We start from the raw sequence: 121,896 nt of genomic DNA on the forward strand, positions 1-121,896 counted from the left end.
CCCGACACCTGATTAATGTTATTCCTAAATGTGCTCTTAGGTGATGATCAGTGAAACCAATTTGATGGTGAGTATATGTGGTGCTTATTTTTCCATTCTTGGGATACTTCACTTAGCAGAATGGGTTCCAGCTCTATCCAGGAAAATTATGTATTCATTTCATTTCATCCCTGGGCACAGTGCTAGCCACTAAGGATACCACAAAGTACAGAAGCCAACACCTATCTCTAAGAGGCTTACAGTCTGGTGGGAGAAGCAAAAACGTAACAGGCTTATTCAGTACTATGAGATAAATGCTATGACAGGGTGCTCTCAAGCTACCAAGATGAAGTAGAAGAGGCTCACATGTCTTTCAAAGTGTCACAGGGAACAAAAACTAGCAAAGTTTGCTTAAGTGTCTTAGGCCCTTCATTTCCCCTCTAAAAATGCATTAAAAAGATTATTTTTAAAACGGAACATTGTGGGAAATATCTTCCCATGGCCTCCAATGAAACCCTTCTATGATGCTAAAAATGTCCTATGTGAAAGAACTTCATTTTTTTTTTTCAATTAAATCTCCAAATAGCTTTTTGCAAACTAGGAAAACGACTTACTACCACCTGTCATCTCACATGACATTTATTTCGCATTTGTCGGTTAAACTGGTGCAATTGTGGGTGTTAACTGACTTCTATTTTAGCACTTTGAAAAGATCAACAACCCAAGATAACCGATATTTTTAGTAATCAACACATACTAGAACAATAAACAGCAGAATAGAACAATAAGATAGTAAATTTTGTCAAATAAAAAAAGATAAAGACAAAATTTAAAACATACTAGAAATAAGAACTTTTATAAACAGTGACTTAGTTAATGGAGTCAAGCTATTAGAGCAAGGCCCACATTAAGATCGCACTGACCTTAATACAGTGGTTTAACATTACAGCCAGACTCCTGAATGGTTAGACAGGTAGACCTACTTAAGTCTATCTGGGATTTTTTTTTTTTTTTGTGGTCTTAGACGCAACGCCTTTACTCACAGTAACCATATTTCCAAACCCAAAATTAAAGGAGCCTAATTGTTGAAATCGAAACTAACCTAAAAAACCAATAACCTAATACAAATAACCACCATGCCTGACCCCCACCAAGCCAGAGAAACCGGGTGAGAAAGAGTAGAGGACTGTGTTAAACACAAAAGATTTCAAGCAATATAGTTTAGTTGCAGTTTCTGCTTTAGCCCATGAGTGTCTTTTATCTCAAAGAAAACAGAAGGTTTTTGAGAAGGTTTGATAACCAGGACAGTTGGCAAACTATAATGTATGCACAGTCATGCTTCTTCTAACTGTTATATAAACCTTCCATCCTGTTTCATTTCTCTCTTCTCCCCTCTCAGGATTACCATGTAGGGACCATAAATAATTCACCATTTTGATTCTTAACTTTGGGTGTGTAATCTGTTTTGCTCCTTTTTCTCTAAAAGCTTTACAGACCTTCTTTTTATCCCAAATATTTTGCGATGTCACATCATGGATTTCCTGTGATTCGGATGTTGGGCCTCCTGGGCTGATACTCTAATTTTCTTACATTTTCTCTCTTATTTTCCATCTTTTGTCTTTTTTCTCTACTTCCTAAGAGTTTCCCTAAACGTTATCTTCCAAACCCTTTATTACACTTTTTTCATTTACCTATGGTATTTTCATTTTTTTCTTTTCTTATATTTAATTTTGAAATAATTTTAAATTTTAAAAAAATTTGCAAAAATTTTAGAGTTCATATATTCCTTTTATTCTGCTTTCCCTAATGTTAAAACAACCTATATAATCATAGTACAATTATCAAAACCAAAACATTAATGTTTGTTACAATACTATTAGCTATACACTACAGACCTTATTCAAATTTCACCAGTTTTCCCCCTAATAACCCTCTTCTGTTCCATCGCACGCTGCACTTCGGCGTTATGGCTCCTTAATTTCCTCAGACCTGTGACAGGTCCTCAGGCATTCCTTACCTTTATGACCTTGACACTAACCTTAACTTATACTGATTAGTACATTGAGTACTATCTCTCAATTATCTGTATTTTGTATTCTCTCAATTCAAATTTGCCTGATATTTTCTCATGCTTAGACTGAGGTTATGCATTTTGGCAAAAATGTCAGAGCAGTGATGTGCCCCTCACAGTATATCACATCAGGGGTATTCACATTGAGGATTTTATTAGTGCCGTGTTTCTCAACAGTAAAAATAATATTTTCTCCCCTTGAAAAAAGGCAGCAGGCAGGCAGGCGACTAACTAGCTCCTTTGACCAAAAGTAACTGCTGTGGATTAATTACTGTTTTTCATGTACCCCATCTAAAAGAAACATTCCAAAAAGGGCTCTTTTCCTTCTGAAAGCTTCAAAAATGAGGTTCTCCAGGGCAACAGGACGTCCCACATCCTTAGATCTAACACAGAGCAGGATCTACATACATAATGTTGATGTGCACAGTCTCTTTTGTTAAATAGGACTGAAAATGTGGTAAATAACTAGCAATGGCCTAATGCGTGACTCCCAGCTTAGACAAAAATGTAGGTACCTCTCTGTGGAGAAAAGGATTCATACACTGTAACCTACAGTATCTTCTCCATCTGAATCAAAACATTCTCTTCTTGCCTCCCAGAGGTATTAATAAATGCCCGTCTCAGCCAGGACAACCAAGTATGTTCGCCTTCCCTAAGGGAGATAAACATCTAGGTTTGATGATCTGAAGAAGAAGCTCTAACTTGGAAACTTAGAAAGAAGGACACCTCATTTCCATTCAAGAGATACCCCTGAAAAAAACCAATGGGATTGCCAGTGCTAAGAGGCCCAACGGCTAAAGAAATGACAAGAGAGAAAACTGAAAATATGGAAAGAAGAGAGGAAAAGAGTGTCAGGCTAGAAACAAGAGGAGAAAAGAAAAGGAATAATCATAGCTAAAATTTACTAAGCATGTATGTGCCAGACACGGTTCTAAGTGCATTATAAACACAACATCCCTTTAAGGTAGGTATTATCACTGCCCCTACTGTACAGAGGGGAAAAGGAGGCACTAAGAGGATAAATAACCTATTCAAAGAAAGTGGCCCATCCAGGATATAAATCCAGGCAGTGTGACTTAGACACCAAAGCTCTTTAAATATTGTGTCCACTGTTTCCAAGAGATGTCCATGTGCATAGTTGGCAAGTTTCACCAGTTATCCTTGGTGCCACCTCAGGCACTATTATCAGAAATTGCACAGCCTTAGCATGAAAACAGAGAGTTTGGCCTTAAATATGCCTTGTGTTGTCCTAGTAAATATATTTGTGCTTTTCCACCATGAAAATTATCACAGCTCAATAGTATGCATTAAATAGTCTCATGTTATTGTATAACCCAAATGAGATCTGATTATTAAAGACCAAACTATTACAGAGGAACCAAGAAAAAAGAAGAAAAAGAATAATGATTTCTCTCACAGTGCTTAGATAAGCCGGCTTGCTATTTGCTTTAGGGAACTATGTGACCTGCTCTGACTATAAAACAGCTTTCTTATGGCTGATGAGAAAACTTCCACACAGCTAACACTGAAAGGGATGACAGGTTGGAATAAATCAATCTTGCCAGCCTTGGAACTTTGCAAATATACTACTTGGATTAACAGTGATACAAGGCTAAGAAAAGTAAAAATCTCCTTCAGTAAGGATGAGTGTTTTAAACACTAGCAGTCTCCAGAGTTTAGTTTTATAACTGTTTGGAGCAGGATCCACTCTTGAGACTTGAACTTCACGTCTCCTCTTAACTGTGCTCTTTCAGTGGTTTACGGTTTGTAATTCAGAGGATCCCTGGGGCCTTTACCAACTCATGCAGAAGTCTAAAGGAGCAGAAAGGACTTAGCTTGAAGATGGGTGGCCTGGGAACAAATAAGATTATAAAGACTTTTAAAAAGACAAGAAGCCCAGACTTGCAAGTACAGTCTGCCTCCTCGGGACCACTGACTGGGAACCAAGGAGGGATACTGCCTTATGTGCAGTTTCACCTGGGTCTGAAAGTCCTTCTCCAGGAGACTGAGATACCACGCAGTAACTTCAATACACACCAGCCACTTTCCAGAACGCAGGTGTTAATGGGAATAAGAGTTGGGGTCAGAAAAGAATCCTGAAGGAAGTAGGAGGTCACAAAAAGGATTATTTAGAGGCACTAAAAAAAAAAAATCATCTATTTCACAATTTTGCCAAGGGCCAGCTATCCAGCCCAGAGCTCAGAAAGTAGCAATTAAATTTTACAGGAATGGATTTGAGAGCAGCAACAAGGGAGTGGGGTGGTATGTAATGAATACCCAACGAACATCACAGATATTCCACACATTCTAACTAATCCGATTCCAGCTGATCTGCAGATTCAATGAATTTTGATGGAAAACAAAGCTATTAAAGGCCACAAAGAATGCTGTCTCTACCTGAAAAAAGACAATGCGGGTTTGCTATATCGAAAGGCATCAGATAATAATAACAATGACATAAATAATAATAGACATTATGTAGGAGGCAAGTTCAAAACCTGTAAACTCACTTATAAAAGCTCATCTAACTTTCACACAACTACACAATAGGTCCTTTAATTATAGATTGGCCCATATATTTCATTAAAAATGAGAACAGATTTGAATTTGTGCTTTGCAGATTAAACAACTCAACCTCATTGTGTCTCAGTTATTTTTACTCAAAAATGGAAATAATTGGATGCCCTTAATTACCGTAAAGAGTCATTTGAAAGTTTAATAATATGCTACAGGCAAGTATCTTCTATTTTACAGCAAAAGAATGACACTTATTTGGGAGCAGGCAGTTTTATTTAATTAGCTTTAATGTTCTTGTTCAACATTCTTGCAACATCATGGTTGCTCTTTGCTTTCAGGGAATGCAGAGCTCATGGAGCACGACCCCCTGGGAACCCGCAGCTCCCAAGGCAAAGTGACAACTTGTAGAAGTTATTCTGAACTCCCTGCCTAGGAAATAAATGCCAAAGTTGAACAGAAAATGTGACAATTCATTATCATTCACCTTAAAAACATGTTTGCTATCTATTAAGTGAACAATCCAAAGATAATTATTTCTTTTGACAGTAAATTAAGAGTAACATAAAAGAATTGTGGCTATTTAATGTTTTAAGAACCATGGATATGCCCACAAAAAAGGTAAAGATGTCTCCCCTTTTCTTCCATCCTAGGCAAAGCTGGGATTGCAAAAGACACAGAATCTGACTGTTCGGACTGAGCCAAAAATTCCATTATTCTTTATGGATTAATGTAACAAAATGATTAGTCGTGGACAGAACCCACCCTTGTCTCATGTGAGTAAAAGTAATCATTTCGGGAGTAACAAAAACTGCTTCTTATTCTTATATTGTACCCTCGTTTTGAGTTCTTTAAACCTGAATCTTAGAAGGAAAGGCCTAACCAAGATATATTCAGAGGTTTTCCCCCTTAGTTAACAATACCTGCTGCTAGATTAGAAGTGGCCCATCCGGCCGCAGTCCAGATTCTTAGAGCTCCTCCAGCCAGCTGGCTGCCCTGGAAACCGTCAGAGGGAGTTCAAATGACCCATTCTGGGGGCTGCCTGGTTAGGTGGTATTAACCTAGCTCATCTCCTCCCAAGGTATAATCCTCTTTTTTTTTTTTTCTTCCTCTCCTAACCCATCCCTTTGCCACATCCTTTGAGCCATGAATATAAATCTTTAATACAGATTATATGGTATTGTCCTTTTCCTGAAAGAAAAAGACAGTTTTGGATAGAAGACAGTTTTGCCTCCAGGGAATTAGGTAAGATGGGCTTTTTGAAGACTGACGATTTATTTTTCACTCATTCCACAAATATTTATTGAGTTCAGGCACACGTAAAGCTAGAGATAGGATGGTGACCAAAAACAGACTCAGTCCCTGACTTCCTAGGGCTTAAGGGTTAGTAGGGAAGAGAGACCGTAAGAAATGATCGTACACATAAGTGTAAATTTGCAGCTGTGATGAGTGTTATGAAGGGAAGGTCTAAGGCTTCGTGAGCATAAAGTAGGGATGAGGTCTACCAGGGGAATCCAGGAAGGCTTCCCTGAGGAAGTGGCAGCTGGAGCTGAGCACTCAAGAGCAAGGCGGAGGGGCAGAGCTGCAGGCAGAGAGGACACCGGGGCCTGCTGAGGAAGGAGCTGGGCAAGCGGGAAGCTGGGAGACAGCCCGTGTGGCTGGAGGGGAGGCGGGAGGGATCAGAGGAGTCTGAAGAGGCAGGAGGGGTCAAACCCAGCAGACAGTCAGGCAGCTTTCACTTTCTAGTGAGTTCCGGGGAAACCCAGGAAGGTTTTAAACAAGGAGGTGGTGATTTGGATTTTCAGAAAGTTCAGATATCACAAAAGCACATATGTAATCCACACCCATCCACTAATTAAACTCTCCTGGTTGCTCAGCCTAGCCTTGGACTCTGTTCTTAACAGCACCAAAAAGATGATTCATTCAAATGGATGATTTAACTATTTGGTATAATAGGAAGAATAGAGGGCTGGGAGTCACACACAGCTCCTGGGCTTTTTTCTCTTTGGGGACCTTGATCTGGTCACTACATTCCTCTGCCCTCCACCCCCTTTCCTGGAAGGTGGGGCACTAGGACCACTCATCCACACAGACTCTGATTAGAAGGGAAAAAAAGATACACTTAAAAAAAAAAAAACCCAAGTGGCCAATAAACATGAAAGAGATGCTGATAGTCATTCATAACCAGAAAAATTAAAATGCATTCAGATTGGCAAAACATCATTGCTGGCAAGGATGTGGAACACCAGGAACTCATACTATTAAGTGGGAGTGTAAATTGGTACAACCACTTTGCGGAACAGTTTGGCAGTATCTGGAAAGACTGGAAATGTACACACTGTGACTTAGCAATTCCACCCACAAATACATACCCTAATTAACACATATGCACAAGGAAACATCCATAAGAATATTCATAGCTGCATCATTCTTACTAGGAACAAGCTAGAAACAACCTAAATGTCAGCAAGAGATGAAAGAAATGTAGTATATTCATAAAATGAAAAATCATATAGCAGTCGAAACAGTGCAATATATTTAGCAACAAGGATAAAGCTCATGAATAAGTGAAGTGAAATAAAAACAAGTTGAGATGGATACATTTGACATGATACATTTTATAAAATGTTTAATATATGTACAATCATACCATACATTGCTTAGTAATGCATTCATTTTTAATAAAAGTACAAAGATGTACATGGATGCTAAGTGCCATATTCAAGACAGTAGTCACCTCTGGGGGAAGAGAAAGAAATGGGACCAGGGAAGGGGCTTAACTCGATTTAGTGGTGGAGACACACGTAATTATTATGTTATTCATTGTGGCTTTTTGTATATGGAAAATATTCATAACAACAACAAAAAGGACAGGAGGGAGGGAGGAAGAAAAATAGGTTGGTTTTTTTAATTAATTTTGCCAAAACAACAGAACCTAATTATATATAAATACAGTCTTGAGAAGAAAAGGGATTGGACCCTGCCTTGAACCAGAAAGTACGAGACCTAGGTTCTGGGCATGGAATTAATCTAACTAACCCCATGACCCTTGATGAATCACCTAAGCACACCAGATGTTGGTGTCCTCCCCTATAAATAGGAGATGCAATAGATGATGTCTAAGGTCCTTTCCAGGTCTAAAATCTCATGGTTTGCTCTTGTACTCCCCTCTCCCCCCATGTCAATTGGGGCTCTGGCACTTGGCAACACACGGGCTAAGCCATGGTTTTCCCCACCCAGATCATATTTAATCCAAATTGAGGTTTTAAAATTTGCATTTACTTACCTAGAAAATCTTATGTTTTTATTCTGTTGCTCACACTTGATACATGCATTCATTTGCTAGGGCTACTGTAACTAAGAACCACATCCTGGGTACCTTCAACAATTTACTTTCTCATAGTTCTGGTGGCCAGAGGTCCAAGATCAAGGTGTCAACAGAGCTGGCTTCTTCCGAGGACTCTCTCCTTGGCTTGCAGAAGGCCATCTTCTCCCTACATCTACACTCTGTGTATGTCTATGTCCAAATTTCCTCTTCTTGTAAGGGCACCAGTCATATTGGATTAGGGCCCACTCTAATAAACCCACTTTAACTTAATTACCTCTGTAAGGACCTTATCTCCAAATACAGTCAAGATTCTGAGGTACTGGGGGTTAAAACTTCAACATACAAATTATAACGAAGAACACAATTCAGCCTATAACAACAGGGAAGCCCTAAATCTTCCTACCAGCAGGTTTGTGGGAGGAGGTAGTGAAATTATTGATTGACTAATTCGAATTTGTTAACTACTCTAATTCTGTAACCTGTTTACTTCTTGTCATTAAAATGTCAAACTTTTTTGTAATTTACCTAGTGACAATGAGTATACAGGGCTGCTTAACATGGAGTAAATCAATTATTAAATTTAGCCATGTATGCTCCTCAAGCAAGATTAATTCTTTTGGATGTTGAAATTAATTTTCAACATCTTTTAACAAGAATTCATTCACTTTCTAGAAATAATCTGGTTGGAAAAACAACACACAACTGGTTTCAAGGACCCATATCCGGTGCCAAAAAAGACACATATATGATTCCTCCAGCATATTATTTCAACAGTCTCTGATAATCAAGAGACGTCACAGTTTTGGAGTTAGTCCATAACAACACACACAGCATTGTATGATGTACAGTTGGCCAGTCTGTTCCACTTCCAGGGTGGTGCTCACTTAATTTAGCCCAGTGAGTGACAAATTGAACTCTTGGCTTGGCCCACGGAAGTCTTGATGTCTGCTAACCCACACAGGGCCTCCTTTCTGTAAGTCACGGGGAAGAGAGCCAGGTCTCATTAGGGCAAAACTATCAAAGGACACTGGGAGTCATGGAAACTGGCCATTTTGGAACAGTCTATTTGCCAAAAGCTTAAAATGCCCCAGTGTGAGTGGCTGAAGGACACTGTTCCTCTAAGCCACAAACACATCTATTTTAAACTTGGGGAAATTGTGGTTTTGGCCAAGTCATACCTTACACCAAAGGCAGGTGAATACTTCATCAAAGTATGTCCCAAAAGAACAGGTATTTATTAGATCCACCTTCATTTGAAAAAATAAAGGAGCCAGAGGCAACAGAGAACATCAAATATTAATGTCAGATCTTGGCCCCCCAAAATGGTACTTGAATAAGGTAGTCACTAGCAGACAGATGAAAGTCCAGCCTACCCAAAGTCTTCCATGTGAATCTTAAGATACCTACAATACTCTTGAAAGATGAAGGTCCAAGTTCTCAAAACTAACTTTGATGATTCAGACCAGAGGCCTACACTTGTACCTTCGAGTGAAATTTAAACTGCCCCATGCTCCTCAATGAACAGCCACTGAATCTATACAAATGCTGTTTCTAATGTAATTAACAGGGTGGGATTTCAGCAAGGAGCTCATGCTGTTTATCTTGGTTAAAAATAGATACTGGTGGCAGCATCAAGTGTAAATGTGAATGTCTTCTGGGAAACATGGTGTTGACCCTTGGGAATTATCCTCTTGATACCTTATGTCTCGTTATGAGTAAGTGGAAGAAGTGGTAATTATATCAGTTATTAAAAATGAAGCAATCGTGCTTTAAATCTGTGACAACAAAAATTATTCTTATAGAGTAGGTCAGAGTAAGTTCAGTAATTAAGTTTGCTTTAAGTCATCACACTTCGTAGAATTACCCAAGATCATAATACTTATATTTTCACCAAAGTAGTATAAGTATGTGCATATATAGTTAAAATTAAACTTATCTGGGCCGGGCGTGGTGGCTCACGCCTGTAATCCTAGCACTCTGGGAGGCCGAGGTGGGCGGATCGTTTGAGCTCAGGAGTTCGAGACCAGCCTGAGCAAGAGCGAGACCCCATCTCTACTAAAAATAGAAAGAAATTATATGGACAGCTAAAAATATATATAGAAAAAATTAGCCGGGCATGGTGGTGCATGCCTGTAGTCCCAGCTACTCGGGAGGCTGAGACAGGAGGATCCCTTGAGCTCAGGAGTTTGAGGTTGCTGTGAGCTAGGCTGACGCCACGGCACTCACTCTAGCCTGGGCAACAGAGTGAGACTCTGTCTCAAAAAAAAAAAAAAAAAAAAAAATTAAACTTATCTGTCATCATATATGAAATTAAAAACTTCAGAAAATTTCATATATGAAAATACAAAAAATTAAGGCAGATTTTTCAACCTGTCCATACCAGAATCTATCACTCTAACGTACCAGAAAACCTAACATGTTTCCTGTTTTTCACATTACACTTTAGGTGCCAGCTAATTTGACTTCAATTTCAAAGTAACTATTTCACCAAGTTCTCAATGTGCTACAGTGAAACATTTGTCAAGTCAATGCGCTTAAAGCACCAGAACTTCAAATTGGAAAATCTAAGTTCACTGGATTTGCCAAAGAGCATTTAGAAAAACATTTTAAAGGACCAGCAAAAACCAACAAAGTATTTATGGTTTTAAAAGCAACTTTTTTTTTTTTTAAAGCTAGACATACATACCCCAATTTTTTTTTCCTTCTAGGATTCCTTTAAAGAAATTTAAGTGATGATTTATAGATTATTAACAACTGGAGGGGAGGTAGAGGCCAGACAAAGAGATAATTTTTTCAAACAGTTGCCAACTAAAACCCAGATCAAAAATGAAAATGTCACTTCTCTAAAATTATCAACAGCAACCCCTCCATCCTGTTCTCTGACTACCACTTCCTTTCTTCCCTCCAAACATCTCCATCTAACAATTCCTTGACCCCAGTGGACCTACAAGCCACTGACCCCATCCCTTTTCACCATCATTTACTATATTCTGGTCCCCAAATTTCTTCTTAGCCAGCTTAAATCCATGGTCCATCATTATAATCACTACCTTGCAAACACCTTCACCTCCATAGCCTCCCTTCTCATTTTATCCTATTCACCTGTCAAAACACTAAACCTAGCTAACCCCAATCCCTACCTCTTCCACAACTGCACCAGTGCTTTTGAACACGGCCAGAGAAACACACTCAACTAGACTGACAGCTCCCATTTTCAATGCATGGTCACTCTTACTGTAGTCGGACAATCCTAACAAACTTCCACACTGTCCATTCTTCCACTCCCCCAGACAACTATTTGATACCTCACCCTCTTGTTTCAAATCTCCAATAGAGCCTCCCCCAATCTCACTCTCAGCTGATGAAAGACAGGCAATCAGAAGAGAACTTCCACAAGCTTTCACTGCTGCACCTACTTACCTGGCACTGGGCCCATGCACAGGATGCTGCCTTCCCTCTTGTTACTATGGACGGCACGTCCATCTCCTTGTCTAAGGCCGCCCCTCAGCTGTGCACTAGACCCCATTCTCTCTTATCCACTCAAGGGCCAGGCTCCAGCCATTCTACTCCTTTCTCCTGCATCACCAATTTTCCTACTCGTTAAGCATCCATCAGCATATATGGGAGCAAATGAACAAGCCATATTTCCCATCTTTAAAAAAGTAACTCTTGAATCCCTGTTTTCCTTCTATAGTTTCTGTCCCATTTCTCTGTTCCACATTACAGTAAAACTCAAAAAAGTTGTCTCTACTTATCTCCAATTCCTTCTATTATTCCTTAAATTCCAATCTGTTTCTGACCACCATCGTCCCACTGAACCACTCTTGTCACTGTCACCAATGACCTTCGTATCGCTACCTCCAGTGGTTAATTCTCAGTCCTCATCATGCTTGACCTCTCAGTAGTATCTGAGATGGGGTCATTTCCTCTGTTCTTGAAACCCTTGTACCTTTTGGCTCTAGAACTTCATGTCCAGTACCCCATTGGAGGCTTTTTCTCCTTCTAGCCTGAGTCCTGTTCATGTCCCAAGTCTCTAAACACTGAAGTGCTCCACGGCTTAGTACTAGAACCTCTGAGTCCAAAGAACCTTGCTCTCTGGGTACCTTCATCCAGTCTCACCCACAGCTTTAAGTACCAACTACATGCCGACGCTTCCCAAATATATATTCTCAGCCCAGATCCTTCCCTTAAACTCTAGCCTTATAGATTCCTCTGCCTCTTCTACAACACTTCTCAGATGTATAATAGACATCTCAATCGTACTATGTCCAAAACCAAACCTTTGATCTTCCCCTTCAAATTTGCTCCTTCTACAACCTACCTCACCTCAACAAACAGCAACTCCATCCTTCCAATGGCTCAGACAGAAAACTCTGGCATCATCCTGGATTTTTCTCTTTTCTCTCACCTCTCACATCCAACCCATCATTAAATTCTGTTGGTTCTATCTTTGGAAAACATGAAATGCATAAAAACATATTTAAAATGTGACCACTTCTTGGGCTGGGTGCAATGGCTCACACCTGTAATCCTAGCACTCTGGGAGGCAGAGGTGGAAGGATCTTTTGAGCTCAGGAGTTCGAGACCAGCCTCAGCAAGAGCAAGACTCTGTCTCTACTAAAAATAGAAAAAATTAGCGGGCGTGGTGGCATGCGCCTGTAGTCCCAGCTACTTGGGAGGCTGAGGCAGGAGGATTGCTTGAGCCCAGGAGTTTGAGGTTGCTGTGAGCTAGACTGACACCATTGCACCCTAGTATGGATGATAGAGTGAGACTCTGTCCCCCCCCAAAAAAGTAAAATGTGACCACTTCTCACTACCACACAACTAACACCATCATATCTCAACTGGATGAGCAAGAGCCTCCTACCCTTGCTCTCTGCCCCCCACTGCCACTCTCAACATGGACATCACAGTGACCCTTGTAAGTAAGATTATATCATTCTTCTGTCAGAATTCTCCAACGATGTTCCATCATTCTGAGGAAAAGCCAAAGTCTTTGCAATGGCCTACAAGGTCCTGTGTGAGGGAGCGGGTTAACTTACCTTCAACTACTCTTTCCCCAGCTTCCTCCACTCTGGCCACACTGGTCTTGCTGTTCCTTGAACATGCGAGGCACACCCCCCCACCTCAGAGCCTTTCACATGCCACAGCCTCAGCCTGGTTCACTCTTCCTCTGAAAGCCACATGCTACCACCTTGCTTTCTTCAGGTCTTTGCTCAAATGTCACCTTCTGAGTGAGGCCTTCCTAACAACTCTGTTTATAATGGCAATACTCCCTGTTCCCTTTCTCTGCTTTTGCAATCACTGATACTTCTCCATCACAACACTGATAGTACTGATAAACTGTGTGTTCTTGATTTTTAGTTTATTATCTGTCTTCCCCCAATAAAATGTAAGGGCAGGAGAGCAGAGATTTTTGTACACTTCTATATCCTCACAGCGATCATAGCTAACTATAACCTCAAGCTCCTGGGCTCAAGCTGCCCTCCCACCTCAACCTCCCAAAGTGCTGGGATTATAAGCATGAGGTACCATGGCCAGTCACGACCTTTTGCTTTATTATTTGTGCTTTTCAATATCCTGTTTAAGAAATCCTTCTCTGTCTGGATATATCTTTATGCCATTTCTCTAAAAAGAAACATACAGTACAAATCACGAAAGGAATTGGTAAGTCTGTTTACTTTTTCATGACTAAAGGCAACATAAATAAAGCTAAAAGACAAAAAAAAAAAAAATGGAGACAAAATCCAAAATATATAAAGATATCCTTGAAATTAGAAAGAAGACGACAAAAATAAAATACAACAATTGAAAAATGGGCAATAATGATGACTTGGCATTTCACAGAAGAAGAAACTGAACAAGTTAGTAATCCTAAAATGTTCACTTACTGCTGATCAGAAAATGCAGATTAAAACTATGAAATACCATTTTGTACTCATGATATTGGCAAAAATTGAGAAATCCGTCAGTAGTGAGTGGTGGTAAGGATGTAGATAAATTGTAACTCTCATTCTTTTCTGGTAGATGTGTAAATTGGAACAACTGCTTTATAGAATAATTTGACCACAACCAAACTGTCATCCAAATATGAGGACGCAGAAGGATATGTAGAGTATGATATTATTTATGCAAACCTTTAACTTATACAAGATTATATTACTGTGACTACATACATGTAAAGTATTTTTTAAATGAATGAAAAAGATAAACCCTTAAAATAGTAGTTACTGTTAGAAAGGAAGGCATATGAATACATTGCTGAGAAATATGAAAGGGATTTTACATCTGAAATGATCTATTCTTTATGTTTAAAAGAAATTTCTGATGCAAATATTGCAAAAAGCTAACACTTTTTAAATCTAGTAAGTACATGGGAAACAATGTCTTTACACATTGAAAAATATTTTACAATTTTTTAAAAACTAAAATTGACAAAATCAATTATATTTCTTGCTTTTATTATAAACAAGAAATGTAGTTTATAAGACTTCTGATGGATAATTCTATCATTAATATATAAAAATGAATATACATGAAATTATGGAATACATATATGAATATATAAATCATTTTAGAAATACTTTCTATATTTTCCTGTGTCTACATTTCTAACTAAAAGGCTGTAGTAGCCAATGGAGTATAAGGTGCAAACATTACTGACTTGTTAGGGAAGAAAGCTAAGCTTCCTGAGATAGCAAAGATTCAAAAGAAATAAGTAATTATTGGAAGAAAAGATACATGTAAACCAACCCAGGTTCCATTGTATTTTGAATAGTTTTCTTTGAAATACAATTTTTAAATCTCTCAGATATTTAATAAAGTGGCAAATCATTGTTGCTAACACTGGACCCAATAAATATTACTCGAACTAAAACTTAAGTGAACGTTTCCATCCTATGCAATCTCTGGTGACAATCCTAACTAAAAGTCAAATTCAGTCCTCCAAGTGATATCACTTCAAAGTTTCCTTATTCAAACCAAATTATCAAGGCTGCCAGTGTTCCAATTTGAAGTCCAGGAACTGCCAGGCAGGGTGCATATATTACTGACAGGGAAACGGAGACCGCCTGGGAAGGAAAGGCCTTTGTGTTTCTGCCAAAATAAAAGGCGTCAGCATTTTCTTCCAACCAATTACTATCTAAAATGGCCCTGGGCCAGCAGGACCTTTGGTTACATAATCTCTTGAAACATAAACAATGTCTTGAGGATTCTGACATTGTCACTTTTGCAGAATAAGAGTTTCAAAAACATTCAGAAGATGAGGCATCACTTTGGCACTGAAGATCTCAAATGGAACCTGGCACCCAATTCCTATTTAAGACTCCCGTGGGCCGGGCGCGGTGGCTCACGCCTGTAATCCTAGCACTCTGGGAGGCCGAGGTGGGCGGATCGTTTGAGCTCAGGAGTTCGAGACCAGCCTGAGCAAGAGCAAGACCCCATCTCTACTAAAAATAGAAAGAAATTATATGGACAGCTAAAAATATATATAAAAAAAATTAGCCGGGCATGGTGGTGCATGCCTGTAGTCCCAGCTACTCGGGAGGCTGAGGCAGTAGGATCGCTTGAGCTCAGGAGTTTGAGGTTGCTGTGAGCTAGGCTGACGCCACGGCACTCACTCTAGCCTGGGCAACAGAGTGAGACTCTGTCTCAAAAAAAAAAAAAAAAAAAAGACTCCCGTGGAAGGACTCCCCTAGCTTGTGGAGAAGGATGACACAGCATTTAGGGGAAGGGAAGACAGCCGGGGCACAGGAAACATGAGGCCACACTCCATGTGCCCAGGGAACTCCAAAGAGCCACTCTGGCTAATGTAATCTCTTTATTGTAAAATGGGAATAATTATTTTCTTCACTCAGAAACTTTAAGTGAGGCCAACTAAAATATATACAGAAAAAATTAGCCAGGCATGGTGGCACATGCCTGTAGTCCCAGCTACTCGGGAGGCTGAGGCAGAAGGATCGCTTGAGCCCAGGAGTTTGAGGTTGCTGTGAGCTAGGCTGACGCCACGGCACTCACTCTAGCCAGGGCAACAAAGCGACACTCTGTCTCCAAAAAAAAAAAAAGAAACTTTAAGTGAAAAGAACAAAGCAAAAATGAAAATGAACGTGCCACATCAATTTCTTAACAAGGTTCCTTTCTGAGTTCCAAACACATCCCCAGGTACCCACAGGAGGCAGGACCAACTTTTGTCACATGCGGAAGTGGGGAAAGGGAACCACCATTTGTTAATTACAGGAACCATCATTTGTTGATTCCCCAGTGCCTAGCACACAGCAGGCACGTGACCAAATCTGACTGAATCCTCAAAACAACCCTACGAGATCGTATTGATAGATGATAAAAGACTAAGGAAAACCAAATAAACTGCCCAAAGAAAAGCAAACAAGCATAGAAACTACAACAAAAAACCAATATGCGGTGGACCTAGCCTGCCGACCCACATCAGCGTGATGCCAAAGCACCCACTAATTCATCTATACCAGCGCAGTCCGATAGAAACATTAACAAGAGTCCACATGTGTCATTTTAAATTTTCTAGTAGTCATGTTACAAAAGTTAAAAGAAACCAGGGAAATTTATTTTAATAATACATTTTGTATTTGAAATATTATCAATTCACTATGCAACCAATCTAAAAAATAGTGAAAATTTTTACATTCTTTTTTCGAAATCTGGCATATATTTTACACTTACAGAACATTTCAATTTGGACTAGCCACATTTAGCGCTCAAGAGTCACTTGTGGCTAATGGCTTCCATGCCGGGACAGTGAATGTCTCTGCCACACTGACTCCCATAAGCAAAGAGATTATTCCTGAAGGCCAAAGACCAACAGGTATCCTCCACCTCAGAGTTAGGGGTGAGGAGAGGCACATTCCTGGAAGCACATCCTTCCCTGGGTTGGGTGCATGTCAGCTGAAAAGTTCCCTCCTCGGTGATGCCTCAGTATGTGTCTGTCAAGCAAATGAAACCTTTTCTTTTTTGGAGAGAGGGTCTCATGAAATTATGAGACCCAGGCTGGAGTGCAGTGGCGCGGTCATAGCTCATACAGCCTCAAACCCCTGGGGTCAAGCAATCCTTTTGCCTCAGCCTCTCAAGTAGCTGGTACTATAGGAGTGTGTCACCAGGCTTGGCTAATTTTTGCTTTGTTCTGTAAAGACAGGGTCTCACTATGTTATCCAGGCTGGTCTCCAACTCCTGGCCTCAAGCAATCCTCCTGCCTTAGTCTCCCAGAGTGCTGGGATTATAGGCGTGAGCTACCACACCCACTCTGAAGCTATTTTAAGATGAAATTTTAAGGTGAAGATATGTAAGCAATGCAATACTTCTCATTAAGAACTTTTTAGACAGACTTACAATAGACTAAAACTAAAAACTCTATCAATCCTTGAAATAAAACCTCCTCCTTTATAGGAAGACACCTGGAGCAATTCGACTGGGAACCCAGTACAGCTGACCATAAAATCCCATAATACCCGAACCCAAAACACTTTGTCCAAGTGATTTCTGCACACACACTAGCCAGGTTCCCCACAGGAAGCAATGCCCTAGGTGGCCACTGAGCAGTGGACATTCTATCACGAAAGGTGATAGGGCTCAGAAAAACAAATCTGCAAAGTGAACCCTCAGGTAACAAAAGCAGCAAAGGAGCAGCGAGGGAAGAGGAAAGCATCGCATTTACAGCCTGACAAAAGGGTAAGGAGCCCTGTGACTGCAGGAATACAAGCTCCTTTCACTTAGAAAGCGACCCAGTTTAGCTGGCACATGAAATTCCCACTTGCATTAAGGTAGGACCTTCACAACGCATGTAAATTTGTAGTCCAAACTCTTAGAGAACATTCAACGTGCTGCACACTTTGCTGGTGATATTAAATATTAATTCATTTACTCCTCAAGCCTAAAGTAAAATATCTCCAATTTGTTAGTGAAGTCAATGAGACATAATACTGTGAAAAAACTAAAAAAGTGTGCCAGAATCTGGTCTGAGGTGTGTCTACTTAAGTAAACTAGAATGAAAAACTGAGTAAGTAATAAGTCATATTTGTATAGCCCTTACAAAGCACTTTCATATGCAGTGTATATGGTCTGTTCAATTACTGTTTTTATTATCTTTATTATTATGCCCATTTTAAAAGCGAGGAAAGGCTCAGAGGCAGTAAATAACTTGGCATGAATCTGTTTAGCCAGAAATGGCTAAAACAGTACTTCAACTCAGATCTTTAATACTAAATGCATTGTTCTTTCTACTGCCTCAGAAACCACATAATTTTGGTAAAAGTGAGTATTACTTTAATTTACAATTACTGCAAGTTAGTGTTTCATTCTGCATGTATAACCAGTGTGTGTAAATACTGACAAAATCCCAACTCTCCTACTACACTAGCTGTGTGATAATGAGCAAGATATTTAGCTTCTTTGAGTTTTAGTTTCTTTATCCTTAGAATGAGTATAATGTCAACTGCACAGGGTCATCAAGGTATATGAGGGGGGAGGCTTGGGGTTAGCAGGGAACAAACAAGATTCCTCTGTCCAGAAGGAGTGCACAGTCCATGAAGGAGACAAAGATATAACAAACAACTTCAATATGAGTGGTAAGGGAAAGGAATGCATAATGCATAGGAGCAAATCTGAGCTGGGTTTTGAGGTCCACGCAGAGTCAGTTAGGACAAAAGGAACAGCATGAGAGAAAGCAAGGAGACAATGGAAAGCGTGGACTTGTCCAGGAACTCCAAGAATGTGGGATCACTAGAACAAAGAGTGGACAAAGAAACGGTCTGGAGAGGTGAAGGAGCCAGGTCACCCAGAGACATCAGTCACACAGAGGAGTTTGGACTTTCTTTATTCTGTAAGGGTTGGGTTGCCATGGAAGAATTTTAAAGATTGTGAGATGGTAACAGGTTTGAATTCTAGATAAGGTACAGAGGGAAAGATGGATATAACGGGGACAAAACTGGAGAAAGAGATAGTGGAGAGGGGAGATGAGGACCTGAATTAGTGACATGGTGGCAGAAAGGAGAAGGATGGATATGGAGGAGAAAGAGTTATGACACACGTCCATGATGCTTGTGTTTATGAATTGGGCAAATGAGATGGGAAACAAATGAGGGGCTTCAGGTTTTAGGGAGCAGGGGGACAGTTTTGCATGCACTGAACTTTGTGATGTCTGTGAGCCATGTAACTAGTTATGTCCAGTAGGCATCCAGACAAAGGAGTATGATGCATAGGAGGAAAGACTGGGATGGAGATGCACTTTTGGCAGCCAGAGCATAGAGGTGACAACAGTTAACACCTCAAGAATGAATGAAACCAGTTAAAGAGAGCATGTGGAAGAAGAGGGTTTTGGAAAGAATCCAGGGAAACTGCAACACTAAGAGGGTAGGCAGAGAGCCAGCCCACAGAGGAGATGCCACAAGAAGGGGCACAGGGACATATAAGAAGGATCCAAGAAACCTAGGGATGAAGCATTTTGATGTGTCAATGGCCAACCGCAACTCTACTACAAAGTCATTTAGTTAGGAAAAGACGAAAAAAGTGTCCACCCTATTAATCAATGACAAAATCACTAGCACTCTTTCAGAAAGAAAAAAGAGAAAGAGAGCATTTTTGTGGCATCGCGGGGCTAGTAGCAAATAACTGTGGTAGAGGAGTAAACAGAAAGTGACAAAGCAGAGCTATGGGAGTAGGTTTCTTTTTCAAATGTGCCTGCACGAGCACAGGAGGCAGTGGTTCAAAATGGTTCTGGGATCAAAGCCCCAAAGTGGGTCACGAGACCATGGCATTAATGGGGGCCAGCCTCATTCGCCAGCTGCTCCAGCCGACAGCCACAGTGGAGAAAAGGCGAGAGGAGACTCACTGGGCAGTGTTGGGAAAGGGATGCAGCGGGACAGTCCCCGACCGCCATGGCAATCAGGTACGAGACTGCAGGGAAAAGGAGAAAAAGAGGACGCACGTGACCTGGTGGGGGACGAGGTAGAGGGAAAGGGGATGAGTCTGGGATGCTTGCTCCGGAGCGCCCTCTTCTGGGCCGCCCCCTCCAGAAAACCAAAATGTCACCGCAATCCAAGATGGGCTCAAGGGGCTCTGCAGATAGAACGCTGGACTGTTGCTTGAGTGTGAGAAACAGGATTCCACACTAACAGAAAGGAAGGATGCGGGCTTTATTAACATCCACTCCCGCCTCCCCTGCCAGTCCCGTCCCCTCCCGGAATCCGGGTTGCTGGGGTCTGCCCTGAGCACTCGCGCCTGCACTTGGGTCTCCAAGGGCAGTGACATGACCGCTTCCCTTTCCGGAAGTGAAAGGTCCCGTCTCCATCTGCGCAGAAAGCCATTCCTCTGATCTGTTTGCTTCTCCGGGAATGTGTGTGCAGTAAGAAATCTGGGGGGCGCTGCAAACAGTCAACAGTACTATGCACGGCGAGCTGAAGAAGAGGAGACGGGAGCAAGGCAAACTTAAAACTGAGGAAAATTACAAAAGAAACTATATCATGAGTAAACACATAATATTAAAAATAGGGCCGGGCGCGGTGGCTCACGCCTGTAATCCTAGCACTCTGGGAGGCCGAGGCGGGTGGATCGCTCAAGGTCAGGAGTTCGAGACCAGCCTGAGCAAGAGTGAGACCCCGTCTCTACTAAAAATAGAAAGAAATTATATGGACAACTAAAATATATATAGAAAAAATTAGCCGGGCATGGTGGCGCATGCCTGTAGTCCCAGCTACTCGGGAGGCTGAGGCAGGAGGATCGCTTAAGCCCAGGAGTCTGAGGTTGCTGTGAGCTAAGCTGACGCCACGGCACTCACTCTAGCCTGGGCAACAAAGCGACACTCTGTCTCAAAAAAAAATAAATAAATAAATAAAATAAAAAATAAAAATAAAAATAGAAGACAAGAACAACAAATAGAAAACCCTTGACGCCAGAATCTATTCTTTAGCTTAGCGTTTCTCAGAAAATATATCAAGAGTCCTACATCTAAAAACTGTCAGTTCAAATTCTTTCTTTTTATTTTTTCCCTTCCATTTCTATCATGTAGCTCAGAGGTCAGCAAGGCAAGGCAAGGGGGCAAATTTGGCCCACAACTTGCTCTTGTATCGCCCAGGAGCTTGAGATTTTTAAAGGATTATAACAAATAAAACTAAAGTAGAATATTCAATAGAGATTTGTATGTGGCCTGGGAAGCCTAAATTATTTACTATGTGGCCCATTACAGGACAAGTTTGCCAACCTCTAACATAGAGGAAGACCCTGGTGCCCGGCAAGACAGAGGCATTTTGAGGCCACACAGTCACTCTGCCGCAGATTAGTGACAATCCGTTTCTCTTGGGTTTGAGTCCAGGACGCTTTCCCAAACACCACACCAAACGCGGATGTGAAATAACTTCCACTTAAAGGTAAGAAAAAAGAAAAAAGAAAAAAAAACGGGGAGCCTTTAGGGTTTCCAGAAGATCCAGATAAATAAACTTTAAAATAAAGATGCCACTAATGTTTTTTTAAGGACTCCTGGGGGAGTAATATCAAACGGGAAGGAAATATTTAGTGACGCAACACACACCTCTCAGACGGTCCCTTTCTCCTCCTGCCAAAATCTAGTCTAGACTCTGTCACCTGGCCAAGAATGTTTGTGGAGAAAAGATGTCAGGAAGTATGCTTTGTTCATGCCCAAGCGCCGGTACGTCACCGACCCACCACACTCACACACGTGAAACCAAACATGCCGACACCTCAGTCACACCACCTGCAGTTAAGACTATGCCTCAAATGGTTTAAACGGTAATCAGGGTCAAAATGTCTCTCTTTTAATATTCAAAGCAGTTTTATATGCAATCCATTCATCTAACCTTTGATGAATTCATTTGTATAATAATAATCAAAACTCCCCTTGAAACTTCCAAGGAAAATTCAGATGGTAATAACCGCTGCATAAAACTTTCCACACTAACCAGACTATTCTCCATGTTAGCTCTCTACCCTGAATGACCATTCATTAAAAAAAAAAAAGAAAGAAAGAAAGAAAACTCCTCTTGTGGCAGATATTTAGTATCATTTACCAAGAAAGGGCAGTGATAATTTATCTGTCTTTATAAATCACAACACACGCCCTGTCATCTCATCAGACATACCTCCGTGCCCACGGCCTCCTTCCGTCTCGGTGCTGGCTGGAGCTGACCCCAACTGTAACGATATTATGAACAACATCATTAATATCCTGAAAGGCAAGAAGCCAAAATAAGAAGATAAATGCAAGTTTTACATTAAGTATTATTGTAGAATGTTAAAATAGATTTTAGAAACCTAGTCCAGTTTTTCTTACAGAAATACGAGAACATAATCTTAAATAACAGAACCTGGGTATAAGGTCTTGAGTGTTTTTTCCATGTCCTCTTAAGGAAAAATCATATAAGAATTCAAAAAAAAAAAAAAAATGAAGAGAAGGAGGGAGAGAGGAAGAGAGTGAGGAAGAAAAAGGGTGGAATAAGGGTAAAAAGGGTGGATTGACTTTTCCGCCCAATATTGTCCCATAGCTTTTAAACGATGTAACAGTATTTTTATTATTTGTGAAAGCAGAATTTTACTGGCCTTTTGGGGAAGCAGAGTGGAGGCCCCAATAATGTTTTTCCTTACAGTGCCCCTAGCATGTTTCTTGGTATTCTAATAATGCATTCACCTAAAATCTTGGTCCTCATTTCTCACTATTTAATTGATTCATTTGTAGGTTCTTGTAGATTTCTAGTAAACATATTTTTAACCACTAACCAATTTTAAGAATATTAAGAATGAATCAAGGATGGCTATATTTATAAAAATCAAACAAATAAAAAATAATCTTAAGTGTTTATCTATTCTAAATGGAGCCTATTTACTATGTCAAGAAATTTAGGTAGATTTCAAGGGTATGGTGTGGTATGGAATGTATGCATGCATGCATTGTGCATTTGTTCATGCTTAACCTGTTAATTGACAGATAATTTCTCACTTTTTTCATTAAGGAGAAAGGACCCAGGAGGAGGGGACGGATACATACATATACATAAAGAGTGCGATGCGCACCGTCTGGGGGATGGACAGGCTTGAAGGTCTGACTGGGGGGCAGTGGTGGGGGGGGGCAAGGGCAACATACGTAACCTAAACATTTGTACCCCACTAATATGCAGAAATTTAAAAAAAAAGTGACGGAAAAATAAAGACTTTGTCAAACAAAAAAAAAAAAAAAAAGGAGAAAGTACCCCTTTGGAAAGCCTTTTGTCTTTACAAGAGTGAGTAATTGTGCACTGCTACTAATATTTTTCAGTCATTATTCAACCTGCTGCTTAGCTAATAACAAATTATAAAAACCATTTTCATCCTGGAAATATTTCAGGGTAAAAGATCCTCTCTAATAACAAACAATGGAATAAAGGCAATTTTCTTACTTCTGAAAAAGATTTGGTCTTACTTGCTTTTGGTCTGTGTCTTGTTATCACTTCCACAGTTAATTACAATAAAAAAAAAAATGTTTTGAACTTACAACTGCCTCTAGCATGTCTCTCTGGCTCCCAGCATGTCGAATGGAGAATCTGTGTGGGTGTGCCTGCCCCTTCTGTCTCTAATTTTGACTGTCTCTTTTGTCTACAATTTTTCTCATTCTGTATCTCTTACTCTGTGTGTTTTTCTCTGACTTGGTTATTCTTCTTGTTTCTATTTTATACTCCTTCAATTCCCCAACTTTTCTGCTCCACTTTTTCTCTTGACAGGCCATCATTTAGAAATAACTATATATTTATAACTTTCTTTTTCATTTAGTGAGCAGAATTTCATGTCCTTTGTTCTTGGAAGCATTAAGTAGGAAGCTTCTCCTTTTTAACCAAATCTTAAGAAGCTTTCTCCATAAGCCATGTCTATTCTCCCCTCCATAACTGAAATTTCTGTCTCCTTTTCTCCAAATCCCATCCTTTTTTTTTTTTTTTCAAAATTCACCATCACTTACTCAGTTGCTTAAGCCAGAAACCTAAAAGTCATCTTTGATTTTTGGTTCCCTCACATCTATTTCATATCCATTAGCAAGCCTTACCTCAAATCTACTCACTTCATTCCATCTACGCTACCATCCCCCTTATAAAAGACACCAGAATCTCTTGTTTAGACTTGCCCAGTTACCTCCTAACTAGTATCACTGCTTCTGCTTGTGCCTTCCTTAAATCCATTCTTTCCACAGGATCCAGAAGGGAATCTGAAAACATAAACCAGCTCAAGGCTCTCCTTTGCTTAAAGCCCTCCGTGGCTTACCACTGCAATTAGCATTTAATCCAAACTCTTTACCAAAAAATTTGCAAGTCCTACATGACCTGATCCTCACTAATTTTTCTGATCTCACCTTTTTGTTCCTCTAACATGTCAAGCTGCTTTCAAATGGAATGCCCAGATTGCTGCATGGCTGGTTTCTTCTTATCGTTCAGGTCTTGCCTTAACCATCACCTCTTCAAAGCAGCCTTCTGTGACTAAAAATGTAAAGTATCCTCTCAAAGCCCTCTATCACAGCACCCTATGTTAATGTTCTACAGAGCCATTATCAGATATTTCTTGTTAAATAGATTTTTTTAAATTTATCATCCTGTTCTCCCACTAGAGTGTAAGCACCTTGAGAGCAGACACCTGGCCTGTCTTGTGCATTGCCCCATGCCCTATACCCAGAGAGCTTCCAAGAACTTAGCTCTCAATAAACATTTGATAAATGAATGGATGAACAAAAATTCCAGTCTTCCTGAAGCCTTCCCTTACCAATCTAGCCTACAATGATATTTTTCCTTTACAACTCTGCAGCATTAATTTTACTTAGTGTCTTGCACCATCTCTTACACTGCTGCTTTAATCTACTGTTTAACTTTTCGTGATGTCATCATTATCAACCACAAATATTGAATATGTACAGCCTAGAGTCGAATGAATAAAGGCAGGAAACAAAAAATGCTTTTATCAGAAAATTAATTAGCACTTTTTCCTGAGTGTTCTGCCTCAATGTGATTTTTGTATTTCTGGGTGTCATGCTATACAAGTGCCCAGATTGTTAAAAATAAAACTATTTGTGATACATTCTCCACAGAATATCTCGGTGGGTCTTAGGCAAAGTAGTATTAAGTGCAAAGTGTTGTGGACATGAAAGAATTTAAACTAAAGACAGTCATGCAGGTGCTGAATTTGATCTAAGGTAACAAATGAGGTAAAACAAAATGAGTGAATACATCTGATGGAACTTGATAAATGATACATTTTGGGAATTTTGTTTTTAAAGAGAAAGCAGTTGTTTCTCTATAGAGATCAGTTGCCTTTGTTAGTAAGGGTCTGGTGTCCTGGTTGCTGGTCACGATAAGGTAGATAGATGTTTTTAAAAGTAATAAATATTTTAAGTCTTGTCACCTTGACTTTGCCACTAAAACCATCTGTTGATAGGAGAGGGGCCTTTATGTTGTAACTCTATCTTCTAGAAAGTTGACCTTACTAATGAGTTGGCAAGCTACCACCACTTACCACAGCATGTACAATACTCAAGTTCAAAGTAGGTCCCATAAAAGTGAGAGCCACTCTTGAGTTTATAATCAGAGACTATCTGACCTATAAAACAAGAATTCTTAATCACCTATGCAGTAACATGTGTATACTGTAATAGCCTGTAAAAAAAAAAAAAAATTATGACTTCCTGGTAGAGGGACATCTGATCTTTGGACTAATGCCATAGGACGCCCTTATGACAAGTAAAAATCTGATGCAATTTAATACCTGAGCTGTGTACTTGGTTGTCTACTAATAATGTAAGATGATTTATGGACATCAAATTTAGAATTGTTTAAGCCATCTCTGGGAAAAAAAATACCATTTTGTGAGCCAGCACACATGATCGTATTTCCAGAAATAAGTAAATGCTACCATTTTGAGATAATCCCTTCCTGTTGTTTACCACCATTTCTTTTAACACTCTTCTGAAAGTATTCAAATATAGGAAATGCTCAGCTAATAACACAAAATGTAAGCTACTGAATTTGTAGCTTATGGATATAAGCTTAGAACAGTAATTCTAAATTGCAATTTCCCTTATCCTGTCACAAATATTCCCCTCAAGCCACTCCTCTAGTGCTCATGTTCTTCTGATCATTCAGATCATTGCACTGGTCAGATGGTAAACCTACACTTGCCTTCTGTTGTTGGGAAAAAGAAAAACCTGCTATTGCATGATTTACACTGAGGTTTTTACATTTTTAGAAAAGAGAGAGTATTAAAAGAAAAAAATTATTAGGAGGAAGTTAGAAATATGTTTGGTTTTGACTCAGATGAAATAAACAATTGCTGGGCAAAAGGGATAGAAAAAAACATTCTTTGGAGGAAAACATATATGGTGATGATTCAAACAGGAAGCAATTAAAAAAAAATTTTAATCTTCCTTCCAGAAATAAAGTCAGAAAGCAGACATCTTTACACATATAGCTTTAGAATCAGTCATAGCCTTCGTTATACACAGTGAACTGAAAAGCCTATTCAGCCTCACCAGAAAGTTGTTTTGGGAAAACCTCCAGAGCCGGGTGTCTGGGCCAGCATGGTGCCTTTAAATGGTCTCCCATGCCCTGGCAAGACACACTGGACTCCAAATAAAAGACACTTTCCATCACTAGCCAAGTGTCTGCAGACTTCATTTCCTGAACAGCCCAACTTCCTGTGCTCAGTGTTTCTTGCTCCATTCTCTGGACCTGCAGTGCCCTCTGAGAGTCCCCTTGTAACTCTGGCTTGATAAATAACCCAGGCTCTCCCAACCCCCCTGTGTTGCATCCTTAGTTGAGCATGCTCTACTAACTATATTCAGGCTAAACTCTCTCTGCTCAACCAGGCTAAACGACACCCTTTCTCCATATATTTCAGCAAAAAGTAACCCCTGCCAGGCCTATCCTGGCCTCCCAGATGCAACGCAGTCAATGGAAACTCAGAGGAAAAGGGAAACTTGGAGTCTGTTTATGAAAAAAGGGACCAAATGGTATCTGTTCTGCACCTTTTCTTAAAATCCTAATAACAATTTAAATAAATTAGGCAATAGTATTTCAATCTGGATGTTAAATCAACTACAAATATAGGCAATAAAAAATAAATCAATTCACTTTAATGTTATGATTCAACAGTCACAAGCTTTTATTTCATTTTATTGAGTTGTGAAACCAAAAAAGGAACAATATTAAAGGAAACTCTGGAAAAGAAAAAGGAAATCTATCCATAATTCAACAACCATAAAACACCAACTATTGATTTGGGGATACTCCTTTTCAGTATTTTACCATATACATACTCATTTTGAGATCAGATCTTTTCATAGTTTTATGTCTTTGTTTAACCCTTTCTCACTTTTTATCTGGCAAATTCCTGCTCTCCTTTAAAACCCAGCTGAAATATGATGCCTTCCTAAAACACCTGCAGGCAGTTGCTGAGCTCTTAAGGTCTCACAGCATTCTGTTTGTAACTCTAGTGCAGCAGTAACCCTACTGTGGTAGAATTTATCTGTCTTCATGACTATTCTCTGATAAACTATATCCTACATAAAAGCAGAAGTCTTTCTTATTCACCTTTATATACCCAGAACCTGTAAAACACTGACTACCAAGTCTATGTGAAAAGAAGGAATGAAACAATTACGATCATGGTACACATATAATCTGCAGTGAGCATTAAGTTCATGTTAAATCTTAAACATTGTCTAATATCCACCTCTGCCAACTACTAGAAGGTAGAAGAAATCTGTTTGCATCACAATCTTCAGTAAGAAGTTCTGAGAAACTATAAAAGGACTTGGATATACATGAAGCTTTTTCAATGTGGTAGGTAGTATTAAATCCTTTGGGAGTAAGTCAAGGTGTGAGTCCATTACATACACACACACACACACACACACACTCGTATACATACATACATGTATACATATATCACATTGTCCAAACATGAAGAGGGCCTGTGCAGCACAGTGCAGGGAGCAGATCCCACTAGCATGCTTTTGTACTCATAGATAAAACCAATACCCATTATGACAGATAATTCAGTTGAATTATTAAGAAGTAGCATGATAAAGGTGAGAAATTACTAAATTTAAATGTTAGATAACCTAAGTTCAAGTTATTAGCTGTATAATCTTAATCACCCAACAACAAAATATTCTTGCACTCTGCTAGATGCTGGAAATTCCCTCCCAGGACTGCCAGACTGGCAAAGGAAACAGACAATAAATGGGCAATCACAGTGCAATATGGTTGGCACCATGGTGGGGAAATATTGAGTCTAAGGAAGCACACTGGAGGGCCAGGGAAGTTTCCTGGAGGAAGCTAAGTACTAAAAGAATTTAGTAAAGTAAAGGAAGCCCCACACAGGAGGGAGAGAAGTATCTTTCAAGGCAGAGAGAAATACATGCATAAAGGCCCAGAGGCATCTACAAAATAGGAATCTTAATACCTACTCACCTTACAGAGCAATTTTTAGATTGAAATTGGATGTGGAAGGGTAAATTCTTTTGAAAATGGTACTTACTAATAAGATTTTAACATTGAAAACTAATTTTGAGTGTTTCATAGTTCTCCCTGTAGAAATCCTTTACCTCCTTTGTTAAATATATTCCTAGGTATTTTATTTTCTTTGTTGCTATTGTGAAAGGTATTGATTTGATCCTCAGCTTGACTGTTGTTGGTGTATAGGAATGCTACTGATTTGTGTATGTTGATTTTGTAACCTGAGACTTTGCTGAACTTTTTTATCAATTCCAGTAATCTCTTGGCAGAATCTTTGGAGTTTTCTAGATATAAGAAATAAAAGTAAAATTAAACTAAAATTAAAAAGTTAAAAATTAAAAAATTTTTTAACAACCAATTTTGAAATTCTTCAATGATTCAGAGAACCAGAAAGAAATAAACCTAAAGTAAAAAGAACATACAGTTAACCTACATCAGTGTTTCACAACCTTTTTTTCACTGTCACCCCTGTATTAGTTTATGGGGGCTGCTGCAACAAAGTACCACACACTGGGTGGCTTAAATAATAGAAATTTATTGCCCCACAGTTCTGGAGGCCAGAAGTCTGAGATTAAGGTATAGGCAGATTTGGTTTCTTCTGAGGCCTCTCTCCTTGGCTTGGCTTCCCGTGCCTTCATCCGGTCTTTCCTCTATGTGTGTCTGTGTTCAAATTTCCTCTTCTTATTGGAACACGAGTTATACTGGATTATGGCCCACCCATATGACCTCATTTTGTCTTAATGACCTCTTTAAAGGCCCTATTTCCAAATACAGTCACATTCTGAGATACTGGGGGTTAGGACTTCAACATATGAATTTGGAGGAAAACATTCCTCGTAAGGAGATCTTTTGAATGTTTTTTTCTCCTTATCAGCTCCCTTTCTCATGAAATTTAAATATCTGTTTGGAATTGCAGTAAGAATTCATATCACAGCTGAACATACAGAAACTCAGCAAAATGTGCCAGGAGGTAAGAAGGAGCTGAAATAAAGAAAGGGAAGAAAGAGGGGGAAAAGACAAAGGAGAAAGAAAGTAGAGGGAGGGGGTAGGCGAAGGGGAGAGAGTAGTAGGAACAGACGAGGGGGAGACAGGAACAACTGAAATGAATAATGTAAGCACTTCTGTCAGCATTCAGTCATGAGCATATGCACAGCGAGGGCTTGGGAAAGGAACATGCATCTGCTTTGCCTATTTTCTATGTGCACTGAAATTCTAGTGTTAATGGTAAGTATATTGCATAGAGCAGAGCCTCTAAATGCAAGCCAACTCCTTTAGCTGCTGCTCCACTAAAGAAACAACTAGGTAAAAAGCTGGCTGTGTTGACCCAATGCAAAATAGCACTTGATCTCCAACATGACAACTTCCTAAGGGTTTTCAAGGGAAATTTCATCTGTGTGTGTTTGGTGCCTTTCCCACTGGCTTTATAACCTAACCCAATGACAGATAATTCCACTGTATACAACTGAAACACCCCCCACTTTGTGATGAGAACATTAAAAGGACAGTAGTAAAGCCACAATTAATCAAGACAGCATGGCACTGGCATTAAGGACAGACATGTGTTACAGATCAACAGAATACAACTGACAGTTCAGAAACAAACCCCACATTTAGGGTAAACTGATTTTCAACAGGGTTTCAAGACAATTCAATGGGAAAAGAACGGTCTTTTCAACAAATGGTGCTGGGACAACTGTACCTCTACATGTAAAAGAAAGACGTTGGAGCCCTACCTTACACCATATATAAAAAGTAACTCAAAATGGATCTAATACCTAAACGTAAGGGCTAAAACTATAAAGCTCTCAGAATAAAACGCAGGCATAAATCTTCATGACCGTGGATTAGGCAGTGGTTTCTTAAATATGACACCAAAGCAAAAGTGACAAAAGAAAAAAATAGATAACATTGCACTGTGTCACAATTTAAAACTTTTGTGCTTCAAGTTCACTATCAAGAAAGTAAGAAGATGATCTACAGAATGGAAAATATTTGCAAATCATATATCTGATAAGGGATTTGTTTCTAGAACATATCAAGAACTCTTACAACTTGATAATAAAAAGATAGCCCAATTTAATAGTGGGCAAAAGATCTGAATAGATACTTTTCCAAAGAAGATATACAAATAGCCAGTAAGCACAACCACATCATTAGCCATTTGGGAAACACAAATCAAAACCACAATAAGTTACCATCTTACGCCCACTAGAATGATTAAAATCAAAAAGACTAATAATAACAAGTGTTGGCAAGAATGTAGACAAATTGGAAGCCTGATGCTGATAAGCTGTAAAATGATGCAGCTGCTTTGGAAATGGTCTGGCAATTTCTTAAACATAGACCCAGCAATTCCACTCCTAGGTATATACCCAAGAGATGCAAAAAATATGTCCATACAGAAAGTTATACACAAATATTCATAGCAGCATTATTAATAGTTAAAAAGTGAAAACAACCCAAATGTGCGTTAACTAGTGAATGGAAACAGTGTGGTATATTCACATCATGGAATATTACTCAGCAATGAAAAGGAATGAAGCACTAATACATGCTACAACATAGATGAAACTTAAAAACATTATGCTAAAGGAAAGAAGTCAGTATACACAAAAGATCACATATTGAGATATGATTCCGTTTATATAAGATGTCTAGAATAGGCTAATTCAATAGAGACAGAAAGTAGATTAGTTGTTGCCAGGAGCTGGGGGAGAGAGTAACTGGGAATGACAACTAATGGTTTATTTTTAGGGTGATGAAAATGGTGTGGAATTAGTGGTGATGGCTAGACAACTCTGTGAATATACTGAAACCCACAAAATTGTATACTTTAAGAGGATGAATATTACAGTATGTGAATAATATTACAGTATGTGAATTATATCTCAATAAAGTTGTATTTTTTTTTTTGGAGACAGAGTCTTACTCTGTCACCTGAGGCTAGAGTGCAGTAGTGTCATCACTGCTTGCTGCAATCTCAAATGCCTAGGCTCAAGCCATCATCCTGCCTCAGCCTCCAGAGTAGCTGGGACTACAGGCACCAGCCACCACACCCTGCTAATTTTTCTATTTTTTGCTCAGGCAGGGTCTCGCTCTTGCTCAGGCTGGTCTCGAACTCTCGGCCTCAAATGATCCTCCCACCTCGGCCTCCCAAAGTGGTAAGATTACAGGGGTGAGCCACTGCGCCTGGCCAAAGCTGTACCTTTTTAAAGGAGAAAAGTAGAATATATATATGATGGAACAAATGCAAATTTTCTTCTCTATTCTTGCTCATTACCAGATATGAAGCAACACTGACATTAAAGCAAATCAGCCTCCATTTCTATAAACTGTCTTTCACTAGTGTTAACAACCACAAAAATCGCCTTCAAGTTAAAAACTAGGAGGGAATACAATTGTGGTATGCTATAAAATACAATATAAAAGTAGGTATCCATTCATCCACTCAAAGTTTTAATGAAAGTATTTATGTCACAAGATGGAAAACCTTTATAATTTGTGAGGCCAGATGCGGGGTGGCTCATGCCTGTAATCCCAGCACTTTGGGAGACCAAGGCATGAGGATCACTTAAGGTCAGGAGTTTGAGACAAGCTTGGGCAAAACAGCAAGACTCTATTTCTATTTTTTAAAAAAATTAGTGGCATGCACCCATAGACGCAGCTACTTGGGAGGCTGAGGCAAGAGGATTACCTGAGCCCAGGAGTTGGAGGTTGCAGTGAGCTATGATGGTGCAACCGCACTCTAGCCTGTGTGGCAGAGTGAGACCCTGTCTCAAATTTTATGAGAGTTCAAGTATAAACAGAAACATAATTTATATTTTTCATACAATGAACTTTAGCTAGAGTTCAGACTTTATATGGGTCCAAATGTTCCAATTCTGAAACTTTTATAAGTATAAAAGAAATAAATACAACCTGTGCTAACAGTAATTCTTAACACCACAACATATTGAGATAGAGAAAACACCCTACATCTTCCACTGACAAGGCAAATCCAATTTTAGACAGAAAATCAAAGGTAAAGACAGGAGGACTGACCATTCATTACTCTCACCACAGGAAACCAATGCTTTTCTCCCTTCAAATAAGAAAGTATCCATCTGAAAAGATACCGGTTACTGCAGGCCCAGCACACTGATATCAACATCTGTCTTGCAAGGAAATCAATCTGCTCTTTTCCCCAGTTATCATGAGTTTATCCTACCGCAAAAACCTTAGGAGAATGAAAGTCTTACCAATAAAAGTAAGTTATTTGATTCTTAGAAGTTGTCGGTACAAATAGGGCTATTACGCTATCTATTTTAATTCAGATAATATTATGAGAAGGATCTGACTTTAAAAGCCTTACAAGTTTCTTTTTACAACAAGGTAATAAATGATGGCAAAATGGCAAACAGGCCATGCCAGACACAACACACAACCTCTGTTAGCAGGGCTCTGCCGAGGCAGCTGCTAGGCAAAAAAGACAGTTCTCTGCCTCCCGCTGAGAACCCAAAAAGATACAAAGAAGTGTGGATCGAATGATTGAAATTTGAGATACGAGGTCTGTCCAGAAAGTATCCAGCCATGTAATATGACAGAGAGAGACATTTACTGAAGACAATACAAGATACGAGAAACACTATACATAGGATGATGATCCCTCAGTCCCCTTCAAAGTAGGCACCTTGGGACCTCACACAGTTCTCCCAGCGTCTCTTAACCTAACCCGTACGCGTCCAACATTCTCATGTGTTCTGCTTATTGCAGGCCTTCCAGAACACGGATCACTTTCAACAGATTCTCGACCATTTGAAGCATTTGTGCCACACTTTTATTTTTGCTGCACTCATTGCATTGTCCCCAAAAACCTTCTGAATCATCCGACTAGTTTCTGCAGAGGAATGTTCAAGCTTAACACAAAATTTGATGCAGGTTCGTTGCTCTACTCCTTTGGTCATTTTGAATGTGACGGCCATGCAGTGCACATGCTCACTCAACGGCGTCTAGCGCCTCACTGACTAGTACAGTGACGGCGTCATTGTTCACGCATGCGCATTACAGTCCACTCGCCTTGGCTGCCGGGTTACATCGATGTCATGCAAACCGTTCTCCTTGTATTAACAATGGCTGGATACTTTCTGGACAGCCCTCGTGTTATAAGGCATGTTTTGGGCAGGCCAGATTCTTCAGCACAGAGTCATACTAGGGGCCCACTGCAGCTCCTTATCCACGATATTCATCCTCTCTCACCTTTTCTGTCTCTAATAAATACTCTTCTCCTGCTTCTGGCTTTTCTCTATAGAAGAATCATGTATCTGAGCTTTTAAAAACATATATTTTCCTCTTTGGGATTCCCATTTTCCACTTCTACTATCCCATAAGAATAGAGGATCCTGGATGAAGACTTCCATTTCTTCCCAAAAATGCCAGGATCTCATATAATCTTGGGACCCAGGCAATCTGTGCGCTACTTTGCAACTTTCCATCTGAAACATCACATCTAATTCTAACTTAAATTAAAGTAAGTTCAATTTCTTCCAAATGCACCCGACTCTAATCTTTACTCTCCTTTATCTTAAGCCACTTACTCTTCCCTACTTTCTCCTACCATCATCTTCTTTCGTCTTCTATGCTGTTTTTTGGTCACATGTAATGTCCAGCTACTCCTAGGGCTCAGGCATTCATTTATTCTTTCGTGCAGTGATTTGACAAGCTATTTGTTTAGCTTCTTCAATGTGCATAGCACTGTGACAGGCCTTCCCTGTCACTTTGTGTGCTGTGTGTGTGGTGTGGTAGGGGAGGGAGGAAGAGGGTTCCCAGTAGACATGTAGGGCCAAAGCAAAACAATCCTGTTTACAACGGAGAGTCACCACCACTATTCCCTACCTGCCTCTCTTACCCACATTTGAGAGAAGGACAGCTATTAAAATTTTAGATAAGCTTCTGACCCTAAACTATGATGAAACATTCCTCATGCAGGAATTGATATATATTTATCAATGCTCCAAAGAAAACTTAAAAATAGAAGTAATAATATGGTTTTCAGATTTCTTAAATCTCGCTGGGGTATTCAAAACTAACCAACGCAGTGGCTGCCATGGGGTGTTGGTGGAGAGCCACAGCCCCTACCCTGCGGTGTATAGCATCCCAGGGGCACCTGGGAAACTATCTGGCTGAAGCACTATTCACAATAGCCGAAAGGCAGAAACAACCCAAACATCCATCATCAGATGAATGGATAAACGAATGTAATCTACCCACACAATGGAGTATTATACACATTAAAAATCCAGTAATCTGAAGATTCCAGCAAAGCAGTTTTATGATATCATTGTATTATTTCACTAACTCAAAATGAAGATTCAACTGCATCTGAGAACAACTCTTGTTCTCTTATAAAAAGACAAAAATGCCAAAAAAAAAAAAAAAAAAAAAACTACAATGGTTGAATCTATTTGTGCAATATGGGATGGCGAAATTTATCCGTTCTTGAGAACTGAGATGGCAGCAGTACCACTCTGGGAGTGGAAAGAGGGCATGATTAATAGCGCTATTCCTGCTTTGATATCAACCTATTCATCCATGTTAACGCTACAGCTCATACACCTGGAGTTGATCTCATGCACACACACACAAAAAAATGGGTTCTTCTATGCAGCTCTAATCACTTAAAGATGTGTCTATACAGGGGGCACAGTGGCTCAAGCCCATAATTCTAAGCACTCTGGGAGGCCAAGGTGGGAGGATCACTTGACCTTAGGAGTTCAAGACCTGCCTGAGCAAGTGTGACATCCCACTTCTACAAAAATTAGAAATATTAGCCTGGTGTCATGGTGCACACCTGTAGCCCCAGCTACCTGGGAGGCTGAGGCAGGAGGATCACTTGAGCCCAGGAGTTTTAGGTTGCAGTGAGCTACGATGACACCACTGGACTCTAGCCAGGGCAATAAGAGCGAGACTGTCTCCAAAAAAAAAGAAAAAAAAGATGTAACTCTAGGGAGACATTGCTATTTCTAAACTTCTTAATCCTCATTCACCTAGCGAATTTGTTCTGTTTCTTTTGAATTTTACTTACTAGAATTAAAGACAAGGCAATTGCTCACTAAAATTTTATGCTGTTCTCCTCATGCTGTTTCTCCATCTATCGCCTTGGAAAGACGACTTTCTGAAAATTGGCACTGTGAGTTTTCTGCTGACTTCCTCAGCTTCTACTGCAAAGTGGTCTTTGTCAGATTGAGAGAGCCAGTAAGCACGCAATGGGTGTTTTCTTCCATTGCCCTACGTACAGGTTTGGGGATAGTAGTAAAGGCAATTTTCTTCATTTGGACAGTAAAACCTCTAAGCCTACCACCACAGCTTGAGGCTGTCATCAAACAATGACAATTACAGTCGAAAGGACAAATTTCTGGAGAAATCTGGATATTGCAGTTGTAAATAGAAGATTTTTTTTATAATGAAAAACATCTTGTAGATGGAACTTTTGTACATAATCCTGTCCCCAAAAGAAATAACCAGAGTAAAAGTATAGCTGGTTACTCACTGAACCAGTGTGTAGCTTCTCTCTCACCAACATGAGCTTTGGGCACACCAGAACTCTACCCAGGGCAAAAGTGCAATTAGCACAACAGGAGATAAGACAGGAAAAAGCAGGTGAGCACCACAGGCAGACTATCAGTGGCAAATCAGAGTAGACAGAGACAGGCGAGAAAACCAGAATGTGGAGTTTGTCAAGAAAGTTCTGGGAAGCAACATGGCGGGAAAATACATGGATGACTCATAGCCAACGCCACTCAGTGTTAGATGCCTGACGTTAGGAAGCCCTACCTCTCTCGAAATTTACGCATGACCATGTCCCACTAGCTTCCCAAGAGGAGCACTTGTAAACTCCCAGGGATCTCAAATCCAGACTGTGACTCAAAGGCTCTATTTACTTGTCTTCCCTGGGAGCCCCATCAAACAGCAGCAATAATACCATCTACTTGAACAGCTAAGTTTGTGTTTGCTGCTTGCTTTTTATATTAATCCCCTTTCACATTCATGTATAACTAAATATTACAGTTAGGAAAACAAGTGAACACTATCCAGAGAATGAAAAGTCAACCCCTAGAATGGGAGAGAATATCTGCAAATCACGTATCTGCTAAGTGACTGATATCCAGAATACATTAAAAATTCCTACATCTCAACAACAACAAAACAAACAACCCAGTTCAGAAATGGATGAAGTACTTGAACAGATATTTCTTCAAAGAAGATATACAAATGGCCAATAAACACGTAAAGTGATAAGATGCTCAACATCATTTGCCATCAGGGAAGAGCAAATCAAAACCAAAATCAAAATAAGATACCACTTTGCATCCATTAGGATGGCTCTTATCAAAAGACAGAAAATAACAAGTATTGGTGAGGATATGGAGAAATTGGAGCCCTTATGCATTGCTGGTGGGAAGGTAAAACAGTGCAGCTGCTGTGGAAAACAGTTTGGCAGGTCCTCAAAATGTTAAACATAGAATTACCACTTGATCCTGCAATTCCACTTCTATGTATATATCCAAAGCAGGACTCAGATACTTGTACACCAATGTTCACAGCCCCAGTGTTCACAGTAACCCAATGGCGGAAACAGCCCCGAAGTCTATCACCAGATAAATAGACCTTTAAAAATGTGTTATATACATACAAAGGAATCTAATTCTGCCATAAAAAATAAGAGCCTGATACATGCTATAACATAGATGAAGCTTAAAAATATGTGAAGTGAAATAAGTAAGACACAAAAGTGCAAATACTGCATGATCCCACTTATATGAGTACCTAGAATAGGTAAATTCATAGAGATAGAAAGTATTAACAGAATAGAAGTTACCAGGGGCTGGGGGAATGGGGAGTTACTGTTTAATGGGTATAGAATTTCTGTTTGGGATGATGAAAAAGTTCTAGAAATGAACAGTGGCGATTGCAAATGTACTTAATCCCAATGAACTGTATACTTAAAAATGGTTAAAGGCCAGGTGCGATGGCTCACACCTGTAATCCTCGCACTTTGGGAAGCAGAGACAGGAGGATCACTTGAGGCCAGGAGTTTGAGACTAGCCTGGGCAACATAGCAAGACTCTTCCTCTACCAAAAAAAAAAATTAGCCAGCCATGGTGGCATGCACCTGTAGTCCCAGCTACTCTCGAGGTTGAAGCAACAGGATCACTTTAGGCCAGGAGTTCAAGGTTGCAGTGAGCTATGATGACACCACTGCACTCTAGCACAGACAACAGAGCAAGACCCTGTCTCAAAAATAAAAAAGGTTAAAATGGTAAGTTTTGTGTTACACATATTTTGCCACAATAAAAAAATTTTCTAAACACTTGAAGGAAAAAACCAGAACACTGGAAATTCAGATATAATATGCAAACCAAATACTAACATCACTGGTTAATACAGTGTCAAACAGAATTTCCTTCCTTCTTTCCCTCCTCCCTTCTTTCCTTCCTTCCTTCTTTCTTCCTTCTTTTTTTTCTTAAGTCCTATACGGAATAACTAAACATTCTGAGGAAGACTAGATGCACAAAGGAATTATGATGAGAATTTAATTTTAAAAAGTCACATCACAACAGGGACTGGCAGAATGAGGTAATCCAGAGCAGCGATTGTAAACAACAGCAGGCTGAACCAAAGACCCAGGAGGTATTTCTCTCTTCAGGAAAAGGGAAAATGAAGAAAGAACAGAAATACATTCGCAAGCCCCAAAGCTGCAAGGCATTCAGTTCTACAACAACTCTTTGTAACAGTTTAAGGATAAGATGAATTAAATAATTCAGGCAGGGCTAGTTTCACTGGCTGTGAACTACTATCCAGGGAAACAAAGCAACATAGACTGGATTCCATGTCAGCCCAAGGTCAGAGATCACATCTCACACTATCTCGAAAAGTACAGTCTACCAGTCTAGCTTCCCAAGACTGCAGACAGAACGTGTAGGAAATCAATTTAAAACTCTATGTGAATGACCCTCAGTCAATGGTAAATCCAGCTCGCCCAACCTAATAACTCCTATAAAGAACAAGTCAGTCGTAAGCATCCTTCCACTGCTGATTACTGCTCAACTATTTCACATCACCAAGAAAAGGATTTAGGGCCAAAAATACATGCTTATATTCTTCAGCCTTTCACTTGATTGAACAAGAATAATTTATAAACCCAACTGTATGATGCAGGATAGAGCCAGCTTATTAATGATTCCTTTAAAAAAATCATAACAACACTGTTATAGGAAGCAGAATGGTCTCCTAAGATGCATTTCAATTGTAATTAAAACAGGGCTGTCCCAGAGCTCCCATTTAATTTTAATTTATATTAAAATAACTCAGAAGAGCTCTTTGATATATTGAACAACGGCCTTGAATCTGGTTAGTTAAATGTCAGCATCTACCCCCCTTCCATGAGCCTCAAAATTTGAGATGAGTAATGTGCTAAGGAAAAGAGGCGGGATCCAAATTCCCAACACTACGTCGCATTTTTTTACGACACTGAAAAAACTGTTTTCTAAAACAAGATGATGCTGTACTTCGTCAAGCTATGCAAAAGATGGAGTGCGAAAAAGATTCTGCCCATCAACAACCATATTGGTGGAACTAATAGAAACTGCAAGAACAGCATCTATTTAGAAACCGATTTTAATCAACGTTGAAGAGCCTGAACTCCCATAGCTTTTCCCTTAATTAGATCTATGATTGTGGATCTGAAAGAGATTCCAAATATTCCTTTGGTTTCTTCTATTTCACTCAGAGCTCTTTGGGCTACTCTATCCAGAACAGCTTATGTAAGAAATACACAATTTATTACTGTTTATTGTCTCTCTCTCCCACCAGAATGTCCTCTCCATTAGTGCAGGGACCCTGTCTGTACCCCAGCATCCTCAACACGCCTGGCAGAGTTACCTGGTAACTACTGCATGTGTTTACTAACCGACTGGACAACCCTTGCCCTACTCTTTCACCTTGTACACGAGATATTTGAGGCCCAGAGGAGTCTGGGAGTGACTTGCCCAAAGTCAACTAGTTCTAATTAGAGGCAAAGCTGGGCCTTAGAACCAGGCCTCTTAACTCCCAGTCATCCTTCCAAGTAGATGCACCCTATGACCTAAACACTGTCAGCGCTTGTCCCAGCCCATTTAGCTACTGTAACAAAATACCACGGACTGGGGGCTTATAAACAACAGATCTCACAGTTCTGGAGGCTGGGGAGTCCAAGATCAAGGTGTCAGCAGATTTGATGTCTGGTAAGGGCCTGCTTCCTAGCTTAGACATGTGCCTTCTCGCTGTGTCCCACGTGGTAGAAGGGGCGAGGGGGTCTCTCTCTGGCCTCTATTATAAGGCACTAATCCCATTCATGAGGGCTCTGCCCTCAGGACCATTATAATCACCTCCCAAAGACGCCACCTCCTAATGACATCACTTTGGAGATTAGGATTTCAATATATGAATTTTGGGGAGAACAAAAGCATTCAGTCCAGGGCACCGCTCTTTAGCCTTTCGAATCTCTCCAAATTTTTCCTGACCCAGTTTTCTGGTCTTGTCAGCTCCCGCTTTCCACGCCCAATGTCCCAGCCACCCCACTATACAACAGCTTTCATGCTTCCCATACCTTTGCTCCTGCCTCGGGAATACCTCCCCCACCCCTCTCCATGTGCTAAATTTCTACTCATCCGTCTAGACCCAACTCAAATATCACTTCCTCGTGAGCTTCCTCCTGATCCTGCCTTATTCTGCTCTCTCTCACCAGAATAATGACTCCTTCCTCTGGGGTCTCGTGGCACTTTGACCTTCCATCACAGCTCAATTTACATTTGACCTTGTCTTTCTTCTTCCCTAGACTGTGAGTTCTTTATTTTTATATCTGCTAGCAACTCCACAGTGCCTGGCAGAAACAGCTGGAGCAGGGAGGAGAGAAGGGCAGACTGGGGACATGTGCCACCCCTCCTCATTCAGTATAACTCCCAAATGTCCCAACTGACTGCCCCAGCGACCTAAAGGAAAAAAAAATTCGTTACTGCTAGAAAGGGGCTATGTCATTAAACATAACAGCACATGCAATCAGCTCCTGAATTGTGTATCATAAATCATAATGCATTTGTTCTGCAACAATGAAAAATGCTACATTTTTTTCCCTAAGTTAGAAACCACAACAAAAGTTATGAATACTTTGGGCCCATCAGTCTAACCACTGTTCTTTTCATGCTATGCCCATGATGCCCAGTACATGGTGCATGTTCCTTAGATGTTTGTTGACATGAGATAAAATAGGTTTACAATGACTTTTGGCTGGAAGGAATGTGGCTGGATGGAATGTGGCTGGAAGCAATACCTTTCTTTAAACTTCGTAACACAGGACATAGTTACTTATTTCGCCTGCTCAAAGGTAACCATTCTAAGATTGGTATCTTATTTGTTTGTAAAAGACAAAAAACAACCAACCAGGGTTTGTTTGTAAGAGACAAAAAAAAAGCATAGAGCCAGGCACAGTGACTCACACCTGGGTTCAACCAGGGTTGTTTGTAAGAGACAAAAAAAAAAGCATAGAGCCAGGCACAGTGGCTCACACCTGTAATCCCAGCACTTTGGGAGGCCGAGGTGGGAGGATCCGTTGAGGCCAAGAGTTCGAGAACAGCCTGGGCAACCTATCCAGACCCTGTCCATACAGAAATTAGAACAATTAGCTGGGCGTGGTGGCAGGTCCCTCTAGTACCAGCTACTCAGGAGACTGAGGCAGGAGGATCACCTGAGTTCAAGGTTACAGTGAAACGTGATCATGCCACTGCACTCTAGCATGGGCAACAGAGTGAGACCCTATCTCTAAAAAGTAGTAATAATAATTTTTTAAAAATTTTTAAAAAGCATAGAAAAATGATAATCCAGAAATATTTTTGGACTATTAATTATACCACCATTCCGGAAATGAACACATAGCTTCCTTCAATCTCCCACACTGGCCCTTCTAAATGGATAAAAATTCATGAACATTAATAGCCAGCATGGATTATGAGATTAGTTGAAATGTCAGAGGTTCCCTGACAAAATTGTTGTTCACACATTGTCACTGGGCCACTGAGAACAAATAGATAGTGACTTAGAACTCTCTGCATGGACCAAAAAGAAAGCCTAGATCTGGAGCTGCATAAAGTAAACATCTTTAAGATGTTAGTCATCACAGTCACCATCTGAGCTACTTATGTTGATTAGGAAAAAAAAAAAAATCTCAACTGAAATAACAGACAACAAATTTGGTCATGAGGTTTTCCTCGTTATCTTTGCCAGTAAAGACCATTATGTTCACAAAACCGAGAGCAAGCCCACATTCTGGGGCCACAGCTTCTGCACCAGCCAACCCCTGCTACCTCTTCTAGATCAGAACATCAGGAATATCCACAAGGAGTCTAACAGCTCACAAGCCTTTTCTTCAGAACACAGGTGAACGATCTCTCTCATTTCAGCTCTCCTCCTTCCAAAACTGATTCAGCCTGAAAGCCTGGCTGCTGTGTCCACCAAGGTTCACTCAAAACTATCTGAAATCGTCTTGAGACTAAGAAACACAAATTAAAGTACTCACTTAAATGAGTACCATATCTTATTTATCCCAGAGCTGGAACTGTTAATGTCTAATATTTTAATGCAATTTTCTCAGAACCAAAGAAAGCTGCAGGGCCTCTGACCTCTATAGGAAGGTAAAAATGAGCCTAAATATCAACATTATAAATAAAACAAAGCCCTCCAAGCCTTGTGTGTATGTGTATGTGTGTGTATTCACATACAATGCGCATAATGCGTGTGCACACACACCCGGCATAACACCTAACATGCAATGAATGACTCAGACATAGATCTTGCAACATACAACAATTGCCATGCACTAAATGGTCCTCTAGTGGTTCAGAGTTCCCGTCTTCCTGAGTACCTACCCTATTAGTAGGGAGAGATTACAGGCAATGGAAAGAACTCAGCTCAGTTACTTAACCTGTGAACCTCAGCCTTCTCTTCAGTAAAATGAGGGGTTGGTCTAGATCAGCACTGCCCCATAGAAATATAGGCTCACAAAGGTGAGTCAAATATGTAATTTTTAATTTTCTAGTAGGCACATTTTAAAAAGTAAAAGGAAACAGGTAAAATTAATTTTAATGTTTTATTCAAACATAGCCAAAACACTATTATTTCAAATGTAATCAACATCAAAAAATTATTAATGACATCATTTACATTCTTTTTTCATACCAAGTGTCTGAAATCCGGTATGTATTTTAAATTGATGGCACCTCTCAATTTCCACTAGCCACATGGGACCCGCTGGACCATATGGGACAGCGCAGGCCTAGATGATCTCTGATATTTCTCTCAACACTAGAAGTTATTTTAATAAAGGGAATGACAGATTTGCAGATCAAGGTATACACAGAAAAACTATACAGTGCTTCCCTGGAAATTCTCAGTCTATTTATTCTCATTCAATATGGTGTTTTGCTTTTTTTTTTTTTTAACTTATATATTTTTTTAATTCAGTGAAATTGGATCTGTAAACAACTAAGTGGTTTGATCTGTCCTACAAACCTCAATGGAGGTTAAGAATATTCGAGACAAAGTATGACTGCTGAACGAAACATCTCAAAAATCATTAACTAGAAAAGACAACTGTTAAAATGAAAGTTTGACAGAAATAACAAAGAAAAATATTTGATAACCAGGTTATCTTCCACATATTAAGATAATCCTACAAAACACAAATTCGCACATGCTTTTGGAATTGTTTCTCCAATTACTGAGAAAGATTCATGCTGCTGCTCCCACACTGTCTTGCTTATTAGTCCCTTTGTGATCGATGATCTGCCTTCACCAGATGGCCAGCCTGGGTTAAGAGTACAATACGAGCTCACAGAACAAAGCAAAGCTAACTGGCCTTCCCAGGAATTGAACCTGTGACCCTGACCTCATTAACTCTAGAAGACAGTTAACCCATGACAAACATGCATGGCCAGCTGCATCATAAATAAAGCCACGAAAGCCCACTGCCTCTGTCACAATACTCTGGTAGAGAAAAAGTCACTCTTACCACTCTTACTGTATTAAGAACTTTTCCAAGTGAAGACAATTCTGAATGTGCTAATTTGGGGCAGCCTGGAATTCTCCACCAGTGTCTTAACAGCCCTGCTGGATCTGTCACAAGCTTCCCTAAGAATATCAGCTATGGCCCCCACCTGAGAACATAAATGGCTCTGGGCTTTGGCAATGGGTAATGATGTTTCCTCTTCCAAAAACAATGATCTTTAGACTGTGGACTTTACTTTTTATTTCTCCCAATTGAGGAAACCATGGGCTAACAATTATATACAAGAATTTTCACAGATTATTCATTGAGTCCAGCTTATCTTAGATGTAAACAATAACCAAGTTTTCAGGTAGCCCTCTGTTTCACCCCTTACTGCCAGCCAATCCCTCGCCCAGGTGAGTCGGGGGAGGCCCACGAGACTCCACGTGGGGTTGTTCTTACCTTCTCTGGTAAAAAGCCCAAAACCTTTTTAGCAAGTTATCCTTCCTTTCTTGTAACTTAGAATAATTCCTCTTAACAGCTGCCATCTGTTCTTAAATTCTAATAACCTATTTCTGGTGAGCTTATTTCCGATTTACATGTTTCCCAAAGTGTTTCAGGGATGCTGTTTCTGGGTCTTTTCATCAAACACTTAATATTTAATGTAGTACCAGTTTCAGAAGCAAGTTTATTGACATTTCTTCTTAACTCTCCAAATGTGCCATTTGAAAAATATTACAAACATCTGCAAGAGTTAGGGAAGAGTTTATAATAAAATTGATTTAAAAAATGTATGCTTTCCATTTTTAACATTTTTAAATGACATCACCTTTTCACATATAGACTTGCCAGAATATAAAAGCTTTTACTTATGGTTGTTCTATTTGGTTACTTAAATATGTCTGGTAACATGCAACTATAAGGCTGATAACATGTGACTATAAAAACATTTCAAGGTTTTTACTCAGTTTTTTTATTTCCACAAAGTTACTTAAGATATTTTTTTAATGTATGGATTAAGAGTTTGTAATCTTGCACTTCTCATATCTGTGTGGAAATCATACATCTTTGTAAACCTAAAATATACACATGCATCTGCCTCAAATCCAGTAGTACAAGTAAATACCTAAATTGATTTTGTTTTTCTTATCTCTACAAATGTTCACATCAAAAATAAAAAGGGCATAAAATGTAAAGATAACTGAATTTTGTATCTGCCTGAACATATAAATTACAGTGCCCATTCAATAGCTGGAACTTTTCCTGATGCTCACAAAAACTGTAACAGTCCATTAAGGGTCAAATGTTAGACAAAATTAATAAAATAAGCATAAAACACAGGCTTGCTACCACAGTACACAATTTCATTAGTTGCAAAACCATTTTTTTTTTTGAAAAACAAGTTTTTGAGGGCCAGCCTAAGGATTAAATCTGATGTTCAAAAAATAAAAGAAACTGTATCTATATTCACTTATATCTAATCTTAATAGAAAATGATGACTGGTGAACAGAAATATAAGGATTTTCAAAGCACATAAATAAACTATGAGACTGCTGTTCTTTGTCTAATCACGATCTACACAAATTCTGATTTTGAAATTATCAGCTTTGAAAAGACTAACCTTAATGCAACAAGTAAACTGTCTAGATATATGATTAAAAGTTTAAAGCTCCATGCACATAGAAGTATCTAAAGCTATAACACAAATGCAGAAGCATACGTATATACCTTTAGGCACATGGTAATCATCTTATTTATAAGATACACTCCTACACATAGACAGCAATAATGCAAACCAGACACTGTAAGAGTTTTAATCTATAAGATATAAGTATGGAAAAAAACAGTGAAATTTGCCTTTCCAGTGTCATCTAAAATTATCTATGTGTATTCTAAGTACTATTTATAACATACAGTGCCATAAAAAACTCTTTAATTCTTGACAATATTTTTTAAAGAGGAGGAAATTCTCAGAAATACTAAAATATTAAAATAAAAATACTGCTAAAAATATAGGAGATATTTGTAAAGAACTGAAACACACACACATAAAAATTAATAGGATAGTCGGTGGTGGTTTCTTTCAAGTACTTTACAAAATAAATGCTTTTACCGCCTTGTGATTTTCAGATCAATCAATATACTATAAAGTACTCTGTGTAGCTCTTAAGTCTTCATTTTGTGCCTTAACAAAAGCTGACATTTACTCGTAATGAAGTCTTTTTATAGTTACACAGCTATTTCATGTCTCTTAGGAAGACGTATTAAACCTTTGGGTGCTCAATAAAAATGACCAGTTAATTGACTCTATCACAAAAACCTGAGAAGCTATTTCAAAATATTTATATCAAAGACCAGCTAAAGCCAGAATGAATTACTAGTCTACCCAGTATGCTTCCTTACTTTACTAAGTTGAAAATTGACTTTAAATAAGACTTTTCAAAAGAAATGACACAAGATGTACCATAACGGGTAAATTCTCAATATTGCCATTTAAGTTTACGTTAAAGAAGGAATGAAATATCTTCAGAAATCATTGTGAGAGAACATCAGAACAAAGTGTGGGGGTTAAAAGGGCAGACAGGCTTTGTGTCAAAGAGAATTCAAGTTTGAATAGTTGTTTCATCATCCCTCACTAACTTTAGGACCTTGAGCAAGTTAATAAAAACCTCTTCGAGTCTTAATTTCAATTATCAAATGGAAACATAAGGCCTACTTACAAGTCTGTTGTGAGAATGAAATTTGATAACATATATAAATAAACTGCTTAGCACAGTACCCTGACCATGATAAATACTCAATAAATGATCGTAATTACAAAGAAATGTTTAGGAACCTATCTTTAAGTGTAATTTAATATTCAAATTCCAACTGATGTTGTAAACCACATGAAGGAAAAATACAAAGATTTAACAACAGATGTTTCTTTAATACATTTAGCCTGATTATCCTTTACATTAGTGATTTTCAAACTGTAGGTCCTGACCCATTAATGGAATATGAAATCATTTAGTGGATCTCAACCAGTTTTTAAAATAAAATAAAATAAAAAATGTAAGAATGCATTGCACATAGGAAGTCTAAGCATTACTTCATGTTTTTTTTTTAATTATCCATATTTATAATGGGCATGTGTACTGGGTAGCTATGTAAAAAAGCATCTCTTACTATGCAAAAATAAAAGTTCAAAAGTCAATTGCTTTATATTATAATAACAAGAATAAAAGCTGACACTGAGTGCTTAATTTGAGCTAGACTGCACTAAGCACATACAAAGGTTATTTCATTTGATCCTCATAATTACTTCCCCCATTTTACAGATGAGGAAACTGAGGCTTACATTAAATCACTTGCCAAGGATAAAGAGCAAGTAACTGGTAAAGCCAGGGTTCAAATTCAGTCACCTGGCTCCAGAACTTGTATGTTTAAACACTTCAGTAGGTACTAAGAAAGTACTAAGTAAGTACTAAGAAAATACAACTTTCATTGTATAAAAGTTATCCAAAAGAAAGACTTTTTCTGGGAGGGCAGCATATCTTAGAGAAGAAGGTTGTATGATACGGAAGAGAAAGCTCTAGGTGTGAGATCCAGCTTCTGTCCCTGGCATTGCTGCTTTAGTGGCAAGGAGTTGGCAAGTCATCTAATCTCACTGTGTATTTCCTCACCTACAAAACGGGAATGATAGTATCTGCCCTGCCTCCCCACGGGCCATTGTGAGAAAGCACATGCACATACAAGTGAAACGTTTCGCTGTGCTACTGAGTTATAGGAGACCATTGAGCACTAAAACCACCCAAGAGGCTCCATTCTTCAAAGAAACATACATGAACTACAATCAAAAAAGGACAGTCACCGGGCTTTCCTAAACTGTACGTGGAAACACTTTGCACAGTTCTTGGCACACTGTAGGCCTTCAGTAAATGTTCGCTAAACTAAAAGAAGCAAACAAATTCCATCTGTACCCACTTTACCCACTTGTATTTTTTTCACCTGTTCATTCTCTCCACGACTCCTTATTAAACACTTACGGTGTGCCAGATTAGAAACGCAGACTACAAAAAAAGACTAAAGCCTGTCCCTTGCCCTGGAGAATTTCAGAATAATTTTAATCAATTCTAAACTTGTCTAAAATTGTAAAACACAGCTTCCTCATCTAGCAATGATAACTTACACCTGTTCTAGTGCTTTATAGTTCATGAAGAACTATGTGGTAGCTTTTGTTTCTCATGCCAATTGCCTAAGTATGTCAAGCCAGTATTATTATCTTCCTGCCTCCAAATGCAGTGCTCTTGTGAGCATTGCTAAGTCTTTGAAGTTTCTCAATTTGTTAGAGGTGACTACAAAATTAAGCTTTCAAATAAAATACATTTTAAGCAATCAATAGAACGAAGAAATCTGGTAGCATGAATTTTTTCCCTGCACATTTCTGAGTTGAAGCAATCTATAATGCACCCATGTCTCCTATGTAAAATGAATTTTTCAAAATACTTCTTTTACAAAACTACCTTTGAAATTCTTTTCTTAGAGGCAATTTTCTCTTGCATATACTGAACAAGGATTCCGTTTTCCCAAAGAGTAAAGGAGGTAGTGGTGAAGGTGTCTTCCCTATGTTGGCTTTTTAAAAATTACTCAAAATTGATTGCTGTATTAAAATTCCTGAGTAACAAACACTGCCAAATAACTATTGTCCATTTTATATATAATTCAACAACTACTGTAGGTGATTTTCACAGGGGAACTGTTGATTTAACTGACAACGAATTGAAAATTTGCCAGAAGATATTTACTAAGAACCTTTTTCTAAAACTGCCTTATCCTTTGTATTCTAACCACTCCCTCTCCACCACCACCACTACCACCCTCCAACACACACACACACACCCCCTCTCTCACCTACGCTAGGCAGTTTCCCGGCCATTATTCCTAAAAACCATATTAAAATTTCACAACACATGGTCGTAGTTACTAAGCTCCCCCCTCCCCCTCCGCCGAATCAATGTGTCCTTAAATATATATTCTCTCTTGAAATCTAGAATTCAGAAAATAATTATGATGCCTCTATTCTGAGACCATCTAATATAAAATTTAAGCGTCTGCCCTTCTGTTTGCTGATAATCATGACAAAAAAAAAAAAAAAAAGCCATACCCCACCCACCGTATCCGTAGGGTTAGGAGGTCCGATCTCCACTACAGAGCTCTGTAGGAAAGGACGGTCATAGGACCAGGAAAACCATCGCAACAAGCTCTAGGAGAGGAGAGCAAAGCACGTTTTGCACCGCCGGCAGCGTGCAGTCTCCCGGCTTCGGCCCTCGGCAAACAGGGGAAACCTTTGTCTTGCCTCAGCCATCAAACCGGTGGCTCATCAGAATTGGGGCAACCAGAGTTTGTGCGAAACGGTCTGGCAGAGGTTAAACAAAGCAATGCAGCCCTGGGCGGGGGACAGGGTTGAGCCCGGACGGCGAGGTCCGGCTCTGCCCCCGCCGCAGCCGGGACGCCGGGACGGGATGCCGAGGCGCGGGAAGCAGAGGAGGAACGAGAAGGTCCCACGCTCTCGGCAAGTTCCCGGGGCGCAGCCCGTCAGCAGGTTCCCTCGCGAGGACCTAAAGCCGCGCACACCGCGCGCAGGTTCCTCAGGGCGGGTCCGCGCCCCACTCGCGGGGACACCGCCCCAAAGTCCGCGGCCCGCCGCGCCGAGCCCACGCCCCCGGGGCAAGATTGGGGGTCCCCGGGCGCCGCAGGGGCCCGGCCCAGAGGGGCGCGAGTGGCGGGGAGAAGCCCGCCCGCTGTCCCCATTGTCTGGCTCCGGCCGCGGGCCGAGAAGGCGCTCACCTGCGGTACCTCCTGGCGTCCTGGCTGGCAGAGCGGCCGGCCGGCGACGGCGGTCCCGGGCGGACGCGGAGGCCGCGGCACAGCGCGCAGCAGCCCGGGCAGCAGCAGCCGCCGCAGCAGCAGCACCAGCAGCGCACCCGCCTCTCAGGCGGCCGCGGCCTCCATTGCTCTCCCAGCCACCGCCACAGCGCGGCACTGCGCGCCCGGCCCCGCGCGCCGTGGTCACATGCTCCGCCGGCGCCTCGGGCGCTCGGACCCGCGCCGCGGCCCCGCCCGGCTTCGCCTCGCGACCGCCGGGCGCCGCCAGCGGGCACAAGGCGCCGGGTTCCCTCTCGCGCCCCGCAGGGATGGAGCGCGCCGGACAGCTCCTCTCCCTGGGGGTGCCCCGAGGAGGGCGCGGGGTCGATCCCTGCCCTCCCACCACTGCAGGGCATGACCCGAGGACTCCGGAACGCGTCGGGTCTGTGCTTACCGTAGTGGGCGCACGGCGAGGCGCGTCCCGCGTGGGGCAGGAACCTGGAACCTTCAGGCACCACCCCACGGGATGCAAATCTGGTCCCTGTTACCCTCTTGAGCCCTAGACTAACGGGAGCGACGGGGACCCTGGAGGGAGTTTCGCCTCGTGGAGTCTCAACCATAAGAAATGGCATTGGGACTCCTGAGAGTCAAATAAGTTGAAAAATGCCACCCAGAAATAGGATAGAAACTGCATTGCTGAGTCGCTGTGCATCTGAACAGAGTAGTGACATTGACATTGGGCATTGCTGTCCCCAGCCATATGAAGTTTAATATTGATTCTGATGTTTTAAGGAAAATAATTATTAATCTTTTTCTTTCGTGAGCTAACAAAACACTGAGACTTTTTCTCCATACTTTTTGCTATGGCTGTGTCACTGCAACTATTGGAAATCAGTCTCTGCTGATCTTTTGAGTTCACTATTCATGAAAAGATGCTAAAATTAATTATTCAGTAATAATATTTATTATTATTAAATAGGAAACTTAAAGAAAAATCGTATGTGCCAAAAAATGCAAAATATGAAAGGTAACCTTAATATGCACTCTATATTGAGCCATGTGTCTCTCCCAATGCCAAAAAATAGGGCCAATAATTTTAACGTAGGTGCATGACTTAGAAGGAGCAACTTTCATACTGGGAGAATGTTGGCTTATCCTACTGGGTTATTCTAGAAAAACATTTTAAGCAAATACCAGTGTATTATATGGTTGTATATTTTTGTGACTATCGACATCATTCAGTTGTTCAGTGCATTCTTATCCTAAACTATGCCTGCTTTATTCCAAATAAGAATAATGAAGAATTTTAGAAAAAGTTGAGCAAGTTCCTTTTGATTTGATCTTAGTAGTACTAGAAGTTCCCAGAAGCCAAAAGTCAAATCTGTACAGAACATATAACTGGGATCTTTTTCTTGATTATATTATAGTGTTGCCAGCTACATGAAAACAGACTCTATAAAAATTCAGATTTCCATAAGTGTAGGTCTACTGTCTTTTCATTTTGTAGTACAAGATACCCCGATTTATATACAGCCTTAAAATATTGAAAGAGTTCTGGAGAATTGCTGCTCATATTAGAGTTCATATTAGAAGAAAAGAGGGAAAACCTAAAGTGGAAATATAGTGGCGTCTGAAGTGTCTTAACTGTCCCTTACAATTCAGAACCCTGTTGTGTCTTCCCAACAGCCTTGATCTCCAAAGTGAGAACATTGAAATATACCATTATTTTGATAGTTTCCATTAGTCTGGCATGAAGTTAGTAATTCCCTCCTAACCACTCCAGGAAGTGGGCTGTTGTGAATATTTAGAGTTGAAGACAAGTGAGGTCTGCTTACTGAAATGGTTCAGAGGGCAGGCAGTATCTCCTGGGATGGGGTGAGAATCTGAACACCTGTCTGTAGTACTGATTTTCTAGCCCTAACCGTGGGTCCATGGATAATCCACTTAACTTCAGGCATTTCCTCAAATCCATAAAATGGAGTTAACTGTTCTATTTCACCTATCTTCTAAAATTACAAAATCATGTCTGAAAATGAAGTAATGGAAAAATAAAATAGGCAGATATAAAAGAAAGCATATGGGGACAACTGGCTATCCATATGCAAAAGAATGAATTTGGACCCCTCTCTCATCATGTAAAAAAATTAACTAAAAATGGATCACAGACCTAAAAGTAAGAGCTAAAACTATAAAACTCTTAGAAGAAAACAGAGGAGGAAATCTTCATGTCCTTGGGTTGGACAATGGTTTCGTAGATATGACACCAAAAGCACAAGCAACAAAAGAAAAAAATAAAAGAGACCATAACAAAATTTAAAACTTTTATGTTGCAAATGATACCATCAAGAGAGCGAAACTGTGACTCACAGGATGGGAGAAAAAATTTGCCCACCACATACTATATCTGATAAGGGACTTGTATACGGAATACATAAAGAACTCATAAGAATAATAAAAAAGACATGATTTTAGAATGAGCAAAGGATTTGAATAGACATGTCTCCAATGAAGATACACAAATAGCCAATGAGGGAATGAAAGATGCTTAACATCATTAACCATCAAAGAAATGCAAATCAAAACCACAATGAAATACCACTTCATACCCATTGGGATGTCCATAATAAAAAAAGACTAAAAATAGAAACTACTCAAATATATATCAGCTGATGAGCGGATTGAACAAAATGTGGATATCCATACAATGGAATATTTGGCAATAGAAAGGAATGAAGTATTGATTGATACCTGCTACACATATCAACCTTGTATACGACGTGGATGAACTTTGAAAACATTATGCTAAGTAAAAGAAACCGGGTACAAAATGCCACATACTGAATGACTGCATTTATGTCAAATATTCAGACAGTCAAATCTATAGAGACAGTAGATTCATGATGACAGGGAAGAGGAGTTGGGGGAAAGTGAAGAATGACTGTTAATGGGTATGGGGTTACTTTTGTAGATGATGAAAATGTTCTAAAATTGTGATAATGGTTGCACTTTTTTGAATATACTAAAAATCATCAGATCATACAATTTAAGTGGTTGAATTGTATGGCATGTAAATTGTATCTCAATAAAGCTGTTAAAAATCAGAGAAAGCATAAATCAGCAATATCTGATAAAAGACATTTCAATGCCAAGTGCAGTGCCTCACGCCTGCAATCCTAGCACTTTGAGAGGCCAAGGCAGGAGGATCGCGTGAGGCCAGAAGCTCAAGACCAGTCTAAACAAAATAATGAGACCCCATCTCTACAAAAAATACAAAAAAAAAAAATTAGCTGGGTGTGGTGGCATGTGCCTGTAGTCCCCAGCTACTTTGGAGGCTGAGACAGGAAGACTGTTTGAGCCCAGGAGTTTGAGGTTTCAGTGAGCTATGATGATGCCACTGCACTCCAGCCTGGACAACAGAGCTAGACCTTGTCTCTAAAAGAGAAAACAAACAAACAAAAAAACACCTGTTGGGGTATAGCCCAGGAGGTTCTCAAAGGAAATTTTGTAGCCTTTAATGCATAAATTAGAAAATAAGACAGATTAAAAATAAACTAAGCATATAACTCAAGAATGTAAACAAATGAAAAAGAAAGCAGAAGTTAATAAAATAGAAAGCAAATTAAGCAGATTTAACCAACAAAATAAAAAGTTGATTCTTTTTTTTTTTTTTTTTGAGACAGAGTCTCACTCTGTTGCCCGGGCTAGAGTGAGTGCCGTGGCGTCAGTCTAGCTCACAGCAACCTCAAACTCCTGGGCTTAAGCGATCCTACTGCCTCAGCCTCCCGAGTAGCTGGGACTACAGGCATGCGCCACCATGCCCGGCTAATTTTTTGTATATATATATTTTAGTTGTCCATATAATTTCTTTCTATTTTTAGTAGAGACGGGGTCTCACTCTTGCTCAGGCTGGTCTCGAACTCCTGACCTCGAGCGATCCACCCGCCTCGGCCTCCCAGAGTGCTAGGATTACAGGCGTGAGCCACCGCGCCCGGCCAAAAGTTGATTCTTAGTAAAAAAAAAAAAAAAAAAAAACACAACATAATAATATTGACTAATCTCTGCCTTATCAGTCAAGAGACACAAAAAATAAACATTTCACAGTGACAAAAATAACTAAGATATGGAGGATATTTTTAAATGTGGATGAAACAGAAGATTTTCTAGAAAAAAATTAATTACCAAACTGACTTAAGGGGGAGAAAAACTGTTTTTTGTAGAAGAAATTGAAAGGGTGGTCAGATGCTTTCCTCTAAAAAAGACACCTACCCAGGTGATTTTATGAGTCAGTCCCATGATATGCAAAAGATTCCAGAACATGGGAAAAGAGTAATTTCACAACTCGTTGTAGGACGCTGGGATGCTTTGCCATCAGAGCTAGACAATACTGCTTGCACACAAAAGGCGACTCCAGGCCAGTCCCACTTATGAACATCAATTTTAAAATCTGAATGAAATACTAGAAAGTCAAAATCAGTAGTGCATTAAAAATAATATAGGCCGGGCACGGTGGCTCACGACTGTAATCCTAGCACTTTGTGAGGCCAAGGTGGGAGGATCACTTGAGGCCAGGAGTTCGAGAGCTAACTAATGTGACTTTATGAGCGGGACCTTTTGGACTAATTCATTATGCTGTTGTTGCGTGTACATTGGAATGTACAGTAGGAATTGATGTGTTATATGCTTATACTTCCCATCCCACAAATGCCAGAGAGGATTATCCCCATCAGGTAAATGCTGAAAGTGGAGATAGGTTAGTGGGACAAAGTTCCTGCCGTTTGTCACCAGTGAGTGAGCCAGCATTGAGCAAGAGTGCCTCTGCCCTGTGATTTAAAAGTGTTCACCACCTAGATGATGCCCTGTTGGCTGACAAGTCAGAAGCCCCAGCCGCAGCAGCCCTGGCTGGGGTGTTCCCACACCTACAGCAGCACAGTTGGCCGGTAACCCCCCAACACTCCGAGGGCTGCTTGCCAAGTGCAGTTTCTTGGGACTGTGCGGGCAGATTCACAATGCCTCTGGGACACGGGGAAACAGTACTGTATCTCTGGGTCCTTATCACCGAAAAGGAGGCTCAGCTCCCTGTTGGACTTTTTTGGAGACAGTACATGCCTCATTTGGGCATTCTATTTGGTCCTTTATATCTGCTAACCCGCAAATCAGCATTCTTTGAGCCAGCCCAAACCAATAGCAATGAATGCTCTCTTTGTCCCCTAGATCATACATCGCAGTCTGGCAACAAATCATATGGTCTGCCTGAGGCAAGAAACTGCAGTGGCTGGCAATCTGACCTGCTGCTGGGTCTCTCAGCCCCGTCCATGTGGGTACGGCCGCGCTCGAACCATTTTGCTGTCCCTAATGCTGCCAGTGGCAGCTCCCGAACACGGCCTCTCCCTTGTACAAGTACAAACACACAGACTGGCACAGCCTTTTGCAGTCTGATACAAATTCTTGTGCTTCTGCTGACTGCTGAGCAGCCCTTGGTTATGCCATGTGTGGCTATCAAGGCGGCAGCTACTCAGGGACACTGTCCATGTTTCTAAACCGACGAATGTGATGAAGATCAAACTCAAGTTTAACAACAAAACCCAAACTGGAGTGACTCGTGACCCTTTGGGTTATATGTTTGTAGGTCAGGGAGAGAGAGCGAGCCCTGGACTGCCTTTCCATTGTGGATGAAGGTTGCTCTCTGGCTCATCCACTGACAATGACACCAGAGATTTGCAGGTCAGTCCAAATTGCATGAGTCATAATGGATAGCAGATTGGCTTTAGACTACATCCTGGATGTCTAAAATAACACCTGCTGCTGCTCCCCAAGATAGTCATTCATAGCTAGCCGTGTCTGGGATCTTGGGAGGCACAATTGAGGTAAATACTGCTGGCTAGCTTCTTCCTGCTGCTTGGAATCCTATTGCTATCAGCCTTAATTAGATGTTGCAGGAGACAAATTGAACAGGTTTGGTCCCAGCCTCTGTTGGCTGGATTAAGCAGGGTGGCCAATAGAGTTGCATACTTACATGAAAATGCAAGTTTGGCCAAGAACATGCAGGGCCAAGGAGTGGATTGTCCTTGGGAGAGGCGGTCTACCATGGACCCTGGGCATCCCTGCACATTCTTGTTGTGGGCAAGCCAAGGATCAAGCCCCTGCCTGCTGTTTGCTTAGGCCATGTCCCAGCATTGGGAAACTGCAGTGGCTGGCAGTCTGACCTGCCAGATCTCACCTGGAGGTACGTGCAACCTTGAGGGATGAGGTAATGTCTCTTGGGACAAAGAGCAAGCTTATTTATTGCTTGCTAGAAAAGAGATGGATTCACTAAGCTCAGTGTTCCTGGGTTGTGAGGTGAACCTCTCTGCATGCTTAGTATTGCCCAGGCCTCTCCTTGTTGCCCCATAGGGCTTGGGGGTCAAAGGGAACAAATGGAAACACGATGCTTATGCTGCTTGCTGTGCCAGAAGTAACAAAAGCCTTTGTCTCTGACCCAGGAGTCTCCTGTTTTCTGCCAGCATCCATGCAACAGTAACGGACTAACTTAGTAGCCTGCAATATGGTAAAAGTCAAATCCCAGGCTCTTACATTTGACCGCCTTTCGATGTCTTTACCACATATTGTTCTATTTGAGTTTTTGTGTTTTTTGTTTTGTTTTGAGACAGTCTTGCTCTGTTGCCCAGGCTGGAGTGCAGTGGCATCATAGCTCACTGCAACCTCAAACTCCTGGGCTCTAGTGATCCTACTGCCTCTTGAGGAGAGGAGAGGTTAAGTGTGAATTGAAAAGAGATGGCATTGTTGTATTTTTCTCCAGCCATGTTCTTAGGTACAGATGCAGATTGCTTGAATAACTGGATATAAACAAGACTGAGTTTTCAGCTTAGAGGGACGAGAATTTAGGGCATGTGTAAAAGATGCTAAAGAAGAAAGTGAGAGTGATGAAATCATAGATAAGGAATAGGTGATTGTTACTGATCCTAGGGGAGTTAAAGAATTGTTGGTGGAGGTACAATAGAGTAACCTAGCAAAAAGGGTGACTATGATGCTAGAAATTGAGATTTTTGGAGGCAATGACAAAATCTAGCACAGTGTTCTTCAAAACCATAGGCTGATTCCCATTAGTGGGTCAGGAAATAAATTTGGTGGGTCAGTTTCTTAAGTTAGCATTGTTAACCCTGGCAGCACATTAGAATTATCTAGAGAACCTTAAAAAAAAATCCTGTCATTCTTGGCAACATGGATGGAACCGGAGGACATTTATGTTAAGTGAAATAAGCCAGGAACAGAAAGTTAAACACTGCATGTTCTCACTCATATGTGGAAGCTAAAAAAAGATTGATTCACAGAAGTGAAAAGTAGAACAGGATACTAGAGTCTGGGAAGGGTCAGGGGAAGGGTCGGATAGGGAGAGATTTGTTAAAGGATACACAATTACAGTTAGATAGGAGGAATAAGTTCTAGTGTTCTATACCACAGTAGGATGACTATAGTTAACAATAATACATAGTTTCAAATAGCCAGGAGGAGGATATTGAATGTTCCCAACACAAAAGAAATGATGTTTGAGATGATGACTATGCTAATTACACTGCTCTAATCACTATACATTGAAACATCACTATATGTACAATTATTATGTCAATTAAAAAAATAAGACCACACTCCATTTGCAGAAATTCTGATTTATTTGGTCTGGTGTAGGGGTTCAGACATCAGTTTTTCATTAAAATTCTCTAGGCAAGTACAATGTGCAGGTGTGGTCAATAACCATTGGCCCAAGATACTGACATAAAAAGACTGATGCTAGAACTAATGGTAGAAAGCCACCTGCTAAAATCTAATAATTGGGAAGGAGAGTATGAACTATGATGTGTGATAAATTGCAACAAGGGAGGACAGCAGGTGGCACAGTCTCATGGTAATTAATGTGCTCAACAAAGAGTATTTGCAAGTGAGAAATGCATATCCATCCACCACCCACCCCCCCACCCCCACACACACACATTTAACCATTTTGTGGATGGATAACAGAAACTTTGATTTCATTTCTTATATTTTGATCTAACTTGAAATAAATGAAAGCCAGTAAAAAAAAAAAAAAAAGTACCTGGCACCTAATTTCAGGGATCTCCCCATATCCCGCCATGATAAAGTTTGATTTGAGTAAATTTTATCTAATTTTAGAATTAAGAAGATTGCTAACACAAATTATAAGAAACTATTTTAAGAAAGAAAATAAATTGACTGTAAAGTTTATTGGCAAATCTATGTCAAGCTCCATAATTTAGGATTATTTAAAACAAAGTTAAAAACATTTATAAAAGGTCAGAACATTTCAGTATTTTAAGATAAAACTCATTTTTTAAAAAATTGTATCATAGTTATGAAAATAACAATTATGGCAAGCTATACATTCTTAAATTATAGAAAACATTAAAAATAAAATATCTAACAAAATATGCCTTGTTCTTGCTCTAGGGGAAAAGGTGGGGACAAATATTTTTTATTTCATTTACATGTATTTATTAAAAGATTTTTCTGTATGGCACTGCAAATAGTCCTAGTTCTCTTGTATTTTGCTAAAATATATGAACTCACACAAGGGAGATGGGATACACAAAATTACAAAGATGGTGGAAAAGTAAACCAGCCCATAGCCAAATACGGAATTATTGCAAAGGGCATAGCCCAAACATAAAAGGCATATTAGTTTTAGAAAAAGAGCACTGCCCACCCCAGGTACACACACACACATTCCACTTTATTAAACCACAAGAGGAAATAAAATATCTCGTAAGTAGTTGGTCTTTCTCTGTCCTATGTTAGTTTTTAAGTTCTTTTTAAATCATAATAAAATCTATTAAGAACAGGATTTTCTTCAAATGTGTATGGTTCAAACACGATTAATTTCTATATCTGACATTCTATTTTGTGCTTCTGTTCTTTTATTAATATATGTATACACTAAATTTTAAAAAATTACAACTTTGAATATTAATTGTAAAAAGCTGTATTCAATTTATACGCCATAGTTCAGTGTTTACATACTATTCTGGAAGACTGGTAAATTACAACATACAGGTTTAGAAGCAAAAAACTGAAATTGAATGTATATTGGAATTTTAACAAAATGTTTTACTATATTTACCATCAATATGCTTTCATACTCTGAAATTTTAAATTAATACACTGAGCAATTTTATTTACTGAAAAAGTGTCCCAAATTTTTGTTCTATTTTTTTACAAGACTCTGAATATAGCTTTTAGTTTGATTTTGACACTCTGTGTAACGTGAAGAGTCCATGTGATACCAAAATTGTATATAATACATAAATGTATATTTCCCATCATAGTTCTTCTAGTTGGCAATAACAAATTATATATGGTAATCATTATTTTATCAAGACCTCTGCGATTATAAGACTAGATCTAAATATATTCCCCTTGATAAACAGTAAATCTGTGAATAATTTTATGAAAAAAAAGCTAACCATGACAGCATAGCATCAAAGTTAATAATTCTTTGTGAATACATTAAGATATAGGTTATAAACACAAGCATTAAAACTAAAGTATTGTAAGAATATTTACATATATATATCATGGCTCATTAAGAAACATATTATTAAAATGTAATATTAAAATGTAATGTGAACAATACATTATATTAATTCACAGCATAAACATACTTTGAGAAGTAATTTGTCAGGAATAAAAATACAGATATAACATCAGTAAAGCACTATTAATACATATTTTGTTCTGTCATACATATGAAAATATACACATAGGTACAGTTCTTTTAAACCAAACTTTTTAACATAAATATTCACTGATTTAAATAAGAGTTGACAGAGGTAGAATTTGTGTCAATGTTCATGATTTTCAGGAACAAGTACTTCAAATATTTCATAACTGTTCTGTTCTTTTAAACATCCATACAGGAACTCATTGAAAACCATTATTCTGAAAATGGAGGGGGCAGGGGAAAGGTGGATTAAGAGAAAAATGATAAACAAAGTTATTCAATATATTCATAAAAACTGAAATTCGATGTTTTACATGAAATTACAGTCTCTAATAAAACTCTGTGCCCAAAATCTAGTTATATTTAAGAAGTACTGTTCTTCTTAAAGTTCAGAAGTACTGTTCTATATTTTTTTAAGTGACTTTGGTTTCCTTATTTAACTTCTGTGTTTTATGTCTTCTCAGTAAGCAAGTGTGATATCACGATACAATGAGAAATACAGTCATGTGCCGTATAATGATGTTTTGGTAAATGAAGAACCACATATATGACACTGGTCCCATGAGATTATATGGAGCTGAAAAATTCCTATCACCTAGTATTGACCATATGATACATTTTTACCATTATTTTAGTATAACTCCTTCTACTTTTTATATATATATAAAGTTAACTATGGAACAGCCTCCGGCAGGTCCCGCAGGAGGTATTCCAGAAGAAGGCAGCGTTACTACAGGAGATGACAGCTCTCTGTATGTTATCGCCTCTGAAGACCTTCCAGCGGGGTAGGACATGGAGGTGGCAGCGGGGTAGGACATGGAGGTGGAAGACAGCGATGTTGATCTCTTGACCTGTGTAGGCCTAGGCTAATGCATGTGTTTGTGTTTTTAACAAAATGTTTAAAAAGTAAAAAAAAAAATTAATTAATTAATTTTAAAAATAAAAAAAAGCTTATAGGAGGATATAGAGAAAAAATATTTCTGTACAGCTGTACAATGTGTTTATGTTTTAAGCTAAGTGTTATTACAAAAGTCAAAAGTTAAGAAATTAAAATTTATAAAGTAAAAAGGTTACAGTAAGCTAAAGTTAACTTATTGAAAAAAATTTTTAAATAAATTTAGTATAGCTTAAGTGTACAATGCTTATAAACCCTACAGCAGTGTACAGCAATGTCCTAGGCCTTCATGTTCACTCACCACTCACGCACTGACTCACTCAGAGCAATTTCCAGTCCTGCACACTCCACTCACGGTGAGTAGCCTCTACAGGGGTGCCATTTTTTATCTTTTATATTGTATTTCTACTGTACCTTTTCTATGTCTAGATGTGTTTAGATGCACAAATACCACTGTGTTACAACTGCCTATAGTACTCAGCACAGCAGCTGCTGTACAGGTAGGAGCCACAGGCTACACAACATAGCCCGGGCGTATAGTAGGCTATACCGTCTAGGTTTGAGTAAGTGCCCTCAACGATGTTCACATGAAGAAATCACATGAAGAAATTGCCTAACAATGTATTTTCTCAGAACATATCCCCATCGCTAAGCGATGCATGATTGTATATATTTGGTCTCTGCTCCTGGTTCCAGGTACACAGTTCCTCAGAATCTCCAGAGTGGTAAGAGTGTCTTTTGTATGCTAATGATATGCCTAGTGGCTGGGGGGCCTCTAATTTGCTTCGGAATGGGGTCTGCTCACTAGAAAGACCAAGGCATAATCATGGAGGATTGGGACTTTGGTCCCACACCACAAAGGACCAAAGGGACAAGAGAAGGGCTAAAGGTCGAGCCGATCATCAAAGGCCAATGATTTAATCAATCATGCCTACTTAATGATGCCTCCATAAAAACCCAAAAGGACTGGGCTCAGGGAAGCTTCTGGATGGTGTTAGGTTTGCTCAGGGTAGGAACCAGAAAAGTATGTACAGGATGGAATGCAGTTAATAGAAAACTTAGATAGTGATCATAATGCTTGTGAAACAGTAGCCGCAGGAGTCTGGAGAGCCCGGAGGTTGTAAATGTACCTCTGAGCACAGACAGCTGCAGAACTGGTTACTGTTCAAAAAAAATTCACCCTCCCCAAACTTCCATCCAAACCGCCTATAGAACCCACCGCTCTCCGCTTCTGGGGTGGACACTCTTTTCGGCCTCCACCCATCTGCACCCAGATGCTCAACTAAACTGCATTTTGCTACACCCGAGGCTTCGTGTGTCTCCCTCTTGGCTCCAGACTTAACAGACGGATGAACACGTGGCGAAGCCGAGAGGGTAGTACAACCAGAGAAAGCACAGAAGCTCTGGGCCCCTCCCCCCTCGCTTCTCTCCCATGTCTGTTCACCTGCATTCTTTGTAACAAACAGGTGAACAGAAGGTGTTCCCCTGACTTCCGTGAGCCGCTCCACCAAATTAAGGGAACCTGAGGAGGGGGCCGTGGGAACCTCGTGGGCCAGAAGCACAGACCACAGCTTGGGCTTCCGCTGGGCATCCGAAGTGTGCGGGGGTCTTGTGGGACTGAGCTCTCAATCTGTGGGGTCTAACACTATCTCCAGATCGAGAGTGTCAGAACTGAATAAATTACAGTGTCAGAAGTATACACGGTATGTGAGGAAAAACTTTTGGTCTTTCCTATCTCAAATAGCATGTATTAGATACAATAGGTAAAAAAGTAACAACAAAAATTGGATTATATATTTTAACTATTAGACACTAATCTGAGAAGCTATTTCATAGTTCAGCTGTTCATTTCTGAGTACTTATGGGGAAATCCCTTAAAATTAGTTTTGGTGACAATATTTAGAAATATGAATGGAAATGGATTATTAAATAACAATTTCATTAGGATACTTTGAAAATTAACTGTAAATTGTTATAAAATTATAAATTTTGAATTTGTTAATGGTTATAAAAGTTTTCTAACCCACATGTACTAGGATAGTTATAATTAAAAAAATGGGAAATAACAAGTGTGGGTGAGGAGGGGAGCACTGAAGCCTCCCACGTTGCTGGTGGAAATGGAAAGTGGTGCGGCCGTGAGGAAAAGCTTGGTAGTTCCTCAAACAATTAAACAGAATTACCATGTAACCCATCGATTCTATTCTTAGGTATATACCAAAAGATTTGTATACAAGAACTAAAACAGATACTTGTGCACCCGTGTTCACAGTAGTGTTATTCACAACAGCCACAGGTGAACACAACCTAGGTGTCCTTGGTTGATGAAAGGGATAAAAAAAAAAAAATGCAGTGCATCCTACTTTATGGATGAACCTAAAACAGCGTTCTCGGAGAAATAAAGCAGACACAAAAGGACAAATGTTATATGATTTCACTTCTATGAAAATCTAGAATAGCCAAATTCATAGAGACAGAAAAGCAGATTAGAAGTTACCAGGGGCTGGGAAGGTGAGGTTGGGGGAGTGAAGACTTATTGTTTAATGGGTAAAGAGTTTCTGTTGGGGAGATGAAAAAGTTTTAGAAATAGTGGCGATGGGCCGGGCGCGGTGGCTCACGCCTGTAATCCTAGCACTCTGGGAGGCCGAGGTGGGCGGATCGTTTGAGCTCAGGAGTTCGAGACCAGCCTGAGCAAGAGCGAGACCCCATCTCTACTAAAAATAGAAAGAAATTATATGGACAGCTAAAAATATATATAGAAAAAATTAGCCGGGCATGGTGGCGCATGCCTGTAGTCCCAGCTACTCGGGAGGCTGAGACAGGAGGATCACTTGAGCTCAGGAGTTTGAGGTTGCTGTGAGCTAGGCTGACGCCACGGCACTCACTCTAGCCTGGGCAACAGAGTGAGACTCTGTCTCAAAAAAAAAAAAAAAAAAAAAGAAATAGTGGCGATGGTCACACAACACTGTGAATGTAATTAATGCCACTGAATTGTAAACTTAAAAAGTAGTTAAGATGGCAAAGCTCATGTTATATGTATTTTATTGCAATTAAGTTTCCTAATTCATCATAGCTTTAGGGATTGCTGGAATCCACTATGTTCTGTATCAGTGGCTCTTGACATACAGTCTGGGGATCCCCGGGAGTCCCTAATATCCCTTTAAGGAATCTACAAGGTCAAGCCTATTTTCATAAAACCAAGGAATTATTTGTCTTTCACTCTAATTTTCTCATGTGTGTACAGTTGAGTTTTCCAGAGGCTACATGATGTGGAAAGACAGGAAGTAAATATTTTAGATTTGCAGGCCACAGGGTCTGTCACAACTACTCAGCTCTGCCACCGCAGAGCAGCAGTCCTACAATTTGTTAACAAATGGGTGTGACTGTGCTCCAATAAAGCTTAATTTACAAAAGTAGGCAGTGGGGTGGATTTGGCCCACAGACCCTGATTTGCCAACCCCTGATCTAAACCGCAGCTGGGAATCTAGCATGAGAAAATATCTGTGTCACACTGTCATGAGGCTTTGTAACAGGAAGGCGAGGTACCACCTGATCGCATTCAAAATAACACAGCAACTTGGAATTTGTGAGGACACAGTGACAGCGGCAAGCACTGAGCAGTGGTCCTCAAAATCAAAGAACAAAATAAATGTTTAATCAAACAAAGCACAAAAGCAAAAGCACAGCAATCAGGAACACTTAAACCTAGACCCTACAAACACGGGTAATCCGTATGTTAAAGAATAGCATATAACTAATGTTCATAATGAGGATTCTGAGTCATCACGGAAATGTTTAATTATCTTTTATATACTTCTCTTACAAGTGGCAAAGAAATGCATCACTTTAAAAAAAACTGATTCAACTATTTCTGTCAATGAGTTATGCATTTTTCACAGTCACTGTCTGTCAAACCCTGGGTCTGACTCATGCTTCTTTCCTATTCATTCCCATTTCCAGTGAATCAGCACATCCCTGTGACCCTTCCTCAGCTGAATGTGTTCTCTTTACAACTACTCTGGAAAACATCTGCCGTATCTACTAGAGCTTGAACATACGTATATCCAGTGGCCCAGCAATTTCACTCCTACGCATACAGTGACAGCCCTAGTTTTTAACAGCCCAAACTGTAAACTACCAAATGCCTGTCAGCAGCATGAGTACATGGACTGTGGAAAGGTCACATGATGGCACTCCATCATGCAGCAATGAGACCGAGCAACCTACAAGTATACACAACAGAATGTACGAATCTCACAAACGTACTGTGGAGAAAAAGAAGCCAGAAACATATGATTTCATTTATAAAATGTCCAAAAGCAAGCAAAAAGCATCTATGCTTTTAACAGGACAGTTACTTTTAGACCAGGGGTTATAACTAGAAGGGAGCCCAAGAGAGGTAATGTTTTGTTTGTTTGTTTGTTTCTTGAGATGGGGATCTTGCTATGTTGCCCAGGCTGGATTTGAAATCCCAGGCTCAAGTGATCCTCAGCCTCTCAAGTAGCCAGGACTACAGGTTCGCACTACCATGCCTGGCTGGTTTTGTTTCTTGATCTGCATGCAGGTTACATAGGTGTGTCTAATTTGAAAATTCATTGAGCTGTACAACTGTGATATGGCACTTTTATGTATGTACATCATGATTTACTATTAAAAATCTGTCCTAGCTTTTAAGTTTATTGTATCAATCCAGAACTGATTATACCTCTAACCCTAGTCTCTCTCTACCTCTCTATCCTTTCCAATATGGCTCAAACACACTTGTGAAGTTAATCTACCAGACTCCCTGCACCTATTCTATACACAGGAGGATTGATCTTCAGTTGCTCCCGTTAACTCACAGAATAACATCTACAATCTCTAAGTTAATTTCACACTCCATATACTCTGTATATCCCATTCTACCTTCCAAACCTTTCTCCCCCATAATTCCCCCACAACCTGCTGTGTCACCAGATAGAGTCCACTGTGCCACGTGCAGTCCTTTTCTACGCCTTTGTCCACACTTTCACCACCTATTATTTGTACCTTTAATTTGGCACTTCATCAAATACTTACCCTGTGAAATCTCATATTGTCATTTAATGTTTTGCTGTGGATGTGTTCTCTTTTTAAATTCAGGTACAATAGACATATAATAAAATGCATGGACCATAAATGATCAATTTAATGAGTTTTTACAATTGTGTATACCCACGTAACCACCACCACCAAGATATGGAATGTTTCTATTATTCCAAAAAGTTCCCCTGAACACCTTTCCAGACAATCTCCCTTCCCCTGACACAGAAAACTCTCTGAATGTTTACAACCACAGATTAGTGTTGCCTGCCCTTGAGGATACACACATACCTTTTGGTAATTACACATTTAGACGTTCAGGAGAAGGTGAAGGAGACCTCAGAGTAGAACTAAAGGGTGGTGTGGCAAGCCCATGGCGGCGCATCTCTTGGATTGCTCGTTCCCTGTCAGCAGAGAGCAAACGAGAAAGATTATACGCAAGCACCTGAAAACCCAAAGTGACGTAAGGTGCTATTTGTTAACTAAGTAATTTCTACGAAATTAATTAGTATTTCTACTAAATTTAAATCCTATGTCTTTATATGATTTTTAAGTAGTAAATAAAAGATCTCAAAAGAATATGCATTACAATCGTTCAAAATCAATTATGGCATAATCATGTCTGAATAGTAGGTTGTCATTAAAATCATATTTTGGAAGCAAAATGCCCAAAATATATTTCATGAAAAAAGTAGGATACCATGCGTACACAGAGACACACATAAAAACACACATGAATAGATGTTAAGCCCCCAAATGCTAACAGTGACTATGGAAGGTAGAACTTACAGATAATTTTAATTTTCTTTATACTTTAAAATAAAAAAAATTATAACAAACCTGCTTAACATGTTCTTAAAAATTAAAAGCTTATATGTCAGCAGGCAGATTCCTTACCTTACCCGAGCCTTCTGCAGGACTTGGTGCTGTGACCCACTCACTCTTGGCTGCCATGACACTACCACCCCTGGTTCTCTTTTCTACCTACGTGACCATTTCCTAGTTCTGTTACTGGATCCTTTGCTTCTGCCTATATTGCCCAGGACTAGGTTTACATTCTCTTATCCTATGCTTCATATGTCAATAACTCTCCCAAATCTTACATCTTCAGTTCTGTTTTATGGTCCAGGCCCACCTAAACGTTTCTACTGGACATCCCACAGGTGCCTGACACACCCTAACCTGACCTTTCCCTACTGATTCCAGGCTTGGGGAGGTTCTATCCTCAAGTGAGCCCATAAAAACCTACACCCATCTCTATCCCTGTAGTTACATCCTGTTTTTAAACATCTATGTATGTGTCAGTCTTCCTCATTATACTGGGTCCTCTGAGAGTCAGTTATTCATTTGAGTACCTTATTCAACTGGTATTCTTAGCATGCAGCAGAGTGCCTGACCTATAATGAAAATAATATCTGAATTATTGTGCCTCTACACACACCATATTAACAGGCTCTTTTTATCTTTATACCTTGCCGAATATAGAAAGATCGGAAAACTAAAATGTATTCAGTTTACTCTTTGGTGTTCTAGTCTATCAGACCACTCTTACATGGCAACCTTCCTCCTGCTTTTAGTTTCAAGCTGGTTGGTTCCCCTCTCTGCCCCTTCCTTTCCCACCTCGTCTTGCACATACATCCAGCCCTTTTCCTTCTTCCTGCCTCAAAACTCCCAAATGTCAGCAATGAAAGAATCCATTTCCTTTATCATGTTCTCCTTCTCTGTGTCTGGGTCTGCCCCTGCCAAGCATGGCGATTACGTTGCCATCTCCTTTGCAGGCTGTTCTAGTCTCTGGCCTGAACTTCTTCTGCTTTGAGTTCTTCAGTCCCTATTCAGGATTTCTACCTAGTTCAGTGTTTGTCAAATTTTTTCACTATTACTCTCCCAAAGGAACTTTGGTAGACTTTCTCCTCATCCCATGAAATGTTAATATACAAATACATTGTTTACATATCGTGGCCCTTTAGAGGGTCATACACCATTGCAATATCTTGTACTATCTAAGATTTTTTTTTTTTGCCACCTCCTCCCTCTGCCTCTAAGAACTAATTTTTTCCCCCCTGGGCAGTGGTGATATTGCCCCTATGAGAATGCATAACTTACTTACACGTTAAGGAGGAAAAAAAACACGGTTATGTGGCTCAAGGTTTCTTTGAGGGCCAGGGGCAGGGAAAATGGGAAGAGATTAAGTGGGGGGTTTTATAACCCTGGTCTATAGAGAGCTTACTTTAGGTTTGCAGAGAATTTAAGTTATCATTGAGAAACTGAAATCATTATATATGTATAGTTTAGCACATTCAGAAACCAGATCTTCTAAATCAGTGGTCCCCAAATTTTTTGGCACCAGGGACCAGTTTTATGGAAGACAATTTTTCCACGGAGTGGGGGGGGGGGGGCCGGCGGCGGGGAGGGAGGGGAGGTGGTAGGGTGGGGTGGGGTGGGGAAGGCAGAGCTCAGGTGGTGATGTGAGCGATGAGGAGGGAAGTGGCTGTAAATACAGATGAAGCTTGGCCCACTGCTCACCTCCTGCTGTGTGGGCCCTTCCCCACCTCCCTAAGTTTCATGGAAAAATAATTTTTCCACGGATGGACGGGGGTGGTGGGAGGGTGCAATAGAGCTGCCCGGCCGAGTCCCTAACCGAGGGTTGGGGACCACAGTTCTAAATTGTAAGAAATTAACAACACTGCTTTCATGTCATTTCTGCAACTTAAGGCTTCATTTCTCTTTGAAACAAAAAATAATTGATTTCATAGCAAATTCCCTCCATACTTCAAATAGCACATCACTCAAAAGCTGTGATGGAAGCTGGGCACAGGAGGCTGACACAGGAGGATGGGGAGGGTAGCTTGAGTCCAGGAGTTGGGGGCTGCAGTGTGCCATGATGGCACCTGTGAATAACCACTGCACTCCAGCCTGGGCAACACAGGGAGTCTCTTTTAAAAAAAAAAAAAGGTGGGAGGATTGCTTGAGGCCAGGAGCTCGAGACCAGCCTGGGCAATAGCAAGACCCTGTCACTACGACAAAACAAAAACAAAAACAAAAAAAGCCAGGGGCAGTGGCCTATGCCTACAGTCCCAGCTTCTTGGGAGACTGAGGCAGGAGGGTTGCTTGAGCCCAGGAGTTTGAGTTGAGCTATGACGGTGTCACTGTACTCTAGCCAGGGCAAAGGAGTGAGACTCTGTCTCAAAAAAAAAAAGGCTGGGTGTGGCAGTGCATGCCTGTAATCCCAGCTACTGGGGAGACCGAGGGAGATTATTTGAGCCCAGAAGTTTGAAGCCAGCCTGGGCAATACAGCAAAACTCATCTCAAAAAAAAAGTTTTGATGTAAACAGGTAAGAAGAATAAGATAACTCAAAAACTGACCTAATAAGCAATTTGACACTATTTGCTATTTGGGAATGAAATCACAAGAATATTGATGTCTATGGTATTAATATAGTAAGAAAGAGTGATGGAAGAAAAGAAATTTGGCAATTGATTTGAAAATTAGACTTCAAAAGTTTGCTATTTGTAAGGCATATTAAATCCTTTTTGGAATAGAATAGAAAATACATAAAAACACTGTCCAATGCTAAAACATTTTTTCTTACCGTTCATATCTTTCAGCTGAAATCTGTCTTTTCAAAGCATCAAAATCTGTTTGTAACTGTAACACTTTAGCTCGAAGCATGGTATTTTCCCGGCTTTGACTAGTTCTTAAAACAAATTTAAAATCAAAGAAATAAATAAAAAATGTCTGTTTTTGTGGAGTCAAGTACTATGGATTTTTATTAATAGAAATGGAGGTGATGATTAAGGATAGAAAAAGAGAAGATCAAGATCTTACAACAAACAATTCTCTAAACTTCTGGAGCTTCTATCACAAAATTTTATTTTCATCATCTGGTTTATTTAGTAAACATTTAGTGAGCTGCTACTTAATATGTGCCAGGCACTCCAGCAACACTGGGACTACACATTTGTGTAAGACATGAATTAGAAAGTATCTTCACTGGCTTTCTTGACTCTTGCCTCAGGAAGAAAAATATTTTTAACTCCTTTTTATTATAAAAGTGCATTTTTCCACTTGTACTATCTACTCTAGGTTTCTTCCCCTCTTCTAACAAATATCCCCAAACCTCTCCATTCTAAAAAAGTAACATCCAATATCCTCCATCAATCAATAAACTTATGAGGGTCAAATCTCATAGTCTTTTCTAAGTCTTGTTCCTAATCTACAGATGGAGACACAGCTGCCTCTTCCCTCCTGAAATGTTCTATTCTTCACTGACGCCTCTGTTCTTTCCTCAAATTTAGGCACTTTCCTAAAGTTTACTCTTCTCACTCACTGCCATGGTCCTACCTCTGTGGTGAAGATACACAAATCTACGTCTCCAAACGTAGTGTCTCTCCTGAGCTATTCCCCTGATTCCCCAAAGCAGCGATTACATTAAGTCAAATATTTCGGTTCTGTACCAACCCTTCACACCCGCACACCTTACTCCCTCCTCAAAAAGAATTGAAAACTTATTTTTGACAAGCTATTTTCATCACATAGGTTGATTTATGACACTTACAATTTGCTTTCTGAAAGGGTTAACTTCTCTTTAAGTAGCTGAATTTCTGTATCCTTCTCATGGGAGCTTAAATGAGAATGAAATTCTTTGTCTCTATTTGTAGCCAACAATGATTCGAGGTTTTTAACTGTATGTCTCTCATTTGACAGCTGTTTTTTTAACAGGTCTGACTCCGATTTTACATTTTCTAATTCCGCTGCAACCTATAGGAAAAACAAAGTAAGATTACTTCAGTATAATTTTAGACTTACTCTGAAAAATTATTTACCTGACATTATAGCTCTGCAGAACTATTCGTCCATCAATTGTTTCAATTTGAGTATTGGTTAAAGATTTTGAACCATTTGACTATAGGAAAAACACTATTTTCAAAACAATCTTTGTTTTTTGTTTTTAATTCTTGCTCACTCCTGGGCCCAGGAATTCTTTGTTAGTTTTAATAACAGCTTACTTGGCTATAAGACCTACTCTAACCCTCAAATAGTTTTTCAGTCATGCTACCTTGTCAAGAGAGAATCATTAACACAAAATCCTTAAATGTAGCCATCCCATTCAGCCATGGGGCCCTCTGGTCTACTAAATATGTTTAGTCTGACTACACAGTCAAGCCAGTATTGTAGCTTCTCAGTACCTGAAAATAAAGATACTACTAGATGAGTGAAAACTGCCAACACTCTTGTTTGAAAACACATATTAGCTTGTTTAAAGTAATGCCTCTGGGGGAATGAAAGATTCTAGCTACTTGTTTAAGATTTAAACAACTTGAGATTTTTATTAGGAAACATATTCCACTTAGAAAGGATTCAGGTCTTACTTTTAAACAGAGAAAGAATATATTGGGATATGCTCCTAATCTGTAATTAGAAGGATCATAATCTCCTAAATACCCACCTATTCCAAAACAGAGAGCACCTAATTTCATCACCATGATAGCCAGAGAAATCTTCACAAAGAATCTAGTAGTCAAAATCCTGTGGTTAAAGGCAACTACTCCAAAAGGCAAGAAATTTATTGGATAGTGAATGATAAAGGAAAACAATTAGAGCAGGGCTCAATAAAATAATGTGCCCAGTCAATATCTCTTTAGTTCTTACCCTCTCAAACTCAAGGTGTTTGGAATTCAATTGTTGGGTCATAATATCTTTGCCTGAATCAAGCTTAATGCAAAGTTCTCTAAGAGATGACAAATCATTTAAAACTGCTGCTTTCTCATCTTCTTGATGTCTCAGCTCTTCTTCTAATCTAGACATGGCTTTTGCCATTGACGAGATCTGAGATTCATAAGCATGATGGGCATTTATGTGCTGAAAAAAGGAAAAGCAACAGGTAAAACATTAAAGTAACCCAATAATTTTAAGGTTTTGAATCTGTGCAGCCACAAACTCACTTTAGAAAAGTTTGAGAGCCAATTTTTGCATATTTTAAAATACTCCCAGGAGGTTACCTGCTATTTAAAGATGGCCTAGTTAATACTTAACAAAGGAATTGTGTATAATTACTAATCATGGTAACTAAGTACCTCATGTATATATTTGGAAGATGCAAAAATGAAAATTATTGTGTTAGGGTGTTGTCAATATGAGGGATTTTTGAAGTTGTATTAAATTTTTTTCTTTATAAATTCTCTTCATTATAATAATGCCTTTTCAAGAGAAAGTAACAAATATACTTACCATTCCCCAATTGTCTTCAGTTAAATTCTAAATTTCAAAAATGGAGTTTACTTCAAAACTAAATACCTGAAGTCATTTTTAAATTGAACTTAATAACAATATACAATCTTATAAAATTTTAATAACTCTGAAATAATGAGCAAAATTTGAAATACTGATAAAGATTTTTCTCTTGGAATAATCTACATTTTAAATTTCTCACAATTTAAATTGTGAGTGATAAATATTAATACAAACTGATATAAACTCTATTTCTAGGTTTTGGGAAGAATTTCCACATTTGAAAAATGAAATTATTTTAACAGACTACTGAAAGGAATCAACAATAAAAATCTAATATTGTGCTGTGAAGATTTAATAAATTTAAGCAGTTGCAGAAAAGTAAATATTTGCACTTTCAAAATATTAATACATTAAAGTTCCCCAAAACAAACTAAATATAAATACATAAAAGCCACTTGCATATACCACATAAAGAACATGAACAATGACAAAGAACAAAATTACTGGCCAACTGCTCTATATCTAACCCAGTGTTCCTATATTTTAATTGAACTCAAAATTTTGTTACAAGGTTTTTATTAGACTGTCTTTATGACACAAGCTTATTTAAATCTACATGCAAAAAATTATGGTGGACCCTTACTTTATATTATTTGTAAAAATTAATTCAAAATGGATCAAAGACCTGAACCTAAGAGCTAAAACTATAAATCTCTTAGAAGAAAACATAGGGGAAAATCTTCTTGACATTGGATCTACCAATGATTTCTTGGATATGACACCAAAAGTATAGGCAACAAAAGAAAAAATAGATTAACCGTACTTCAACAAAATTAAAAACTTGTACATCAAATACTATCAACAGAGTGAAAAGTATTTGATGTACAAGTTTTTAATTTTGTTGAAGTACAGTTAATCTATTTTTTCTTTTGTTGCCTATACTTTTGGTGTCATATCCAGAATATACAGAGAACTCCTACAACTCTACAACAATGAAAAACTACCTGATTAAAAAATGAACAAAAGGGCTATGTGCAGTGGCTCATTCCTGTAATCCTAGCACTTTGGAAGGCAGAGATGGGAGGACCGCTTGAAGCCAGGAGTTTGAGACCAGTCTGAGCAATACAGCAAGACAAAAAATTTAGCCAGGCATGGTGGCACATGCCTATAGTCCCAGCTACTCTGGAGGCTGAGGGAGGAGGATCGCTTGAGCCCAGGAGTTTGAGGTTGCAGTGAGCTATGATGATGCCACTGCACTCCAGCCTAGGCAACAGAGAGAGACTTGACAAAAAAAAAAAAAAAAAAACAAAAAAAACAAAGCCAAAAAAACCGCCCAAAGGCCTTGACGAGACATATCTCCAAAGAAGATATAGAAATGGTCAATAAGCAAATGAAAAGATGCTCTCCAACACTGATCATTAAGGAAATGTAAATCAGAATCACAATGAGATACCGCTTCACTCCCATTAAGATGGCTATTATAAAAAAAAAAAATTACAAGCAGTTGGAACCTTTGTGCATTGCTGGTGGAAATGTAAATTGATACAGTCCCTGTGGAAAACTAAATGGATCTTCCTCAAAAAAGTAAACAGAATTATCATATGATCCAGTAGTTCCATTTCTGGACATATACCCAAAAGAACTGAAAGCAATGACTTGAAGAGACATTTGTATACCCATGTTCATAGCAGCATTATTCTCAGTAGCCAAAAGGCAGAAACAAACCAATTGTCCATTGACAGACAAATGGATAAACAAAATGTGGTACATATATACAATGAATATTCAGCCTTAAAAAGAATGAAATTCTGACACACACTACAACATGGATGAACCTGAGGTAAAGTGAATGTTAAGGCTAAACGGGGAAGGCAGAGTTAGTGTTCACAGGCGTGGAGTTTCAGATGGGAGGACGACAAGCACCGAGACAGGTGGTGGTGAAAGTTGCACATTATGAATGTACTTAAAGCTACAGAACTGGACCCCTAAAAATGGTAAATTTGATGTTATGTATGTTTTACTACAGTAAGAAAAAGTAATGGGGCTCCTAAGCAAATTATCAATATGACAAAAAATTACCACTGAGTTTGATTTTATCAATGCTTACAATCTCATGTCAATAAAGTATCTTTGAATGTCTTCTGTTTCACTAAATAATGTCATTATAAGACAAATTAATAATTACCTCTTGAATTTCTTTTTCTAACAAGTCCACTCTTTCTCGAAGGTGTCTCCTCTCTGTGTCAATAGAAAGAAGTTCCAGGCGCACGGAGCTGCTTTCTCCCTCAGCCTGATGGGCTTTCACCTCCCAGTCTTCAGCTCGGTTATGGAGCATCTGAAATCTATCCAACAAATCTTGATTTTCTTTTTCCTGGGTTAAGCATAATAAAATTGTTTCTAAATTAGTAATTGTCACTCACTGGAACACTCATGCCATAAACGCACACACACGAGGAATTTTGTTCTAATTTAAGAAGCATTAGCTATCTGTGCAAGTACTAAACTAAGATCTATGGAGAAATAAAAAAAGGCAAGTTCTCTACTCTCAAATGTTTAATATCTAATGGTGGGGACAGAATAAACAACCATGAAAAAGGTTTTTTTTAAAAATCAGTCTTAAGTCCAACTTAAACAATGTTTTTCACCTTAGCAGCCATTAAGCTCTCCCATCGTGACACCTCAGTTATGTAATTATGAACTCTATTCTTCATATCTTCTTTTTCTTGTACTGCTGCTTCCAATTCCAAAGAGATTTCCTATACATTAGAAAATTGAAGACAAATCTAAAATGAACACAGCACCAAATAAGTACTATTTATACATGTTTCATACTGAATAATACTGAAAGTAACTTTTGAAAAACATAAAATATTTAAAACAGGAAAATTATTGGTCTTCTTGGTGTAATCCTTTAATAAACCAGTACAAATAAAACCAATGCCTTTCAGTATTTGTCATTCTAAAATATGCATTCATTTGTTTACAGGTAGATCTCTAAGCCAATGAAAGTAAGCACAAATAATTGTCATCTATCATGTGTCTTTTAAACATAGAAACTGCCCTGGGAGTGATACTGAGTTCCTCATCCAATAGCGTGACAATGATTTTTGCCATAGAGAATTCCATGCTTTAGGTTTCCTTGCAACAAAGACCAAAATGGTGAGAAGACCATGGGTGTACCCACTAGACACCCTGTGATATACAGCAGCATTCTAAACTACATTTTTTAATACTCCCAATAAACATTCTTCTTCTTAAAAAATTTATTTTGCTTATGTCATAAAATTTTAGAAAAAGATACTTAGAACTTTAATATTTCGGAAACAATGAATAGGTAGTATAAAACTATCAAAGTTGATGCACTGTGTTCATACCTGGTTTTCTCTTGCCATTGTAGCCAGATCATCTTGTAATCTTCTGTTTTCCTTAAAAGATATTTCTCTCGATCTTCCTACATCATCAAGTTCTTTGTGAGCTGCATCAAGCTGGCGCCGGAGGCTGCTTATCTCACGTTCTCGGTTAGTCAGTGTTTCCTTTAGCTGGCTGTTAAGTAAGTGACGTGGAAATAATAAAAAAAAGCTTTTTGGAAAACTATAGCTCATTTTTTAAAAAACTGTTGAAGTCTAAGTATACTTAACATATAAGACATATTAAGAATATAAGAAATTATAACTATTGCATTAAAATACTAATTAGGTAAAGCAGATATATTAGCTCTCTACCAATTATATGCAAATAAAGTCATAAAATAAGTATACATTCCAAAAGCAAAGTAAACACAGGAAATTTTTAAACATTAAGAGCAAAACATCATAGTCAACTGGCAAGTATTTATTAAATGTTTATAATCCCACTAGTACATAAAAACTAAGGGTATGTAAAATGAGTAAGTGACTTTTGTCTTGAAATGGCTTACAATCTTTCTGGAGACTAGATATAAAATTTTGTAACGGTGTTTAAGATAGGTTTAGATGGAGAATAAATTCCAGATTGGCTATGAAAGTAATCTATGTTTTGATGATCAGTGCCTGAACAGAGTAATTACAATAAAAATAAAGAGCAAGCAGGTATGTAGAAGAATAGTTAATGAGATATAAGATGTTTAGATGTGGATGACAGAAAAGGGGAGAAAGTTAAAGAGGATAACATTATTTCCAAGCAGAAGACTGAGAAAATATTGCTGCCAATAGCAAAAAAGGAGAAATTGAAAAAAGAAATTTTCCTACTGCTGGATTGCTACTAAATAGATAAAACTAAAAGTTTCTAAAAAAGCTGGATGCCATTTCATTAATTACTTACTTCACAGATAATTCATACTCTGAGATTGTTATCGTCATCTGAGCAATAGCTTTTTCCTATTAGGAAATATAAAAATATATGATTCTAAATCATTCATATAGAAATATCTTTAAATTTTTATAACTTATCACATTTATACAGTCAGACATATAGTTCAATTATATAAATTATGTCATAAAAGAAAGTTCCAAGTAAACATATTTCCAAGACCCAACTGTACATCACATATCAGCATGTTTCGACCCACCCTTCAATGGTTGAGTTTCCTTTAATGAGATCTCATAAAATCATGTTCTAGAAATAGATAAAAATCACATTTTGAAGATTCAAATTATTGGAATAAAATGAAATTTAAACATATTAGAAGACATGGCCCTGGGTTTTAAGAACTTGTATGTGGGTGATAAGATCCACATATTTGAAACAGAGTATAAGATAATATTTTCTGTTCAGACACTGGAAAATGATATTTAATAGTTACGTACTTTATTAACTAGGTTTTCTTGCAAATTTGCAAGCTTTTCTGTTTTCTCATCTACGGTCTCCTGAAGAAAGTCTTTTTCTTTATCAATAACACCTATGGTCTTTTTCATTACATGAGCCTCCTCATCCTGTGAAGTCATCTTAAGGTTTAGTTTATCTACAAATGAAAAGAAGTGTTTGTTAGACAATGTAAATTAGCATTAGCAAAAACAAAATTTAAAAACACTCACCTATTTTTTCCTCCAGTATTTTAATTTGTGCTTGGGCTGATTCAAGTTCACCTCTTTTCATGGAAAGTCGATGCTGACAGTCATCAAGTGACCGCTGTAGCTGCTCATTTACCATCCTGAAGAATCAGTGGACAAAAACAAATGGTAGTCTTTATCTCCCCAAAAAATAATTTTTAAAAACAAGAAGTCTTAAAAAAATTTGATTTCTTATTTTATAAGTTTATTTTATTTCTCATTTTAAAGCTCTTCCAGTATAATCAAGGGCATTATATTATATATCATTTATTTCAATGAACTTACCTAAGTGAGTTCACCTCTGTCTTGTGATGAGATGAGTCACCAGTCGCATGGCTAAGTTTTTGAGCTTGGAGTTTTGATTTGTTCTCTAATGACTCTATTGTTTCTTTCATTAATAACATTTTAGACTTTAATTCATATTTTTCACTTTCAAGCTATAATTTAAATTAAAAAATTAATAGGCATATATCTTAATATCTTAATTTCATTTTTCTTAGGCACTCTAATAATATTTCTAAAAGAAAACTAAGGAAATAAATTAGATTTATTTTAAATAACACTTTAAAAGTCATGTGTAGAGTTTAGGTTCTAGATGTCAAAATGGGCATACACATTCATCTCTTTGCCACAGTTTCACTAAAACTAAAGAAAAGATACAAACAAAAAATAAAAATAAAGAAAGAAAAGAAAAGAATATATCTACAATAGCAATGAAACAGGAAGGGAAGCCACCAGCAGAGTGAGAATTTTGAGAAATTTCTAAAAAACAGTAAGTAAACAGGACTGAATTGAAGAAAAACCAGAGCAGAAAATACTGTAACCCAAACACAAGATTTATGTGAGAAAACTGTAAAATCTTCCTCAATGACATAAAACATAACCTGATTTAATGTAAAGGCACACCATGTTTCTGGAAGGGAGCATAATATTGTAAATGTATTAAAATGTCCTCAAATAAGTTTAGATTCAATGAAATTCTAGTAAAAATCCTAACAGAACCTTTTTTTTAAGAAAAAGAGGGATGGCTTAGATTTGATTCTAAATTCATTTTCGAAAAAAGAAAGTTAAAAAACAGGAAAAATGTGAGGAAAAAAGAATGCAGGTAGACTTGCTGTTTAGATATCAAAACAAACTATAAAGCTAATATAATTAAAACAGTGAGGATTTCACACAGAAACAGACAAGCAAACATATGAAAGTAAAAAGAGTAAAAAACACCATGTACAGATGAGTACGGACAGATTCACTGGAGAAAAGAAAAGCTAGATTTTTACTTTATTTTAGATGCAAAAATAAATTCTAGATGGAATAATGACCTATGTGTAAATTTCAAATTACTAATATTACCAGGAAATATTAGTAATAAATGTTAAGACTAACCACATACCTTTTCTCTCTTGTTCCTCTGGAAACATTGCTAAAATGACAGTAAAGGAATAAGAAGGAAAGCTCCAGAAGGGAGGTCATCAGGGGAAAAAACTAGAACCGACAGGCATATGGTAGAGATGTTGGAGGTCTTGACAAAAATTAGCAATAGGTTCAATGAAAACCACTAACAAAATGCTAGTGCAAAACAAAACAAAGGCAATTATTAACTTCTGGAAAAAGAAGATCTGTAAGAAAAAAGGCAGCTTTGTGGGTCCCATGGTCTGTTACCACTACTTGACTGTAGCACAAAACAGCCAAAGACAATGTGTAAACAAATGAGCAAAGGTGTGTTCCAATAAAAACTTCATTTCTAAAAATAGAGCCATAGTTTGCTGACCCTCATCTAGAGTACCTACCTAGACAGAGAACTGCTGGCTCACAGGGTATGCCTCTGCTCCATAATACCAAATTATTCTGCAAAGACGTACCAGTCTGCACTCCCAGGAGCCACACACGTATTTGCTAATACTAATGATCTGATACAAAATGATTTTACTGTGGTTTTAACTTGTATTTGCCCTGTTATTGAGGTAGAACATCTTTTTATGTTTATTAGACATTTGTAATTTTTTCCTTCATGAAGTGTTTATTCGTATCTTCTATTAAAGATTTTTTGCGGGGGGGAAGCTGGGGTTAAATGTGTAACAAGTTGTTCTCTCAATTACTGGCTTGTCTTTTCAATTTATGGTTAGTAGATAAACAAAGAAGTTTTTGTCAATGTGGTCCTATTTATCCATGTTTTCCTTTAAGAAATAAACTTATTTGTGTTTGCATCTTGTTTAGGAGCACACATTCCGGCACCAGACACCTGCTAGCTGTTTGATCTTGGGCAAGTTTCCCCTCTGCCTAAGTTCCCTCATCTGTAAAATGAGGATAATATTAGCATTTACTTCATATAGTTACTGTGAAAATTAAAATAGTGTGTATACAATGCAATATTATATAGCCATAAAAAGGAATGAAATCTTGCCATTTGCAACAACATGGATGGAACTGGAGAATATTATGTTAAGTGAAATAAGTCAAGCACAGAAAGACAAATCTCTCATGATCTCACTCATACGTGGTAGCTAAATATTAAAAACAACCAATCTCATGGAGACAGAGAGTAGAATGGTGGTTACCAGAGGCTGGGAAAGGTAGTGGGGACAGGGGATAAAGTGGGGATGGTTAATGGGTGCATAAACATAGATAGATAGAATGGACGATATTTGATAGCACAACAAAGTCACTATCATCAACAATAAGTTAGGGTATACTTTAAAATAACTAAAAGAGTAGAATTGGAATGTTCCTAACACAAAGAAATGGTAAATGCCTGAGGTGATGGACACCCCAATTACCCTGATTTGATTAAGTCACATTGTATGCCTATATCAAAACATGACATGTACCCCATAAATATATACAACTATTATGTACCCATAATTTTTTTAAAATGTGTATAAAATATTGAGAAAAGTACCTGACACATAAGTAAATAAACTATGTAAATGACTGCTACTATTATTATTTCTTCAGGGTCAAAAAGATTTTCTCTTGCATTTCTTTTAAAAATGCAATTATGTCATGAACATTCCAGGCTGCAAGTAACCTTGAACTGATTTGGGAGTATGTAGGTAGGATCCAATTTCTTCTTTTTAAAATATAAGTAGCCAATAGTCTCAGAAACAAATAATCACTCCTTTCCCCATTGATATGAGTTCTTTCATAGAACAAATTTCCTTATGTTTGTGGGTTTTCTCTCTACTGGGTTTTGTAAGTCTGTCTTAATCCCTTTCTTAACTAGTACGACTCTAAAAACTTCAAATACTGCCTCTCCCACATTCTAATATATCCTCCTTGAATTCTGACTAAATATTAGTAGAATGTTAGACCTTCTCACTCTATTCTCTAATGTTTTAACTTCTTAAATATTTTCTATCTCCTAGTCTCTTTCCAATGACTTCTAGTACTTTCTTCAGATATATTTTCCAACTTGTTAATTCCTGCTTTCAGCTTCTGGTCAAGCTGGAGTGATAGAGATCAGATTTACCCTCCTGACTGAAATAACTTAAAAATTGGGTGAAATATATGAAATAATGGTTTTCAAGACACTGGGCTTCAGGCAATGACGACAGTGACCCCTGAGAGATAGAAAACAAATGAGATGAACTTTGTAATTGCTCCAGTTTACTGCCTGGAGAATTTCCTGGTTGTGGCATAGGGAAAGGAATCCCAGGTGGAGCCCAGTGGTCTTCCCCAAGTTCAGAAGACAGGACTGAGTGTCAAGGTGGCTAAAGTTTGCAGGACAGATACTAGAGGAGAACTGCACAAAGTAAGAGCTCCAGAGATCTATAAAGTGTACCCTTTACATCTTCAACTGAGTAGAGCTCCACACAGAGAAAACTACCGAAGACCAGGCAAAGAGCCACTAAACAATAGAAGGAACAATACTCAGCATTCATGCATGGTCAGGAAAGGTTCCTGTTCCCACCAGTCATTTGAAAACCTCATAATTCATGGGACAACAGGTAGCATACTCAAAAGGGTTTTATTTCCAAGGTAAAACAAAATTAGTCTGAGACTAAATGCTCCTTTGGTCCCACCTAATGAAGCTTAAAAGCAAGACTGAAAAGGATCAGGCTACTTCCGTAACCACATCCCAGAACAAACCTCAAGAGTATTTACAGGCATACGAGCTATTTAACAACCAAGAAGGTAAAATTCACAATGTCTGGCATCCAGTCTAAAATTACCAGGCCCATAAAGAGGAAGGAAAATGCAACCCATGATGAGCTGAAAAACCAACCAACCCAGATGACAGAATTAGGAAGCAAATAAATTAAAACAGCGAAGACACTATAAAATAAACAAGCCAAAACGAAACACAGAGAGAAAAACAGACTGGCAGAAAACATATCAAATTGTCAAAAATCCTATCTCTAAAGAGAGTAATGAAGAATAAAGGTGAACTTCACTTTTTATTCTATGTCTCTATTATATGATTTTTTTTACAAGAGCAAAACAATAATAATCATAGCTAATACCTACTAAGCCAAATACCTACAATATGCCAAACACTCTTCTAAGTTCTTCATACGTATTAACTCATTTAATTTTCAAAAAACCCTAAGAAATAAGTACCAGCACTATTTCTATTTTACAAATAAAGAAATCGAAGGACAGAAAGGTCAAATAACTTACCTACAGGTAATAGGAATTAAAGTTGGATTTGAACCCAAGTAATCAGACTCCATCCTCCTAACTGCTGTTATACAGTTTTCCTAGCAGACTATTTTATAATTTTAAAAACACAGTGTATTAAAACTATAAGTGATATAGTTATTCATAACACAATATATCCCAAATCCAGTTTAATAAGTTACCTGATGATTAACACATGTCAAATGTTCAATAGTTTTCTCTAATTCTGACTTTCCATGAAGACTCATTTCCTCGATATTCTGAAAAAGAATTTTATAGAAAATGTTCATTTATATCAGATAATAAAACAAAATCACCAAGGTAAGCAATGCAACTCTACAGTACTATTATATTCTATTTGTCTTTTTATAAAATATAGAAATGTTTTAGGAAAAAAAATTACACATTTTACAAAAATGATGCCTTTGGTAAAAAAAAAAAAAAGCACACTAGGTTCTCATCTTTTACGCTCTCTACCTCCGTGTGTGATTGTGGCAGGAGACAAAGACTGGTATGGATTCATTTGTAAAGATTTATACAGATCAATCCATATTAGCACAACTATAAAAGGACAAAACCAGCAAGCTAAGTAACAACCTCAGGAGTATGCTCTCACAAGAGGAGTTGTAAGAGAAACAAAATGCAAAGGAAGAAAAAACAAGATCAGAAAGACGTAGGAAACAGAATAGCACAAGGCCATGTAGAGAGATCACAGTTTCAACAGGCTGGTCAATGGTATAAACACAGGGGCTATTTTTCTAGTCAAATTACCTATCCAACTCTTGCTGCTGCTAAGTCTAGAATAAGTCATGTAACTGGGTGTTCACCAAGAGTTTTTCTAGTGTGGATTCATATTTCCATCCACAGTATTCATTAAAAAGAAAGAAAGACATCTAATGTTTGGATTATATATTTGGTTGAAAGGGTCACTATACCGTATGTATTTATTCATTTATTAAACCACCCAGGTAGTATTAATTGAGTATATACTCTATACCAAGTACCAGGCAAGGTAGGAATACAGTAATGAGTAAAATGGATAAAGTCTCTGACTTTGTAGATACTATAGCCTAGTATAAAAGACAAACTTTAAACAAGATTCATAAAATCCATGAATATTCTGCTAGGAAAAGGAATTTTATGCTAATTTATCAAGAGGGAATCTAGAGTCTAGGGTTCATTTCCTATCTGAGGAAATGATGTTTAACCTAGACTTAAAGGATGAACAGGAATTAGCTAGACAAGGAGACTGAAAGGTATGAAGGAATCTTTCCTTTTTTTTTGGACACAGAGTACAGTGGTGTCATCATAGTTCACTGCAACCTCAAACTCCTGGGCTCAAGCAATCCTCCTGTCTCAGCCTTTGGGACTACAGGTATGTGCCACCATGGCCAGCTAATTTCTCCATTTTTTTTTGTAGAGACAGGGTCTCACTCTTGCTCAGGCTGGTATCGAACTCCTGAGCTAAAGCAATCCTCCTGCCTCAGCCTCCCAGAGAGCTAGGATTACAGGCATGGCGTGAGCCACTGCGCCCAGCCTGATGGAATCTTTCAATAGTCTGTGTATAAAGTTGGAGGCAAGAAAAAGTCCATTAGGCCTGGAGTCTTGAGAAAAAGCAGGGTGAGGAACAAGGAAGATGAGTTTTGGAAAAAGAAGCTACACCTTGAAATAGACAAGGGTCATCATTCACTGAAGTCTTTGAAAACAGTTAATGGATTATAAATAGCAAGTGACATGATCAGATTTATATTTTTTAAGGATGACTCTGACTTCAATGTGAAATATAGATTTGAGAGAGACAAGACTAGTACAGAGGCCACTAATACAATAATGCAGATGAGAGAGAACAACGACCAGAACAGGATGGTAGCAGGGAAACAGAAAGAAGTAAATAAATTCGAGAGACAGTAACGTGAGCTCAGGAGCCCAACTCCTTGCGATTCCCACCTGGGTGATCTTGGGCAAGTTATTTAAACTCACTGTAACTCAGAGACCACCTCTATAACCAGTACCTATCAGAAAAGGCTAGTGAGAAGATTTACTGAGATAGCCCACATAAAAAGCACTTAGAACAGTGCCTCCCACATTGGAAGGGCTTAATAAATGTTAAATAATATTTAAGAGGTAGCATTGATAGGACTTGGTGATTGAGAGATATGAGCTTTCAGGGACAGCTTAGTGATAATACTTGGATTTGACAACTGGCTAGATAGTGGAAAAAGGGGAAATACTGGAGGAGACTTAAGGATTGAGATGACTAGTTCAGTTTTTAAGTAAAAGACCTGTTGTAAACATACAAAATCCTTCCTCCTATAACCCATAAGGATTCTGGGAATATGAATGCTATTTTTTCTGAGTTTTCAGTACTATTGCATTTCTTTAGTCCTATTTTTATATTCCTTGGTCATTTCAATAGATATGGAAAAGGATAAGGCAGGAGCTTGTGCTAAAACCTGCCAAACTGACAGAAGTTTCCCATTTGGTAATTTTAACACTTATTTTTATAACAGTTTCTGGAACACAGTATTCCAAAAGATTCCAATTAAAAGAATTCTTAAACTGTATTTTGGGGGTAAAACTTACTAAATATTTGTGACATAAAAGCTATCCTTATAATGCTTACATGTTTTTACTCCTAATTTTAGCTGCTTTCAAAGCATTAATTTAATAATATTAATTACAAGTAAACTATGGAATCTATAACAATATTTAGTATTTATAATGTGCTAAGCACTGTTAAGTGCTTTACATGTATTATATTCATTTTTTAAAGATTATAAAAAATATATTGCCCCAGATATGACCCCAAATGCATAAGCAACAAAATAGATAAATTGGACTTAAACCAAATTAAAAATTTTTGTGCTTCAAAGACACCATTAAGAAAATGAAAAGATGACCTGCAGAATGAGGGAAAGTACTTGCAAATCACTTATCTGATACGGGGCTGTATCAAGAATATACAGAAAACTCTTAAAACTCAGTAATAATGAGACCAATAACCCAATGTTAAAATGGGCAAGGAATCTGAATAGACATCGCTCTGAAATAAGATATAAAAATGGCCAATAAGAACGTGGGAAGATGCTTAACATCATTCGCCACTGGGGAAATGCAAATCAAAGCCACAATGGATACTACTTCCCATCCACCAGAATGACCACAATACAAAAGACCATATAAGTACTGGTGAGGAGGGGGAGAAACTAGAACCCTTATTCACTGTTGGTGGGAATGTAATGCGGTATAGCCAATTTTAGAAAACAGTTTGGCCTCAGTGGTTAAAGACAGACTTATCATATGACCCAGAGAGTTACCATATCACGAGGCATATACTCAAGAGAAATAAAAACATATACCCATACAAGAAGTTCTACATAGCTGGGCATGGTGGCATGCACCTGTAGTCCCAGCTACTCGAGAGGTGAGGTTGGAGGATTGCTTGAGCCCAGGAGTTTGAGGCTGCAGTGGGCTATGATCCAACAGAGACCCGGTCTCAAAAAAAAAAAAAAAAGTTGTACACAAGTCCATAGCAGTATATTATTCATGGATAAATCTTGAACACATTATGCTAATGAGAAGCCAGACATTAAAAAATCACTTATTGAATGATTCAGTTTATATGAAATACCCAGAGTAGGCAAATCTATAGAGATGGAATGTGGATTAGTGGTTGTCTGTGAGGGGTCTGAGGGGAAATGGGGAGTAACAGTAACAGGTCACGAGATTCCATTCTGTGGTGATAAAAGTGCTCTAAAATTGACTACAGTGATGGCTGCACAAGTCTGAATCTACAGACGGTCCCCAGTGTATATGTAGCTAACAGTATTTCAGTTTTACAAGGGGTTTATCGGGATGCAATCCTATTGTAAATTGAGGAGCATTGAACTTACAATGGCTCAACTTAAGATTTTTCAACTTTATGATGGGTTTATCAGGGCCTTACATGCATTTTTGACTCTCAGTGGCTTTACGGGGACATAATCTCATTACAAATTGAGAAGCAAATATACTGAAAATCATTGAATTGGTGCAATTTAAATGGGTGAATTGCATGGTGTGTGAATATTTCCATAAAGCTGTTATTAAAAAATAAAGATAATGTCTTTCCACATCAGAAACTACCTACTGAGTTCAGGGATTGGTAAACTTTTTCTGTAAACAACTAGACAGTAAATATTTTAGGCTTTCTTGGTCATACCACTACAAAAGAAGCTACAAATAATACGTAAACAAACGAGCAGGTATTCTAATAATACTTTGTTTTTGTTTTTGTTTTTTTTTGAGACAGAGTCTTGCTCTGTTGCCCGGGCTAGAGTGAGTGCCATGGCGTCAGCCTAGCTCACAGCAACCTCAAACTCCTGGGCTCAAGCAATCCTTCTGCCTCAGCCTCCCAAGTAGCTGGGACTACAGGCATGTGCCACCATGCCCGGCTCATTTTTTCTATATATATTTTTAGTTGTCCATATAATTTCTTTCTATTTTTAGTAGAGATGGGGTCTCGCTCTTGCGCAGGCTGGTCTCGAACTCCTGACCTCCAGCAATCCACCCGCCTCGGCCTCCCAGAGTGCTAGGATTACAGGCGTGAGCCACCACGCCCGGCCTAATACTTTGTTGATAATGAACTATTCCTCTTACACCATCTTAGATCACAGGCCATAAGTAAACACGGTGGTCTGGAGTTGGCCTGCATGCTACTGTTTGCCAACCTCTAATCTAGTTGTACATTCTCAGTAGTAACATCACAAGAAAATGTATATAAAGACCTATTTTTCTCAATAAATTACCCATCAAAAATACATCAATGTTATTACTTACTTTTAACTTTTCTCTTAAAGCTTCCTTTTCTGCCATAATTCTTCTTAAGTCAGACAATGCAAGTTCTTTTTCCTTTTCCATAAGACTAACAATATTACGGGAGGCTGTACTTTGGGTGGATTCCTGTCTTAGGGCTGATAATTCTTCCTGGGCCTTAAAGAATTAAAAAGATATAAATAAAAAACACTTTGGATACGCTCCCAGTTAAAAAAGACATACTGAACACATGCTACTTTCACTCTCTTTCCAAATCCCAACAAAATGAGAATAAAAGATTAAAATAGGAAAAATAATAAAACCAAAAAGACCTAGGGAGGTGCCAGTCACAAAATGTTGGAAACTAGATAGCAGACAGACAAGTAGGAATTAACTAAGCAGACCCAAGAAAATCTAAGCCAAAAGTGAAGAACGTTGAGCAGAAGATCAATTTGCACTGCAGAATCCCAAAAAGACTCAAAGTGAAAACAGCTCTTTCAACTTTTTAACTTGCATGTCTTCTCCCCAGCTCAAAGTAGCAGTAGGATTTCGTGGGACATGGGTATGGGAACAAATTTAGGTGACAGACACCATGCTTTATTAAGACTCACCTGGCCTTCTATCAACTGAGGTTCTATAAACAGGGGCAACCTTTACTGATTCCCTCTCCCCTACAGTAGAGTTTTTTCTCTAGAGGCTAAGTCCTTAAAAGCCAATATATCCAAATAGTGGTCATCACCCACCATCCTGAGAGACATGCCCCAACATGTCTGAATCCCAAGGATTAACCTCGCTCAGTGTCAAGCTAACACCTGCTCCAGGTAGTTTTAGAAAAAGGAGACTATCTCCAGTTGACTTGACACACAGACAGACTAGAAAAGAGGAAGAATAAATATGAAAAAAAAAAATAAGAGAAACCTCTAATTTAGGAACAGGATGATAGCAGAAACTATAATTCTAATTATGAAGAAATATTACAAGGTCTGTATATTACAGTAATTTGAAGGATATAAACTGGTTCCATTATAGTTAATTGGTTCTATGTTATCTGTTGGCCTAATTATAAATTTCTTACTTCATTATATAAGACGCTTAGTTTATCTCTTTCTGCTGTCAGTAATTTAACATTGGACTGTATATCCTCCATATATTTTTCGAATCTTTCTAGCATACGCTGAAGTTCATCTCTTTCTCTTGTGATCAGATGAATTTCTGAATTGCAATCACCCTGAAATATAATTAAAAAATAGAAGTTATCATTTGTTATAATTATCACCACATGGTTGTCACAGGATGCTGGTGATGAGACTGCCTGAAAGAGGCTAACAAACAAAAAGAACACAAGTTCCTTTAATGTAATTAAGGAACTAAGTTTTTTTAATCTATAATGAGAACACATGAGAACACTGGCAGTATTGGGACAAATTTCCTGGCCTTCAAGTTCCCAGGAAGGGACCCAGCTGCCAGTGATATTGCTTGTTCAGATCCCATCAGATGCTTCATTTGTCATTTTCCTGGAGTTGTTCATACTATTGGTACTTAAAGTGTAATCTCCAGACCAGAAACATCAGCAGCATTCAGGAACTTGTTAGACATGCAAATTTGGGGGCCCACCCCAGACCTACTCAATCAGAAACTTTGGGTCAGGGCCCAGTAACTATTAATATGTTTTATCAAGCCCTCCAAGTGATTCTGATACTCATTTTTGAGAGTTCATAATCTTCTCCAGGAAAGGGACCAGGAGGGTCTATGTGTACCTGCTTATGCAGTGCAAGTAACTATAACAGCCTAGCACATTCCTCAGTATTTTCTGTGACTGAATCTAAGATCAATCTCCCAAGCACACCAATCCCCAACTAACTGTTCCAGCTTCAGACCTACGTGAGGTCTATTTTTACAATCAGATAAATGTAAATATTTCTACCACACAGTGTATATTAAAGATGCTCAATGAATAAGCAACTACTTCCAACATTTTTCAAACACAAATATGCCTAGTATTCCAGTACAAGTCAAAAGGTCCACTATCTTCACTGCTGTTGTGGAAAGTAAAAATGGTCAATGTAGACTTGGGATCTACGGTTTCTAGATGTTAAAGTACTAAATGCAGCAGCCCCAAGGAGGGATAATCTGATAATGTGGTGCACTAGGAAGAGTCCTGGCCTATATTATCTGTTGTGCACATACCATGGACAATGTAGATTTGGTAAATGGTAGGTATCTGTAAGGTACTCTTCACTTGCTACCTGAAAATAAATTACCCTCTTGGTTAAACAAGAAAAATCAAGGCATAATGGATAAGACTAGCTATCTGGACACCTTGAAGGACAAGGTGTTTTACAGGACAACGGCAGATTAGAGTTTCAGGACATAATCAAGGTTTAAATAACTATAAAAGAAAATGTGTAAACTAATCATATCTAAATAAAAAAATCTTACAGAAAGGAAGTGGTCTGTACAGATTCTAGAAAAAGAGAGCTCAATGAATCAAGATTTGACAATCTATTTTCATTACTGTTTAGGTCTTAGCTTAAATGTCACTTTCTCTATGGAATCCTTCCAGATTCTCTGATCTGATTTAGATCTTCTTCTATATACTCTCGTAGCATTTGGAGCCTTCCCTGTACTTTCATCAATAACACTTATATAAATGAGATTATAAAGTTATTTACATGATTCTGTGTTTAATGTATGTCTGTTCTACTAAAATTTAAGCTCTATGAGGGCCATAGTAGGTATCTGGTCTTGTTTACTGTATCTTCAGTGCCCAGCATGGTACCTGGTAAAACATATGAATTCCCTGAACATTTATTAACTGACCTTCTTAAGCAGAAACTCTAACTCTTCTCCAAATATGTCAAATATGTAGCTGTTTCTATTAGTGTTAATGTATAATAATTGTTAATAACTCACTCTCACCACTCCATTATTCTCAAAACACACGAGAGCACATGCACACACACACATCATGCTGAAGGCTGTAACTTATCTCTGTATTCTGTGCCTCGTGCATAGCAGGCACTCAGTATATACCCGCTGTACTGAACCTAACTTTCTGCCTAGACCTGGTTTGCTTTGAACCAGCTAATAATAAAAAAATGAACCATTTACTGGGAACTAGGTGTTACACTAGACTTTTATACAAATTATCTCATTGATCAAAGGGTAAAAAATTTCAGTTAGACTGGAGGAATAAGTTTTGGTGATATATTGCACTGCATGGTGACCACAGTTAATAATAATGTATTGTATATTTCAAAATTTCTGAAAGAATGTATTTTTGGCATTCTTACTGCAAAAAAATTTTAAGTTCGTGAGGTGCTGGATATGTTAATTAGCTTGACTGAATCTTTCTATAACATATACATAGATCAAAACATCACACTGTGCCCCCAAAAGATACACAATTATTACCTGTCAATTAAAAATAAAACAAATTATCTTGTTAAGATACTTGGGAATTATTACTTGTCACTTAAAAAATAAAACAAATTATCTTGTGAAGATTATAATCGTCACAAGAAGTTGTAGTTATTTTCCCCACTTTGCAAATGAGGAAACCAAGGCTCCATGAAGTTAGGGAATTTCTCCAAGGTCATGAAGCCAGTTTGTGGAGTTGGAACTTGTAGCAGCCCTCCAACTCCAAAGCACTTTCTGCCACACTCTATCCAAAACTCAATAGTGGGAAGCATGTTGAATTCAAGGTGAAAAGGGATAGCATTCTCCCTACATAGACAGACAATAGTGAACTGATATTAAAAAAATGTCAGATGTGAGGGCGACCTGGCTGACATCCGTCACCCCACTGATCGCCAGGGTTGACTCAGCTGATCTGGCTGGGTAGGTGGGTGTCCCCTTCCTCCCTCACCGCTCCAGGTGTGGCCCTCCTGGAGCTGTGCACTTGGTTACACTTGATCTTAGCCAAAAGGCCGAGAAGCGATGCATGCTTAGTTAAAGAGGACGGCCTTCCCCGATAGAGGACCGCTCTTTGGTCAAGGCTATACAAGTAGCTGCGCTCCCTTGCTAGAACCTTCAAAAAATGGCAATTTTTTTTTTCTGAGCTGCAATCCCAAGAAATTGTGCCTAACAGCCTCTCAAAAAGCAGGGGTTGAAAACTCAGAGCTAGGACCAAATCCAGTTTTAGAGAGGTCTTTGTCATTTGCCATCGAAGTGTTTCCAAACATGTTGAAAACAGCTAATTCTAGTTGGAGAACGCACTCTCTAATCCCCAGCACTCACAACTGTCTTACACCCCACATATTTTATTCTTGCGCTTACCCTCCCTCCCCTACCATGCCTGTAATTCATTACTAGGACTCTAAAATGCTCTGACTACTCTGACTTTCTGAACTCTAGAAAATGAATTCTTTTTCTAAGCTGGGCAACATTATAACATTTCAAGAAAGTAAATAAGTTGAAGGGAGGGAAAATGTCTTTTCTAATTTTACCAGTAGCTTACCAGCAACTCTCACTTGTCTTTCAATTGGGAATCCACACCAAACAACTGAATCAAGTATGTAGAGGTTAAAAGCTTTGAGATATTTATCTACTCAGTGATATTTAACAAATACTTGACTAAACTGATCAATCATTTTGTAAAAGATTCTTCTACACAATGAAATGATCAATTCAGTGACTTATTTTTCCTGAGTCTGAAGTACATATGGAACTTAAAAAAAACAACTCGGGGTGGGCGTGGTGGCTCACGCCTGTAATTCTAGCACTCTGGAAGGCCGAGGCAGGTGGATCGCTCAAGGTCAGGAGTTCGAGACCAGCCTGAGCAAGAGCGAGACCCCGTCTCTACTAAAAATAGAAAGAAATTATCTTGCCAACTAAAAATATATATAGAAAAAATTAGCGGGGCATGGTGGCGCATGCCTGTAGTCCCAGCTACTAGGGAGGCTGAGGCAGGAGGATCGCTTAAGCCCAGGAGTTTGAGGTTGCTGTGAGCTAGGCTGACGCCACGGCACTCACTCTAGCCCAGGCAACAGAGCGATACTCTGTCTCAAAAAAAAAAAAACAAAACACAACTCGGTAACACATGAATTAATTTGTACTGTATTTTCCCACCGATTCATTCTACTTATAATAGATAACATAGAATAGTGTTTATACTAACAACTGTAAATCAAAATTTAGCCATTGAGGTTAAAAAACAAAGTTTAATCAGAAGACTCAAGACTGTTTGAGAATGGACACAGAATCTTCAGGGAAAAGATGAGAGAAGTAGTAAATTCAGCCAAGTCTGAAATCAAATGTTTTGAGTTTCAGGACTCTGTCCCAAACTTCCCCTAATTTTACCCCGTGTGTAGATAATGTAAGGCCCTATAAGCCTTCAGGACTCCTATAGCTCCAAAGCTTAAAAATAGAAAAATGAAGAACTCAAATGATACTCATCAAACATTTAAAATAAGACCTAAAATAGAGATACATGATTTTAATCTCTCATGAATCAATGTCAACTTTAAATAATATACACAATGAAAGATACAATTAGAAAATTGTATACGAGGTGAACATCTTTAGACTATCAACTTACAAATGTGGTTGTGGAAGACAAACAGAATCATCTGCCCGGCACCCACTTGCAATTTCTACCCATCTCCCATGTCATGGTTAACAGGGAAGATGCCTGGTCAGTAGAACGCGACATACCTTCCTGACTGGTCCAAGGCTGGAAATGACAAGAATCCATGTTACCTGCCATGTGGACAAGGCCACGCTGCTACAAGAGAGAAAATGCAGCTGATACAGAAAGTAAATGCTAAGAGGACTGGACAAGTCCAGCAGCGTGAGCCCCAGGGTTCCAGTTTCTGGAAGCCCAGATGCCTCTGCACTTCTCCCACAACTGTTCAACCTTTCCTTAATTTACACGTAACAATATGTTACACTTTGTTCTTAGGTAATTTTCCTAATTAATGCAGTATTCCTATAGTACAGGTCATGGAAGAAGAAAAATCAAAATTGGGAATTTTCAAAAACAAGTATGAATAAAGTTACATTTAATAAGTAAACTAGAAAAGTTTATTCATAAATATACTCTCTTATCAATTATTCTTACCTTTTCTAGTGTTCTATATATTGAACTTTTCTCACGCGCACCATAATTTGCAGAGCAAGATCGTCGCTGTATTATATGTTGGAGTCTTTCTAGCTCTTTCTTATAGTAATCTCGTTCTTCTTCTATACCTTTCAGAAATGTATCTAAACGAGAAGGTGACTTATCTCGACGTTTTATTCCATGTTCTAGTCTCATCCTCTCAATTTCCACAGTTAGTTCTCTTTCTGCAAATTAAAGTAGTTAAATCTTAAAACAATGTTGCAGATATGTTGATTAGCCAAGTAAATTACATTAATAAGTTTTAGAATGAAAGCTACTGAAAATCATAAACTGTTTTGTATATATCCTGTAAGTGCTAGATATATCAAAGCGTAAACATTGAGAAGGAAGGAAAAAAAAGGCAAAAATTAATAGTTTAAATAAAGTCCCATAAGTCAAAGTTCTCCTCCTTTTGTCTTATCACAGGAGGAGTATTATTTAGTACAAGATGAAGCAGTAAATTACCACATGGTACTTTCTAGGGAGCTGAAAATGCACTAAAAGAAAATATATCATAATTAATCATAGTATGTATAAATTTAACACTATATTTGAATTTAATACAGTATACACTTAAACAAAGACATCAAAACAACTCATCTTTCTCCGAATAAGCATAATTATTAGCTTTTACCATAGAAACTGCCTTTTTATGAGTCAACAGTAACCGAATACTGACAATTTCATATAGTTCAACCTCATTTAATTTATGCTCATTGTAACACTGATGCAGGGAATGATTTTCCAATGCATTCTGATTCACTCCCATCTCTTCTTTCATTCATTTAACAGATACGTACTAAACATTTACCGTACGCCCATCACTGGCTAAGGATTCAAATATGAAAAACATAGCTAAGGTCAAACAATTATTCTAATTGTAGTAGGATAAAAGTTACAAAAGGACAGCATGCAATGTGAACTGGAGGACGAATTGGCAAACTCCTCCCAGGAAATAGCGATGAAAGAGAGGTAAGAAGACAGTATGAGAATGGAAAAGAATGAACAATTATGATAAATGTTAAGAAGTCAAACAAGTGAATGAATGAAAAACGTCCACTGCATTTAGCATAATGGAGGTGAATGATGGCCTTAACCAGAGCAGCTTTACTGGTGCGGTGTGGACAGAAGTCAACCGGAATGAACTGAGGAGCTAAGGGGGTTGCAAGTGATCAAGGAGAAATAGCAAGTGTGGATAATGTTTCAAGATGTCGAAACTATGAAGAGGAGGAAAGAGTGGCTGGAAAGGGGTCAAAGTTTTTGTTTCAGACTGAGAGAAGAGTTAGCATGTTTGAAGGTCAATAGGAAAAAATAGTACAAAGACTAAAATTATGGAGAGGGGAACAATTAATATGTAAAGTTTCTAAAATTAGAGAGGATAGGACCCAGAGAAGAGATGGAGGCACTGGCCTTTCACAAGAGGGGTGCTCCTCATTGAACAGGAAGGATTAAGAAGATGGACAGGTTTAAAATTTGGGGCCAGGAAATTGCGGAAATGCCTGCCTCATGGCTTCCATTCTCTTAGGAAAACTGGAGGTAAGATCACCCCCTCAGAATGAGGGATGGAATGGGAGTCACAGGTTTATTGAGAATGCAAAGCATTTGCAATGTTCTCTCAAGACAGTGAGAGATCAAACGCTAAGAGAAATAGTGTAACATTTTCATACAATACTGAGGGTCCCGCTGAGGTTCAGGACCATCTAATTTACAGTGCTATCAATGTGCCTGGTGCACACACAAGCGGTGTTTAGCTGCCCATGTGTTAAAGTGTAGAGGGTAAATCGTTCAGTTCATCCTGGGTATTTGGCAGGGGGTGCACACAGAGAAACAAGCCAGTTTGTCTGAGACAGCTGAAGGATTACACTGAAAATGACAGGCTATAGATAGCTAAGAAAGGAAGTAAATTATAAACTTTTATACATGGTTCTAAGTACTTTAAAATACTAACCCATTTAATCCTCAGAACTGCCTTTTGAGGTAGGTGTCATCATTCCCCCCCAGACAGGAAACTGAAGCACAAAGGTTACATAATGTGCTCAAGTTATACAGCTAGTAAGTAGAGAACGGGTCAAATAGATTATCCACATGGATGCTGAAGGGCCTAGGATAGAGTCTCTTCTTAATACAGCTCACTGGAATTCTTTTACTTCCTAAGACACGCACAGTATGATGGCACCAAGCTTCTACACTTGCCGTTTCCTCTGCCTGGAAAACTGCCCCCAGATCTTCATAGGGCTGGTGTCTTGTCAAGGAGCCTTTCAATCAGTCAATCTTTAGCACATCTTGCCATTCTATTTTAATACCTCTTATCATCCAAAACTAACTTCACTTATGTGCTACTAGTTTGTCTCCCTGGCATGAAAAAAAGGCTTTGCAAGAGCAAGAACCCTGTGGATCCTGTTTACCAGTATACACTCCAGCACCCAAAACAAAGCCAAGCACATGCCCACAGAACAGGTAATTCATGTGCATCAGTCAAATGAATGAATGAAGGAATTCTTACATGTTCCTTAAACCAAGTTATTTAGGACTGGTACCTGGCAGAAAGTTAGCCTATTTCAATTGTGTGTCTCAAGATAATACAACTAACTGCATTTTCTTTTTCCCACTATTTCAGAATAACCTTTTTTTTAGTCTTCATTAATTCTGTTATCAGTCTGGATCAAAGAAGGATATACTTCTGTTGCAAAATATTCAAGCAGAGTTCCCTGTATCAATTGCTAGTCCAAATATGAAAGAGTTCTTAAGGTCCTTGAGGGAGAGAGATTTCTACTATTTCTACAATGCCTAGTATGGTTTACAGTAAGCATTAGCAAATATTTATTGAATGAATGAATGAAAGATCACCTACTAAGGAAAATAATAAATAAAAAGGAAATCACAATCACTTTTTAAGTTATCAGCATTTTACATCTTACCTGTAACTGCAAAACTTTCAATTTTTTTGCTAAGTCTTTGCTTTTCTTGTTCAAGCTGATGAACAACAGTTTCCAGGTCTGACTTTATAAGGAGTTCATCATTCAGTTTCTCCTTTTCTTTATGGCATAAGTTTAATTCCTGCCAATTTTAATACTATAATTAAGATTTCTAACAACTTGATAAAATATTATAGCACTTAGAAGTAAACAGATTATCTTTGTAAGCACATTTATGTAACAGCAATTCACACATGTAGTGTGTGTATATGTGTGTCCACACACTTTTAATTGGCTAAAATATGGTTTCAACTAATTATCAGCTGTGGCTGAAAGTACCATAAGATCCAAATATCAACAATGTTCCTTTGTGGGTAGTAGAATTATTAGATTTTATTTTCTTCTAATTTTTTAGTGTAGCATATCACCCACCCTATTTTTTTCTAAGTGAATATGTACTCGTACAATAAAAAATTTTAAAGCCTGTTTAAAAAGAGGGCAGAGCTGGGCACAGTGGCACGTGCCTATAGTCATAGCTACTCAGGAGACTGAGGCAGGAGGATTGCTTGAACCCAGGAGTTAGAGGCTGCAGTGCATTATGATCACACCTGTGAAAAGCCACTGCACTCCAGCCTGGGCAACACAGTGAGATCCTGTCTTGAAAAATAAATAAATACATAAATAAATAAAGAATAAAAGAGGGCAGTAGTAAGACACAGTGTTAAGACTACCAGTATATCCGTAACTATGCTGGTTATTCTCTCAGCCTCATCTGCACAATGGAAATAATATTAGGACACTGAGGATTCACTGGTATGGATGTGAAGTGTACTTTGCACAGAGTCCAGTATATCTATCAGGGTAAGTACTTAATAAATACTGGCTATTAATATCGTCATCTTAAAAATACATAAAATATAACACCACTGGAAAAATACAAAAGGTCAGAAAGTAACTACAGCAACATCTTACTGTCAGCCAACACAACTGGAACTCGGTCACATCTCTGAGACAAGCATTATGAATCACATTCGACATTTAGTATGCGTACAGATAGCAGTGAACAAACAGCAAAAATCCCTTGCCTTCATGGAGCTTACATTCTAGTGAAAACATCATCAAAACACTTACTTTATATTCCCATAGAAAATTTTACAATGTTTGAGACTCAAGAGTGGACAACATTTAGCAAATTTAGCTAATTTAATTATTCAATGTTGAACACTTGCTATTAATAAATTAAATAAAAAGGAAGCCATTATGATACACTGTTCAGGCTATATACAAAAAGCACGAGTATTTGAGTACCTACTATGTGCCATCATATTGTAATGGCTTCCTTTTTAATTGACTTGTATCACCAGGACATTGCAGTTAGACTGTGTAAAAAGACATGCAATGAGAAAACTTGGAAATCAGTATTAGTGTTTGCTTTCTATATTACAGGAAACTCTTCCAATTCAATAGGCTATTCAACAAAAATTGTCTAACTCTGGGTGACCACTAGTTTCTACCTGTAAGCAAGACATTCTTTCTGCTAGTTCCAGAGTGTAGAACTATGTGCTGGGATATTTTTTCATCTGGAGACTAACATAACAACCAATATGACTAGAAAAATGGTATTAACAAACAAAGCTGTTAAAAAAGGACTGAGTTTTCATAACAGTTAACAAATATATCAAATAATTATCAATTTCTGGTTTTAATATTATATTAATCAACTAACAAGTCATAAAGTAGTTAAAAGAATGTAAATTCCTAACAGGTTTCCAAATTTGCATTTTATTTGCCACCTATTATATATGAGATTAAAGAATCATAAAAGTATTATATTGTATATCCATACAGTGGAATATTACTTAGCCATAAAAAAGAATGAAGTACTGATGCACGCTACAACATGCATGAACCTTGAAAACATTACACTTAGTGAAAGGAGCCAGATACAAAATGTCACGTTACATGATTCCATTTATATGGAATGGCCAGAACAGGCAAATCTATAGAAACAGAAAGTAGATTAGTGGTTTTTAGGAGTAAAATAAAGCATAAAAATCTTCCTGCTGAAAATGCTGGCAAATCAGTGTGACATCAACTTACCAGTTGAAGTTTTGCCACTGTTTCTTCAAGATCCCGCATTTCGGAGAGCTTTCTTTTAATCTCTTTCTAGGAATAAAAAGCCTGTTAGGTAAACACCTAAAAGTCTAAGAATACTTATCACTAAGTCATAATAAGACCAAGTAATTTTTTGAGTAACTTATGTTCCCTCTCACCAGTGAGGACTGAGGCTTTAGCCCTAACACCCTATTTCAATAAAGAAGAGGCAAAATTGAGGATTCTCTTTAATCTTTCGATATCCTGAATGCTTAGAGAAGCGTATTTGTGACATCTGAAGGAAGAGGGACACTTGGAAATCTTGTAGGAATTGCCATGGGGCAATAGTTTATGGCACTGTCATTTCCTGATTCTCCTATCCTACTTGCTTTCTCCTCACCTGCTTTTACCAACCTGGATCCTCTAGACTACAACTGAGAGAGCAGAATTCCAGGATCAAAATATTATACCCCAATAGGAATCTTTTGTTGAGCCAAGTTGTCATTTCTGAGCATTGCCAATGGGACATGAGAAGCCATGTTCAGTATGCTGTGTGCACGAGCACAGATGCAAAAGGAGGTGGAAAAAGAGAGGGACGAGATACAGTAATGGTGCAATGAAACGAAAACCACAACAGTAGAATTAAAATTGTACTAATTATGTACTTTTTCAAGACTGTTCTGGTGATCTAGGGTCTCTTTGAAATTCCATATGAATTTTAGAATTTTTTTCTATTTCTGCAGAAATTCCATTGGGATTTTGATAGGGATTGCACTGAATCTGTAAGTCATTTTGGGTAGTAGGGACACTTTAACAATATTAAGTCTTGCAATCCATGAACACAGAATGTCTTTCCATTTATTTGTGTCTTCTTTAACTTCTTTCAGCAATGTTTTGTAGTTTTCAAATATACGTGAGTTTTTTTTACTTCATTAGTTAAGTTTATTCCTCAGTATTTTATTCTTCTTGATGCTATCGTAAATGGGATTATTTTCTTAATGTCCTTTTTGGACTGTTAATTCTTAGTGTATAGAAATAAACCTGATTTTTGTATGTTGATTTTGTATGCTGCATTTTGCTGAATTCATTTATCAGTTCTCATTTTTGTAGAATCTTTAGGGTTTTCTACATATAAGACCATCTCCTCAATGAAAAGAGATAATTTTACTCTTTCTTTGCAATTTACCTGCCTTTTATTTCATTTTCTTCCTAACTGCTCTGGCTAGGACTTCTAGAAAGTACTCAGTTGAATAGAAGTGATAAGAGCAGGCATCCTTATACTTTCAGTCTTTTACTGTTGAGTATAATGTTTGCCGGAGGCTTTTCACATACAGTTTTTATTATATTGAGACAATTTCCTTCTATTCCACTAATTAGTGGAGATGACACTATATAAAATCAATTCAGTGATATAGAACAATGGTCTTCAAACTATATTATACCTACTACTGGGATAACATGAAGATTTTCCAAGTATGATATAAAACAATGATATGCACAGAGTTTTAAGGAATCAACATGTGGATTCTTAATTTGCATATACAGTGCTTCTTAAAAATGATCTACCTAAGAACTTGCTTGTGGACTCGGTAACATGTGAGTTCTACATTCCCACCCTCCCTTTCACAGCTGCCTTTCTCTCACTGTTCAAAGAAAGGCATGCATATCTCATTAATGTCACAAAGGCACAAGGTCTCAAGATATAAAAAACTCTCATACAGTACATGGGCAACGTATGTAACCTGCAATTCTGTATCCCCCATAACAATAAGATGAAATATAAAAAAAAAAAAAAAACTCCTGGAGCACCAGATAAAAAGATAATCTGAAATGTTGGGGCTGGCCACAGGCTTGAAATAAGACACTATTTTCTCCCATTATGTTTCATTCAGAAATGTATTTGTAATAAAATTTTACTTTTTAAATTTAATAAGTATCATATATTTATAATATTATTGGTATTAATAATTGTGATAATACTATTCATAGACAAATGTTAACGCTTTGAAACTTACAGTTTCAGGAAATTTTTAAAATAAGAAATTTCAATTCATATACTTTTTTATTGCAGATGTATGGTAGCATGATCATTTAAAGACATTCAAGGCCAGGCGCAGTGGCTCTCGCCTGTAATCCTAGCACTCTGGGAGGAGGCTAAGGCCCTTTGAGGTCAGGAATTCAAAATCAGCCTGAGCAAGAACAAGACCCTGTCTCTACTAAAAATAGAAAAAAATTAGCTGGGCATGGTGATGCCCGCATGTAGTCCCAGCTACTTGGGAGGCTGAGGCAGAAGGATCGCTTGAGCCCAGGAGTTTGAGGTTGCAGTGAGCTATGATGATGCCACTGCACTCTAGCCTGGGTAACAGAGTGAGACTCTATCTCAAAAAAAAAAGACATTCAAGTTATAATAGGATAAAATTTTGTTGGGGTTTCAAGAAGAAAGGGTGATTTAGATTTCATTGGCTTTAATTAAAAGAATGATGAGACAATTTTATTTTAAGAGATCAATATTTATAATAGAGTACAAATTTCATCCTTTCCATCTATTTAAACTTAGAAATGAAAAACATTAGCTACCAACTTAAAAATGTGCAAGGACATACATAGTTTTAAAAACATCTTTAAAGGATTCTTGAGCAAAAAATGACATAGAGAACAAACTTCAGAAGCTCTCTTACAATACAGAGATAAAAGGACAGAGATGAAAATCTTGAAGAAAATCACAACAGAGTTTGGGGATCTATCCAAAGATGAGGTTTGCTTCAGAAAGACACACAAACAACTAGAACAGATATAATCAGGGGGTATAAACAACACTTAAGAAAACCTTCAATTACCAAAACAAAACAAAAAATGCACGAAATAAACCAAAACCTGAGTACAGATATCAAAAGGGGTTACGCTCACTACATTCTCAGAGAATTAATGAATACTCCCACAACCTACGTACATTACCTTTGCTTCCCCAAGTTCTTTATCGGCAGTCTGGAGTACTTCTTCCTTATGTCTTTCCAACTGCTGTGCTAACTGGTCTATTTCAGTTAATTCTTGGCAGAGTTTTTCATTTTTGTTACTTAAATTAACAACTTCAGATGTCACCGTATCCTTGGTTTCCATAAGCTCTTGTATATGCTTCTCCAGGTCTTTATTAGCTTGCTGAAGAAAGTCAACCTATATTGAATTTGTAATTCATAATGTATGTAAATTGGAAAATTATCCTAATTACTAACTTTCAAAATAATATTTTAAAAAAACTATATTTCAAAAGATACTTAAAATTAAAACCACAGCTATTTTATATTTGCAAACATTATTTTTATGTGCAAAACTGACAATGTGTGATTTAATGAAAATATATATCCACTGGCTTTGATCTTCAAGTACAGAAAACGATAAGAAATTTCTGTGAACTTTTCCCCAACACAGAGTTGCAACATTTTGACAGAACTATCATAATGATGATAATATTACTCTAGACTGTGTCGTCCAATATAGCAGCTACGAGCACCCACATGTGGCTGCTGAGTACTTGAAATGTGGCTAGTCCACACTGAGATGTGCTGTAAGTGTAAAATATACACAGGATTTCAAAGACGATACAAAGGAAAAAATATGTATATAAAACTATCACTTGTTGAAATAATATTTTGGATATATTGGGATAAATATATTACTACAATTGTACCTCTTTTTTTAGTTTTTAAAAATCTAGCTTTTAGAAAAATTTTAATTATATATATGGTTCATCATATTTCTATTGGACAGCACTGTTCTACTATTGATATTTTTTACTTACTCTATTCTGTTTGCAGCCCAGGCAGCTCTGACATATCTAAATTTCTAAAGTTCATGTATCATGCTTTATGGAACTCTCCTGCTCTTTCATCCTTAGGTCGAATACATGGCAAGGAAATTCACTACGTAAGCAGATAAAAGCTAGGTGTTTAATTTTCATATATATTTTTAAATCATCTTTTTTACATTATAAGAGAAATACTAAGTCATAAAACTTTTGAAAATGAAGAAAATCACAAAGAAGACTATCCCATCACACAAAAATAAGCTTTGTTAGTGTATTTTGATATATTCTCTTTCAGTGTTTTCTCGGTGTTTCCAAGTCCATATGTACATTTTCTTAAAGGCAAATTGAAGATCACACTGTATCCATAGTTTATTCTCTTCTTTCAAATTTTTAACAGTATGGTGTGTCTTAATTCTGGCCTCCTTAAATATTCTTTAAAAACATGATGTTTCAACAGCTGTACCCTATTTCTGGATACTTTGGCTCTATCAAATTTTTCCTAATGCAAATAATATCTCAGTAAAAAACCCCTGTCACTTTTACAAACCCACAGACCATTAAGGATTTTATACACTCAGTACAACAGACATAAAAGCCATTACCTGAATATTTAAATGAGCAATAAGCTTTTCATTGGCTTTATTTCTGGACTCCAGAGAGAGGACATCAGGGGAGCGGCCACCATCCAAAGCAACTGACAGTCGTTCTATTTCTCGTTCTCTTAGCTCAATCTGAAGACATAAAGTCATGCTATCATTTTTAAAAATCTGGTTTTGAACCAAATGATTAAAACTGAACATTTATTTGGATATACTTTTTTCTTATCTCCCACAATGTACATAAGAGATTAATATTCACATTTGTACCCACACATACATGCATATGTGCAAAGCAAAAATAACACAGAAAATGTCTATATAAGTATTGTCAATATAGCTTTCATAAATATTTTATTGAATAGATTCTTCCTAATTTTTGGATTTTTTTCCCTTCTCTAAGAATTACACAATGTTTATATAAAAAGGAACTTGCTGGCAGATTACATATGTGCTCAGGGACTTGGACTGAGCCTGAACTACTTCAGTGCCTGGTGGAATACATGCGGAATAAACGAATGCGTGTAATACACTAAGAAGAGTGAGTTGCTACTGCACCTCAATATTAAAAAAAAACAGGAAACTGGGGTGAATTTAATTATTATTTAGACAACAGACATAAAATCAAAAAGATCACTATTAACTATGAATTGACTGATTTACATGCAAGAATTTGGAAAAACCCACACTTTCAAGTTTTGGTTTTCTTTCTTAAAAAAAAAAAAACCCAAAAACTGAAAACAAAAACCAGTCAATTCAACAAACAATTAATGAGCACAAAACTAGGCCATGTATAAAACGTGGTCCTTGACTTTCAGAAGCACACAGCTTTACAGCAAAAACTATTAATAGCAAGTAAACCAATAATTGTGATGTAATATGGTATTCAATGACAGAATAAAAGAAATAGGGACAGGGCACCAAAGTATGATAGTTAAGGGAATGACGTGATTTGCTCTACATGGTATGTTTGCACACGCAGAAATTCATAAAGGTCTTATCAAATAAGCATGCCCAAAAGGTTATAAACGATGTCATAAAGAGAAGAAAAGAGGGGTGTTCCAGGCAGTGATTCAAAAGCATAAAACAACATGGTATGTTTGAGGCAGCGGAAACGGCTCGGTATGACTGGATTGTAATGTGTAAGAAACTAATGGTTGAAGATGAATCTGAAGAATTAGGCAGGAACTGATTTTGATTACTCTGGACTGAAGGACGAATTTGATAGGAATAAAAAAATCTGAGGCAGGGAGAGCTACTGCAAGAATGTATGAGAGACAATGGAGGCCTAAAATGAAACACTGTTATAGGTTAGAACAGAAGCAATAAGTTTAAGTACTTAGGCAGGGGAACTGACAGAAGTTGGTGTGTGGTGTGTAAAGGCAAGAGAATGAGATGTATCATAGATGTAGAAAGACTGCAGAACGTGGACTTGGGCAGATGGTAATGCTACCAACCAAAGTAGAGACTACAGAGTTAAAACAGACAAGAGGCAGAAGGTAAGTTCAGTACTAGGCATATGAGCACAAAAAGACTGAATCCAAGTGGACATGCGCAGTGTGAAGTTGGGTATATGGGTCTGGAGCTCAGCACAGAGGTTTGAGTCAGACAGAGATCAAGGAATCATAAATAAACAGGCAATATTCTAAACCAAGAAAGCAGAGAACACTGGAGAATAGGAAGAAGAGAAGAGATCAAAGACAGAATCCTGGAAAACAGTAACATTTCAGGGAGCAGGCAGGTGAAAAAAGCAAAAATAAATTATGAGAGGATTAAAGGGAAAAAAGGAAAACTGGAAGAAAATTAACTCATGAAAGAGTTTCAAAGAAAAATTATCAATAATGTCAGATACCAAAGAGTGGGTCAAGAAAATAAAGACTTTATCCTTTTGGATTTAACAATTAATGTCACTGATGCCATTAATTAGACCAATTCATGTAGTCGGGGGCAGAAGGCAGACTACAAAGAGTTAAGGAGTAAGGAAGTTGAGACAGAAATGGAAACACTAAGAAACTCTTAAGAGAAGTTTGCATAAGGGAGAGGGAGAAGGTGTTAGCAAGAAGGAAAAGTAGTTAAAAGAGATTTTTTTAGGGATGTTAGTGATGGCAACAGTATTACCTCCTTATAGGACTGTTAAGAAGATTAAAAGAATTCATCATTATAAAGTGATTATATAAGTGTTTGTTGGCCAGGCGTGGTGGCTGACACCTGCAATCCTAGCACTTTTGGAGGCTGAGGGAGGAAGATAACTTGAAGCCAGGAGTTAGAGACCAGCCCAAGTAAGACCAAGACCCCATCTCTACAAAAAGTAGAAAAATGAGTCGGGCATGGTAGCGCATGCCTATAGTCTCAGCTACTCAGGAGGCTGGGGTAGGAGGATCACTTGAGCCCAGGAGTTTAAGGTTGCAGTGAGCTATGATGACACCACTGCATTCTAGCCCAGGTGACACAGTGAGACCCTGTCTCAAAAAAAAAAAAAAGGAAGTGTTTGTTAAAGAAAGGAAGAATAATTGCTTAAAGTCTTGGGCATGGTGGCACACACCGTAGTCCCAGCTACTCAAGAAGGAGGCTAATGTTGGAGAATTGCTCGAGCCCAGGAGTTTGAGTCCAGCCTGGGTAATATAGCAAGACCCCATCTCTTAAAAATAATAATAATGAGGCCAAGAGCACAGGCAATTTAGCCTTAAACACCCTACTCACTAAGTCTTAAGCGAGCCTTACTGTACATACTGCTAAAGATAGAGACAGTTAAGACAGGATGATATCCTGAGAAGGGGAGTACTATGGATTGGGGAAAGATCTTGAAAGGAGAAAAATTGGGAATATGTGCTGAGAAAAACAGAATAAACTCAAGCAAAATAATAACAAAAACTGACAGGCAGCAGAGTGGGTTCAACCAAGCCCACTAACATTGATAACCACAAGAAATTGCTGGTTTCAATCAGAGTAGTCAAGCTGTTTGTTTCAAACACCTCAGCCACCTCACAGAGATGGTAAAGACTGGCCAGGTTATGTTCATAAAGTACTTGAAAAAAATATGATGCGTATATGGTTATAAACCGAGAAATACCAATAACATTCAACTCGTGCATATTTGATATTTTCACCATCTCTTCATAAAGTTTTTTCGTTGTCATTACAATATCCTTTGTCTTAACTCCACAATCTTCAAAGTATTTTACAAACCTAACAGCTGTAACAACAAGTAAGTTACATCTTTATTTGTATGTGTAGATCACTTCACTCCAAAAAAAATGTAGTAATGTGGAGAAAATGAAAAACATGTTACTCAGTTTATACTCCAGGAAGCATCTTAAGAAAGAAATTCTGTGATTACTCAAACCACAATTTAGCCAAGACACCAACAGAAAGGATGAAAGAACAAAGCTTGCTATGGTTATGATATAACTCTGCATCTATTAATGCCCCTGCTTATGCAGAAAGCTGTTTTACGAGGTACTAGTGCTTGCCAAGAAAACACAAATATGGCAACATAGAAGAGTAACTTTCAAAGAGATTTATGTTCAAAATGACAAAATCTATAATAAGACTTTAAAAACCATAAAACTATAATTATAAAACATAGCACACTTCAGTAAAATACCTCCTGACATGGAAAGAGTAATATGGTTATAAAATTATATTTGGGGAGAAAGGTGATTCACCTAAAAGAAAAAACAAAGACAAAACAGAACAAGAAATTACTTCATCTTAAGGAATAATGAAGGGAATGGCCTAAGTGCTCTAAAGCCACCTAAGCCATTCTGGCTGTTAACTCTATTAACAAATTGATTTAAAAAAAAAAAAAAAAAGATAAAAGCTATAAAAAACTCAGTATCAATAATATCAAATGCAATCCAATTCTATTTGCAATCACAGCATGCCAATCTCAATCCCTCCTATGCAAGTAAATACAAATCCTACCTGCTTGCTATAATCTCTCACTCCATTTTCCATCACTGCTAACTTCTCTTGTAACTGGTGGACTTCCTGTTGAAGTTCTTGAATCCTGAAACATATTTACAACTAATGCCAATATAATTTTGTTATGAAATACAAAATAACAAGAAAGGAAACTAGATGGGTTATTAATTTCATCCTTTCTGCTTCTCAGTGAGTTATGAAGTACTGTGCCAAAGGGTCCCAAAGTCAACATAAACCACAGCAGATCATAGTGGAGAGTCAATTTTATATGAATAGATAAAAACTGAGTGGTAAGTAATTTGAAACTCAGATACACTACGCAATAAAACACCTCACTATTGCATTTTGATCCTCAGGACAATTTGTGGAGGTACTGCTGCCAATTCTTAAGCTCAGGAAACTGAAGGTCTAGTCCAAATTAACCACATTAAGTGAAATAAGAAACTAAAAGTGTTTTCTGGCCCTAACTAACCTTGTATTGTCTAAATAACTACTCCGCAACCCTAAAGAGAAGGAAAATATTGAAAAATACTGTAATTTTCCAAGTAACTACAGCAAAAAACTTCTAACAGAATCAAGATTTTGTCCAAACTATGTGAATTCTGTAATTACTCAAATATTTTTGTATTACATCAATATGACATAATCCACTTTCATTACTGGAAAGATACAGCCTGAAGCCAGGTCTGCCTTTAAAAGAGATTTTCCATGGAATGGAATAAATGAGGCTGGATACAGCTTGTCCCTGCTGTTACCAGAACCAAAGTTTTCACTAATCTAGGTTTAGGAGAAGAGTATGTAAGCAACTGCACTCATATAAATGCATGAATGACTGAATACAAACAAAATGTGCATGTGTAAACTAAAGTGAACAAGACAATCAAAACAGACTAATGTCACCTGTGCAGCCCAATTAACTCCTTAAGTAACAGTAACACATTGAAAGGTCCTAGACTATAACTTTAACAAAAGAATAAAACAAAATATTTCATGGTTAAGATCAGATAACTATATAAATACAGGTACATGACAGTGTGAGAACAACTAAGCAAAGAGAACCTAATCAGAACCTCTTTTTTAGATTGTTATATTGAGATAATAAACTGAAAAAATTCCCTTATATTCTCTGCAAAATAAAAAGTTATCTGCATCAACCATTTCCACTAGTATATTCCACAGTTTGAAATGCTTCCCCAGCTATCACCACAGAGAATGTCACTAGCGCCTGCTTACTCTTTTGAATCCCTTATCACTTTCTTAATGGCATTTATGTTATTTTTCTTGTCTCAACTCCACTATTGGACTACGAGCTTCTCACAAGCAGAAACACCATCTTATTATATCCCCAGAACATTTATACAGTGCCCTGCCCTGGTGGCTTAATGAAGTTTTAATTACATAGAATTCACATTTGATTCCAATTTTAGGAAATATAAACATGAAGCTAGAGAAATCAGGAAAAAAGAATTTCCAATCCAGTTACAAATCTATTCATGTCCAATTGGCATTTGACATACATCTGCAATAATAAAGGTTCCTATAAAGATAAACTCAGCCATGCACAGTGGTGTAGGTCTGTAGTCCCAGCTACTTGGAAGTGGAGGCAGCAGGATCACTTAAGCCCAGGAGATCAAGGCTGCAGTGAGCTATGACTGTGCCACTGAACTCTAGCCTAGGCAATAGAGCAAGACCTTGTCTCTTTTTTTTTTTTTTTCCTAAAAAAAAAAAAAAAAAAGACAACTCTCACTTGAAGATGAAACTAAATGTCAAAGCAACTCTACTGAAATAGGTTCTAAATTATTTTAAAACAAGTATGGACAGAAACCTCAGATATAAAACTTATTTGAAATCAAAGTTTCAAAACAAATAAAATACTCTCTATCATTCAGAAAGTATTTATTGAGTGCTTGTGCAAAATTCTCTGCTAGATGCTAGAGACTTAATAAGACAAAAGTTGTTCTATCAAGAAACTTACCGCTACTCAAGTAATCAAGTAAGTCAAGCCAACAATTATTTAATGCACCTGTTATCAGCTACTTGAAGGAGGTCTGCAATGTAAGGGTCATCTGGCTGTGGAACCGGATACGAACTGACTTCAGAGGGAGGGACTGGTTCATCAATTTGCATACGCTGGCGCCTAAAAGCGATACTTCTTTTCTTGCCACCTAAAAAAAATGAGTGTCTTAAAAAGTTAAGAAGCAAGATAAAACATTGTCTTAGAAGAATTAAATAGTCCAGCTTAGCCTTTTTGTTATGAAGTATGTCTCTAGTTCATATTACATATGGACAAAATATTTTCTCCTTCATATGTAAATCCCCACCCTGATCTTTAACTAAATAGTGCTTTCCTGAAAACCTCAACAAGACATAGTTATAAAACAAGTATTATATGTCTGCAGACTTGGCACACACAGGCATATCTCGTTTATTGCACTATGCTTTATTGTGCTTCACAGATATTGTATTTTTTTTTTTTTACAAACCGAAGGTGTGTGGCAACCCTGCATCAAGCAAGTCTGTCCGTGCCATTTTTCCAACAGCATGTGCTCATTTCATGTCTCTGTGTCATATTTTGGCAATTCTCACAATAGTTCAAACTTTTTCATTATTATTAAACGTGTAATGGTGATCTTTGATCAGTCACCCATCTAAGACAGTGAGCTTAATCAACACATGTTGTGTATGTTCTGATTGCTCCACCGGCCGTTCCCCTGCTTCTCTCTTTTCCTTGGGTTTCCCTATTCCCTGAAACACAACAATACTGAAATTAGGCCAATTAATAACTCTATAATGGCTTCTAAGTGTTCAAGTAAAAGAAAGAGTTACGAATCTCTCACTTTAAATCAAAAGTTAGAAATAATTAAGCTGGTTAAGAAAGGCATGTCAAAAGCCAAGATAGGCCAAAAGTTAGGGCTCTTGCACCAGTTAGCCAAGATGTGAATGCAAAGGAAGAGTTCTTGAAGGAAATTAAAAGTGCTATGACAGTGGACACACAAATGGTAAGAAAGTAAAACCGCCTTATTGCTGATGTGGACAAAGTTTTAGTAGTTTGGTTAGAAGATCAAACCAGCCACAACATTCTGTTAAACGGAAGCCTAAAGATCTAACTCTCTTTAATTCCTGAAGGCAGAAAGGTGAGGAAGCTGCAGAAGAAAAGTCGCAAGCTAGCAGAGGTTGGTACATGAGGTTTAAGGTAAGAACCCATCCCCATAACATAAAAGTGAAAGGTGAAACATCAAGTGCTGATGGAGAAGCTGCAGCAAGTTATCCAGAAGACCTAGTTATGATCAATGATGAAGATGGCTACAGTAAACAATAGATTTTCAGTATAGATGAAACAGCCTTCTATTGGAAGAAGATGCAATCTAGGACTTTCATAGCTAGAGAAGTCAGCACCTGGCTTCAAAGCTTCAAAGGACAGGCTGACTCTCTTGTTAGGGGCTAATGCAGCTGGTGACTTTAAAATTGAAGCCAGTGCTCATTTACCATTCTGAAAATCCAAGAGCTCTTAAAAATTATGCTAAATCTACTCCACCTGTGCTCTATAAATGGAACAACAAAGCCCAGATGACATACATCTGTTTACAGCATGGTTTACTGAATATTTTAAGCCCACTATTAAAACCTACTGCTCAGAAATAAGATTCCTTTCAAAATATTATTATTGACTGATTACATACTTGGTCACCCAAGAGCTCTGATAGAGATGTACAAGGAGATGAATGTCATTTTCATGCCTGCTAACACAACATCCTTTCTGCAGCTCATGGATTAAGGAATAATTTCGACTTTAAGTCTTATTATTAAAGAAATATATTTCATAAGGCTATAGCTGCCAGAGACAGTGATTCCTCTGATGGATCTGGGCAAAATAAACTGAAAACCTTCTGGAAAGGATTCACCATTCTAGATGCCATTAAGAACACTTGTGATTCATGGGAGGGGGGCAAAATATCAACATTAGCAGGAGTTGGGAAGAATTTGATTTCAAGCCTCATGGATAATTTCAAGACATCAGAGAAGGAAGTCACTGCAGGTGTGGTGGAAAATGCAAGAGAACTAGAATTAGAAGTGGAGCCTGAAGATATGATTGAAGTGACGCAATCTTATGATAAAATTTGAATGGAAGAGGAGTTGCTTCTTATGGATGAGCAAAGAAAGTAGTTTCTTGAGATGGAAACTATTCCTGGTGAAGAAGCTGTGAACATTGTTGCAATGACAACAAAGGACTTAGAATATTATAGAAACCTAGTTGATAAAGCAGCAGCAGAGTTGGAGAAGATTGACTCCAATTTCGAAAAAAGTTTTACTGTGGGTAAAATGCTATCAAACAGTATCACACGCTATAGAGAAATCTTTCATGAAAGGAAGAGTCAATTCATGCAGCCAACTTCATTGTTGTCTTACTGTAAGAAATTGCCACAGCCACCTCAACTTTCAGCAACTACCACCCTGATCAGTCGGCAACCATCAACATCGAGGCAAGATCCTCCATCAGCAAACAGATTACAACTTGCTGAAGATGATCGTTAGCATTTGTTAGCAATAAAGCCTTTTTGGGGGTAGGGGGGACAAAGTCTCACTCTTGTCACCCAGGCTACAGTACAGTGGCATCAGCATAGCTCAATGCAACCTTAAACTTCTGGGCTCAAGGGATCCTCCCATTTCAGCCTCCCAAAGTGCTAGGATTACAGGCATGAGCCACCACACCTGGCCCAATAAAGCAATTTAAAATTAAGGTATGTACATTGTTTTTTAAAGACATAATTCTACTTTACAATTAACAGACTACAGTCTAGCATAAACATAACTTTTATATGTGCTAGGAAACCAAAAAATTTGTGTGACTCACTTTATAATAATATTCATTTTCTTGCAGTGGTTTGCAATATCTCCAAGATATATCTGTATGCCCAGATTTAATTTGTTCCTCCACTAGATGAGGATGAGACTTTGGCAAGATTAAAAGCTGAGTGTGCCTTGTGGTATTCGTTATTATGAGCTCAAGAAATCATTACTAGTAGAAAACTGTCAAACAAGGAGCTTAAAGCAGTGAGAACTAAAAATATACCTGCTTAGGAGAAAGGAGAATGCTCGCACGCTGTTGGTGGGAATGTAAAGTAGTATAGCCACTATGGAAAACTGTATGGATGTTCCTCAAAAAACTAAAAGTAAAACTATCATATGATCCAGCAATCTCACTGCTGGGTGTATATCCAAAGGAAGGAAATTAGTATGTCGAAGAGAAATCTGCACTCCCATGTTTATTGCAGCACTATTCTCAATAGCCAAGATATGGAATCAACCTAAGTGTCCATCAACAATGAATGGATAAAAAAATGTGGTATATATACACAACGGGATATTATTTGGCCATAAAAAAGAATGAAATCCTGTCATTTGCAGCAACATGGATGGAACTGGAGGACATTGTGTTAAGTGAAATAAGCCAGGCAGAGAAAGATAAATGCCACATGTTCTCACTCATATGTGGGAGCTAAAAAGGTGGCTCTCATGGAGATAGAGAGTTAACTGGTGGTTACCAGAGGATGGGGAGGGAAGGGAAGAGAAGTTGGTTAAGGGGTACAAAAACACAGAAAGAATAAGTTCTACTAATCGACAGTACAGTAAGGAAATTACAGTTAACAATAATTTATTGTGTATTTCAAAATAGTTACAAGAGAAGAATTGTACCCAACACAAGAAAAGGATAAATGTTTGAGGTGACAAGATATCCAATTACCTTGATTTGATCACTACACATTGTATGCTTGTATCAAAATATCACATGTACACCCAAAATACATACAACTGTTATAGATCAACTTTTAAAAAACACATGCTTATTAAGTAATGTCAAAAGAGCAGATGACTGAAATTTTAAGCAGCAAAATTAGAACACAAGGGAATGTCATCTGTAATATAAAGCCATGCTAGAGATTGTTTTCTTAATTATTTTTCATTAAGTAGCAGGAGTAAATTTTTTTTATGGATAGATATATACTATCTCGGTCTAAAAAACATTGATAATTTACTTTTTTAAGCATCTGGCCAAGTTTAGAAGTATATTTGAAAAACTAATAAATCCTCATGAAGAACAAACACAATCCACAATTTTGTCTTTGTTAGAATTCTAGCAAATTTGTATACTGTAGCAAATTTGTCTCCAGTTTTAAGGACGAAGAAACTGAGCCTGAAGTATTTCAATGGGCTGCTTGCACTGATACACCTAAACAAGGCCAACCACTTCCTTCTCAGTTTACCTCCTGGTTTTTCTCCTTGGTTGCTCCTTCTCAGTTTCTCCCAAAAACTCTCTTCTTCTACCAGTCCCTTAAATACCAATTTCCCTACGGTCTAGCTTTGGTTTTTTCTCTTCCCAGTTTACATAATCTCACTAGATAATTCCCACCACTTCCATAGCTTCAATTACCATGATACTCCAGTGACTCTCAAATTTGAATCTCCATCTGGGTGCACACTTCTGAGAACAGATCTATATATTCTACTGCTTACTAAAAATTTCAACATGAATGTCCTATGGGTATAACATACCCAACACATCCAAAAGTAGACTCCTGCTCCACTTTCCACATTCTCTATCTTAAGAAACAGTACCATCAGCCACCCACTAATTCACTTGAAACAGAAATCTGGGAATTCTTCCACTTCCCAAATCTATCACATTCAGTCACTAAATTCTATTAATTATGTTCCTTGAATGTCTCTTGAATCTGTCCCATTCTTTCCTCAGGAAACCGATTATCCTCTTTTTTACCTTAATCTACATACTTCTGAGATCTTTCCACTTTCTCTACCTTTCCTGGCCGTGGCTCACAGTCCCCGTCTCCTCCTCATTTCCTGTGCCGTCTCAGGCCCCACAGTTCTAATCCATCCACTCTCAAGAGTCTCCTCTCTGCTCAGCTGTAGGCACAATAACAGGACTATGCTCTGGACTTTGTTATTGCTCAGAACTGTGCCAGCTTCTAGATGTCAACTCTGAAATTCCCTTTTGACTGCAAACTTCACTCCAACCAAATTACTTTTGGTCCGCACCATGCTCTTTAATCCCTGTCTCCACCTAGTCTCACATTCCTGCAGCCTCCTGTGCCTCACTTACTTCCATAATCTTGATCCCATGGTTCAGACATTTCAGTGATGTTGTATTGGAGATTCTTCCATCAACCTCTACCTGCGGAACAACCGCCAACTTTGGATGTGGCCCATCATTTCCTTTTTCTTGCTCTAAGAACTACTGAGTACAGTGCTAAAAATGGCAAAATAAACTAAGAAAGTATATAATTTCCAAATTCTTTGAGTATGGATTACTTTTGTAACTAAAGTAATAATGATAATAATAATAACAGAAAAGAATTAAAAATAGTGATTAGGGAAATAAAACTCTGGGCATTGAAATTAGGCCTCTTTTATCTAAGAAGCTATTACTATTAATATATAAGTTTCTAAGCACATATATAACATATCACCTTGATCTTCAGAAATATATCAAGAAGTTTATGTGACTGTCCAATACAGCTATCTATCTATCTATTTAGTGTAGAGACATGGTCTCACTCTGTTGCCCAGGCTGGAGTGCAATGGCCTGATCATAACTCACTGTAACCTTGAACTCCTGTGCTCAAGCGATACTCCTGCCTCAGGCTCCTGAGGAGCTAAGACTACAGGCACACGCCACCACACCTGGTTAAATCTTTCCAAACTCTGACGTCTAAGAACAAAAATCCAAAGTCCTGTTTCAGTCAACAGTTTTAATATCTCTAAAAGACTAAATGCATATAATTTGTTTTGAAAAAGAATAGACTTACCTGGAGTTTGTACTATAGCTTGCAAATTCTTTTCTTGAAGTTGTTGAATTTTTTCATTCTTAGCTTTGCTTTCTTTCTCCAAAACTTTGAGTTTATGAACATATTGGTTATTCAGAAATTTTAGATCAGCTGTTTCACGTGCACACTTCTTCATTGTTGTTTTCAACTCTTAAAATGAAAAAGATTCAAAGACTGTTTTATGTTTTTAGAGACAGGGTCTCACTCTGTTGCCCGGGCTGGAGTGCAGTGGCATGATCATAGCTCACTGCAACCTTGAACTCCTGGGCTCAAGCAATCCTCCCACCTCAGCCTCCTGAGTAGCTAGGACTACAGGTGCACACCACTATGCCTGGTTAATTTTTCTATTTTTTGTAGAGATAGGGTCTCACTATGTGCCATGTTGATTTCCTGATCTTTAAAATAGTCTCTGAGGCCAGGCACAGTGGCTCATGCCTGTAATCTCAGCACTTTAGGAGGCTGAGAGGAGGATTGCTTAAGGCTAGGAGCTCAAGACCAAGCAGGACAACATAGCCAGGCTATCTCTACAAAAAAAAAGTTATTAAATTTTTTTTTTAAATCAGGAAATCCATGAAGTTTTTCCATTTAACAAACTATAAAAAGTCAGATCAACTTGAAAGGTTCCACCTAATTCTTTACGCATGCTTTGTTTGAGGTCTATTGCCCTTTCTATTGTTATTAACAAAACTACAAATAACTCATAAGCACAAAAGAGAATTATGTTTTTCTGCTGTTGGATCAACCTAATGTATATCATGGCTTTTGATATAGTTAATTGGGTCTGAAGCTAAAAGATTATGAATTCACGCCAGGTATTAGACTAGGCTTTCTACTGAATATAAGAATTTATAATAAGATAACCATATAAGTACCCTTTGCCTAGTACCTTTGAAATCATCCTATTTTACTTCCCAGCTCAAAGACCAAGTATTAAACAATCAGAGTGATACATGGCTTTCACCTTACTTTACTACTTTTATTTTTGGTAAGGGAAAAACAAAAGTTGTTTTAAGAACATTCCTCTAGTAAGAGCATTTAATACTCTCTATAGCAATGTTAATTCTAAAAATTTAATCCACATATAGTGACAACTATTATAGTTCTCGAAAGAACATTTATTTTCCTTCCCAGGAACTCTTCAACACACCCTATGGTATTGTGGGAGATATTAGTAGAAGGGCTACTGTATTTTCTGGTCAATAGTTTTAAAATTAGACTTTAGCCTTCCTACATATAAAACAAAAAGGGTAAAGATATTGCATGTTAAAATTTACCAAATTTTCACATACCTTTAATGTGTTGGTCTGACTGTTCTCTCAGTTTCATTAACTCCAGGTATAATTCATTATTTTCCCTACTCAATCTTCCATTTTCAAGTTTATAAGGTTCCAAAACAAAATCAAAATTGGCACTTTCTTTTTCTGCTTTCACAGCAGATAATTTTGACTGCCGAAGGCTTTCTGTTGTATGAACTAGGTCACTAAAATTAAAGAACAGAAAATGTAACTATGAGGAAACATTCCATTAACTTTCTAATAACTAAAAATCTATTTTTAAAAATGTCTAAAACACAGTCATGAGCCGTATAATAACATTTCAGTTAATGACAGATCACATATAGGATGGTGGCCCCATCAGATTACAAGGAAGCTGAAAAATTCCTATTGCCTAGTCACAGCCATTACAAAGTTGTAGCATGACACATTACTTTTCTGTGTTTAGACACAAAAATACTTACCATTGTGTTACAACTGTCTACAGTATTCCATACAGTAACATGCTGTTAAGGTTTGTAGTCTAGAAGCAATAAGCTATAACATATCGCCTGGGTGTGTAGAAGGCAATACCATCTAGGTAATGTAAGTACACTGTATGATGTTCTCACAAAGATGAAATTGCCTAACACGTTTCTCAGAATGTATTCTCATCGTTAAGTGACACGTGACTATGTTAATGTTAAATGAGATCAAATTATTAAAAAAGAATGAACACTAGAGTTCTTTCAAGATTATCAGGAGGTCCTCAAAAATTTCTTGAAACAGGATTATGAAACACACACATTTCAGAATCATCTTTGGATCTCCCCTCTTCTTCATCCCCCATGTCCAGTTAGTCACCTGATCCTGTGGAATCTGTGAGATTTGTTTATTGAGCAAATATTTGAGTGCCTGCTTTATGCCAAGCATCAGGGGCACAATAAATAAGATATAGTCCTTACCTCTAAGAACACAGACTAGTGGAACATTCATTCAATAAATATTTATTGAGCAGGGAACACAAAAAAGTCCTCACCATCATGGAGCTTTTTGACAGTCTGCCATAAAATTATAATACTATGTGATAAACTCAACAAATAATTCAATGCCTACTATATGTTCAACCTGTTCTGGGTATAGCAGTGACAAAGTCAGACTTTCTGGTCTCATGGAGTTTGAATTCTAAAAGAAGACAAAAACAAGTTTCCAATAATGATGACATGTAGTTAAAAGTAACATGTAAGATGTGAAAAAGTCCTGCAGGACATGTAAACTTAGAAGCCATCCAGGCACAAGGGCAAGAGAAGAGGGACAAAAGAAAGGGACCCTACAGGCAGAAAGAACAGCACATAGAGAGACCAAAGGTGAGGGTGCACATATATTTAGGAAGCTTCCAGTGGTTTAACACATGGGAGATGAAGCTGCAGGGAGAAGCAGGAACTAGATCATGAAGGGCTCTGCAGGCCATGTTAAAGACCACAAAATATCTTTATCCATTCTTTCTATCATCATTGCTTACAGCCCTACTATAATAGCTTCCTAAACAACTTCCCTGCTCCAGTCTCAAGCCACTCCAATACAGCTCTTATGGAAAAGAAAAGAAAAAAAGTCACAAAGAACCTTTCAGTTAAGGTAATATGTAAGAGCTAAAGTAATGATCAACAATGTATTAGAGAACCATTATTAATATAACAGAGTCATGCACTGAATAATGATGGACCATATATGCAACAGTGGCTCCATAAGATTATAAGGGAGCTGAAAAGTTCCTATTGCCTAATGATGTCTTCAAGATCCTGACCCTGTGTAGGCCTAGACTAATGTGTGTGTTTGTGTCTTAGATTTAACAAAAAGTTTAAAAAGTAAAAAATTTTAAAAATGGAAAAAAAGCTTGCAGAATAAGGATATAAAGAAAGAAAATGTGCTGCTGTATAATGTGTTTGTATTTTAAGCAAAGCGCTATTATAAAAGAGTCAAAGGTTAAAATAAAAAACTTTATCAAGTAAAAAAGTTACAGTAAGCTAATTTATTATTGAAGAAAGAAAATTTTTAAAATAAATTTAGTGTAGCCTAAGCGTACAGTGTCTACAGCAGTGTACAGTGATGTCCTAGGCCTTCACATGCACTCACTCACTGACTCACCCACAGTAACTTCCAGTCCTGCAAGCTCCATTCCTCGTAAGTGCCCTATACAGGTGTACCATTTTTCATCTTTTGCACTGTATTTTTACTGTATCTTTGCTATGTTTAGATACACAACTATCTACCACTGTGTTACAACTGCCTACAGTATTCAGTACAGTAACATGCTATACAGCTTTGTAGCCTAGGAGCCATAGGCTATACCACATACCTAGATGTACAGTAGGCTATACCATCTGGGTTTAGGTAAGTCTACTCCATGATGTCCACATGACAAAATCACCAGATGACACATTTCTCTGAACGTTATCCCCATCATTAAATGATGCATGACTGTGAAGCAGACATAAAACTTAATAGAAAAGTGTCTCCCAACAATATCAGAAACCCAAAAATTGTAGTCCTATTCAAAGAAAAACTTCACAAACGTTTACTCTGAACAGTTCAGTGTGAGCAGTGATTTCTAGAGTTTTGCAATGTGGAAACCCTGGACTGAGGACAGGGGAGTAGGATCCAAGGAAGAACAGTTGAGCTTTCAGATGATTTAAGGACTTTTCAAAAATCTACCCTTTTCTTTACTAAAGCATGAAGTTCAATCAGAAACTATATAAGTAGATTAAGGATTGTACAGGTTTAGAACTGTATTTTTGTCTTTACCTGAAAAGTTTTTCTACTAAAGGTAAACACTCCACTGTCAGAGTCTGGCGGTATCCCAGCTGATCCAATCTTTTTCTAATATGAATATACTTTCTTTCTACAGCTGTAGTCATTTTGTCTTCTAAAATCAGTTTTATTCACTCCTAAAAATTAAAGTCCTGAAAGAAAAGAATGAAATATCATTATATTATTATAGCCACTATTATTGTTATACAGCAAGAAAAAAAGATTCCTTTAATATGAAACAATTAGTTTTTGTTTCTCTTCAGTAGGCAGCCTTCTGGAATATTTAGATTTAAATCCAATGCTTCTGATATTCCCTTTGCTGCATTAAAATAAGTATCTCTTCATAAAACTAAACATAAAAGTTAAAACAATAAAGCTTCTAGAGGAAAACAGAAGATTCTCCCAAGCCAGAGGAAGGCAGAGAATTCTTAAAGAGACTCTTTCAAAAGCACTTAACATAAAAAAAAAAAAAAAAAAGACAAACTGGACTTTATCAAAATTTAAAATGTCTGCTCATCAAAATATTAATATTCCACTGAAAATACAAAAAGGGGCTGAGCGCAGTGGGTCCTGCCTGTAATCCTAGCACTTTGGGAGCCCAAGGCAGGAGGATCACTTAAGGCTACGAGTTCAAGACCAGCCTGAGCAACACAGTGAGACCTCTATATACAAAAAATTTAAAAATCAGCTGGGCATGGTAGCAGGCACCTGTAGTCCCAGCTACTTGGGAGGCTGAGGCAAGAGGATCACATGAGCCCAGACAGTGGAGGTTGCAGTGAGCTATGAGTATACCACTGCACTCTAGCCTGGGCAATGGAGGGAGACCTTGTCTAAAACAAACAAAAAAAAAAAAAATGAAAAGGCAAACCAGAGATTGTGAGAAAATATTCACAATATCTGAAAAAGGATTTTTATATGGATTATAAAAGAAACTCTTGCAACTCAATAATAAGACAAATAACTCCATAAGAACATTTATTTGGGCTAAAACTAAAATTTAGTTGTGCTAAAGACTTGAGGCACCTTGTAAAAGATACATGAATGGGAGCAATCATATGAAAAGATGTTTAACATTAGTCATCAGGGAAATCACACATTAAAACCACAATGAGGTGCAATTTTGGCCATACTAAAATGGCTAAAATTAAAAGGATTGACAATACCAAATGTCTGCAAACACAGGAGCAACTGGAATCCTCACACATTGCTGACAGAAGCATAAAATCTCTTTGGAGGAAGTATGGCAGTTTCTTATAAAGTTAAACATACTTCTGCCTTATAACCGAGTATTTCTATTCCTAGTCATTTAGGCAAGGAAATGAAAACAAACACCCACAAAAAGACTCTGTAAGAATGCTCATAGTAGCTTTATTCATAATAGCCCCAAACTGGAAACAACCTAAATACCCACCAATAAGAACAGTGATAAACTATGACATGTTCACACCATGTAATACTAAGGAATAAAAGGGAAGGAAATGATAGATACCAACAACATGGATGCATCTCAAAAACATCATTTGAGCAAAAGAAGCCAGACACATACTGTCTGTTCCATTTACATGACGTTCAAGAACAGACAAAATTAAGCCATGGGGACAGAAATTAGAACAGCAGGCGCCCTGGGAGATGGAGGAGGATGGAGACTGACTAGAAAGGTTACGAGAGAACCTTCTAGGGTGATGAAAATGTTATGTTGATTGTGGGAGTAGTTACACATTTAAATGGTGTATACATTTAAGAAAACTTTTCAAATAGTATGCTTGAGATCTATGCATCATAGATCTCAAGATCTCAAGATCTATACCATGTAAATTTCACCTCATTAAAAAAAGACACATTAAGAATTTCTGTACATTTGTTATCCCTGTCTTTTAAAATATTTATGAATATTTTCTTCATCAATCTTTGGAATTATCCAAAGATCATTTCTTTAGAAACTTTGCTTTTTTTCTAACCTTTGCCAACTAAATGTAGTAATAGTACTCATATTTCTAAACCAAATAAAAACTGTGTTTTACATCTGTTGTTTTTCAAAATTTATAAAACATGTAATACATGCATATGAATACAAATAAAATTTGATCCTATCACTACCCTGTGAGGGAGAAAGAGTAAATGATATTCCTAGTTAAAGATGAGGAAAGGCTGCCTCAAGAAAGTAACTTTTCCCACTCCACAGGGACACAAAGCTGTCACTGGGAGGTTAGGAGTCCTCAGTCCTGGCCCAGGACTCTGGTTTCTGTACCACGTGGCCTCAACTTACCAAATCACTTCTCTTATAATTAGTACCTCTTCTTGCTTACTCCTTTCTACAAATCTTACTCTCTGTTCTTGCCAACCTTTTCTCTAAGTGGCTTCCCCACGGATTTCTAGGTTCCTTCCATAAAAAGGACCTAACTGACACAGGGTGTTTTGGGGAAACTCCTGCAGCCATCAGAAATACCCCTGACCAAAACAAGTGTATTACTAGCAGGATGTAAACTAGCAGAGCCTGCCAAAAACGGTTCTCCTCTTTATCTGCTACCAATTCGTAATACCTCCTCACATCCTGTTTTGGGGAAGGGGGAATGATAATGAACATGATGAATCGATAAATCATGGCCAGGGCCTCCATACTCAGGAAGCATTAAAATCCTCCCAGGATGGACAAAAACATGGATTAGGTTTTCCCCACCCATGGACTGTTGCCTTCCCCCATACCCTGCATCCAAACATTGTGGCTATACTCTTAAGTTTCTAGCAAAACAACATAAAGGTTAGGTTTGGGGATCCCACACACATATGCATTTAGAACTATGCATCATCTACCTAACTTTGTAGAATTGACGTCTGAAAGCTAGTACATCTTATTTTTAGGAAAACATCCTGTAAATAAGTATGTATGTATGCACAAGGGCTTTAAAAAAGCAAACACCCTCCCAACAACTAATAAATCCGTTAACTGAGATTATCTCAGAAACCTTCCTTTTTTAACTTAAAATAGCAGAGTCTGGAAGGCAGAGGGAATGTTTACAAAGGTGCTGGGCAAAGATTGGCTGTCATGGTACGCATTGGGGCATTTTTGTTACAAAGAGCACGTAACATTCTTACATGGAGAGGGCATTTTAATTTTTAAATCAACCCATCAGTCAACAGCAGGCTAGTCTGCACGACCCTCACAGACGCCCCGTGGCCAGCTGGGCTCAAGCTCTCCCTGACCAATTTTGGGTTTGCAACTTTACTGTCGGGTGTTGCGGGAAGCGGGTGTAGGAAGCCCGGCCGCTGGGGAGTCGCTGCGTCCGTCCCGGCCCCGCCCCGCCCCTGCCCCGGTTCGGCCCCACTTCCTCCCGCGGCCGCGCGGCCTCCCGGCAGCGCCCGGGCCCGGTCCGCGGGGACCGCCGGAAGACCCAAAGCGACGGCGAAGGCGAAGACAGCCGCGCCGGCCCCGGGCGCCCCCGCGCCCGGACTCACCGCCAGCTCCGGCCGCCGCTCCCTCCGCCTGCAGCCGCATCGCCCCCGGGACTCGCCTTCCTCGCTGGCTCCTTCCGCCCAGCCACCGGCTCCGGAGCTACAGCAGTTTGAAAATGGCGCGGAGAGACTATCGGGGCCGGCACGGAGGAGGCGCCGCGGTTGCCCCAGTAACGGGAGCGGCGGACAAGGCTCGGCGCTACGCACAGCGAAGGCGCGCCGGGCGGCGAGGGCGGTGCTGGGCCCCGGTGCCCGGAAACGCAACGGCCCTGACGGCGCGAGGCCACGGCGCCCCCTGGCGGCCGGCGGTCGCAGCCAGCAAACCCCGAACCTCGGCGGACGCCTGACCCGGCATCCTATACAGCCAGGGTGTGGATCACCCATCGTGCGGGATGAAAATGCTGCTCCAGTCCGGTCCCTGCAGTGGATTAGCTTTCACCTGCAAGGTGAGCGCCTGCTCACCGTGTGACCCCCAGCGCAGATATCGCGTTGTCTGTGCAACTTTCCCTGACAACCGCCCAATACAGTTAACTGCTGCCCCACAGCCGTATTCCTGTTCCCTTAAGGCTGCGTGTAGAACCGTCGAATAGAATTCATCCATCAAAACATAATTACTTGTTTATATGTCTCTCTGCCGCCCCCAACTGTGAATTCCTTGAGTGAGAGATTATTTTACTCAGCTGTGTCTCTAGCACCTACCACAATAAACATTTGTGAATGTAGTTAAATTAAAATAAACTGTGTATAGAGAGTCTGCTCACAGATGGAAAACACATAGTCAAATTCTAGAATTCCATTTCTCCCTTGAAAACTTTGACGATCAGAGAGGAGCTCCATTCTTTCCTGTTTACTTCTCTCCCTTCCAACTAGGCCTTCCTCTTGGAAAATGTACTTAGTCTTTGGATATCACGTAACTGACCTAGGGGTTGTGAACGTTGTACTCATTCATATATTGATTTAACATTTCCATTTGGTGTACCTCCTCTGCTTTCTCATGCCTTAATGAGTTGTTTTATAGAATTTCCAGGAGGCAATGAGTTGAGTTCCGTAGATGACTTTTGTACACCATCTTTCACATGTACAATTAAACACTTTTTTTGTCAACAACAAATAAATCTTATTTGAAAAGAGGTAGCCGTAAATAGATTAATATCTATTGCACAGCCGTCCAGGCAAGAGGACTCTTTGGCTTTCCTTTGTCCCAAACACATACCAATTAGTAAATGTAAAAATAAAACCCCAAAAAGAAATGCAAAAAGGTGAATAGGACCAAAGCCATGGGTGAGCTTTGCTCCATTCATGTGGAAGACCAGAGTCAGGCTCACTGTGGAGCTCCAAAGCCTGAGGTCAGTGTTGCTGGCCTACAAAGGATCAGGGGAAGGGAAAACAAAGCAAAACACAATTGTTGCTAGTCGCCACCCAGATCCTAGGGCTTTGAGCAAACTGCAGGAATAGGGAGGCAGGAAG

General features: G+C 38.3%; 1 protein-coding gene across 1 annotated transcript; it reads right to left on the minus strand.

The window, feature by feature from the left end:
- Positions 1–59,205: 59,205 nt before the first annotated feature.
- On the minus strand, positions 59,206–120,448 carry CEP135 (centrosomal protein 135). The gene is made up of 26 exons (XM_069457772.1): positions 120,433–120,448; positions 116,974–117,131; positions 114,208–114,398; positions 112,901–113,068; positions 107,101–107,242; positions 105,078–105,162; positions 101,160–101,288; positions 99,711–99,926; positions 96,762–96,827; positions 94,665–94,803; positions 91,708–91,931; positions 86,722–86,874; positions 85,671–85,823; positions 81,035–81,112; positions 76,521–76,672; positions 76,221–76,336; positions 75,993–76,147; positions 75,508–75,563; positions 74,583–74,751; positions 73,854–73,964; positions 73,394–73,579; positions 70,627–70,836; positions 69,533–69,735; positions 68,567–68,671; positions 65,268–65,380; positions 59,206–59,241 (listed from the first exon to the last, which is right to left on the minus strand). Exons 2-25 carry the CDS (start codon positions 117,084–117,086, stop codon positions 65,278–65,280), a joined length of 3,423 nt encoding a protein of 1,140 aa, XP_069313873.1. The 5' UTR covers positions 117,087–117,131; positions 120,433–120,448; the 3' UTR covers positions 59,206–59,241; positions 65,268–65,277.
- Positions 120,449–121,896: the final 1,448 nt, after the last annotated feature.

Source organism: Eulemur rufifrons, chromosome 24 (assembly GCF_041146395.1).
Source record: "Eulemur rufifrons isolate Redbay chromosome 24, OSU_ERuf_1, whole genome shotgun sequence".
Classification (NCBI taxonomy): domain Eukaryota; kingdom Metazoa; phylum Chordata; class Mammalia; order Primates; family Lemuridae; genus Eulemur; species Eulemur rufifrons.

Excerpts from the sequence above, each read along its gene's own strand:
- CEP135 (XM_069457772.1), bottom strand. The coding sequence starts at position 117,086 with ATGACTACAGCTGTAGAAAGAAAGTATATTCATATTAGAAAAAGATTG. Across the intron at positions 113,069-114,207 it reads GTCAGACCAACACATTAAAG|AGTTGAAAACAACAATGAAG; the intron begins GTATGTGAAAAT and ends TTTCATTTTAAG. Across the intron at positions 91,932-94,664 it reads TGAAAGTTTTGCAGTTACAG|AAAGAGAACTAACTGTGGAA; the intron begins GTAAGATGTAAA and ends TTTAATTTGCAG.